We start from the raw sequence: 123914 nt of genomic DNA, 5'->3' as shown, positions 1-123914 counted from the left end.
CACATAAACTACTTAGATGCACAAAAAGATACACCCAGAATTCAAGAAAAACAGAAACCCAGCCTGGTGTGAATCCACTCTTTAGAGGGCAGCTGAGATTTTACTGAGTGACTTGGAGGAATACTCTGCCTTCCCTGGACTTTTTCTGAAAGTGGAGGTAAGGAAAGGAATACGATAACGAACGAGCCATAGGGCTCTCCCCTAACATTGGCGCTGAGACCAGCCCGTGGGACTCATATTAACACACATCACACAAAGTTAGAATCTAGAGAGTCTTATGAAACACTTCTCTCCTTACAGCAAAGGTGGCTGTGTGTGTAAAAGAAATGGTAATAGCCAAATCATGTTATCAGGCTGACTCTAAAGAGATCTGGGGGAATTCAGTTGCTGCTTTCTACCAGGGCAAACAACAGAAGCTGAATTCATTTGAGGCTGAGATCATTCAAAGGCAGTGTAGAAACATTTAAAATGAAGACACACATCTGTGCATAAAAATGATATATTAAGAATTTACTGCATAGCACAGGGGATTCTGTTCAATACTTTATAATGACCACTAAGGAAATAGAGTCTAAAAAAGAGTGGAGATATATATATATACACACACATATATGTATATATATATATATATACACACATATATGTATATATGTGTGTGTGTATATATATATATATACATATATATATATATATATATATGTGGGATTCCCCGGTGGCTCAGTCAGTAAAGAATCTGCCTGCAATGCAGGACACCTGCGTTCAATCCCTGGGTCGAGAAGGTCCTATGGAGAAGGAAATGGAAACCCACTCCAGTGTTCTTGCCTGGAAAATCCCATGGACAGAGGAGCCTGGCAGGCTATAGTCAGACATGACTTAGCTACTAAACCACCACCACCACCATATGTACATCTATAACTGACTCACTTTGTTGTATAGCAAAAACTAACACATTGTAAATCAACCATACTGCAATAAAAAATGAATTTAAAAAGTGCCAGTGCTAATTAAAAAGATGAGAGAAGTCATCAGCTTTGTGCAGACATCCTCATCTGGCCGTGTCTTCACCTGACACTGTTTTTCTCAATCGAGTTCAAAGCACTGTCTTATTTCTCACTCCTGGAAAGAAACACAGGCTGACTGAAGGGGTCATTGGGTGAATGAGGGGTTCCAGCCTGAGCCACCCCTGAAGGGCCCCTGACAGTTCATCATGAAAGCTCACAATGGACAATTCTATTGACATAGAGTGACAGGAAGCTCTAGGAAGGAGGTGGGCTTGTTTCATGCAGGGCAGACATCCCTGTGTAGCCCTTTCATGCTCATGATTTTAACTAATTTTCCGTCATGTCTATGAGAGATGCCAGGGCCTCAGACATGGCCCCCACCATCACCAAGCAGCGGAGAGGGTCTCCCCTGACAGGAGCATCTCTCTGCACACTCGTCACCTGGTTCCATGAGGTGTGACACACACCAGAGCCCATTCCTGGAGTTTCCACATGGAGCCTTGAAACTGGGTGCAACTTGAGATCCCTAAACCAGTGTAACCAGGAATGCTTCCCCACAGAACAGGTGAAGGAGACCTTCAAGAAGGTGGAATAGAAAACATAACAGGAGAGCCTGGCAGTGCTGCAGAAGAGCTCAGGCTGGTCCAACCCCGGGCACCACCCCAGCCCAGCTGCTGCAGTGGGATCGTGCTCCGCTCTGACCATGGAGTTGACTGGCTGCCCCCCATCCACTGTTCCCCTTTGTTAAACAACTTGTTTGTTGCTGTTACCATTACAGGTGACCAGTGGAGTTGTGTTTTCCAGCAGGAGTTACATTGCACAGCCAGGTCTCAAGATTTAGGTCTGCACGATGCTCCCCTGGACGCCCGGAACAGCAGACCACGTTTGTTTCAGGGGGAGGGCTCTTTCTGCAGCCTTTCCCCCCCAGCGCTTCCCTCAGGGTCCAGCCCTGCTTTCTGAACTGCACTGGCTTACTCCCCTCAAAGCCCACCTTCCTTCATGGTGACCTGGGCACCATGTGACCCCTTGTTCCTCCATCTAAACTGCTAGAGTATTTAATGTTGACCAGCCTTAAGAAAGCTCTCCGGTTAGACAACATCATGAAACTGCTATGAAAATTAAGTGGTTCTATGCCCTTCTGTCTGATCCTTGCCATCTGTTTTTCCAAATTCTTCCCACCTCCTTTAACTGACACATCCAGTTTCAAAAAGTTCTTTTAGTTCAAAAGTCATGGGATAGAGCATTTGGAAACCATCACAGTGACCATTGACTCAGGCAAGAATCATGAAAGGACGCTGTCTGGGGAGAAGTCTGATGAAGAATAGGAACCTTACAGTGGACACAGAGAGCAAAGATGGCTAAACACAGACAAAGAATCTTGCAGAAGACACCTGGTAAGCCTTTGTGCTCTCTTTGGAACTTATCTCTACGTCTGAAATCAGGAAAAGCCAAATACCTGAGTTCCTAGACACCAGAGGAGCACTCAGAAAATGGGTTTGGCACCTCTAAACATGAGATCAGGGCAGATCCTAGGGTTCTGGGACCAACTTAATTTGAGGATCTGGGCATCCTTGCTGACGACCAGAAGGTAGGAAGGAAGGGGAGGTGGCAATGTGACCCCCTCCTCAGAGAAATGAAGTCAGAAGCAATTAGCTTTTGGGTTTTCCCTGGTAGATTCCAAGAACCCCCAACCTGACTATAGGAGATAATTTCTTGCTTCAAAAAATTATTTTATTAAAGTATGAAAATGAAAGTGTTAGTTGCTCGATCATGTCTGACTCTTTGTGACCCCTGGACTGTAACCTGCCAAGCTCCTAGTGGATTAACAATATTGTGCTAGTTTCTGGTGTATAGCAAAGTGATTCGGTTATAGATATATACAATACTTTGCATCTGCTAATGCTAAATTCCCAATCCATCCCTGCCGCATGCCCTCCTTGGCAACCGCAAGTCTGTTCTCTGTATCTGTGAGCCCATTTCTGTTTCGTAGAGCAGTTCATTTGTGTCATATTTTAGATCCCACACATAAGGGACACCACATGATATTTGTCTTCGTCTGTCCAACTTACTTCACTTAATATGGTCATCTCTAGGTCTATCCATGTTGCTGCAGATGGCATTATTTCGTTCTTTTTTATGGCTGAATAGCATTCCGAGGAGGATAATTTCTTAGACATAGTTACTATTACTGGTTTCATTACCATGTAGAACAATCTTGCCTATCACTGAGCAACAAATTAACTTTGTTGTAAATTTGATAAGGTTCCAATCCTAGTTTTGTACTGTTTGGCTCAGTTTTATTAGTTTCTTATTCAGGTAGCTTAGATCTTCCTTTATAAATGTAAAGGAACTTAGGAGGACTAAGCCTTGATTTCTCTCTTTGCTTCCAGGCCTGCTGCGCTGTGTCTGAGGTGTCTCAGGCTGAGAAGCCTGAACTTCATAGGCAGTCTTGTTATATAAGGGTCTGAGCTGACCTTTGATATCAGTCAGAGTTCAATTCCAGCGCATGCAACCTAAGCAAGGTGAATTTGGAAACGCCCTGCTGGGACACTGAGGTAAATGAATGTACTTTTAATTTGTACTATTTAATTAATATACTATTTAATTAATTCTGTTTTCTTTTTTTGGCCTCACTGCACAGCATACAGGATCCCATTCCCTCACCAAAGACTGAACCCATGCCCCCTGAAATAGAAGCGTGGACTGCCAGGGAATTCCCTGGATGAATGCACTTTAGCTGAAGTTCAAGTAAAACACTTAAGGCACATTTACATCACTTTTATGATTTCCTCACTTCAAACAACTTGTTTGATTCATCAGTGCTAAATGCATCAGATGAAAAGCCTCCCAGTGTGTTTTGCTAGAAACACTGGTGAGAAGCAGAAACCCATCTGTTTTGCACGTTTGCCCCACATTCTCCCAGAACAATTGGCTGGGGGTCTTTCCGAGTAGCTCCCCAACATGGCTACTCACTGGAACAATCTGATGATTGGGTCCCCCCCAGACTTCCCTTTAAAGACCTGGGAAGGGAATTCCGTGGCAGTCCAGTGGTTGCTGCTGCTGCTGCTGCTAGGTCACTTCAGTCGTGTTCAAGTCTGTGTGGCCCCATAGACAGCAGCCCACCAGGCTCCCCCGTCCCTGGGATTCTCCAGGCAAGAACACTGGAGTGGGTTGCCATTTCCTTCTCCAGTGCATGAAAGTGAAAAGTGAAAGTGAAGTCGCTCAGTTGTGTCCAACTCTTCACGACCCCATGGACTGCAGCCTACCAGGCTCCTCCGTCCATGGGATTTTCCAGGAAAGAGTACTGGAGTAGGGTGCCATCACCTTCTCTGAGTCCAGTGGTTAGGGCTTAGCAATTCCACTGCAGGGGGCTCGGGTTTGACTTCTGGTCAGGGAATTAAAATCCTGCATGCTGTGCATGGCAGCCAAAAAGAAACAAATAAAATAATAAAAATTTAAAAAACAGATGAAGACCTGGGAAGGCCTGGACTGGTGATTTTCAGGTGCCACTCAGTTGAGCACAACTGACCTGCATTATTGCTCAGGTCCATGGCTATGACTGTGAGAGTCAGATGGAGAGTCTTAGCCTCCACTCTGCCCCTCCAGGCAAAGCCAACCTGGGGGCCCTCCGCAGATAGTCCTAGAGTTGCCCTGAGGAGCCTGAACCCCTGAGGGCAGCTCCAGAGAGGAACAGGGGCACCGGGGAAAGTCCACGCTGTGACAGTGGTGAGTATCACACACTGTACGTTCTCTGGATGAATAGAGATGAATTTAGCCAGGACACTTGGGTGTGGGGAGCGAGAAGTGGGTGAGCTTGAGGAGGGTCATTTTAGGGGCAGGGGACTAACAAAAAGTGATTATTAAGAGATTATATTATATCGTGTGTGTGAAACTTTTGAAAACTGTAAAGCACTGTAGAATTTAAAGAATCATTCAATAAAAATAAAATTCAGTCAGTTCAGTTCAGTTCAGTCGCTCAGTCATGTCCGACTCTGTGACCCCATGAACCGCAGCATGCCAGGCCTCCCTGTTCATCACCAACTGCAGGAGCTTACCCAAGCTCATGTCCATTGAGCCGGTGATGCCATCCAACCAACTCATCCTCTGTCGTCCCCTTCTCCTCCCGCCTTCAATGTTTCCCAGCACCAGGGTCTTTTCAAATCAGTCATTTCTTCACATCAGGTGGCCAAAATATTGGAGTTTCAGCATCAGTCCTTCCAATGAACACCCAAGGACTGATTTCCTTTAGGATGGACTGGTTGGATCTCCTTGTGGTCCAAGGGAATCTCAAGAGACTTCTCCAACACCACAGTTCAAAAGCATCAATTCTTCAGCACTCAGCTTTTAATTGAAAATAAATAAATAACGCTTCTGGGGATCTCTTACTTTTACCACCAAAAAAAAAAAAAAAAAGGCAGAAGAAGAAGAAATGGTAGAGCCTGATGTAAGCCTAGCTCTGCCTGATGGTTTCATTTTTTAAGTCCCCAGAACAAGGATCAAACCCTGTGCCCCCTGCATTTGGAGCACAGTCTTAACCACTGGACCTTCCCTAATGATGTTTTGTTTCTTACTTCAAGAGCCCTTTTATCAAAAAACAAAAACAAAAACAAAAACTGGCAAGACCTTCTAGATGGATTAACCAATACCAAACATTCTGTGTGCTGTTCTTATCTGCCAGATGCCTTTAGCCAGGATCTCAAGGACTCACTGGTAATAGCAGATATTTTAAATTAAAGCCAAGATATTTGAAAGGTCATTCTGAAGAAAAGTCCAGGAAACGGGCTCTCACATAGTGAATTACTCAGTAGGATCCAAGATAGTCAACACTTCCAGCAGGTCACCCAATCTCTCCTCTTCAGCAAGAAGCTGACTACATACCAGTGATCATCATCGGTAGAAACGACACTACTTAGTGTTGTTGGATAAGGCGGTAGTTTGCAGACCTTTGTCCTCTGGTACCAGTAATAAGTGACTACTCGATGGTTACGTTACAAGATGTTAGACTTGCCCCTAGGACTGTGGTTGCAGACTCAGGTGGGGCCAGCCTCCTAAGAACATTGTTAACAAAAGGTTATCGTCTGACAAGCTTAGGCTTGTCAAAACAATGTCTGGCTCCCAATAGGCCCTGTGCAGGTGTCTGCTATTGACACAAACTCCAAAATCTACTACAGGGTACTAATTATTTCCGTGTAAATTCTGAGCTGCAGTGCAATGCTGGGATTCCAGGGAGCAGGAATCTTGCTTAAAACACGTGGGTATCCACAGCGTCGGACACTGATTCTCTATCCTGGGTTTGTAAGTGGTATTTATTCAGCTGAACCATGAGCTTGAAGATGAAGTCTTGTTTCAACAAATACTGGTCAGGTATGTGCAGCACGCAAGGATGCAGAGATGGTAGGAGGGAAAGATTACAGCGACCATGACCTTGTGCAAGGCGCAGTGCCCTTTATAAACTCCCAGCAGCCCTGTCTCCATTTTTCCAGGAGGAAATTGAAGTCTTAAGGAACCGGGTAACTGCCAGACCATCTAACGCCACGGCCACCTCCACCCTCATCAGTACGCCCGCGAGTACACCATGAAGGAGAGACTCTACAGGTTAAGAACTAACGGAGACCTGGAGCATCCTCTTTCCAGAGGACTCCAAATGCTGGGGGACCTGAGCGCCCCCTCTGCTGCCAGAAGCACCCCTCTTCCTAACACTGGGGAGTAGGCTGGAAGGGAAGGAACGGAGACGCGAGGGGCTCCTTTGCTGTGAGGACGCCAGGTGCCGGGCGAGCTCCTGGAAGACCCTTCAGTCCGTCTCCAGACTCCCCGGCTCTGCGCACCGGGACGCAGGTCTCCGTACCTTCAAAGCGCTGCGCGACAGCCACGCCAGCGCCCCAAACCTTGGGCAGGGGCCAAACGGTCACTTCCCCGCCCTCCAGGCGCGGTATGCAAATCCGAGCACCAGGAAGTAGCTGGGACCTCCCGGCCCAGCTCGGCGACGGCCAGTTCCTCCTCCGCTGCTCCGGGCCGCCGCCGCCGCTCGCTCCGGGCCGTGGCGCCTCCGGGCCGGTCGCCCTGCAGCCTCCAGCCCGCGGCAGGCGGGGCGGCCGCGCCACCCGGGCCCCCGCCCGCACCCCGCACTCCGCGCGCCCCCGCCCCGTCCTACCCCGCCGGGCCGCCCCGTCGCGGCCCCAGCTCGGATCCCCGGCCACCGTGGAGCGCCGCCGCCGCCCCGCGACTCACACACGGAGCTGGTGAGTCTCGGGCGGGACCCGGGCAGGGTGGAGTGGGGAGCGCGCGGCGGGGCGGTGAGTACGCTCGGATGCCTTCCGCCTGCGGAGACGGCCCCGGGAGCGCGATCGCGGGGGCGGGCGGCTCCGCAGGTGTCTCAGTGCCCCGGCCGCAGGGGCGGGGCGGGCGCACCGCGGGGCCCTCCGGCGCTGCCCCTAGGGCCGGATGCTGTCCCCGCGCGGGCGGGGAAGCCTGTCTCCACGCGGAGCGCGCGCGCGGCGGGGATCCCCGGGGGACCCCAGGCCTGCACAGTCCGGTATCCCCTCCGGGCCCGGGGCCCGTCCGCGAACCGCGGGCATCTGCACTCCTCGGGGCCCGGGCGGAGCTTGAGGTCCGGGCTCTGCGGGGGAGGCGGTGCGCACCCTCCCGCCGAGCCCGGCGCCTCCCAGCCTGCGGAGCCGCAGCCCCGAGCCCCCTGCGGCCGAGAGGAAGCGAGAGTTATTTTAAGAATTCAGGGGTTGCCTTTCCTTCGCCTTGGGGGAAGGGTGTGAGCGTCAGTTCCCACTTTCCTGCGTTATCTCGGCCACTGCGGTGTCTTCGAGATGCTGAGCATTTGTTATGTTCCATCTAATAGCAAGCGTGATCGTGGGGTGAGTGTATGTATGCGTGTGTCTGTCTGTTTGAATTACCCCAAATCCACCCAACTTATTGTGATCTCAGAAACTCGTTGAACCCAGGCTTCTCAGTTTCCTAGCTAAGTGTGAACTGGGGCCCGTTACTGAAATTCTAGGTTAGGGTTTCCTTGTCTACCTTCTGAGCTATTTATTGCATGTAAAGCCCCAAGCACATACTAGGCATTCCATAAACTGTGCTGTTATTATTGCAAATAATTTATCCATAACAACGAGGCTCCCTGATTCTTTGCAATTTGAAGATTTTAAACCTAAGACGGCTTATCCAATTTAGCCACTTGACCTTACTGATACACTGCATAATAAATACACCAGTGATTTACTGTCCCAAAGCAGGGCCCGGAGTCTGACTCAGGCTAAGAACAAGCCAATGAGGAGGTTTGACTTACTTTTGATTTCTTGGCTACCTCCAGCTGGCTGTAGGGTTCAGAAGGGCCGGCATGGGGGTAAGGGGTGGGTCTCTCTCTCCAGCACCTTCTAAAGCAGGCTGGAGGGGAATAGGCACTTACTGAGTCCTCCCAATCTGTCCTGATAAGGTAAGCTTTGATAGAAAAGGGTAGGATTCAGGTGGCTCCTAGTTCTCTCTTGAAGTCAGTCTTTTGAGGCTTGAAGTCATTTAATTTGATCACAAGAGACTCTTGGTAACTGGTCCTCTTTGGATGCAGAATGGGGTAGCCTTCTTCCTGAGAGAATAGAGAGCAGCCGATGAGAAGGGAGAGAAACCAGGAGCCAGGAAGCCTGAGTTTGGGTGTCTTCCATCACTTTTCAGAACTGTGATTTGGGATAAATTACTTGGACCATTTATCCCATCAACATCTCCTTCACAATGGTAATTAGAATTATATTATGATTTGCCCATAAGTGTATAGTCCGTTTTCACCACTACACGAAATGTCTGTGCAAACAGCTTTGTCTGGTTTGTCCAGAACGCCAGCCCTGGTGCCTGTCACATGGTCAAGATTGCTTGGAAGAAGGAAGGAGGGTCTCCTCCAAACCTCACTCCGTGCAAGTCTGAGGAACAGGGCTGGCCCCTAAGGTATCTGTAGCCCACTGGCCCTCTAGTCCTGGCTTCTAAAATGGGAATTGGAGGAAGTTGACTGTCAGGTTATCCCAGCGCTAGAGTTCTCCACTCAGGGCTAGTTTCCACGCTTCGAACACTGAGAGAGAAGTCTTGATTTGAAGTGGTAAGATGCAGCCTGCAAAGCTGACATCTGGGCAAGCCGTTATGCAATCAAAAAGACACACAACATCCTAGAATCATCAATGTTGGAAAGGTTTGTAGAGTACTTGCTGCTCATGGCATTCTCTTAGCAGAAAATGGTCCAGCGAGGTAGTGATTCAATGATTCCCAAAGCCTTTTAGTTCCATTATTTTTGTATTAAAAAAAAAATCACCAAAACTTTTGAGATGCAAACTGGTTCAAATGAAAATATGGGTTTGTAAATTACAACGTGAAATCATATTATCCATAAACGAACCCATATTCATTTAAAATCTGCACAAATGAGAGCACATGCCCCTCAGCATGGAACATTGCTGTGGCCCACTCACACCACTGATCTGTGACCTCCACGTCCTCAGGCATGGGGAGAGTTGAAAAGAAAAGGTCATTGCATCACTAGTTGGGATGCTATCAGTGACATGTTGATGTCAGAGACAGTCTCAGACCTTTCCTTGGCTCTTTCTGCCAATGGTGGTACTGATGATTTTTTTGTCAATCCAGGGCTCTGAAGCCTTCTGAACGCTGATAACCTCCAAACCTCTCAGAACCCTGCGCAGTAGGCAGGGACCTAAAAAAGAGGCGGAGGGGGGGGGGTTGGCATGACCAGTGTCACAGGCCTGATTAAGTGACATCATTGGGCCTAGTAGGTATGTTTTCCCACTCCAACTCTGAGAGCTTTTCCCACTTTTCTGCCTTTGGATCTGTAGTAGGTACTCCATTACTTAAAAGTAAAGAAACGAACTCATCATTTAAGAAACATTTTAAGGACAGAATCACAAGGTCATCTTCTTCTGTCATATGGAGATGGTCTGCACTAGGGGACTGTCAGAGTAAATGAGCAGGTGGACCAGTGAGCAGGGTGCGGAGGCTGTTCTGTCGAGCTGAATTTCTGCCTTTCAACTTTGCTACCTGCTCAGGGAAGGGGGAGCCCTGATAACTCCCCAGATGACATCTGTCCTGGTCACTGTCAGAGCAGCACTAGTGACTGCCTTCAGGACTGTTCCATGCTTATGGGTCAGTGTGTTGTTGTTTAGTCGCTAAGTCGTGCCCAGCACTTTTGCGACCCCGTGGACTGTAGCCCACCAGGCTCTTCTGTTCTTGGGATTTCCCAGGCAAGAATCCTGGAGCGGGTTGCCATTTCCTTTTCCAGAGGATCTTCCTGACCCAAGGATCCAACTGGAGTCTCCTGCAGATTGGAAGGCATAATCTTTACCGCTGAGCCACCTGGGAAGCCTCTGAGACGGTACAGAAATACTCAATAATACTTTCTAAAAAAGTTCCCTCTAGCTTCTTTATAAACCCTACAAGCCTCCTTGTATGGTTGTTATAACAGTGAGAGGTGTCATTCGAGGGGAATATACAAGGTGAGGAGACAGGGCCCATGGGATGCATGTGGAAACACACAGCCTCCTTCCTGGGCTCCTGTTGTGGACCAGGTTCATCCTAAGTCCACACTCCTATAATGAATAAACATTCCCTCCCAGCTTTTAAGATTGATGAGAAGAAGGACAAGGAAGAGGAAGTTGATCAGAAGTACTGAAAGATTTCTTACAGCTGCCTGGTTTCCTGATACTTAAATTGTGAAACCTTGAGTTCAGTCTCTCATCATTTCTGACATTTATTTTGAGTAAGTTCCCATTTGGGGGAGAAGCCCGTGTATAGAAAATAGTATGGAAATCTCCCCATAGTGGTGGTTTAGTTCCTAAGTCCTGTCTGACTCTTGTGACCCCACAGACTGTAGGCTCCTCTGTCAGTGGGATTTTTGAGGTGCGAATACCGGAGTGGGTATCTATGCCATTCCCTTCTCCAAGGGATCTTCTCCACCCAGGAATCAAACCCAGGCCTCATGCATTGCAGACAGATTATTTACTGACACCTGCGAGGGAAGTCTGCCCATGGAGGGATTCAAATTTTTGAAACACACCAGTTTAAAGACTCGGACCTTCTTTCAGATTCTCTTGACTACATTAGCTGGAAGTGCTGTCTTGTCATTTGGAACAACAAGTTTCAGGAGTTACTTGAGATGATGTGTGGAAAAGGCTCATCCATGCTGGCAGGTTGCAGGGGCTGTTATCACCCTGGTTCTTCATTCTTGGGCTTTCTCTTCAGTCTTGTCCTGACCTTCACTTTGCCTTGTTGTTGTTCTTTTCAGTAGCTCAGTTGTGTCAGACTTTTCCCGACCCCATAGACTATAGCACGCCAGCAGGCTTCCTTGTCCTTCACCATCTTCCGGAACTTGCTCAAACTCATGTCCATTGAGTTGGTGATGCCATCCAACCTCTCATTCTCTGTTGCCCCTTTTCTCCTCCTGCTTTCAATTTTTCCCAGCCTCAGGGTCTTTTCCAGTGAGTCGGATCTTTGCATCAGGTGGCCGAAGTATTGGAACTTCAGCATCAGTCCTTCCAGTGAGTATTCAGGGCTGATTTCCTTTAGGATTGACTGGTTTGAGCTCCTTATAGTCCAAAGTACTCTCAAGAGTCTTCAACACCACAGTTCAAAAACATCAATTCTTGGATACTCAGCCATCTCTAGCTCTCCCGTCCGTATACGACTACTGGAAAAACCAAAGCTTTGACTATACAGACCTTTGGCAAAATAATGTCTCTGCTTTCTAGTACGCTGTCTAGGTTGGTCATAGATTTTCTTACAAGGAGCAAGCGTATTAATTTCATGGCTGCAGTCACTGTCTGCATCTTAGTACTGACTAAGCATCAACACTCCTGATTTGCTGCCAAGCTGTTTAATGACAGTTGTATTTATAATCAGAATACAATTTTCCTTTTATAGAACTCTTCCAAAGTGTTGGTTACTTATCTCTGCTTTATTCACCATCAACGTATGTCCAGTCTCTCTTCTCTAACTCCCCTCTTCAACTCCTTTCTCACTGTCATACAGAGCCTGCAAGCCATGCATTGATAGGAATTGACCATTATTGGTTAACCTCAGTGTGACTGTGTTCTTTCTTCATTGTGCTTAGACGTGTAAGTGATGCTCCATAAAATGATGGATGAATGGGCATATGTTAACAGAGACCATTGGATGGATGTTTCTTGGTGTGGGCTCTGCTCTTGATGAGCTATAGGACTTGGGGAAGAAGTCTTCATCGAGAGGTTCAGAGGGTCTTTAAGTGTCTCATTTCCTTTTTTACCATTCACACTTGAGATACAGTCAGATATTGTTGGGACTGCCCACACTCCCCCGTTTCTTTTTTTTAATTTAATTTAATTTTTTTGACACCAAAAACATTTTGTATTGGGGTATAGCCAATTAACAATGTGGTGATAGTTTCAGGTGAACAGCAAAGGGACTCAGCCCTACATATACATGTATCCATTCTCCCCCAAAACCCCTCCCCTCCAGACTGGCACATAACATTGAGCAGAGTGCCTTGTGCCATATAATAGGTTTTTGTTGGTTATCCTTTTTAAATATAGCAGTGTGTACATGACCTTCCCAAAGTCCTTAACTATCCCTTCTTCCCGGCAGCCATGAGTTCGTTTTCTAAGTCTGTGAGTCTCTTTCTGTTTTGTAAGTTCATTTGTACCATTTCTTTTTTAGATTCTACATATAAAGGATGTCATATGGTATTTCTCCTTCTCTGCCTGGCTTACTTCACTCAGTGTGACTTTCTAGGTCCAACCACGTTGCTGCAAATAGCCTTCTTTCATTCTTTTTAATGGCTGCACACTCCTCCCTTCCGGTAAGCATCTAACATCACTCTCTGTATTGATCCCGAGTCATGCTGGTTGGAAACTCATTGTCAGCTCTCCCCAGTTCTCTCTCCACTGGTCCAGTGTTTGGTGGGAGCTATGGTGGCTTTTCGGCACTGGTGTGGGTCCCCAGTGAGACGGTAAGGCAGGTCTGGGTTCATCCTGCCTTCAGCCAGAGTAGAGATGTCTCCCAGGTGCCGGGCCTTCTGGGTGCCTCCAGTCTTCCTGGAAATGTTAACCCACACAGGGGCGAGGGCAGCTGAGAAGCTTGTCTCAGAGAGACCGTCTGGAGAGGGAGGCCCACTTCTGCTTTCCACAGGGAAGCTGGGTCACAGAGCACAGAACTGCAGCAGGAGGCCGCAAGAAAGTGATACTTCCTTCTGCTTCGAAGGCCCAGGCCCGTCATTTGCCTGCAGCCCCACCTTCCTCACCACCTAGCCCTGGTTTTTCCTCTGGGTTGGGGTTCTTTCTACCATCTTCTCTGCAGTTGGTCCTTGAGAAGGCGGAAGGGAAGGGAGGGGAGGGAGGAGCAAATGAAGCCAGTCCTCAGTGCAGAGCCTCCTGGGGTGGGGAGACCCCCATGACCATGCTGGATTGTTCAGCCACAGAAAGATGTTCGTTTTGAAATTCTGCATCATGGAAATCATTACAAAACTCTTGAGTAGAGGTTTTGAAATCTTTTAATGTTCAGGCAGTATAATTATTTCTTAATCTTAACTACAGTGGATCAGTGCTGTTTTAAAAATTCTTTAAGCTCTGCGTGTTAGTCGCTCAGTCATGGCCAGCTCTTTGTGACACCCATGGGTGTAGCCTGCCAGGCTCCTCTGTCCAGGGGATTTTCCAGGCAAAAATACTGGAGAGGGTTGCCATTTCCTTCTCTAGGGGATCTTCCTGACCCAAGGATCAAACCTGGGTCTCCTGCATTTGCAGACAGATTTTTTACTATCTGAGCAACCAGCCTCTCCTTAAATACTTGGGGTAGATCAGTGACCTTTCAAACTTCTTTGACCTTGATCCATATCAAGAAACATCATGTTTTATCTTGTGCCAGAATGCACATCCATCTGTATGCAAAGAAAGAAAGAGGAAGAGAGAAAGAAAATTTGGTGAAAAGCCCCTCCCCACAGCTTGTAGTGGGTGGGGAGTGTGACCCCAGGCAGTCCTCTGAGGCCAGCTTGGTGAGATGTAAAATACACAGAAGTGAGGAATCCCTGGTGACTTGGTGGTTAGGACTTTCTGCTTTCACTGCTGTGGCCTGGGTTCAGTCCTTGGTCTGGGAACTATGATCCAGCAAGCAGCTTGGCCCCAAAATAACTACATAAGTAAAGTAAAATGCACAGAGGTGAGCCCAGCTATTCTATAAGCTCCTGTCCAATAAGATTTATTACACAAACACAAATTAAGATACATCTGCCTTTCCATGTGGTGCTAGTGGTAAAAAACCCTCCTGCCAATGCAGGAGACATAAGAGATGAGGGTTTGATCCCGGGGTTCGGAAGATCCCCTGGAGGAGGGCATGGTGACCCACTCCAGTATTTTTGCCTGGAGAATCCCATGGACAGAGGAGCCTGGCGGGCTATAGTCCATGGAGTCGCAAAGAATTGAATAGTACTGAAGCAACTTAGCAGGCATACAATGAATGTTATACCTTGTAAATATCTTTAAAATAGAATTAAATTATACTTACTAGTGTGAAAGATGTTCTTTAAAAAGCTGAACACAAGCTGAACAGTAATATATATTACCATTTCTGAAATATAATAGTTATGTTGACACAGTGATAAACTATGAATATCAATGATTTTTTTATACTAAAGTTTTCAATACTGATTTTTTCTGGGTAATAGGTGAATGCTGATTTTACTTTTTTACATCTTTCTTTTGTTACAAAGATTATGACTTATGTGGTTTTAGGACAGTGGTGTGATGGGCGATGACACGTAATAAGATGGTGAGACAGCAGGAAACTTTAAGGGAATGGGCAGACCGACCCTAGAGGAACTCATGCACTGCAGACAGTGTAAGCAGACAGAATATTTTCCTAAAGAGGTGTCTACTGATATTTACTCATATTTAGTACTGAGTTTCTTGAGAACCTACCGTCCGTTAGCCCCAGTTTCGGGGAGGAAGCCCTGAAGGGGAGAAGGGGTCTGGGATGGGGAGAACAGACCAGTTTGCACAGCATCCCTGGTGGCCAGGCAGCGATGAGGCAGTCCGTGCAGGCGCGAAGGAGCCGTGCCCCCAGGACCCTCAGTGTTGGATTTCACTGTGTAGGCCAAGGTGAATCTTGTGGAAAGTCTCTGTGGGAAACTGTTTTTTCCCCATCACAATCACTTTCTTGGCTAGACTCTTCTGTAACAAAGTATTGATGTGTTACCAAAAAATGTAGAGACACAGAGATACTCAGTAATGGCTAAGTGTCCTCTGAATAGGTGAGTGTCATCCTCTGAATAGGTGGATGATTAACAAGGGGAGGAACAGGGACTTCCGCGGAGACTAACTGGGGGCTAGAAAGTAGTATCTATTGCCTTTGTACATGACCTAAGACTCGTTTGTAGTCATCAGCGAGCAGATACTTGGTCACTCCCCTGGGAGGTGATGACCTTCTCCAGACATTTATCTGACTCTTCCTGATGAGGCAACACTGCTGAGGGGAAAAAGGAGTTGAGTTCTAAGTTTCTGTAGGGTTATCAGTATTTTCCATTTGACTTAAATGCAGATTTAAGTTGGGATTTCCCTGCAGTCCAGTGGTCAGGATCTGGGCTCTCAGTGCAGGAGGCATGGGCTCAATTCCTTGGTGAGGAACTAAGATTCCCAAAATGTGCCAATAAATAAGTAAATAAACAAATGGAGACTGCTGTACAGCAGCGGCTTGGTGTTGGCCTTGTTCTTACCATATACAAATTAGTGTGTTTAAAAACATCACCGTAACCAGGAATGGCAACAGTTGGACAAAACGGGATAATTGGGCAATTCTGCAAGGAATGCCTTTGCATAATCAGACATGGCCTGTTGAATACATGCTGTGTTCAGTGCCTGCTACATGCTAAGTTGCATCAGCCCCTGAGGGATTATCAGTTTTAACCTTGAGAAGAGATAGTGTAATGTGGTGGAAAGAAGATAGTCTTCCAGGTGACACAAATCACAAGACAGGTGAACTTCTGATCTGCCTGGGACACCAGGAATCACCAGGGGCTACGGGGTGAGCTTGGTGTTCTTGGCATTCAAAGATGCCCTCAGGAGTGGGACATGGGGCCATAGCCTAGCTCTGAGCGAGATTGTTTTTGCCCTAGACAGGTGAACACAGCACTCTGCAAACAGGACAGGACTCTTGGTGACAGTGAGGGGATGATGCTTGGTCATGTACGGTTGGGGGAGAAGGAATTTACCACTTGAAGACCTTAGAGAAAGGCATCCTTAAATAATGAGAGACTTTATCATCCGAGGAGTGATGGACCAATACAATAGTGGATGTGTTCCCTGCTTCAGAGAAGTTGCTAATACACAGTTTTTGGTCATCAGGATAATTAAACACGCACCCCAAGAGTTGGCTTTTGTCTCTCTGGACCATGTTGACTTTTCCAACTGTTTCAACTTTAATGCATGGCAAGTGTACATAAAAAACAAAATTCAACAGTTCAGTTACATAACTGTCTACATACCTTTTATTTTATGGTTTTCAATTATTTAAAAAGTTTTAAATAAGTGAAGATAACCACTAAATGAGAAATTAATGGTCATTTTCCATAAATTCCTTTATCTGTGGATAACCTTTCAAATTTTTAATAGAAAAAATTTCTGAGCAGTTTGGTAAATGACTTGAATGTTACCTTATTGCTATAGTTCTATCTTCAGCTAAGGCTGTGCTGCACAGCCCCATTTAACAAATGACTCATCCCCTCTGGTGTCAGCCACTGGACTCTGGACATCACCTGTATACCTTGGTGTCCAACATGAAAATCAGACTCTCAGAAGAGAAAGATATCTTGGCTGTGTTTCTCGAACACAGGCCTTATCAAGCAGTCACTTTCTCTTGAGCACTGGGTCTCAAAAGTTAGCGTCTGTCCCAGTGATTCTAACAGTGGTAAAGGAGGTCACATTGTGAGAAGCACTGTGACAGGTATATTCCTGTTGGCCAAAGTGGCCCATTTCATTTTTGTCCAGCTGTGGATATTCAACAGCTTTTTTGTCTTGTACTGTTCTGCTTGTTGGTTCTAGTTCTACACTGTTTCTGCACAGTTGAAGCCAGCTGCTGTTGGACTGACTATCCAACCATTGTGGCTGTAAGTATGGAATGTGTAGGGACATAATTGTTGTACTGTCCACCCAGCACTATTACTTCACCTCTCTTCTAACAGAGCCCAAATTATGTCAAGATCCAGCTTTTCCATGGAAGTTTCTGCAGTTTTCCATATCCCCGTCTATATAAACTGGCTCTGATTGGTCAAATGCTACTATTCTTACCAGTGATTGGTTCATGAGTGGTGTACTTTTGGTTGAATGGTAATCGGTGAAAAAAGTGATGCTCCATAGATGGTCCTAAGCTACAAATAGAAAAGGTGTAGGAGAGAGAGGAGAGAAGGAAAGTCAGAACTGGACAAAAGATAAAGAAATACAACATAGTATGTGAAAGTCAGGAACCTGGAAACTGGAAGGGAGATAGTGTAAGTTATTCTGATCAATAATTTGTGATCTGTACTGTGTGTGGTTGTCTGCTCTGTGTTTGTCCTAGTCGCACAGACCAGTGTGGAATTAATGCTGATAACTGGGCTTCTGTAATCACAGTGGATTTTTTAAAAATGTATATTTATTGGGAGAAAAGTTATGACAAACCTAGATAGTGATTAAGAAGCAGAGGCATCACTTGGCTGACAAAGGTCCATATAGTCAAAGCCATGGTTTATCCAGTAGTCACATATGAATGTGAGTTGGACCATAAAGAAGATTGATCACCCAAGAATTGACACTTTTGAATTGTAGTGCTAGAGAAGACTCTTGAGAGTCCCTTGGACAACAAGGAGATCAAACCAGTCAATCCTAAAGGAAATCAACCCAGAAATTCATTGGAAGGACTGATGCTGAAGCTCTAATACTTTGGCCACCTGATTCGAAGGACCAACTCATTGGAAAAGACCCTGATGCTGAGAAAGACTGAGGGAAGGAGGAGAAGGGGGTGATAGAGATGAGATGGTTGGATGGCATCACCGACTCAATGGACATGAGTTCGAGCAAACTCCAGGAGATAGTGAAGGACAGAGAAGCCTGGCGTGCTGCAGCTCATGGGGTCGCAAAGAGTCGGCCACGACTGCACGACTGAACAGCAGCACATTTATTGAGTATTGTGTGTCAGGCATTGTGGTGGGTTCTTGGGGGAAACATAAACCTTAATAAGTGTGAACTTCCTGTCCTAAAGAGTTTATTGTGTTCTAGTCTGTCTGGGCTGTTCACACACCAGAGGCTGACAAATTAATTTGCTGTGGTCATGGGTGGGACAGTCACCTTGCTCAGGAAATCCCTAGGCATCTGAATCAGTGCACAGAAACCAAGAGTTCTGGTAAAGAAGGAAGGCAGTGTGTGAAGTGGTTAGAGCACAGTATATGAAATTAATCACATTTGGGCTCAAATTCCAGGTCTGTCTCTTCCTAGGCATAAGGTGCTGGTTTTGCTGACCTCAGATTTAAACCTCAGAGGCTGGTTGCGGGGATTCCAGGATGTAATAGGTTCAGAACTAAACTATGTTTGAAGCACATAGCCAATGGTAGTCATTGTTATGAACAAAAGAAAGTTGCTTAGGATTGTTACTACCAAAAAAATCAAACTGATAGGAAGAAAACCCAGAAAATAATAAATGTTGGTGAGGATATAGAGAAATTGGAATCTTTCTGCACTGGTGTTGGGACTGTAGTGCAGACCCTTTGGAAAACAGTATGGCAGTGACTCCCAAAATTAAACACAGAATTACCTTTCAATTCAGCAGTTCCACTTGTCTGTATAGACCCCCCAAAATTGAAAGTGGGTCTCCAAGAGATATTTGTATGCCCACATTCTAGCAGCATTATTCACAATAGCCAGGGGGTGGAAGCAACTCAAGTCTCCATCAACAAGTGAATGGATAAACAAAATATGGTGTATACATACAAGGGAATATCATACAACCTTGAAAAGGAAGGAGACTCTGATGCAGGCTACAACACGGATGTATCTTGAGAACAGTATGTTAAGAGAAATAAAAGGACAAATATTGTATGATTCCATCTATGAGGTCCTTTTGCTGTTGTTCATTTGCTAAAGTCCTATCTAACTTTTTACGACCCCATGAGTTGCAGCTTGCTGGGCTTCTGTGTCCTTCACTATCTCCTGGAGTTTGCATAGACTCATGTCTGTTGAGTTGGTGATCCCATCCAACCATCTCATCCTTTGCCACCCCCTTCTCCTCCTGCCCTCAATCTTTCCCAACATCGGTGTCTTTTCCAATGACTCGGCTCTTTGTATCAGGTGCCCAAAGAATTAGAGCTTCAGCATCAGTCCTTTCAATGAATATTCAGGGATGATGCTGTGAAAGTGCTACATTCAATATGCCAGCAAATTTGGAAAACTCAGCAGTGGCCACAGGACTGGAAAAGGTCCATTTTCATTCCAATCCCAAAGAAAGGCAATGCCAAAGAATGTGCAAACTACCGCACAATTGCACTCATCTCACACGCTAGTAAAGTAATGCCTAAAATTCTCCAAGCCAGGCTTCAGCAATATGAACCATGAACTTCCAGATGTTCAAGCTGGTTTTAGAAAAAGCAGAACCAGAGATCAAATTGCCAGCATCTGCTGGATCATTGAAAAAGCAAGAGAGTTCCAGAAAAACATCTATTTCTGCTTTATTGACTATGCGAAAGACTCTGACTGTGTGGATCACAATAAACTGTGGAAAATTCTTCAAGAGATGGGCTTACCAGACCACCTGACCTGCCTCTTGAGAAATCTGTATGCAGGCCAGGAAGCAACAGTTAGAACTGGACATGGACCAACAGACTGGTTCCAAATAGGAAAAGGAGTACGTCAAGGCAGTATATTGTCACTCTACTTATTTAACTTATATGCAGAGTACATCATGAGAAATGCTGGGCTGGAGGAAGCACAAGCTGGGATCAAGATTCCCAGGAGAGATATCAGTCACCTCAGATATGCAGATGATACCACCCTTATGGCAGAAAGTGAAGAAGAACTAAAGAGCCTTTTGATGAAAGTGAAAGAGGAGAGTGAAAAAGTTGGCTTGAAGCTCAACATTCAGAAAACGAAGATCATGGCATCTGGTCCCATCACCTCATGGGAAATAGATGGGGAAACAGTGGAAACAGTGTCAGACTTTATTTTGGGGGGCTCCAAAATCACTGCAGATGGTGATTGCAGCCATGAAATTAAAAGACGCTTACTCCTTGGAAGGAAAGTTATGACCAACCTAGACAGCATATTCAAAAGCAGAGACATTGTCAACAAAGGTCTGTCTAGTCAAGGCTATGGTTTTTCCAGTGGTCATGTATGGATGTGAGAGTTGGACTGTAAAGAAAGCTGAGTGCTGAAGAATTGATGCTTTTGAACTGTGGTGTTGGAGAAGACTCTTGAGAGTCCCTTGGACTGCAAGGAGATCCAACCAGTCCATCCTAAAGGAGATCAGTTCTGGGTGTTCATTGGAAGGACTGATGTTGAAGCTGAAACTCCGGTACTTTGTGCACCTGATGCGAAGAGCAGACTCATTTGAAAAGGCCCTGATGCTGGGAAAGATTGAGGGCAGGAGGAGAAAGGGACGACAGAGGATGAGATGGTTGGATGACATCACCGATTCAATGGACATGGGTTTGGGTGAACTCTGGGGGTTGGTGATGGACAGGGAGGCCTGGCGTGCTGCGGTTCATGGGGTCGCAAAGAGTCGGACACGACTGAGTGACTGAACTGAACTGATTTCCTTTAGGATTGACTGGTTTGGTCAGAAATCTAATTCATAGAGACAGGAAATAGAATGGTGTTTGCCAGGGGCGGGGGATGGAGAAAAGAAGTTGTTTGATGGACCTGGAATCTCAGCATTGTAAGATGAAAAGAGTTCTGGAGATGCATGATGACGGTCACACGAGACTACGTAGGCACTTATTTGTACAGTTAAGGATGCTAAGATGTTAATTTTGTTATGTGTGTTTTAATACAATTTAGAAATCATTGTTAAAAAGTTGTCGAACTTCTCTGGGGATCCAATGGTTAAGACTCTGCCTTCCAATGCAGAGTGTGGGTTTGACCTTGGTTAGGGAGCTGAGGTCCCACATGACTCATGGCCCTAAAACCAAAACATTAAAAAAAAAAAAGAAGAAGCAATAAAAAGACTAAACAAAGAGTCAGTATTCAATAAAAAGACTTTTAAAAATAAAAAAAAAATTTTTTTTAAGTTAACTTGGTAATCAGCAAAGTAAAAGTTGCTCAGTTGTGCCCAACTTTTTACAACCACATAGACTGTAGCCCACCAGGCTCCTATGTCCATGGAATTCTCCAGGCAAGAATACTGGAGTGAGTAGCTGTTTCCTTTTCCAGGGGATCTTTCCAACACAGGGGCTGAACCCATGTCTCCTGTGTTGGAGGCAGATTCTTTACTGTCTGAACCACCAGGGAAGCCCCTGGTAAGCAGAACTGTGTACAAATATTAATAGATGAGGGTGGTCTGGAAACAAGTTAGAAGCTTGTAAGCATGGGCTTCTCTGGTGACTCAGCTGGTAAAGAATCTGCCTGCAACACAGGAGACCTGGGTTCGATCCCTGGAAAAGGGGATGGCTACCCATTCCAATATTCTAGCCTGGAGAATTCCATGGACAGAGGAGCCTAGCAGGCTACAGTCCATTGTTTCCCAAGAGTTGGACATAACTCAGCGACTAACACACACAAGGACAAGCTAAGTGACTTTCTTTCAGGGCCTTTTAGAAAAGGTGAAATGGATGGCTCTAAAAGGCAATTTCTAATTTGATAGTTATTTCTAGCCACAGACCCTCAATTCCAAATTACTTAATAGGAAAGAATATTTTCAGTGGGTTTCTTAATACATGTGAAGAGGTTTTTTTTAAAAAAACTTTCCCAGCGTAGAGTTTTTTTTTTTTTTTTTTCTTTTAAGGTAAGTTTAATGTATATGGAGCAAAATACCAAAACACAGACAAGCCTAGGGCTTCCCTGGTGGCTCAGATAGTAAAGAATCTGCCTGCGATGCAGGAGACCCAGGTTTGATCCCTGGGTCTAGAAGTTGCCCTGGAGAAGGAAATGGCAAACCTAGCTCAAAGCAGATCCTCCTGTAACCCCCACACCAGATCAAGAAGCGGAACGATGCACACAGCCGGCATCTCCAGATGCCTCCCCCCGATACATACTGCTTTCTCTCCTCAAAGGCATCTGCCTTCCTGCTTCAAGTTTTGGTTTAGTTTCCCATGTTGGCTTTTTCACAATAAAGTGTAAGACACTGAAGAGCAGCACAAAGCCATTTGGCTTGGCAGATGAACAAGTTTTCAAGCTGTGGGTTTGGCTGGCACAGGCATGACTGCAGTTCAGCAGGATAGAGGGCAGGTCCTGGTCAGGTTTTATACCCTGGATATTCAGCTGCCAAAATTCTCACATTGTGGGTTTGATCAGAGTCTTATTTAAATACCTGTTTATCCAACCATTAGTTAGTAAAATTAGATAGCACTTACCATATATAGCTTGTTTTTCTACCCATCTCTGCATCGCTCAGTAAATGTATAAATGCAAATGTGGAAATGTGGGTGTGATAAGGGTGGTTTCCAGTGACCCACAAGTAATCAAACATCCTGCTGTGCACACAGACATTTGAAAGTGCCAACTGGCTTTGTGAATTCAGTTATGAGAGTCCTCATAAAAGGGGACTCATTTTTCTGATGTGAAGGAACACAGCACCCTGTGACTGACTGACTGTTCCACCTCTTGTAGTTTTGACATTTATTTTGGTTGGAGGTGAGAGAGCACTGTCGTTTGACCTGCAGGATGCATTAACGCATGAAGTAATGTTCATCTGTTCATGATTCGGAAACATTTCTCAGATGCTCCCTGGTCATGAATGTGCAGGCCTGCAACTTGCCCTCCCATCCATCACCTTTCAATAGCAGAATCGTTCCATAAATGCTAAGGAAGTTAAAATGTTTTTTAAAGTGGGCTGAAGAATGTAACTCTCTATTTCACATGAAATATGAAGAATACAGTCAGGTAGCAGAGTACAGAGGTACCCATCTTCCTGTGAAGAAGTCACGGTTGTGGTTCAGAGGTCAAGGCTGGGAATGACCCCACACCGGGGCAGTTGCTGAGCCCAGGGTTAGACTGCCTACAGCTCCAGCCCCAGGTTCATCTTCCTCCAGCTGCAGTTGCTGATGTTTGGCATCTGTGTTTTCACCTCTGGATGATCCACAAGAATTGGAACCGGGAGGGAAGGTGGGGATGGAGGGAGAGGAGGATTAGCAAGGGGACTGGCCAGAGCAGGGCAGTTTTCCAGGGAAGAAGTGCATTCCTCAGTTGAGAATAAAAAAAAGAAAAGATGGAAAAGCAGTTTAGCTAGCTTCCTTACCTATGGTGTGTGTTGGCAACAACCTAGCAGCTTCTGAGAACCGCGTTGCTCCAGGATGACCTTGAGGTGTCTGCGGAGCAGAAGGATACTCGTAGTACTTATTTTCTTTTAGATCTCCTACCCCAGAAGAGTAAAAGTCCTCTCCAGAAGAATCCTCCAAGATGGTACAGGGCGGTGTTATCCAACCTGGATGAAAGTTACTAAGGAGTAGACCTTGGGAAGCTGAGCTACAGATTCTAGGGGTGAGCTCTGGACATTTGCACTGCTGCTGAACAGATGTGAGAGCTGAACCATAAACAAGGCTGAGTGCCGAAGACTCGAGGCTTTCAAATCGTGTTGCTGGAGAAGACTCTTGGACAGCAAGAGATCAAACCCGTCAATCCTAAAGGAGATCAACCCTGAACATTCACTGGAAGGACTGAAGCTGAAGTTCCGCTACTTTGGCCACCTGATGTGAAGAGCTGATTATTTGGAAAAGACCCTGATGCTATGAAAGATTGAAGAGAAGAAGGGAGGAGAAGGGAGGAGATTGAAGAGGAGAAGGGAGCGACAGAGGACGAGATGGTTGGATGGCATCACTGACTCAATGGACATGAGTGTGAGCAAACTCCAGGAGGTGGTGAAGGACAGGGATGCCTGGCATGCTGCAGTCCGTTCAATCACAAAGAATCAGACATGCCTTAGCAACTGAACAAATACAAAATTCTGCTGCCCGCTCCCCCAACCCTGCTGCCTCAGGGGAGATGGCCCTGCTCTTAACTCCCGAGTTTCCTTTGGGCAGCAGCGTCCATGAGCCCAGGCTCCTCACCTGGAGAGCAATTAAAGCCATTGCCTCTCTCAGGCTGTCACTGACATCAAGGAAGATGGGGTCATTGGAGTCAGTGCTTCCTCTTCTTTGTGAGAGGAGGAATGTCCTGTGGGTGGGACAGACACAGGACAGGTCACATGACCTGGCTGCACCTTTGCAAGTGTGAGTCCTCCCTGTCAAAGGTGTCATCTCGACCAAGTCGTCTGACTTCTCCATGTCTCCCTGTGGCCATCTGTTAGGTGACAGTTTATAACAGAAGGTCTTTTGAAGTTCAGCTGTGTTTATTTGCATGGATGTACTTGAAACATAATAGAGACCTAACAAATATTTCATATTTGCTTTTCTTTTCGTTCAAGTGATCATTTTTTTTAGCCATAATAGGTTTTGGGGAGCTGATTCTGTGCAACAATATGGAAGTGACTGCAGAGATTTTGAGAGGGTTGTGGTCGTCTGAACTTAGGTGCGCACTAGGACTTGAGCCTGAAGTGCATTTGGAAATGTTTGTTCAAGCTCAGAAACACCATGTGTGGCTGAAAGGGAGAAAATGTTTGGATGAGCGATGGACAGAGGAGGGACCACACCTGATGACTTACGTTTTCCATGCTGCCTGGGCTCTATAGGGACCTAAAGGGCCTCTCTAGCTCACAGGTCCCAAAATTCAGACTGTCTTACTAAAGACGAGGTCAAGGTGAGCTTGGGAATCCACTCTGAACTTTCTTTCGGTGGAGGAGACTGATGTCCAAGGCCCAAGGAGAAAAGGAGCTGGGAGTGATTAGTTCGGGCACAGTAGTTAAATTGGCAAAATGAAAGCCAGTTTCCTTATTAACTGGAAGAATCTTCTTTTTTCTTTCTTTCTTTTTGGCCACAGGCTTTTGGGTTTCTCTGGTGGCTCAGATGGTAAAGAATCTGCCTGCAATGCAGGTGACCTGGGTTCAGTCCCTGGGTGGGAGAGATCTCCTGGAGAAGGGAATGGCAACCCACGTCAGTATTCTTCCCTGGAGAATCCCATGGACAGAGTAGCCTGTTGGGTAACAGTCCATGGGGTCGCAAAGAGGTGGACATGACTGAGCAACTAACACGCACTTTTGCAGGATCTTGGTTTCCTGACCAGGGCTAGAACCTGGGCTGGGGCAGTGAAAGTGCCAAGTCCTAACCACTGGACCGCCAGGGATTTCCCAGAAGAATCTTACAATGATGCTAGCACTGTTATTACTTGCCTGACTTTTGTATCAGGCCATAATTACCTTTTACAGAAAATATAATAAAAAGAGCAGTCATGTATTGAGTGTGTGTCCTCTGTTAGATAACCATTCCTTACAAGGCTTATTATTGATATTCTTGGTATTGTTAAGGAAACCAAGGCTTAGAGATAATAAATACCTTCTCCTTGACATGTACGCGTGCTCAGTCACTCAGTCATGTCCAGCTCTTTGTGGCCCCATGGATTATAGCCCACCAGGCTCCTCTGTCCCTGGGATTCTCCAGGCAAGAGTACTGGAGTGGGTTGCCATGCCCTCCTGCAGGGGCTCTGCCCGACCCAGGGATCCAGCTCGGTCTTCTGTGTTTCCTGCATTGGTAGGTGTGTTCCTTACCCACTAAGCTACCTGGGAAGTCCACTTTCTTCTTTGGTTACTAAGTAAATGGAATATGAGACAGCTCGGCTCCCAGGCTGATGTGTTTTATTTAACTTTGAAAGGTTTTTTTTTTTTTTTTAAATCATGGTTATAATATGTGTAAGGTAATATCCTGGATAGTTTATCAAGCTGACTTTATACATTAACTTGAATGCAAACGCAGGAATGCAACTCCTCCTGAGAGATCAATAATAAACACAGCTCAAGGACATTTACTGGGCACAGACTGTACATCATCCATTATTCTAAACATTGCTAAGTTTTTATTCACTTAATCCTCACAACAACCTTATGAAATCGGTATAGTTATCATCCCCTTTTTTGGTGGATAATTGAAGGTTAATTAACTTGCTCAATGTCACATCTCTGTGGGGTAGAGCTCGAATTTGAATCCTGGAAATCTGACTTTTAAGGCCAACTCTATAGCTGTGCGATTCCAACGTGCAACCTCTCTGACTTGAGGGAGAAAAAAACCCAGACACTCACAACCAGCCAAAGCAAGAGAGAGCCCTCAGTTCTGACAGTTTGGTGTCATTCTTACTATGATCACAACTTGCAAAGACAAATAAAATTGAAATATTGAAATTGAGCTGAAAATATGAACATTAAATCGAGAGCTTAAGTGTGATTAGGATAAAGCCAGTTGATTTTATATGCATTAACTTCAGCTGGTGACTCCGTTTCTCTCTAGTGTCCTGGTCACCATTTGTTGGGAAAGAAATGACTTTCCTCTGCTGGCCAAGCAAAGCAAATCAGTTGTTTTGTAGCGAAGACTGAGTCATGATTGGATTAGCCTTTTCTTCATAGTTCCCTCATATTTTTCTTTTGCTAAGTACTCATCTAGCTTGTGTTTTTCTTCCTAATGAAGCAATATCTTACGTTACACACCTCTTTAAAATGCAGCTACAAAGCCTTGGACTTTGAAAAGTTATTAAGATTGTAGTTAATAGATTACTAATGGCAAAGGGCTAGATAAAAGGCAAAGAATACGGATCTGGTGAGTCATACGTCCATCCTTGGCTCACTACCTTCCTCTGTTTCTTGTGGCATTTGTAGGGATGAATTCAAGATCATCTATGGTTAAGCCTCGGCTAAACCGATTTATTCCCTGGGAAGTGTGTCAACCCTCTGGACAGTGTCTGCATTCAGCACTTGGTTACCCCTTGCTTGCTGTCTCTCTAAGGTTCTTCGATGGGCTGTTTCCATTTCTGAATGATTGTTCTCCAAAAATAAATGAAAAGGAAAGTGGATGAGACTTAAACTTTCTTTAGAAGGGAAAATGTATTAGGATCCCTAGATTTCCTTCCATTCCTGGGGTGCCAGGTGACTCTTGAAGTAAAATCCTAATTTTCTCTTGTCTTGATGAAGTGTTTTGACCTTGACGGTAACATAAACATTGCTATTTAATCTCCACATCAGTCCTTGTGTTCATTCTTGGGCCCCTACAAGATCCTCTTTTGGTCTACCTTGTGGCCTGGCTGGAACCACTTCTGGGGATTTTCCAGGACAAATAGTCTCCAAATATGGTACCTGAAGGCTGGGCGTTAGCAGAGGTTGTGTGTCATCTGTGCTTTCTGTGGGCAGGAGGGTAGAGCTGGAGGAGTCTTGTGTCCATATTTTTGATGCCTATCCAGAAGTAGCATGAGTCATACACTGAAATAAACAAAATTGACTGACAGTTTGGACCCGCTGCTGGTCGTGTAAGAACCTCTGGGCTGTAGAACCTCTGCTCCGTCCAGGACCAGCCACTTGCTTGAGATCTTTTGGAGGCTGGGCAGCATGCAGAGGAAAGAACTCCTTGCTGAGTAGTTTGTGCTAGTTCTTTGTCTAATTGCACTTCCTGGTTCAACCAAATGTAAACAGATGAGAAGAACCTAAGCCAGACAGGGCATTAGGACTGTGACTTGGGTAATAAACTACCCCAGGGTCATAATGGACTCATTCCTGGATAGACATGGGATTGAGTCTAGGGTGAGAAAAGCTGAATGAGTGAGTGATGATGTGTTGTCATTGAAAAAATGTCTCACTGTGTTTATGCAGATGGTAGACCAGATGTTAGATGGAGCCCTTGTTTGACTGTTTCTTTCAAGTTTTCAGGAGAACAATTGTGAGCTTGTGGGGAACAGTGAAAATTATTTGTTTTTGGCTCTGCTGGGTTTTACTTGCTGCACGGGCTTTTCTCTCTAGTTTCAACAACTCTCTAGTTGCAGTGCGAGAGCGTCTCATTTTGGTGGCTTCTCTTGTTGCGGCTCTCAGGCTCCAGAGCGCAGGCTCAGTTGCAGTACACGAGCCTAGCTGCACTGCAGTATGTGGGATCTTCCCGGGCCAGGGATCAAACCCTTGTCCCCTGCACTGTTAGGTGGATTCTTTACCACTGAACCACTAGGAAAGCTTCCCAGTGAAATTGACTGAGGTTCCCGTATGCCAGACCTGTGAGATAAAATTAAAAAATATGCAATAAACCCCAATAAGAGAAGAATAATGAATTGAATTACAGTTGACCCTTGAACAACATGGGTTTGAATTGCATGTGTCCACTTATACCTGGATTTCTTTCATTAGTAAATACTACAGTACTACGATCTGCCTTGGTTGAATCTGTGGATGTGGTAAACCAGAGCTGACTGTAGAGGTGTCCGTGGATTTTCCTTTCCAAGGGGACAGCACCCTTAGCCCCACCCTGTTCAAGGGTCAACTATGCTTCTGATGTTTTTGACTGCCAATGTTTCGTGAAATGAACTGGTTGGTAATTTTCTGCTGTTCTAAGTTTTACCTTTAAGGTCAGGAGAAAAGTTATTTCCTAGGAAGCTGCTCTTTACTGTAAGTTCTTTCTATTTCTGTGTTGATAGTATAATCTGAATTCACTGGGTTTATTGAGACTTCATCATTTATAAGTCATGATTAGTTTATTGTTCATTTATATAGAACTTAAGCTATTTTGTTGTTTATGTAGATCTTGAGGTTTGAAACTTGAAATAGCTCTGCTTTTCATAAACATTCATTCTCTGAGCATTGATTATAACCTATAAGGTAGAAGGACTCTTGAACTAAAGGAAAATGATAGTGATAGTTTTATAGTAGATAAATCTGAGATAAGTATAAGTGAATTAATATTTTTCATAAAATATGCCCCAAAGTTAATACTTTGCAAATACTACCATTTTCTTGTGGTTAGAGTATAACCAAATCCAGGACTAAATAACTTTCCATTTGGGGCCAGGTAGAACAAAATAAAGTTCATAGAATAAAATAAAAAATTAACAGGTTTCTAGAATAAAAATTAAGTTCACAGAAGACACATTGTGATAGGAAAGTCAATTTTGCTGCACCAGCAAATTTTTAATAGTAGGCTCCATTTATTAATCAGTGCTTTTTTTTGCCCCCATGCTGAGCTTTTTTTTTTTTTCTTATTTGAGTTCAGGTATGGGGTTAGGTTGGTGGTAGATAAATTCCAATGTCCACTCTTGCACAAGAGCATGAAATTGTAATGCAATATGAGATGGTTTTTGTAGCAGCTAGCCAGCAGGACATCTGAAATGAAACCATCTGTGGCCTGTCTTGGCTTCCCTGATAGCTCAGTTGGTGAAGAATCTACCTGCAGTGCAGGAGACCTGGGTTTGATTCCTGGGTCAGGAAGATTCACTGGAGAAAGGAAAGGCTACCCACTCCAGTATTCTAGCCTGGAGAATTCCATGGACTGTATAGTTCAAGGGGTTGCAAAGAGTTGGACACGACTGAACAAGTTTTGCTTTGTGCTTCCCTGATAGCTCAGTTGGTAAAGAATATGCCTGCAGTGCAGGAGACCCTGATTCAATTCCTGGGTTGGGAAGATCTGCTGAAGAAGGGATAGGCTACCCACCCCAGTATTCTCAGGCTTCCCCTGTGGTTCAACTGGTAAAGAATGCCCCTGCAATGCGGGAGATCTGCGTTCTATCGCTGGGTTGGGAAGATCCCCTGGAGAAGGGAACAGCTACCCAGTCCCGTATTCTGCCCTGGAGAATTCCATGGACTGTATAGGCCATGGGGTCTCAAAGAGTTGGACACAACTGAGCGACTTTCACTTCCACATAGCCCATCTGGGCTTCCCCAGTGGCTCAGCAATAAAGAATCCGCCTGTAATGCAGGAGATGCGGGTTCGATCCCTGGGTTGAGAAGATCCCTGGAGGAGGGCATGGCAACCCACTCTAGTGTATTTGCATGGAGAATCCTATGGACAGAGAAGCCTGTCGTTGCTAGGGTTGCAAAAAGTCAGACATGACTGAGCAACTGAATACAACGCAACCACACATGTGGCCTGTCTATTACTATGATTTCTGTTCTGAAGTGGAGTTCAGTATCTGATAAAAGGATCCCAACACCATTGGACTGTAAAGTCTTTTTCAGAGCAGGTGAAAGTCAAAAATATAGGGTTTTTCTAGTGGTTCTCAGCCCTGGCTGCTCACTGGAGTCAATGGGGGAGCAATTTAATTCTCCCTGGGCCCAAGCTACACCCCAGCTAATAAAAGGGGGATAGTGGAGGACCCAGGCATGGGTGCTTTTTATTCTTTTTTAAAGATTTTTTGGATGTGGACCATTTTTAAAATAGTTCATTGAATTTGTTACAATATTGCTTCTGTTTATGTTTTGGTGTTTTGGCTGAGAGGCATATGGGCTCTTAGCTCTCTGACCAAGGACTGAACCCGTGCAGACTGCACTGGAAGGTGAAGTCTTAACTATTGGGCCGCCAGAAAAGTCCCCATTGGTGCTTTTTAGCACTCTCCTCGAGACCCTGCTTGTGTACCAAGGTTGAACCACTTCACCAGATCCAGCCATTGAGGATGTTGGGGCTATAATGGATTGAAGTTCAGATCAGTGAATTCAGATGTCTTATTAACATCTGGTCAGTTCCCACCTGAATGTCAAATGTCTTGAGAGCTGAGATGTGTGGAATAGCTCCCTGTCCCTAGAGAAGGGGCCAACACACTGGGCACCAGTTAGGAGGATGGTGTGTCTCCTGGGTTTAGAAAGCCTGTGCCTCCAGTCTCCCCCCACATACTCCAGAAGCTTGAGGGTGGGGTGGGATACTCTACCTGCTGGGAGAGCCTCAGCCTCCAACACAGCAAGTCCTGGTTGTGTTGTGAGGTGTGTGAGTACACAGAGCTCCTCCCGCTTCCGAGCATCTCCCTTGCACGAGGGGACCACTCCCCTCTCCCCAGGACTCCAAGGTTTGAGGGTCGCTCGTGACCTCTATAGAGCAAGATTCTGTCAAAGCGACCCATGAGTGAGAAAGGAAGTCCATGTAGGAGCCAGGAAGTAGCATAGTGCCGTTGTAGCTCGTTCACAAGTTTTTCTTTCTTTTTTTTTTTAACATCCAGATTGACCTAAGTCTCAGAGACGGGGTGCTTGTTCAGGCAGAGGACCAGGGTGGTGAGATTTACCCTGTGAGCTCTGGGCAAATTACCGCATCTCCGAGCTGCTCTTTCACCATCTGTTAGAATTTCTTATCAGGATTGGTTGTGAAAGAGTATGTGAAAATGGTTTGTTAAGAAAAGGAAAGAAAAGAAAGGAACCCCATTCAAACTCTAGCTTGGGGTGCTGGCCCTCTCTTCTTGAGGGAAGGAACAAACTTCTGGGAAACTAGTAGCCCTGGCTGAAAGCTGTTACCCTTTTCTGGCATCATTCACGTTGGTTCCATGAGCGATTAGGGTCCATTAAAAAAAAAAAAATCACTGACAATCACAGTATGCTGGCGAAGGCAAGGGTGTGGGGAGACTGGAGTGGAAATGGTCCAGCCACTGCAGGAAGCCATTCAGTGGTTTATTATAAAATTCCACATACAAATGCCTCACAGGCAAGCCTTTCTACTTCTGGGTATTTATGCAAGAGGGATGAAGACGCACGTTCACAAAAAGATGTGTACGGTGATGTATATAGCAATTCTTTTCATAATATGTACATAAAACAAAAAACCCTGTACATAAAACAAATATTCATTATCAGAAAGTGATTCAATAAAGCTGGATGATGTATTCATAAAATAAGACTACTCAAACCAAACAAAAAAAGACACTGCTCCAACAATGACTGGTTGAATCTCCAAAACATCATATTAAGTGAAGGACTGAAAAGTCAGACAGAAAGAAATACATACTGTCTGATCTTGTTTCTCAGAAGGTCACAAACAGTGGTCATGGGGAAGAGGTGACTTAGAAGTGGACCAAAGGGTGCTGAGGTTGTGTCCACACAGAACATGGCTGTTCTACATCTTGCTTTGGAAGCTGGGATTGTGGGTGGAGACATTATCAAAAAATTGATCTCACAGAGCATTTAAGATCTGTGCATTTTACTCTATAGCTTTTGGCGGGGGCGGGGGGGGGGTGAATAATTAAAATTTATTTTTCTTCTTTTTTTTTTATTGTATACCTAACACAACATTTACTGTCTTAACCATTTTAATTTTTTTTTAGTTAAAAAATTTCTGGCCACAACAGCTTGGCTTGCAGGGTCTTAGTTCCCTGACCAGGGATGGAACCTGCTCCCTTGGCAGTAAAAGCACAGAGTCCTAACTGCTGAACCACCAGAGAAGTCCCTCTTAACCACGGTTAAGTATCCTGTGACATTAAAAACATTCACACTGTCCTGCAACCCTCACCACCGTTCGTCTCCAGGAGACTCTATATTTTGCCTCAGTAAGAAAAGCACACTAAAAACGCTGTCATGTGGTGAGGTCAGTTCAGCTGTAACTGAGGTGTTGGCCTCAAATGTCTGGACACACAGGACCATCTGCTTCCTGCTGCAGCTCCCAAGAGCGGTGGACACTGCTCTGCTGGACACCTGTGCCCTCCACATCAGCACAGACTTGCTTGCTTCTCCACTGACCGAGAGCTCCTGAGGGTCGAGATAGTCCTGCTCATCACCCTCCGCCGTCATCCGCGTGAGAAAGGCTCCCGTGAACGTGTGCTGAACGCCTAGTGATCCTCGTGTCAGCACGCACCCTGGTACCTTTCCAAGGCTTTCTCAAAGAAAACAGTGCTACATCTGTTAAGTGGCTCAAGAAACCACGTGCGATTTAGAGTCTTGAACTGGGGAGCCTTTTGCACGGTTTCCTGGAACCACTGCTTCTGGTTAGCGTGTGCGTTCATGTCTCTTGTTCCTTCTTGCTGAAGTCAACTCTCAGGCTCTCCCACCCGACATGGGCCTTCAGCACTTCCCTTCCTCCTTGTCCTGTGGTTTCCTGGCCCGCCTTCAGGTTGCCTATCTACCCAGCCCAAAGGGCCTGGACAACTGCAAATAAGCCATTCCTCCAGCAGCTCAGAAAAGTGCAAACTAAGACCTCATGTTTTTCTTCTTCAGAAACTCCAACAATTGCCAGGAATCAGAAGGATTGTAAAATAAGGGGAGGGGTCTTTGCATGCTGCAGTGGGAGGACCTGGCTGCCGCCTTGCTTCTCAGCTGAGTCACAGATGGTCCCCTGCAGGCCCTTCTTCCTCTCCGGAATCCCAAAGCCAGAAATAGAGTGTGTGATAAGGGCTTCCATTCCCGGACAGCTGAACAGTTTGTACCATTTCAAAACTGCATAATCCTGTTCAGATGCAGTTTTCAATATGTGTTCAGCATTTCCGTCCATGGTCTCAATTGCATGCATTTTCTTCACCAGAAAATGCAACCAGCTTACCTTGAAAAGAGTGTTTTGCTTAAGGCTGAAGAGTTCCTGCATTCAACCTACCTTGTAATTTTCATCGTGTCTTTTCCTAGCATTCATATCAACTCCTTGGACTTTTAGCTTCCTACTACATTTTAAAAATTATCACTTTAAAATACAATGAAATGCTCGAATAACACACTGTCCCATCTATCACCTGTTGGGGCTGGGACGGAGCTCCTGGTGACTCTGAACTTGGAGGGCAGGCGGTAGCACCATGCAACAGGCAGGAACGTGCATTCACTGTTTGAGAGGGAAAAGTCTGAGTTTGGGGCAGAAAAGGTTGTTTGGGGATGTCAACATATTATTATGAAAGTTGGACCTGCTGCTGTGAAGACTGCTTACAATGTAAGGAAATCTCGTTTTACAGACAGGAAACTCATTCATTCATTCATCAGCAATATGTCTTAGTGCCTAGTTTAGTTGCCGAGTTGTGTCTGACTCTTTGTGACCCCATGGACTGTAGCCCGCCATTCTCCTTTGCCCATGGTATTTCCCAGGCAAGAATACTGGAGTGGGTTGCCATTTCCTACTGCAGGGGATCTTCCGAACCCAGGGATTGAACCAAATTCTCTCGTCTTTTGCATTGGCGGGCAGGTTCTTTACCACAAGTACTATCTGGGAAGCCCTAGAGAGAGTTGCCAGATTTAACAAATACGAATAGAGAATGCCCAGGTTACACTTGAATTTCAGGCATGTAATGAATTTTTAGTATATCTCATGCAATGTTCGGGACACACTTATACTAAACAATGATTGTTTCGTGAAATGCCAGTGTTGATGGGTATCCTGCGTTTTCTCTGGCAGTGGGAGGCTGTGGGGCTGGAGCCAGGAGGTCAGACTGAGAATGGGCAGTGGATGTCCATGGGGAGGCCTTACTGATGAGCTGGATCTGGGGAGTGAGACAGAGGAGCTACAAGATGACTTCTGGGCCTCCAACCTCAGCACCTGGGAGGCCCTAACCTGGGCTGGAGAAGATGGGGCTGGAAGTGTGTTGTGATGCTGACGAGCCTTGTTTAAGGGGGTGTAAACAGGAAGACATGGACATTTCATGAACTGTCCCCCGCTTCTCTGTATAGGCCCACCCCTCCAACTGTCTCCCCTTCCTCCTCCCCCGACCCATCTTGTGTTCTCTGCTCCAAAGGAATAGAGAAAAGCAGTCCAGGACACAGGTGACTGGGACAAGCTATTTTCTAAATAAACATTTAGATCCCCTAGAGAAGGGAATGGCAACCCACTCCAGTATTCTTGCCTGGAGAATCCAAAGGACGGAGGAGCCTGGTGGGCTATAGTCCTTGGGGTCATAAAGAGTCAGACATGCCTGAGCAACTAATACTTGCACACTTTCAAGCTGCTACTAAGGGAAATGGTGGGAAAACAGAAATGTGCGTCCTGGGAACTGGGCTACAGAATATTTCTATTAATAGCTCCTTGTGTAACATTTCTGTGCGCCTCTTTTGCAATGTGTCTTTAAGGATCCATCGATAGGCATAATGAAACAGGACAAACAGGACAGCGTTTGCAATGAAGTGGTTATGTGGACAATCGAGGACAGGCAAAATAAACTGGGTGCAGAAGTGTCCTAGTCACAGCTTTTATAAAATCCAACATTACAATTATGCCAAACATTACAACTGTAATATCTAACATTACAATTGGGCTTCCCAGGTGGCTCAGTGGTAAAGAATCCACCTGTCAATGCAGGAGACGTGGGTTTGATTCCTGGGTTGGGAGGGTCCCTTGGAGGAAGAAATGTCAATCTACTCCAGCATTCTTGCCGGGACAGTGGAGCCTGGTGGGCTACAGTCCATGGGGTCACAAGAGTCAGACTCGACTTGGCAACCAAACAAACATTACAACTAACTGCATGGCTACACTGAAGTATTTTCTGAAATTTTAGCCCAAATAAGAATTTTAGCCTTCTCATTTCTATTTTTATGAAGAAAAAACAAGTGTGTATAAGCACAGTTGTGACATTGCGTTTCCTGATTGAAAAGATACATCTTTTTTTTTTTAATTGGACTACAAATATTAAGATTTATTTTAAAATGGTCCTTGTAAAAAGTTCATTCTCCTTGACTTTATTTTTCTGTAGGGTGAAGCCACTTGATTAAATAAATATTTTGATTACAGAGGGTTTGGATGTAAAATGGCCCCAGAGAATGTTTTGGAAAAGTGAAAACTGGACATATGCCACGACTCTGTCTTTTTCTCCACCCCTTCTACTTAAATCTTTTAGTAAAACAATTTTACCAGAAATTCCGTATGGCCAGTCAATAAGGCTTATTGCTGTTCTATTTCCAAAGTTGCTCGGCTTCCACTGGGGGACAGAATGTCCCCTAAGTCAAACCTGGAGAATCACATGTAATGTTTGTTATGAATGCTCACTTGCTTCACATAGATTTGAATTCAGTGGTCTGCCTAGGGCAGGGTCCAAGAATTTGTATTTTTAACAAATACGCCAGCCATTTTCGTGGGCTGGCAAATCTGGAAAACACTGGCTTGAGTGAAATAATTAGTCATTGAGGACTTCCTGGTGGCTCAGTGGTTAAGAATCCACCTGTCAATGCAGGAGACAAGAGTTCCATCCTTGGTCCGGGAAGATCCCACATGCTTCTGGCTAACCTAACCCAAGCACAACTAACTACTGAGCCCACACCTAGAGCCTGTGCTCCTCAACAAGGAAAGCCACCACGATGAGAAGCCCAGGCACCGTTACAAAGAGTTGCCCCTGCTGGCCGCAACTAGAGAAAGCCCTCACGCAGCAGCAGAGACCCAGCACAGTTAATAAATAAATAAATAATTTTAAAAATAAAATACAATCGTTGAATTCCAACTGTCTTGAAGATGTGAGTGAAAGAGCCTTTTGAGAGATTGGAGGAGAAATAATGGCACATAAGTGGTCTCATTAGTTACACAGTTCATCAGAGTTTGTTGAATGTCTTCCAATGGGCTTGAAAGCATCCTGGGCACTGACGGTGCTGTGTGGACAAGACATGAGCCAGGAGGGACGGTCAGTTCTGCCCGGTAGCTCCGGACAGCTTTGCACGCAGGACGAGGCATTTGAAATGGTTCATTTGAAACCAGAAGGAGGAGGTTGCTTATGGGCTGGTGGGGTGGATGGGGGGAGGGTTGTTATTCCAGGAAGGAGCAGGTGTGATGGTTAGAGGAGAATGGGGCCCTCAGGTGTGGGGTTCCCATGGAGCTGGTCCTTAGGGTGGGTGGGGTGAGGTGAGCAGCTTGTGGAACCAGGAATGTAGGCTGCTGTGAAGGAAGAGTCTTGCCAAGCTTTGTCGTGTGAGGAACGAGGAAACGGCAGAGAGCTGCAGTTGTCTTTGGAAAGAGAACTGGAAGAGCACCGTGCATCATGGCGGATGGGCTGCGGGTTGGGGTGGAGGGGAAACGAGAGGGCTGAAAGCCAGGGTGGAGAGTTTCAAACTCAGCTCTGGTGGGAGTGTGAGGCACAGAGAGCACAGTGAGCCCCTGGGAGGCCAGCCCTCTGCTCCCTAGAAGCGTCTGAAATATTAACATGAAACCTGCTGGGATGACCCCATACCTCAGGGAGCGAATATTCCCTTCAAGTCAGAGTAGAGAAGAAAAAGCCAGAATGTTCCAGTCTCCACGTGTGAGAGGCTTTGGTCCCTTGGGTCTCAGGGCGGTAGGGGCCCTGCAGGTGGGTTGGCACAACCAGCAGCCTTGATTTGGGCGCTGCTTGGACCAGCTGAGGCGTCCAGGCACCAGCCCAAGCCCTGGGGTGTCTTCCAGATTCTGCAGGGAGCCCACACATCTGCGTCTCCGTGTGAGCTGTGTTCCTCGTCCCTCCGCTGCACCCGCCCCACTCTCCCTTCCAGACGTGAGAAAACACCATCTCAGAACAAAAGCCAGTAGATTCACCTACTTGGTGAAGGGAGAAAGACCAAGGAAAATGCTAGGGTTTTTTTTTTCACTCCCCGACCTTGTTCATTGTGTTTGTAACGTGGGAACCCAGTTTGAAAGAAAGGTGGAGGAGGTGAGCAATGACAGTGGGTTGGTGTCGGGGGGTCCTGGGCTGCCAGCCTAGGGAGGGGCTTCAACCCTCTGCTGCCCGAGGTTTCCCCTGCTTGGAATTAGGAGAAGTGAATGACATCCACGTAGATGGGGAGTTCAGATGGGTGTGTGTGTGCGCTCAGTCAGTAAGTTGTGCCCTACTCTTTGCACCTCCATGGACTATAGCCCCCCTGCCAGGCTCCTCTGTCCATGGGATTTCCCAGGCAAGAATACTGGAGTGGGTTTCCATTCCCTTCTCCAGAGGATTTTCCCCACCCAGGGATTGAGCCTGTGTCTCCTGCACTGGCAGGTGGATTCTTTACCACTCTGCCACCTGGGAAGCCAGATGGGTTTGTTAATTAAATGTAAAAGATCCATTTTGTAATAACACACATTAACGCGGGGTTGATGACTGAGGCTGTGCTTCATCTTGACGCCTCATCTGTTATCTGCTCTTCCTTTTGAAAGTTGTCTTCTCATTTCAGTTTCCATTGCACTGCATTGCAGTGGTCCAAGATCTCTAAATTCTCTGAATTTTAGAACTGGTTGCTGCCTGCTTTCCACTGCAGCCCTTACTGTCCTTTGCCCCATCTTCCACGATTTTGTTTTGCAGTTCTGGACATAGGCTAGGTAGAAACGCCAACCCCCTACCCTCTACCCCCAGAGAAACAGCCCCTCTCGGGGTGGAACCAGCAGTCTGGGTCTGAGAGAACCTCCAGCGATCCTTAACACCTGTGGTAAGGTCCAGAACCACTGATTGACTAGCGCAGCCTCCCTGTTTTACTGACAAGACAGTGATGCCCCAGTTCCAGCTGGGAAGTGGTGTTTGTAACCCATTTCCCAGGAGATGCTGAAGTTGCTGGTCTAGATGACTTAAGTCTCCCCAGCTCAGAAATGTTGACTCTGTTGTCTGTAAAGTGTCGGGGGTTAGGGGGTGGGGGGATTTGTTACGTTTCTTAAGTAGATGTTTCTATCTGCCAGTTTCTGCCCTCAGAGGTGTATTCTGTAATCACTCCTTCCTTCTCCTGCCCTCTGCCAAGCTCACCCCTTGTGGTCCTGTTTCCCTTTTCCAACAGCTCACCCCACCTGCTAAGAAACCCTCTACCTGTCAGCATCCAAGGGCCAGTCTTACCCATGCACAGAGGGCAGCCGTTCTGGGCGGGTGATTGGGCACAGTGGTCCTCAGTTGCACTGCATGCTCCCAGGTGTGGACTCTCGGGGTTTTGGGGGCAAGTGGTGCTGACCTGAGAGCAAGCAAGTCAACTAGGGCTCCAAGGCTTACTATCTCTGTCACCTTGGAGGAGTTACTTTACCTGCCAAAGCCTCAAATTTCTCATCTGTTAAAGTATCGAATGAAACAATCCATGTAAAGAACTTGACACAGTACCAAGTACACAGTAAGAGTTCCATAGATATTAGCTTTGAAACCAGTAAATTGGAACTGATGAGGTTGTGTTTCCCATGGTATGCTGTTTTCTCATTTAAAAATAGTGCTTTTCACTCTACTCAGGGTTGTGTGGCAGCCTGGATGAGACAGGGGTTCAGTGAGTTCAGATGGTTCAGGGAAGAATGTGAAAGTCACTCAGTCATGTCCGACTCTTTGCAACCCATGGACTATACAGTCCATGGAATTCTCAGGCCAGAATACTGGAGTTGGTAGCCTTTCCCTTCTCTAGGGGATCTTCCCAACTCAGGAATCGAATCCAGGTCTCCCACACTGTGGGCCACCAGGGAAGTGCAGGGAAGAATGGACACAGGTATATATATGACTATGTCCCTTCACTGTTCACCTGAAACTATCACAACACTATTAATCAGCTATTTGTTCTTTAGTCGCTAAGTTGTGTCCGACTCTTTGTGACCCCATGGACTGTAGCACACCAGGCTTCCCTCTCCTTCACTACCTCCCAGAGTTTGCTCAAACTCACGTCCATTGAATCAGTAGTGCCATCCAACCATCTCGTCCTCTGTAGTCCCCTTCTCCTCCTGCCTTCAATCTTTCCTAGCATTTGGGTCTTTTCCGGTGAGTCAGCTCTTCACATCAGATGGCCAAAGTATTGGAGCTTTAGCTTCAGCATCAGTCCTGCCAATGAATATTCAGGGCTATACTCCAATATAAAACAAAAAGTTAAAAAATAAAAACAGTACTTTTCAGGCTAAATTTTGTGCTTCTCCTGGACTTTGTCAGATTACTAGGGGTGATTTTGAAAGGTTTATGCCTTATTTCCAGACCTGACGCCACTCTGGGAGGGTGTGTGTGCAAGGTACAGATCCCAGAGCAGTGGAGATGGTTCCATTGGAACAGGGGTTCTAGGTGGGTGTCCTACCTTTGATGCTGACTTCTGACTCCTTCAGATGTGAAGGAAGGTGTAAACCCCTCATCATGTCCTGCATGTCACGATGCCCCACCCCTGAGGGACAAGCACACACTGACCTAGAGATGTGGGGATGGCAACACTGTGTGTGTGTGTATGTGTGTGCGCGTGCCATGCTTAGTCACTCAGTTATGTCTGACTCTTTGTGACTCCATGGACTGTAGCCCCCCAGGATCCTCTGTCCATGGGGATTCTCCCCAACCCAGGGATCCAACTTAGGTTTCGTGCATTGCAGACAGATTCTTTACTGTCTGAGCCCCCAAGGGAAGTCCGTGTGTGTGTGTGTGTGTGTGTGTATACAGACAGAAAAACAAAAGACCAGGTTTCTGTTCATTTGGAATGATGACAGGCTTCCCAGATGACTTTCCCAGTGGTAAAGAACCCACCTGTCAATGCAGGAAAACAGGTTTGATCCCTGGGTGGGAAAGATCCCCTGGAGGAGGAAATGACATCCCACTCCAGTATTCTCGATGGGATAATTCCATAGAGAGAGGAGCCTGGCAGGCTACAGTCTGTGGGGTCGCAAAGGGGCAGCCATGCTGAAGTGACTGAGCATGCTGCAATCAGCAAGAGTCATTCTTTTGCAGTTGCTCTTCAAACATTTTTACCACTGGATACGCTAATGGTATTGTGTCAAACTTGTTGAGAAAGTGGAGGAGGGGGAGCTGGTGACATGAACTGAAGAAAGAAGGGAAGAAAAGAGTGCTCCTTGAGGGGAGGCCCATGTCTGAAAGGTGTCTGCAGCTCCTGTGTCTCTTACGGTAGATTCAGCAAGTGACAGTGACCCCAGGTGCATGGCATTTGAGCTGGAAATGGGGACATTTTGTTTGACCCACGAGTACTGTGAATGAGGAGACAGTGGCTGTCTAGACCAGGTAAAAGAAGGAATAGTGCGTCCGGGATCCTCAGTGGTGGTCGCTGTACTCGGTTCCCCCCAGATTCCCTGATTGGAATTTGTCAGCTATGGCTCCACAAATAAGATGAGTCTAAACTAGATAACCTGTGGCATTAGTAGTTCTTTGGGTTCCCATGGAAACCTGCTCTGGCCACAGCGTAAGCAGAAAGGAGGAAATATTGGAAGGAAGCTGAGGTCTTACACAAAACTGCCCTGAGCCAAAGAAAGGGCTGAGTAAGCAAGTCTGCGGTGCTAGGGACAAGGACATCTCGAGACCTCCCGCTTCGGATGCTGGGCAGCCCAGCCCTCTGCCCACTCCGTCTCTGATCCACATATGGGGCTCAGTGGCTCTGTTCCCTTCCGTGGGGTCCTCGCCATGAACATGTTCTCACCCAGACTTTGCTCATCAACCGTCCCCTCCCTCACCTCCTGTTACCCTGCTTTTTCTGCATCACACTCACCAGCACCTAAAACTCTTAGAGTTGGAGACTCCCCTGGCGGTCCAGTAGTTAAGATTCCGCCATCCAATGCAAGGAGTTGAGGTTCCATCCCGGGTGGGATAAGTAAGATACCACATGCCTTGGGGCCAAAAAAAAAAAAACATGAAACAGAAGCAATATTGTAACAAATTCAATAAAGACTTCAAAAATGGTATGCATCTAGAAAATCTTCTTTAAAAAGGAATGATTAAAAAAGTTTTAGAGTTACTTGTTCACCTGTGGAGATTTAAAAATACTGATGCCCAGGCCTGACTCTCAGAGAGCCTGGTCTGGCATGGAACCGGAGCTTGTGTTTTCCCTAAAGCCCCATGGTATTCAATGCCTAGCTCGGGTTAAGAATCAAGGCCTAAGTGGGCCTTACGATAATCACAGAAAATAAATAACAAGAACCTGCTGTACAGCGCAGGGAACTCCACTGTGCGCTCTGTGCTGACAGAGGGAGGATGTGTGCATACGTATGGCTGAGTCACTGCTGTACAACAGAAACTAATGCAACGTTGTCAAGTAACTAAACTCCAATAATAATAATAATAAAGCAATTGTGGCCTGAATAAACACAGTGATAGAGCAAACACAGGATGTACTCCTGTCACCAGCACAGCTGAAAATATGTTTAAAAGAATTGAGCAACACTTACGGGTGATGAGGGGAAGCAGTAGCTAGGGAATTTGGGATGGACATGTACAGACTAGTGTATTTAAAATGGATAACCAACAAGGACCTACCGTACAGCGCAAGGAGCTCTGCTCAGTGTTATGTGACAGCGTGGATGGGAGGGGAGTTTGGGGGAGAGTGGATACATTATATGTATGGCTGAGTCCCTTTGCTGCCCACTTGAGTCTGTGACAGTATTGTTAATCAGCTATACTCCAATACGAAATAAAACGTTTCTTTTAAACAAAAGAATTGAGTGACTCATGTAGAAAGGATTCTTTGGGAAGAGTCAGGCAGTTGTGAGTAAGCACACTTAAGTGATGTGGACAAGAGCCCTCCCAAAGCAGGTGCCCTGGGGGTAGTGGGCAGTGGCCCCATTTCCCAGTAAGTCCACGGAGGATGGGGGAAGTAAATGACTTCCCAAGATCGACCAGCAGCTCAACAGTCATACATTCAGCCACACCTCTCTGATCCTGAGTGACACCCTCTTCTCTGTGGTTTCCTCTTGGGGCCACGTGGGGGCTGTGGCTGAGGCCCCCTACTCCCTTGCCTAGAGGTTAAAACCAGGGGAGCTGATGGCACAAGGAAGGATTGCTGAAGGTTTGGCTGTGTTACTAAGGGAGGGCACATTTTTAGCAAAAAACATAGGCGAGAAGGAGAACCTCAATTACAGCAAGAAAAGCAGAAGTCGCTGGGCGTTCAGGGCTAATGAACGGAAATGTGAGGGATCTAAGTGTGAGAGTCTGAACCTAAAAGCAGTTTGGTTAAAAGCAGAGAAAGAAACAGAGACAGGGAGAAAAGAAAGTTAGGTTTTGTCTCTTTAGGGAATTGAGATGTAATTCAGTGGTTGCACTTTTAGCATTTTGGTGAGAGGGGAAAACAAAAATATGAATGCTCTGTAAATGTTGTACTTTTCATCCAAATAGTGGCATGAAAGAGTCTTCCCTGGGAAGAACAGAAAGCCCCCCTGTGTCGGGATGGTTTGGAAACGGATTGCTTATTACCAGGAGGGATGGACCATGGGACTGCGGGTTCTTACAGAAAAAAAATCTGTAATCCTTTTGGGTTTAACCATTAGGCAAATTGAGCTTCCTGGTTTCAGAAAGAGAAAACAGACCCAAAAGAGAAAAACCCAGGCCCGTGGGAACAAGAAACTTCCTCCTCCTGGGGCTGCTTGAAAGGCCTGCCGTGCCTGTCTGCGTCTCCAGCTCAGTGTGAGGCTGGCTGGAGGGCTTCCCGGAGGTGGATGGGTGATAGGCAGAGAACGGCTGCTTGTAGGAGGAACTCTGGACATGGTAGCTGAGGCTGCAGGCTTGGGCGTTGGGGTCTGAAGCACCAACCTTTTCATTCGATGTAAACCTGGGGAGTGAAGGACCGGGGGACTGAACTGTGTCCCCGCTGTTTGCCCCTTAGTCCTCGGGGTCCTTCAGCCAACCACACCCGGAAGCCAAAAATAGAATTCTTCAGGCTTTTACCCTTTTGGTGACAAATCAGAGGAGAGACCCAAAGCCAGTTGAAAAAGAAAGACCTGTAAGTACAGAGCTCGTTTGTCTGCCAGATGGGTGAGTGGGGGCTGTAAGACAGTGAGAGGCTTGAGCAGTTCAGTGAGGGGAGCCCTGTGTGAGTGGGGAGGGTTCTGTAATCTGGCCCGCTTCCATCTCAGGGAAGAGAACAAAAGTCTGGGATGGGGCTGAGTGTGGGGTGCCTTAGAGGCCTGTCTGCGGTGCTGTGCAAACTGCAACACTTTAGTTGGTGAAACCTACACTTGTAAAGACTCCCTAGTGATTTTTATTTAGCAGTTTTGTTTGTGCCAAAGGTCCCATGAGCCTTTCTTCTCTATAATCTGGCTCTCCCTGTTTGGGGGGATGGGGAGAGAAAATGGGAAATAATGCATTGTTCACTGTTTTGAGGCAGAGGGATTAACATATGCTCTTGTGTTTAATCCTCACAATAACCCTTGAAGGAGTAGTGTTATCTGCGTGGTACAGATGAGTAGGATGAAGTTCAATTAAGTAACTGTCTGGCGTTTGTTTGGCTCTCAAGAAATACAGGAGTCAGGTTGGACCCAAATTTCCTCATCCTAAAGCTCTTGGCACCTTCATCTGGGAGAAATGACTGAGTTGAGATTTCAGCCCAGATTGTTTGAATGGTCACAGACTGAGTGAATAGGTGACTGCCATGGTCCGGATTTGTCTGAAACGAAAATGATTTGGGGAACTAACATTTGTTGATCTATTATAAACCAGATAGATTGTGGCTAATAAAAATAATGGGATCTACCTACAGAATTGCTTCTGACTGCAAACTACTGTATCAGTTCAGTTCAGTCGCTCAGTTGTGTCCAACTCTTTGCGACCCTATGGACTGCAGCACGCCAGGCCTCCCTGTCTATCACAAACTCCCGGAGTTGACTCAAACGTCTATTGAGTTGGTGATGCCATCCAACCATCTCATCCTCTGTCGTCCCCTCCTCCTCCCACCTTCAATCTTTCCCAGCATAGTCCGTGGGATTTCTAAGTTCAACTTCAATTCAACCGAGGTGTTTTGCTGTGTCATGGTGATGAGGTCAGGGGACTGTGTGTGTCTCAATGGTGGAAGCAGGGTGGTGTACAAGGAGGCTGATCAGATAGTACGTCAAGGCTGATCAGATAGTACGTCAAGGAATTTACAGTCTCCACGGAGGAGAGAGACGCACACATTAACAGCAGCTGATGCAGGAGTTACAGACCCACATAAAACAGGACAGTTGGTGGTGTCCTGGGGCTTGTGGCTACATCCCAAATTGATGATGGAGAGAAGTGGTCAGGGAGAGAAGGATGTAGGCAAGACTCGGTCTGAATTAGGCTTTGGAGAATCAGTGGGATGGCCTACATGGGGAGGCAGAATGGCGCTACCCATGTCAATAAATGCAAGTTTCCGTCCTTGTCACACTGAGCGGCAAGACAGACTGGAGCCAGGCTGTGAGGAGCTGTGTGGGGCAGAAAACTTGCAGTTTTCTCCTGTTGACAGTACCAGAGATGTTGCAAGCAGAATTTGAGATGATGGTATAGTAATAATAATGGTGTCTTAACACTTTCTGAGCGTTTATTCTACTGTGTCCTCCGTTCCATGATGAATATGAATGAGCATTTCCAAGTGCCAAGCTCTGTTCTCCAGACTCCAATCCAACGGGGTACAGACCTGACAAAAATCCCTGCTCTCACAGGGCTTGCCATTCATCAAGGAGGGACAAGGCAAATGCTGAAATAGATCCTGTAAGCTAAACTCGTATGGTCATGCCATGGAGAAATGTGAATACAGAGTGCTGGGCAGGGAGTGGGTGAATGAGAGCACATCTCAGTTTTGAAGCTTGCCTCTGAGTAAAGGTAGAATTCATTCATTTAATCAGATGAAGAGCAGAGGGTGGGTCTGATGGATCCTGAATGTAAATGAAAAGATGAGATGATAATTCACAAATTTGAGCCCAGAGTCGGGAAAAGCCTGATGCCACAGAGACTGGCCAGGAGGCAACCACACTACTCAGAACAGTCACATCTAAAGTGGACCTTTTAGTCATTAATATCATGTAAGGTTTAGTAGGGGACATCCCCAGTGACTCAGTGGATAAAGAATCCGCCTGCAGTAAGACCCAGAGGAGAGGCGGTTCAATTTCTGGGTTGGGAAAATTCCCTGGAGAAGGAAATGGCAACCCACTCCAGTATTCTTGCCTGGAGAATCCCATGGACAGAGGCAATGTGGCAGGCACCAAGAGTGGGGTCATAAAGAGTGGGCCACAACTGAGCAACTGAGCAACTGAGCATGCACACAGGGTTTAGTAGAGAAAGACTAATGTAGGGGAAAACCATCAGAATGATGCTATTGGCCTTGTCCGTGCCTTTCCCTAAGCCTAGAAACCCAGCGAGGTTACACAGAAAGTGACAAGGGCCCAATGGAGAATAAAATGGGACTGCAAAGATGACAGAGGTTTTGATCCTGGGTGACGAGGATGGTGGGGAAAACGAGAAATTTGCCCTACGAATAATGGAAATTCAACAGAATAGCCATCATGCTGTTTAACTGATTTAGAATTTTCTGAAAGTGACCAGGGGGCACCCAGCCCAACATCAGTACTCCCTGAGAATCAGTGGTTTCTGCTTAGAGCTCAGTGGGCAGCCTGGAAGGTGATGGGGTGGGTTTCCAGCGGCAGCACCCCAGCCCCCCTCTCCCCACGTGCACCTGCCGGGGCCCCACCCTCCACCCTCTTTCAGCCTGGCTGCTTCAGCTGACAGCACCCACCTGCTGCATCTTCCCCCTCCTGCTGCTGCTCACTGTGTAAAGTTACAGGTTCATAGGTCCCCAACCCCCTTGGTTCACAACCCCCTGAGGGTCTCAGTAAGTCTTTCACAGCAATCCTAGAGCAGGAGCACCAGAGTCCCATTCCCTAGGGAGTCAAACCACTTCATATGCATTCGTTATCACAATTCAGTACCATTTTAAAAAATAAGAATGGTGCCAGCGGTAAAGAACCTGCCTGCCAATGCAGGAGACATAAGAGATGCAGGTTTGATCCCTGGGTCAGAAAGATCCCCTGGAAGAAGGCACGGCAACCCACTCCAGTATTCTTGCCTAGAGAATCCCATGGGCAGAGAAACCTGGCAGGCTACAGTCCATGGGGTCACAAAGAGTCAGTACTGAGTGACTAGGATTTAGCCAATTAACAATGTCATGATGGTTTCAGGTGAGCAGCAAAGGGACTCAGCCATACATATACGTGTATCCAGTCTCCCCAACTCCCCTCCCCATCCAGGCTGCCGCATGACATCGAGCAGAGTTCCTGTACTGTACTGGTCCTGGTTGGTTATCAATTTTAAATAAAAAGATCATACTTCTATGAAAGTAAAGCAGTGTCACTTGTCACAGAGTAATTCTTTGGCGCTTAGGCTACTTGATGGTCCAACTCATCATTCAAGGAGATACTTGTGCATAATTTAAAAACCAAAACAACTGAAACACTTTGAAACTTCAGATGCTCACCTGTCCATCCTAGCATATACCATCCAATTGCTTTACACCAGGCTGGAGTATCTTGAATGTTACCATATAGTTTAGGTATCTGCTACCAACCTAGACAGCATATTAAAAAGCAGAGACATTACTTTGTCAACAAAGGTTCATCTAGTCAAGGCTATGGTTTTTCCAGTGGTCATGTATGGATGTGAGAGTTGGACTCTAAAGAAAGCTGAGCACTGAAGAGCTGATGCTTTTGAACTGTGGTGCTGGAGAAGACTTGAGAGTCCATAAGACTGCAAGGAGATCCAACCAGTCCATCCTAAGGGAGATCAGTCCTGGGTGCTCATTGGAAGGACTGATGTTGAAGCTGAAACTCCAATACTTTGGTCACCTGATGCAAAGAGCTGACTCATTTGAAAAGACCCTGATGCTGGGAAAGATTGAGGTCAGGGGGAGAAGGGGACGACAGAGGATGAGATGGTTGGATGGCATCACCGGCTCAATGGACATGGGTTTGGGTGAACTCTGGGAGTTGGTGATGGACAGGGAGGCCTGGCATGCTGCGGTTCATGGGGTTGCAAAGAGTCGGACACTGAGCAACTGAACTGAACTGAACTGAACCGTCCTATTTTTACTTAATCAACTTACTGAACTATTGGTTGACAGCAGTGGTTCTTCAGTATTGCTAATTTCTGATAAAATCCTGTTCATTATGCAAATATGTATGTGTTACTCAGGGCTGCCTCATCTGATGGTCTCTGTCTTTCTGTTTTTATGTCTAATTTAGTTGTATCTTTCAATGATTGTAGATGGCTACAGGCGTATCATTAGGAATATGACTTTAATAAACATTAGTAAACTTCTACCTTTTATCAGTTATTTTTCCAAGCTAACGTTGTAGAAGTTTGGGGATTCAGTTAAGAGGATTTAGCAAAATTCTGTTGTATTTTACATAACGATGATTAAGGCAGAGCAGCCTGCCCTTGATCATTGCGATCTTCGCAAAGACTGTTGGGTGCTAGGAAGGGACACGCTAGTAGCTGTGGACAACTTTTCTCAGCAGAAATATTTTAAGGTAATACAGTCGTTTCAAAATTGAGGATACATTTTTCTGAAATATCAACTCAGAAGTATGTGGCTCCATGCCCATTCTGTCACAAATTTTAATCTACTAAATTTTTAAAAAATTAATGCTTTAATTTTCAGGGTAGCGTCAGGTTTCCAGAAACATTGAGTGGAAAGTACAGAGGGTTTTCCATGTAGTACTCACTACCTTCTCGGTTTCCCCTAATTATTAACATCTTGCATAGTGTGGTGCATTTATCACAATGGATGAGCCAGTATTAATATTAATACATTGTGATGACTGCAGATCCACTGTTTTCACTGGGCTCACTCTTGGGGCTGTACCTTTTGTGGGTCTGACAAATGTATAATGACATGTGTCTACTATTACGGCGTCGTACAGAATAGCTCAGTACCCACAAAATCCCCTGTGTTCCACCCATTCATTCCTTCCTCTCTCTGAACCACTGGCAACCAGTGACCTTTTAACTGTTTCCTCGTCCACAGTTTTGCCTCTTCCAGAATGTCATCGGAATTATACATTATGTAGTTTTTTCATGCTGGCTATTTTTCACTTAGCAATATGCATCTAAGTATCCTCCATGCCTTTTTATGACTTGATAGCTCATTTCCTTTTGTTGATAATTAATATTTTGTTGTCTGGTTGGACCACAGTGTGTTCCTCCAGTCACCCACTGAAGGATATATTAGTAGTGTCCGAGTTTTGGCAGTTATAAGTAAAGCTGTTATAAACATCCATATGCGTGTTTGTGGTGTGAACTTAAGTTTTCAGTTCATTTGGGTAAATAGTAGAATTACTGAATCAGGTACTAAGAGTATATTTAGTTTTGTAAGAAATGGCCCAGCTGTTTTCTGAAGCAGCTACACCATTTTTTATTCTCCATGATTGAATGAAAGTTCCTCTCCTTCTGCCTTTTGTCCAGACGTGGGTGGTGTCAGTGTTTTGGATGCTTGCCACTCTCGTAGGTGTGTGGTGGCATCTCACTGTTTTAATCCGCATCTCCCTCATGACATGTGATGTGGACCGTCTTTCACAGGCTTAGTGGCCATCTTTCTGCCTTCTTTGGTGAGGTGTTTGTTCGAATCTCATACTCATTTTTTGATTGGGATGTTTGTTTTCATATTATTGATTTTTAAGAATTCTTGTGTATTATTTTAGACACCAATTCTTAATTTGTGTTTTGAAACGATCTCCCAGCTCGTGCTTGTCTTTTAATTTTCTTTTGCAGAGCAGAAGCTTTTAGCTTTAATACAGTCCAACTTTATCATTTTCTTCTATGGTTCATGCTTTTGGTTTTTTATTTAAAAAGTCATTGCCAAACTCAAGGTCACCTGGATTTTCTTCTATGCCATCTTCCAGGGGGTTTATAGTTTTACATTTTATACTTAGTTCTGTTATGCATTTTGAGTTAATTTTTGTATAAGATATGGATCTAGAATAATTTTTCCTTTTGCATTTGGGTGTCCAGTTTTTCCAGCACTACTTATTGAAAAGACTGTCATTTCTCCATGGAGTTGCCTTTGCTCCTTTGTAAAAGACAAATTGACTATTTCTGGACTGTCTATTCTGTTTACTATACTTTTATTTTTTCAATTTTTTATGCTATTCAAAATGGTATTTCCACTATAATCTATACAGTTTATCCATATAGTACTACAGTTTTTAGGCTGCTTGTTGAAGTGTTTACTATACTTTTACAGAATAGGTGTTTGGGTTTTTTGCTGTTGTTATTACGTTCAGTGGAAATAGAATCTATTAGTAGCTACTCTTGGCTTGACTTCTTTGAGCCTTAGTTTCTTCATAAGAGGAAGTGCGTAGAATAGATTGTTCTTGACAGAGAATGAGATGGTGGGATGGCATCACCAACTTGATGGAGATGAGTTTGAGCAAACTCTGGGAGATGATGAAGGACAGGGAAGGCTGGCCTGCTGCAGTCCATGGGGTCGCAAAGAGTTGGACGTGACTGAACAACAACTGTTCTAGTTTTATCTCATGAGACTAGTTTGTATTGTATTTAAGTATGGAGCCAGGGTGGTGATTTTCTTGTAGAAAGTTTCTGGGTTTAGTCCAACAAACACCAGGTCTGTGTGTGTGTTTGTGAGTCTGTATCTGTGTGTGTAAGTAGAGTGGCAGACATCTATTGGACACAGTTTTTGGCTATGAATGTCCTTTACCTTTTATAAAGGAATAGTAGGCCTGCCTTTCTCTGATGAATGACAAAGCATATTTTTCTGTCCCAGTCTTTAACAGAACATATCAATACATAAGCTCATTACCAGTAATTGAAACACCAGATTTCCTGCCATGGGGGGACATTTGGAAATGTCTGGAGACATTTTTGTTGTTCTATCTGGCCATGTGGAGCGGGCGGGGGTGTTACTGGTATCTCGTGGGTAGAAGCCAAAGATGCTGCTAATGACCTTACAATGCTCTGGACAGCCCCTACAACGTATAATTTGTCGGTTCAGAATGTCAGTAGTACTGAGGCTGAGAAAGCCTGTTGCAGAGATGCAGACTTATTTTTATCTGTGGGCATGTTTTCCTCTTGCTTTAGCCTCAAGAAAACCTAAACTTCTGGAGATTTTTTGGTCTGCTCTAACAATTGTGCAGACCACTTAAGATATGACCTTTAGCTTTGAGCTATCTTGGGCTTAGTTTCACTTTTTCTCAATTTCATAATAATTTCTATTTTGTTGCATCTATTTATGCAATCCCGACTTAAACTGTTTTTTGTATTAGAGTACAGCCAATTAACAAACAATGTTGTGGTAGTTTCAGGTGAACAGGGAAGGGACTCAGCCATACACATACATATGTCCATTCTCCCCCGAACTCCCCTCCACCCAGGCTGCCACATAACATTGAGTAGACTTTCCTGTGCTGTACAGTAAAACCTGACTAACTCTTCAAGTAGAATTTAAACATATCATTTTGTATATTTCTAAAGAGAAGTGGCTGGACCACTGATTCTAAAATTCCGAGGCTGGAAATAAGGTTGATGTTCCATCTGCTTCTTGGCGGGTTGTGCAAACAGAATTCAGACTCTGCTTTGAATTTCCTCTTCTGGTCCTTGAAATTACACGTTTTCCCTGTGATACCTAACTTTCCATTAGCTCATCTTGTTTTCATAGTGTTCCCTTTTACTGTGAAGAGAAATGAAACCAAAAACCCCCACTTGTTTCAGCAATCCCCTGTGTCTTCCTCTGGGTGAACTTGCTCAACTAAGAGTTATGCAAATAGGATCAACTTTGTGTACGCAATCCCGGGGACTGTCACTGGCACGTTTGGTGGGCTTGTTGTCACGAGAGAGCCAGGACCCTGGCCTCCTCTCGTAAAGCTCAGCCCCAGCCTTCTTCCAGCTGCACCTACTCCTTCCCCGTCTCTTTCCTCATTCCTGGCATGGATCTTGGCATGATCTTCCAACTGCCTTGGAATCAAAGAGAAGAAGGCTTGTAGGTATCCACGGAACCTACCTCTTGTGTCCACATGAGGAACTGAGTGCTTGTCGCCTCCTGAGATAGCCAGCAGGCGCCTTCTGTCCGTCCAGGGCATGGTGGTATGTGCCTCCTGGACATGGAGCCATTTTCCTGATGTCTATAACCGTCTACATGATTGACATTTCATTTCCAAGTGATCTTAGCAAATGTAGATGGACGATGGCTCCAGCTGGAGTCTCCCCAAGTTCTTTTCTCCTACAGATTCTCTGGGTTTAAAGGACCTTAGGTTATGGGTTCAGATTCTCTTGTTTTAAAATTTCCATCCGTTTTTGTACAAGTTTATGTATATGTGTGCATATTATATGTTATATATATATACTTATATATAATAGACACATTGCATATGTATGTATAATTTACACAAAATAAAAACATCTTTTAAAATTTTAGATTAAGGGTAATTAAACACATGACCTAAGGTTCTTCAAACTCTGATATGTGTGTGTATGCATATATATATATGAATAGGAAATTATATATATGCCCTGTATATATACACACACACACACACACACACACACGTAGGGCTTCCCAGGTGGTGCTAGTGGTAAAGAACCCGCCTGCCAGTGTAGGAGACATAAGAGACACAGGTTCCATCCCTGGGTCTTGAAAATCCCCTGGAGGAGGGCATGGCAATCCACTCCAGTATTATTGCCTAGAGAATCCCCATGGACAGAGGAACCTGGTGGGCTATAGTCCATGGGGTCACAAAGAGTCAGACACGATTGAAGCAACTTAGCACATATGTACACATACATGTAAATATATATACATATATGATAAGAAAAAGGCAAACCCCAAAATACCTGCAAAACTCATCACCTGTAGATGAGCATTGTGATATTTTAGGATATTTCTTCCTAGACACTTTTCCTACCTGTTTATATCATTTCTCCTCACAAAAAAAATAGCATCTGGCTATATGTGTTGCTTTTTAACTTAAATATATTATGAATATCTTTTATGTCAACAGATATAATGTACAATGTTTTAATGACTACTAGTATTCTTTTTTGTTGAGGTATCATGTTCTAGACCAGTTTTACAAAACTCAGTTGCCTGAAGGCCAGTTTGATGAAGTTATCAAATGTTCCAATTTACCAGAAGACATGCTTCTTTGAACTATTTGAATATTCTTTCTATTTTTAAAGAAACTTTAAGCATTTTAATGTTCTCCTGCTAGTTCTTCAAATGGCATATCAACTCTGAGAGTTGTGAAATTGAAAACTTAGAATTTTAAGTTTAAATTTAAATTTAGAAGGATCAGAAAGTAATTGGAAGTGATCAAACATTCTCAACACAGGGACTACCCTGGTGGTCCAGTGGCTAAGACTCCTCATTCCCAATGCAGGGGGCCCAGGTTCGATCCCTGGCTGGGAACTAGATGCCACATGTCACAACTGAAGATCCCGCATCCCAGAACTAAGACCTGGTGCAGCCAAATAAATGAATGAATATTTTTAAAAAAACATTCCCAACACATATGGCATGATAAATCTCTGGATTCTAAGGATAAGTAAGGCTGTGTTGATCTGTCTGCTGTTTGTAAAATCAGTTGACATGAAAGGATAGAAGAATCTTGAGATATGGAAAGGAAGTGAGGATGTATAGAGGAATTTGTAGAAAGAAGCAGAAGACTTGAGCCTCAGACAGCAAAAAACATGCCACTATGACCCACTTCAGTATTCTTGCCTGGAGAATCCCATGGACAGAGAAGCCTGGTAGGGTACAGTCCATTGGACTGAGCGACTTCACTTTCACTTTCACTTTCAAGGGCTTCCCTTGTAGCTCAGTCGGTAAAGAATCTGCCTGCAGTGCAGGAGACCCGGCTTCGATCCCTGGGTTGGGAAGAGCCCCTGGAGAAGGAAATGGCAACCCACTCCAGTATCCTTGCCTGGGAAATCTCATGGACAGAGGAGCCTGGTGGGCTGCAGTCCATGGGGTCACAAAGAGTTGGGCACTGAGTGACTAACACTTACACTTATAAAAGTTAAGAAAGGAAGTAGGAAACTACAGAAAAATCACATCCCCTATTGTGTGTTAGTTGCTCAGTCATGTCTGAAAGAATTTTTAAAAGTTAGCTTGTCCTAAAAGTTAAGAAATGAAGTAGGAAACTATAGGAAAATTCGTATCTCCCATTGTGTGTTAGTTGCTCAGTCGTGTCCGACTCTTTGCGACCCCATGGGCTGTAGCCCGCCAGACTCCTCTGTCCACGGGATTCTCCAGGCAAGAATACTGGAGTGGGTTGCCATTCCCTTCTCCAGTATATCTCCTATTACACTGAAGCTAATTACTGTTTCCAAAATTACATCCATAAATATTTCAATTTTAATCTCTAAAAGATAAAGAATCACATTTTCAACATAAGTTTAATACCATTATTAAACATAAAAGTTATAATTCCTTATCATCAAATATTCAATAAATGATCAAATTTTTCCAGTTATCTCATAATTATTCTTAATAATTTGTCTACCAATTACTATTAATCAAGGCTAATATGGTAGCCCACTCCAGTATTCTTGGCTGGAAAATCACATGAACAGAGGAGCCTGATAGGCTACAGTCCATGGGGTTGCAAAGTCGGAGATGATTGAATGGCTGAGCACACAAGCACAAGACTAATATAGTTCCAAGAAGACTCAACAAGTCTTAGTTTCTAAAAATAGAACATTCCTTTAAAAAGCATCATAGAAATCTTCAAAAGCTTTTAAAACAATTACATTGGATAATAATTATTATACCCTTAAGCTATTGAATACTAACACAAACCAGGAGTAAACTTTAGCTGTTAAAACATCACATCAAATATGAAATTATATACACTACACAAAGAGTTAAAAGATACAAAACTTCGTAAATTTGTCATCTTGTAAGGTGAAAATCTTCAGAGAATTGGTTTTGTGTGAAATGAATTTCAAGAGCTAGTCTCCATTTATTTAACCATTGACCTATTATCTGGCAAACAAATCTGTTTTTCTTTTTTTTTAATTGAAGTATAGTTAATTTACTATGTTGTGTTAGTTTCAGGTGTACAGTAAAGCGATTCAGTTATATATAGTTTTACATACACGTACACACACACACATATATATATGGGCTTCCCTGGTGGCTTAGTGGCAAAGAATCCACCTGCCAATGCAGAAGACACAGGTTCTATCCCTGGGTCAGGAAGATCCGCTGGAGATGGAAACTGCAACCCACTCCAGTATTCTTGCCTGGGAAATCCCATGGACTGAGGAGCCTGGTGGGCTGCAGTCCATGAGGTCACAAAGAGTCAGACACAACTTAGCAACTAAATGACAATGACATATAGTCTACATTTACATTCTCTTTCATTATAAGTTATTTCAAAATACTGAGTATAGTTCCCTATGCTATACAGTAGATCCAGTTGATTATCTATTTTATATACAGTAGTGTGTATATGTTACTCCCAAACTCCTAATTTGTCCATCACCTTTCTTCTTTGTTAACCATAAAGTGTGTTTTCTATGTCTCTTTTCCTGTTTTGTAAATAAGTTCATTTGTGTCCTTTTTTTAGATTACACATATAAGTGATGTGTGGTATTTGTCTGTTTCTGCCTAGCTTCCTTCACTGAGTGTGATCATCTCAAAGTACATTTGTGTTGCTGTAAATGACATTGTCTCATACTTTCTATGGTTGAGTAAGATTCTATTCTATATGTATAATATTCCACTTGCACATATATGGTGTGTGTATACATATATGCACATGTGTACCGCATATTCTTTATCCATTCGTCGGTTGATGGACATTAGGTTTCTTACACATCAAACAAGCCTATTTCTGATTGAATGGTATTATAATACAAACAGTCTCACAATAAAAATCCCTTTCTTAGAGCTTTGTGTAACTACCCAGTTATTTTCTTAGAAATCTCTTATTGGGAGAGGTGTGGGCGTTCTGTTGAGAAGTGGATATGTTTTAAAGACCCTTGTTACCTGCTATCAAGGTGAAGAGTATCACATACTCTCTCCCACCACACCCACCAATTTCATTTCATGGTGAGGAGATTAGAATTCTGAGACCGGCTTAGTCTTGTCCATATACAGGACTGTCCAGGCCAGACCTGCAGCTAGACACCCAGATTCCTAACTTCCCCACACCTTTGTCACTTCTCCACTCTTCCAGGCAAGAGCTAGATTTCTCTTCCACTTTCTCTGTGCTGGACACCAAACCTCCAGGTGTTTGAATTTCATCTACCTCTGAAACTGTCTTGCATTTCTTTTCTGGACTCACTCTAATTAATGTAGTGATAAAAATTGTACCAGATTATTAAAGTTCCAAAAACACAGTCAATTTGCTGTCTTTCGTATTTGACTGTTATTTCGAAAGATCTCTGTGTCAGGTTAGGTTCACAGTTTTATGCCACACATTGATGTTATAGTTCATTGCCCGATCCCCGGGTCTTCCTGAAGCCACACCTGGGTCTTAGAGCACAAAATAAAGAAATGGTTTCAAACTGGATAAAGACATCAGCAAACGTGAGTAAATTAAAATAGGTCAGATTTTTATTTCAAAGGCTTGAAGAAGAGTTAATGAAGAGGGAATCAGCCATAATGTACTGGAGTCTCTCATTTCAGTATGGCGGGGGTGGGGAAGTGCTTTTCTAAATTAATTTTTTATTGATACACTGTTAGTATACTCATGAGCTGTAAAACCATCACCACTCTCTAATTCCGGAAACTGATGCATCTTCTGTGAAACAGGCTTGCAGATTTTACACACTGCAGTTCAACTATGCAAAAAAAAAAAAAAAGAAAGGAAAAAGGAGGGAAAAGAAATCTTCACATTGTCTAACTCCTCTGTCCAGCACTCTGAGTAGCAGCAGGTGGGAAAACAACCTTAAGCTGACCAACAGGGGTCAAATTATTTCCATTTTAAACAGTCTGTTTTCCATTGTGACTGCACCTTCAAGATAAGAGTTATCCTTGTTTCTTCTGCTCTCTTCCAAGATGTAGATAGATGCAGGTTTCTCTTGTGTTATTTGGGGAGAAAGAAGCCATCCCCCACCTCAAGCAAATGGTTGATATTAGAACACGTGGAAATGCCTATTGTTGTTTAGTCACTAAGTCATGTCCGACTCGTGGACTGCAGCACACCAGGCTCCTCTGTCCTTCTCTTTCTCCCAAAATTTGCACACTCATGTCCATTGAGTCGGTGATGCCATCCAACCATCTCAACCTCTGTTATCCCCTTCTCCTCCTGTCTTAAATCTTTCCCAGCATCAGGGTCTTTTCCTATGAGACGTTTCTTCACATCAGGTGGCCAAAGTATTGGAACTTCAGCGTCAGTCTTTCCAATGAGTATTCAAGGTTGATTTCCTTTTGTTTTGACTGGTTTGATCTCCTTGCTGTCCAAGGGACTCTCAAGAGCCTTCTCCAGCACCACAGTTCAAAAGCATCAATTCTTGCGCACTCAGCCTTCTTTATGGTCCAGTTTTCACATCTGTACATGACTACTGGAAAAACCATAGCTGTGACTAAATGGACCTTTGTTCAAAAAGTAATGTCGGTCTAAAGTGATTTAGACCTTAGCGGGGGCTTTATAGTAGAGAAAGACAGCTACTTAAGTTAGAATTGATGGTGCTGGTCATGCAGTTGAATTCTGATGCTCCCTCCTCTTCTGTCCCCCTCCTTCCCCAGGACACCCAGGAGGCTTTTCTGACCCCTTTCTCTCTTATAAGCAGTTTGGAGAAAAGATCCCAACGCCTCCCTAGGCTTTGCATCGCTAAAAAAGCCTCCAAAGTCTCATTCTTGAAAGTAAAGGAAAAAGGAAAACAGTCAAAGGGCATCTGAAAGGTTTCTATTTGGGCAGGCAAGGTACATCTCTCAGGCTACATAACCAGTACCAGGTGGCCCAGATAAGAATTGTCCTGGGGATGAGTCCCTGTGAATGATCCTGGTACCAAGCTCAACCTGCTTTGCAAGCTCAAGACCACTTTTGTCTGGGATCGTAGGCACCCATCCCTATGTTCCTGGGGCTTCCTTTCTCTTCTGAGCCTCCCTCACTCAGCTCTTCTGGAGGTGAGCTCCTTGTACGGTCAGGCAAGAGGCCTTAGGTGGTTGAAAGTGCAGCTCCAAGGCCATTGGGCTCAGGGACCTTTGATCACCAGGCATGGGTCCATCTCTGGTAGTGTCTTCCTGGTCTGCACTGTGCCAGTCACAGAGCAAGCAAGTCCCCATCCTCCTCTCGTTTCCCATGCTGTCTGTCTCCTGCCCTAGAGATGCTTCTGGTCACTCCAGAATGACCACTTACATTTCGCAATGTCAGGCCAAAGTGGGCCAGGAGGGAGACTTCAGAACCTCTGGATACGTTATTCACTAGCTCCTGGGAAAGCGCAGTGCAAATGTACACATTCAGTCTGGGAAGATGCAGTGAAGTGAAAAAAAAAAAAAAGTTTTTGTTGAGTTTCCGTGTGGCTGCTGGGATAAAGGCATCAGTCTTTAAAGAAAGCAAATACATCGGTCATCATAAAAAGAAAATGCTGTCATAATAAAAACAAAACAAAGCAAAAAAAAAAACCAATTTCTTTGGTAGCACTTTATAAAGGCGAGAAATTTATGTTCTCAGGGGTTAAATTCTAGTAGCTTTGTTTTTTGACTTTAAGATCTAGGATTCTGAACATAAATGTGTGAAATAGCTGTTAAAATGTGGGTTCAGATTTTATAGGGGAAGTAGCAATCCAATTTCCTGTTTTTATTTCTTTTAGCTCTCAGAATAGGAGAAATTGGTGATTTTAAAATCTTTCTATAGCTGAGAGGTGAATTTATATGAACTTCAGGCTGAAATGGACATGATGGAATATCTTTTAAATTTGTGAAACGTATGGTGAAAAACAAAATATTACCTGAATGGTATATTATATAAATCCAAGCTCAGGAACCTCTTTCATTGCAGAATTCCTTCCCCTCAAAGGTCCATCTAGTCAAAGCTATGGTTTTTCCAGTAGTCTTATATGGATATGAGAGTTGGACTATAAAGAAAGCTGAGCACTGAAGAATTGATGCTTTTGAACTATGGTATTGGAGAAGACTCTTGAGAGTCCCTTGGACTGCAAGGAGATCCAACCAGTCCATTCTGAAGGAGATCAACCCTGAGATTTCTTTGGAAGGACTGATGCTGAAGCTGAAACTCCAATACTGTGGCTACCTCATGCAAAGAGTTGACTCGGTGGAAAAGACCCTGATGTTGGGAGGGATTGGGGGCAGGAGGAGAAGGGGACAACAGAGGATGAGATGGTTGGATGGCATCACCGACTCGATGGACATGAGTTTGAGTAAGCTCTGGGAGTTGGTGATGGACAGGGAAGCCTGGCGTGCTGCAGTCCATGGGGTCGCAGACAGTCAGACATGACTGAGCGACTGAGCTGAACTGAATACGCACATTTATGTTCACATCATCATGTTATTAAAGTGGACAGCAGGGCTTCCCTGGTGGCTCAGTGGTAAAGGATTCACCTGCCAACGCAGGAGACATGGATTTGATCGCTGATCAAGGCAGATCCCACATGCTGCGTAGCTACTCAGCCCGTGCACCACAACTATTGAGCCTGTGCTCTAGGGCCCGGGAGCCACAACTACCGAGCCCTCAAGCTGCAACTACTGAAGTCTGAGCGCCCACAACAAGAGAAGCCACCACAGTGAGAAGCCACCACAGTGAGAAGCCCGAGCATGGCAACTGGAGACTGGCCCCAGCTCCCAGCAACTAGAGAAAAGCCCATGCAGCCACAAAGACTCAGCACAGCCAAAACTAAATAAATATAATTTTTTTAAAAAAAGTAGACAACAGAGTGACCTGACGTCTAGGTTACCTTGCCTAACAGAGGGGAGGAGGGAGAGGGGAGAAAAGCTCCATTTAGAAGGTGTAAGTGAAACTCCAGCACTTTGGCCACCTCATGCGAAGAGTTGATCACTGGAAAAGACTCTGATGCTGGGAGGGATTGGGGGCAGGAGGAGAAGGGGACGACAGAGGATGAGATGGCTGGATGGCATCACTGACTCGATGGATGTGAGTCTGAGTGAACTCCGGGAGTTGGTGATGGACAGGGAGGCCTGGCGTGCTGCGATTCATGGGGTCGAAAAGAGTCGGACACGACTGAGTGACTGAACTGAACTGAACTGAAGTGGGGCATGTGCCAGCCAGAAGCTGATTTGGGAAGTGTGCTGCTGCGGGTCCCTCTTTGGGGTGAAATGGGGTTTCCTTATGCTTCTCATCACGAATTCTCTCTCTCCCAGTAATGGAGGGAAACCTAGCCTTTGGGCTACATTTATTTATGTATTATTTAGCAGAGATGTATATAGCTCTTACTATGCGCTGCTTAAGTACACTTCTAAGCACTTTACAAATATTACTGATTTAAGGCACGTCACCCTCATAACAAACTGATGAGCTAGATGAAGTGATCTCTATTTTTTTCAGAAGGAAACTGAAGCCCAGAGGTTAGGTTGCTTGCCAAGATCACACAGTTAATAATTGAGGGGTTCAGGATTGAGTTTAGCAATCTGACTTCACAGTTCTTTTCTCCAGAATATTTTGCAAATTGTGTTGTCTTCCTTAGGAAATTTTAAAACTATATACATTTTGGCTGTACCGTGGGGCTTGTGGGATCTCAGTTCCTGGGCCAGGGATGGAACCCGAGTAACCACAGTGACAGCGCCAAGTCCTAACCACTAGGCCACCAGGAAACTCCCTTCCTTAGACATTTTTAAGAGAAAATTTCCTTATGGACTGTTGCATCTTACAAGTGGACTTCAGAACCTAAGCAACATGATGGTGGGATCCTTTCAGACTATTTTCTGTGCACATTAATTATATATGGATGTGTGCACGTGCACACGCGTGTGTGTGTGTGCTGATTGATTACATAAATTGATGGATATATGAATTTTTTTCAATTCATAATGATTGGTGGTCAAGAGCATCCAAGTTATGCAAATCTCTCTTTTTAACCCGCCTCACTCTTATAATATGCTCAGTTCAGTTCAGTTTAATTGCTCAGTTGTGTCTGACTCTTTGCGACCCCATGTACCACAGTACACCAGGCTTCCCTGTCCATCACCAACTCCCAGAGTTTACCCAAACTCATGTCCATTGAGTTGGTGATCCCATCCAACCATCTCATCCTCTGTCATCCCCCTCTCCTTCTGCTTTCATAGGGTTCTCAAGGCAAGAATACTGAAGTGGTTTGCCATTCCCTTCTCCAGTGGACCACATTTTGTCAGAACTCTCCACCATAACCCATCCATCTTGGGTGGCCCTACACGGCATGGCTTAGTTTCACTGAGTTAGACAAGGCTGTGATCCATGTGATGTAATATGTTAGTTCGGCTTAATTTAATGAACTCTCCCCTATCAGGCTTCCCTGGTGGATCAGATGGTAAAGAATCTGCCTGCAATGTAGGAAACCTGGGTTCAATTCCTGGATTGGGAAGATCCCCTAGAGCAGGGAATGGCAACCCACTCCAGTATTCTTGCCTGGAGAACGAAATAGACAGAGGAGCCTGGCAGGCTACAGCGCATGGGGTCACAAAGAGTCAGACATAACTAAACAACTAACACACAACAACACAACCCCTATTGATGGACATCTAAATTGTGTGTCTGTCATATAAATAACACCAGTATGAACATCCTTTTGCTCTGTGTAAGCATATCTAAAGAACAAATTCTCTACAAGTTTTCACCATAAAAAACAAACAAACAATAACAAAAACGCCTAAAAATGTGAAGTGATGAATGTGTTAACTGTTTTGAGGTAACCGTTTCACAGTATGAAAGCATATCAAAGCATCACATTGTACACCTTAAACTTATACAGTGGTGTATGTCAATTATATCTCAATAAAGCTGGAGAGAAAGACTTTCCTGGTGATCCACTGGTAAAGAACCTACCCTCCAATGCAGAGAATGGGGGTTTGAGCCCTGGTCGGGAAGCTAGGATCCCACTTGCCACAGGGCCATTAAGCCCAAGCACTGCAGCTAGAGAGGCCCACATGCTGCAGTGAAGACCCAGCAAAGCCAGTAAATCAATAAGATTGTAAAAAAAAAAAAAAAAAGCTGGAGAGAGAGGAAAAAGAACAGCCTTTCAGAAGTGCAATTCCAGGTGGACAGCTGCTTCCTTGCTGAGCATGTCGATAACTGTGGGACATTATTTGATCTGACCATGAGCAGCCTGATGATAAACGAGGAGTCATAATTAGCCTTTTATCCCAGAGTTTCTTCCGGTTTTTCTTTTTTAAACAAAGATTTTGGTATTCGAAGGCCCTTCAGTGAGGATGAGGCACCACTAATGGATATTTGCCCCAGTGAACGTCTGTACAGAAAAGTCGCCCAATCCTGATTTCTGGATATGTTGGTGGAGGTCCCTTTGTGACAGAGGGTCACCTGCTGTCTGCGTCTGGTTAGACCATCTACTTGAACTTCTATGATGAACAACATCCTAGGGGTGTATTTGCATGTGAGGCCCTCAGGTATTATCATGATTAATTCATATCTGCTGGGAAAGATTGAGAGCAGGAGGAAAAGGGGTCAACAGAGGATGAGACGGTTGGATGGCATCACTGACTCAATGGATATGAGTTTGAGCCAACTCCGGGAGATGGTGAAGGACAGCGCAGCCTGATGTTCTGCAGTCCATGGGGTCACAAAGAATCAGACATGACTGAACAACTGAACGAGAGTCCACATGTAAAATGTGCCTTCATTTACTGTTAAGAAAGAAATATCAAGGACATTGCCAACAGCACTTTAAGTGAAGCCCATCCTATGAAACTTTAGAAATTTATGCCGGGGCGTGCCCGTCCACTGTGGACCCAGGTCGGCTTCCTTTCTCCCAGGAGAGCGCCCTGTGATGCCGGCTCTGGCTCTTCCTGCCGGAAAGCTCCTACTGCAAATCTGGATCCACATTTGCCTTGTCTTCTTTTCCTCGCCTAGAGTTTTCTGTTTCCAATTTGTTAAACTCACTTTTTGGTAAAAGCATTTCAAATCCTTTTTGAGAAAGAAGCAGGCTATAAAGAACAGTGTCTTTAGCATCATTAATAATGAGATAAAACACGTTTCAAAATAGCCATTGTTTGGCAAAAGGGTAAGGAAAAAAAAGCACGTACTTCAGGTGAAAGCTATGTGAGTCCACCGTTCCCTTGTGTGATGGTTTGAGGCCAGTCATGTAATCTCTCCATGCCTCCATTTACTCCTCTGTAAAATGGGATTAATAATACCTGGGTCATGGGGTTTCTTCAAGGATTAGATGAGATGCTCAGAAAATTACAGATATTTAATTGAAAAATAAATACTGAGGTGTAAATGCTTATAAAGCGTAGCTCCTGTCACTTGCAAACGTGTAACTGGGCTCTTAGTTTTTGTTGGGAGTGCACTGGGTTTTGTGTTTTTCTGGTACCGTGGCTCAGTGAAAAGAATTGAAGACCTGGCAGTGTTTATCCTCTGATGCAACAGGATGCTCTCTGAGCTCTTTTGCTGGAATGTTTGAACTGCAGGGACCCAAACTCAAAGCTCAGTGGTAGTGGGTTAGGGTTTTCGTCTCCAGTGTGCACATGGGTGTCTCAGTTATCTGTGTGATGAAAAATGAAAGTTACTCGGTGGTATCTGACTCTTTGTGACCCCATGAACTGTAGCTCGCCAAGCTCCTCTTTCCTTGGAATTTTCCGGGCAAGAATACTGGAGTGGGTTGCCATTCCCTTCTTTAGGGGGGCTTCCCAACCCAGGGATTGAACCCAGGTCTCCTGCACTGCAGGCGGATTCTTTGTCATCTGAACCACCAGGGAAGCCCATGTGATGGGGAGAGGGAAATCATGAAATATGCATAAATAAATAATACTGCAGATTAGACGACCCCTCACACATCCTCCCACTTTTTATTTTCATTCTCTGTTTTCCTTCCCATGGCCACGGCCTTCAGACGATTGCCATCACCCCTTCAGAGGACCAAACCACCAATTCCCCAGTCTGTGCCATATCACTAACACCTACAAAGTGACTTTCTAATCATATCTGCCTTCACACACAAATGTGTGTGCACACGCACACACTACAGGGGTAGCTAATATTTTCCTGGGAATTTTTTGGCATAAAGTCATTTATACTGTCCTTCTATGTTCTCCCTTTTCTGACTTTTTATTTTGAAAATGTCAAATCTACAGAAAAAAAAATCCTCACCTAGAGTCACTAATTTTTTTTTAAGCTATTTTGCCACATTTGTCCCCTCCTCTTGCTCCCTTGTCCCCCTTTTTTCTTTTTCGTTTTGGTGAAAATGTTGACAGCTGGCAGATACCCCGAGCCCACATCCCTACCCGCCTCATGAGCATCCTCTCAGATGTGGACCTTCCCCTGCATGACCACAGTACCATATCACATCGATGAAATGTGTAATCCCCTGGGATCAAGTTCACGTGTTTTCAGATATCTCCAATGATCCCCACCGCGTGTCCTCCCCCACTCACCTGTTCATTCAAAGCTCATTCACCTTTTGACACATCATGGACCTGTCTGATTATTCTGACCCTTTATCCTCTGTTTCCTATGAACTAATAGTTAGTTCTACAGGTCTCTATGCCTCTATCTCCAATACAACAACAACGGCTGGGGCAGGGATGTCCCCTTTCCCTTTCCTTGTCTGTCTTGAGCGGGAGGGGCTGGGATGAGCACGCTGGAAGCCCAGAGTGCAGCAGCCTGAGCACTTGGTACATCCCTTCTTTCCATGAACCCTCGTGGAGCACCTGCTCGGAGTGGTATTACAGAGAAGAAACAGGCTGGGAGCCCAGCCTGTCTGCTTCGGAAGATCTGAGGAGGCAACATTTGGGTCCAGATCTGGAAAAAAGACAGAACTGGAGTGTGTTAGAGTCTGGGAGGGTCTAGGGAGACAAGTGGGCCCCCGGGAAACATCCTGGGGAGAGGTGCACAGACGAGGGATGTGTGTGTCCTGGGGACCCGCTGGGCTGCTCCTTTCACAGTTCAGGGAGCCACTGGTGTCCACTAGGGTTGGCCTTTTCCAATACCAAATTCCCTCCTTCATGCAGCCCCATTTTGATGCGAATAAGTTAAAAACACATTTTTTTTTGAAGGGTAGGAGTAGGGGTGGAGGTGGGATGGGTCAAAAAAGAGCTCCCCTGTTTATTTACAGATCAACTAGAAAACCCATCCCATTTCAGAAACTTTAGCACATGAAAGAAAAAAAAATACTGTGCTGTTTTGAGTCAAAGAAATACTTGCTTCCCCTTTATTTTGGGAACTACAGCTCGCTAGTTTCAGCAAGAGGCGTGACCGTCTTCAGAGGCTTCCTATGTCAGCCAATGAGAAGATAAACAAGGCGGTGGTCGCTGATGCCTGTGGGACCAAAGGCAGGCCGAGCCGGGGCAATGGGGATGAGCTTCTGAGGCTTTTTTGACCCATTCCTCCTCTAGGAGGAGTTCCTAACTCCCATCACCCGCCTTCCCCACGTGAAACCGTCCTTGTTCTGTGATGTTCTGGGCAGGGGTCCCCTTTGGCAGTGCCTGAGAATGACAGTCACATTGGAGTGCCCACCCCACTGTGCCCCTGGAGAACTTCCTGGACTGTGTCCAGGGAATCTGCTCTGTGAACCTAGGCGATTCTCGTGTGCCTTTAGGTTTGGGAACACCACCCTCCCGAACCTTGTAGTGGAGTGCATACAGATTTTGTTTTGTCTTTAATGTATAAATTTGACCATGAGGCTGTGCTGTGAGGAATAGTCATATCCAATTTCAGTTTTAAAGTTGCCTTTAGATCTAAGTTCCCAGTTTGCTTTGGGTGGCACTCTACACATCCTAGTATAACTGAATAGACAGATAAGAGTTTAGCCTTTAGAAGGGTGGTTCCGTCTGTCTCACTGGTTATGCTCAAGCCCCCTTCTGCCGAGGTGTCTCTCCTGAAGCCTTAAGCTGGCTGGCGGCACCCTCTGTGCCTCTGGCTCTGACATCTCTCCTGTTTTCCACACTCACGCGTCTCACTGGGACGTCTACAGATGTGATCGTGTGGGTGTTCCTACAAGCATCTATTCTCCATACCTGTGTCTCCTCTTTGATTCCAGTCTCCGTGAAGGCCACCACCATTGTCCCAGGCCCCAAACCACATAAGGTTGGAGCCACCCTTTATGCTTCCTGGCTCTTCATCATGTTTGCCTTTGAAGCCCCAGGTCCCCTCACTTCACCTTGCCCAGTGACATTTGTCTTCAGCCATGCCTCCCCCTCCAGCCCAACTCTTGGACTTCCCTACTTGTTCCCTGAAGGGTTTGACTTGAACTAGTTCCCCGAAGGGACCGTGTTCCCGGGGCCAGTACTTTGCATGTGAAGTTGTCTCTTCCTGGAATCCCTTTACTGACTCTGCCACGTAGCTGACATCACTCCCATTCTGACTCGAAGCGTTTCCATCAGGACACTTCCCCTGCCCACATCCTTTTCCTCTTGCCTGAGGTCAGTGTCCTTTCCTATGTCCTGTGCATCCTCTGTCGTTGACCTGCCACGTCACATTGTTGTTTTAATTCACGCATCTTCACCACAAGAACAGGAGTGTCTGTAGGGCAGGAATTCATGCTGACGTAAAATCGATGCTCAATGAATGGTTGTTGAATGAATGAGTGAACAGATTATGAACAAGCACCTAGCTTGTGAACGGTCTTCACCCCTTTGGCTTGGTTAAATCGTCAGCGATGAAGACTAGAAGTGTGCTTGCTGTTGTTGAGTCGCTGTTACCTTCTCTCTATTAATGGAGAAGCTTCGGTGGCTGGAAGCCAGTTCTGGAATGGTAAAACGATGCCGTTGCTTTTGTATTCCAACAGGAACTATGGGATGTATAAAGTCAAAAAGGAAAGACAATCTGAATGACGATGGAGTAGATTTGAAGACGCAACCAGTACGTAATACTGACCGAACTATTTATGTGAGAGATCCAACGTCCAATAAACACCAAAGGCCAGTAAGTAGATAGTCTCAGGGGAGCGTTCCCACGGCAGGATCAAAACATGGCTGCGTAATTTAAACTCCAAATCTGTACCATGTGCACGCCAAAAAACAAAAAAAAAACCATGTTAATTACTTGGGCCTCGAATAATTTTTGATATACTTTGTAACTTAATCCTTTAAAGAGTTTATAAATATATTCGAGACAACCAGGCCACTTAATGTACAATAAAGGGGCCTTTGGTCACCTTCTTATGTGTGGCAATTATCACCTTTCCTGTCACTGGTACAAATACCCTCTCTTTATATGTAAAGACATGTATATGAGCTTGTGTGACTTAGGATGGGCAATAAGATTAGTGGTCTGGAAGCAGAAGGAAATGCTGAATTCTAGTCGGAAGCCAAAATAGGTGCTAATATGCCCTTTGGTAGATGGTGTTGTTGTTTAGTCGCCCAGTCACGTCCAGCTCTTCGAGACCCCATGGACCATAGCCCACCAGGCTCCTCTGTCCATGAGATTTCCCAGGCAAAAATACCGGAATGGGTTGCCATTTCCTTCTTCAGAGGATCTTCCTGACCCAGGGATCAAACCTGTGTCTCCCACGTTGGCAGGCATATTTTTTACCGCTAAGCCACCAGGGTAGCCATCATACTTTATCCCATCATGTTGCTCTTCAATTAATTCAAACTAGTATGAACACTGAAGTTGTCATGACTTATTATAGAGAATTAAAAGATTAAAGCCTTCTAACCTAGGACAAATATCTGTACCAGCATTTTTACATGATGGATGTGCTCTCTGATGTGTTTGAGAAATGCTTGGCAAAGAACTAATACCACATTTCATGGAAGAAAGGAACAGAGCTTTGGATAATTACAACCTTAAATGCACTTTACTTCAGATCTTAGGTCCTTTCTGTTTGCTCACTGTATATATGTACATCCCCCATTGCCTGGTTTTTATGGAAACCAGTGTTTCAGCGTTTAAGCTGAAAGCAGCTTATTCCACATGAGTCCAAATGCCTTCATTAAGAGTTTTCATTGTTTCTCTAATCTGACATGTTTTTAAATGCCTTGGCATTCTAGAAGTATACCATTGTTGTCACTCCCTGTACCAGCCCCCTCCCCCACGTTCGCCCTTATCCTGCAGGTATGGTGTGTGTCAAGGTCACATGTCATTATTGAGATTAGTAAGTCGGTGTTGGCATTCTTGCAAAAAAGTAGAGATGAAAAGTGAGTACATTATGCTGTTAATTCCCTACATATTTCTAGACAGATAAATTAACGTTAATTTTAGGAACTTCCCTGGCAGTCCAGTTTTTAAGACTCTGTGCTTCCAATGCAGGGGGCAAGGGTTTGATCCCTGGCTGGGGAACTAAGATCCCATAGGCTGTGGTGCACAACCAAAAAAGAAATTTAAGAAAAACATTGTGGACTTCCCTGGTGGTCACTGGTTAAGAGTCCTCCTGCCAATGCAGGGAACATGGATTTGATACCCTGTCCAGAAGGACCCCCATGCCACAGGGCAGTTAAGCCTGTGGGCCTAGAACCTGTGCTCAAGAGAAGCCGCTGCACTGAGAAGCCTGTACACTGCAGCTAGAGAGTAACCCCGTAACTAGAGAAGGCCCATGCACAGCAATGAAGACCCAGCACAGCCAAAAATAAAGAAAAAGATTTTTTAAATGTTGTAGTTTTATAACAGAAACTCAAAATGTACAAGATTATTAATAAGTTTTATAATTTAGTTATGAATACCTATAAACATAATATTCAAAAAGACATCACATAAATAGGTATAGATGTGGAGCTATGCTATGGAAATATGACTAACAGAAAATGAAATGATACAAGGACTTGGAGTCACAGATAATTTTCTCGTTATAGACTTCAAAGGTGTCATAAAAAGGACCTGACTTTTTCTAGTGTCATGGGCTGTAGATTTTACATGGTTTACAATCCCCCATTTTTTGTTAATGTAATGAAAGAAGACGTCCTTCATTCAGAAAAGCAAAGGAGACCAGTACAAACTTACACACCATTTTTCCTCTTGCCAAGAGTAAAGGTTAAAAGATAAGTTCGAAAGCAGAAGTAGGAAGCATGTTTGAAATCTCTCAGTTCCCTCATGCACCCCCGGAGCGCAGCACACTCCACCTTCTCTGGTCACAGGTGCCCTGGTTTGTAACTGGGCATTTGGGCCTTATTCCATGGATAACATTCAGTTCCAGCCAGATGTGCCCGAAACACACCCCTGGATTGATTACAGGCTGTATTGTGTGACAGCAAGGCCGAACTGACACAAATTCAATAACACTCTAAGGAAAAGACATTTTAGAGAAGGAGAGTGGTGACAGATGAGGTCTATACATATGTTTTGGCCTTCTGAAGAATGTGTTCAATCATTTGTCAATTAAGGACTCTTTGACATTTGAAAATCAGCTTGCTGCTCTCAGAATGATTTAATCAGTCTCTCATCTTCTAATTGTTTCCTCTAACTCCTTTAAAATTGATCATACATTCTAATTATGCAAATCTGAATGAGTTTAAAAATCAGTATAGAACTCCTTGAAATAAGTATTGAAAGGTCATCCGGAGCCAAGAGTTTCTGAACCAGAAAAACGTAATCCCCTGCTCCCCGCCCCTGGAGATTTGATGGGCTGACTTCCATCAGAAATTTAAATTTCAGTACAAGCTGTTTTGGTTCATATTCCATTCAATCACGTTAATCAAAGAGAAACACAATAAAACCCGGGAAGTCTCACACATCCTCCCCATGTCAACGAAGGAAAAAGGAATTTGATTTCCAAGGTGATTGGGGTGGCCTTTTGTACCACCAGGCACTTCCTGATCATTCAGCTCCAAGCTAAAATAACAGGGATGCCATCTGTCCCCATAGCAGAATCGGGGTCAGCCACAGGAAGCCTGGATCTGTTAGGACTTGTTCTCAGCTGCCAGTGACCAAGCCCTTACAGCAGCTTTTAAAACAAGTCTGGGAAAAGTGAAGATCAGCAGTCCTGGCCTGGGTGGCAGTTCCACAAGGTCACCAAGGACCCAGGTGGCCCCTAGGACCGCTCTCCATCTTCTGCTCTGCTGTCTCTGGTCACTGGTATCCATGGCTGCTGAAAGCCCAGCTCATCACTTGCTTCTGGGCAGAAAGAAGCAGCCCAGGGAATAAGAAAGCTGATCCCAAAGCCCCATCACCTGCCTGCAGGTCAACTCCTTGCCATCTGCATAGAAGGCTGGAGAATTGGGAAGCATCACCATGGAGCTGAGCAAACCGCCACTCCTAAGGATACTTGGGCTCTGGTACTGAATCAAGGGGAGGGAGCCGATTGGCTCAGCAGCGGCTCAGAATGTCCTGTCACCCCCAGGCCAGTGGCTGCTGAAGAAGGAAAAGCCCTTCAGTGTTTGGGGCGGGGGGCAAGGATCAGAATACAGCTCCGCAGGACTGTTCCTCTGCACTCCTCTTCTTTCTGGCTTAATAAATTAACAAATCTAAACCCTATTTGCTTCTGTTCAAAAATGACATAACATACAGTGTGAATGTAAGCATAAAATGCTAAACACAGAAAATATTTTTCTGATGAATATTCTCTCTTAGGTTCCAGACTCTCAGCTTTTACCAGGACAGAGGTTTCAGACTAAAGGTATGTTTTCATAACGCCATGGTAGTTTCTTTTCTTTACTGTTCAAGTCTCTGTAAAGTAGTTGTCCTGGGTGTTTTTGTTGATTTTGTGGGGGCAGGCGGCAGGGTGAGGTAGAAAATGATACTTTTATTGCTTTGCCAGGCAAAGGGAGACACACTAGGCTTCTGCCTTGAAAAACTATGTGTCTCCGATTTTTTTTTAATTGTGGAAAAATAGACATAACATAGAATTTATCATTTTAGCCATGAAAGTGTTCAGGTCAGTAACATTAACTACTTTCTCATTTTTGTGCAGCCATCACCTCCATCCATCCATCTCTCCATCTGGGATGATGAACTTTCCATCATCTCAAACAAACTCTGTGCCCATCAAACGCAAACTCCCATCCCCCATCCTCCCGGCCCCTGGTACCCCCTATTCTACTTTCTGTCTCTATGAGTTTGACGGCTCTGGGGATCTCGCCTAAGTGGAATCAAATGGTATTTGTCCTTTGCGGCTGACTTCTGTCACTTAGCATAATGTCTTTAAGGTTCATCCATGTGGTAGCAGGTGTCCGAATTTTGCTTCCTTTATTCTGTGGTATGTATACACAGTGTCTTCGGATGGTTTTCCCCTTCTAACGTCTGTAAACAATGCTGCTGTGAGCACAGGGGCATCACATTTTCAACCTAGAGCTGGAAGTCATTGAGGTCATAGGTCTCTATGATTTGAGATGACAGACACTGTACCAGTGTGTACAGCGTGTGGCCAGCCATGGACCATGTGGACCCCGAGCCATCTGGGAGGAAAACAGGTCCTCTTTCCAGCTGCCTGTTTCCTCAGTATATCCCTGCACTCTGTGCCCCATGACAAGCTGTTACAACATTTCTGCTGTGGATTCTTTTTTTAAAAAAAACTTTATATTTTGTATTGGGGTATAGCCGATGAACCATGTTGCGAACAGGGAAGGTGAACAGTGAAGGAACTCAGCCATAGGTATACATGTATCCATCCTCCCCCAAACTCTCCTCCCCTCCAGGCTGCCACATGACATTGAGCAGAGTTCCCTGTGCCATGCAATCAGTCCTTGTTGGTTATCCATTTTAAACATTCTGCTGTGGATTCTTAAACGTCTTTGCTCGCCTTGTTCATTTTCAGATCCAGAGGAGCAAGGGGACATCGTGATCGCATTGTATCCGTACGATGGCATCCACCCAGACGACTTGTCCTTCAAGAAAGGGGAGAAGATGAAAGTCCTGGAGCAGTAAGTGCAACCGGATGTCCCTCTTCTATGGCACCAAGTCCCGAAGCCTATCCCCCTCCTCGGGCTTGGCCGCCAGTGGCACAGCATGGCAGACACCCCTCTGGGGGTGGGCATGGAACTCCAGCCTTGTTGCTGCCAAAAGGAGCAGGGCCTGAGGAATTTTCCTCCTCGGCTTTACTGTGAGCAGTTCCCAAGAGTTTTTCCTTTGAAACCAAACACCATTGTCTTTCCTTATCCATCTGTGCTGCCTTAAGAGGCTTAGATCTATGTAGAATTTGCATTTCTTTTTTTTAATGTTTTTAAAATTTATTCTTGACTGTGCTGGGTCTCTGTTGCTGCTCTCTGGCTTTCTCTAGTTGCCGTGAGCAGGGGCGACTCTCTAGTTGCAGTATACAGGCTTCTCACTGCAGCGGCTTCTCACTGCAGCGACTTCTCTTGTTGCAGAGCATGGGCTCTAGAGTGTAACAGGCTTCAGTAGTTGCAGGATACGGGCTCTCTAGTTGTGGCGGGTGGGCTTCATTGCCTCCAGCCACGTGGATCTAAGTTCTTAGACCAGGGATCCGCACCGTGTCCCCTGCATTGGTGGGTGGATTCCTAACCGTTGAACCACCAGGGAAGTCCCTGCATGTTCTTTTAATGCCATTTTTACTTTGTTATTTTCCTCAAATTCACACTGAGTGTATGGGTCCAACTGGGTGTGAGTCATCAGGGTGGGGCACCGAGGCAGCGGTCATCTCCGGGAAAGCCCCTGCTCAGCACTTAGTGCTTCTGTGAAGATGCTTGGACATCGTTTTCTTGACCCCTCCAGGTTGACTCACAGGGCTCAGGACTGAGCTGAGAATAAGGAACTTCAGTAATTCTACTACTCCTCATATAGCATCACCTTGGCCTGCCAACAGGAGACCCTTCATTGGCTGGAGGAGAGAGGCCCTTATTAAGTATAAGGTGTTGAGTAGCTGAGAGGGGTTGTCCATTACTGGCTGAATGTGAACTTGAGCCTCATTCTGTCCTTGCCACTTGATCGCTGTGTGACCATGACAAGTCACTTCAACTCTGTATCTTAGTGTCTCGCTTAGAAACCAGAAATGGCTTATGTGTGTGTGTGCCTTTTATAAATATGGCACAGGCGTGTAGTGTACCACAGCCGAGTGCCAGTTGTAATTGTCCTTCATGTCTTGCCAGATGAGGGTCCCATCTGGGTGTGGGAACCTGACGGGGACACAGCTGAGGCTCATCCATTGGCGACCCATCCGTTCCTCCTTCCCCAACTCCTTCCCTGGCTCCATGCCTCTCGCAGGAGATGCGAGGTGGTAATGAGGCTCATCTGCTTGGGACTGATTTATGGTTTTCTTTTTTGTCCCATGGCATCAGCCTATGGACACTAGCTATTTCAACAAAGGCGTTTATAACTTAAGAACTATGCCCTTTTATTCCCTTGACTCCCATTTCTGTAAGTGTGAAAAGTGAAAGTGTTAGTCGTTCAGTTGTATCCAATTCTTTGTGACCCCATGGACTCCTCTCTCCTTGGAATTCTCCAGGCAAGAATACTGGAGTGGTTTGCCATGCCCTCCTCCAGGGGACCTTCCCAGCCTACATATCAAACCCAGGTCTGCTGCATTACAGGCAGATTCTTTACCCTCTGAGCCACCAGGGAAGCCCATTTTGTAGATATCCCCGGGGGAGTTAAGAACTCTGTTTCTGCAAGATGGAAACCATTTTCACCAACTCTTATGCAGCAGCTCTGAGCACAGAGACCCACACTTCAGTCCTGAGGCTGTTTTCCTTTGCGTCCTTCACTAAACATATTTGTATTTCATCAGGACACATCAACTTTCCCCCTGCATTCTGGGGTCCCAGGGTCTTCCCCACTGTCCCACACCCCTCAAGGCAAACACCTTAAGACAGTTGCTCTTGTAGTTCTTGAGTCATTGAATACAAACCCTTTTTTTCTTTTTTTTAATACGTATGTATTTGGCCACGTCGAGTCTGAGCTGTGGCGTGTGGCCCGTTTCTTGGAGGCACAAGCACTTGCTTGGCTGCCCCATGGCGTGCAGGATCTTAGTTGTCTGGCGGGGGATTGAATTCACATCACTTGCATTACAAGGTAGTTCTTAGTCACTTTACCATCAGGGAAGTCCAACAAACCCTTTCTGATGCAGGTTTCTATTCCAGGCATGGAGAGTGGTGGAAAGCCAAGTCCATTTCGACAAAGAAAGAAGGTTTCATTCCCAGCAACTATGTGGCCAAAGTCAACACCTTGGAAACGGAAGAGTGAGTCCTCTCCTGGAGTGGTCTGGAGTGGTTCTGTGTGACATGCTGGATCTCTTGCGTTTTCTTCATCTTTTTTCTCCCTGGGATTACAACAGCCATGGGATGTTAATATGTCTTCACAGGTGGTTTTTCAAGGATATAACCAGGAAAGATGCAGAAAGGCAGCTTCTGGCCCCAGGGAACAGCGCTGGAGCTTTCCTTATCAGAGAAAGCGAGACATTAAAAGGTAGGAAGTGACATAAGGCCTCTTATCAAATGCTGTTTAGGAAATCGTTCTTAGAAATGATTCTAGAATTCTGTTGAAAAAGAATTGTGGGCAGACCTTGTTTTATTGAAGTATAGTTGATTTACAGTGTTGTGTTAATTTCTGCTGTATAGCCAAGTGATTCTGTTATACATATATGCCGTCTTTTTCATACTCTTTTCTGTTCTGGTATATCACAGTTTACTGAATATACTTCCTTGTTCTATACAGTAGGACTGTGTTGTTTATCTATCCTATGTGTCATAGTTTGCATCTGTTAATCCCAAACTCCCAAAACTTCCCTCCCCATAATGCCAATCTTGTTTACAAAATATAAGTATAATCTTTGCTTGTACTTCTTTCTCTGCAGGAAGTTATTCTCTGTCTGTCAGAGACTGTGACCCTGTGCACGGTGATGTGATTAAGCACTACAAAATCAGAAGTCTGGACAATGGGGGTTATTACATCTCCCCACGAATCACTTTTCCTTGTATCAGTGACATGATTAAGCATTATCAAAGTAAGTGAAAACACAAGGTCAGACAAGAAAAGAAAGATACATCTGTTATGATACATATATTATGTCAAACTTATATAAAAAATGTTTGTATCCTGAAACTTTACAGAATTTATTGACGAACTCTAGTAGTTTTCCTGGTAGCCTCTTTAGAAAGAAGAATCATATTTCTTTTGGATAAAGTTGCAGGATCATATTCTGTAACTGGTCCTAAAGTAACCTATAACTATACATTCAACAGTGGTACTAGTGGTAAAGAATCCACCTGCCAATGCAGGAGACACAAGAGACACCCATTCAGTCCCTGGGTTGGGAAGATCCCCTGGAGGAGGAAATGGCAACCCACTCCAGTATTCTTGCCTTGAAAAGCTCATGGCCTGAGGAGCCTGGTGGGCTATACAGTCCATGGGGCCACAAAGAGTCGGACACGACTGAGCAGCTGAGCACACACAAGCATTCAAAGTCAGATTTGATCTTTGTGTATAATTATCCTAGTCCTTCCCACCTAGCCTGTGCTGTTTAACAGTTAATGTTCAAAAATTACAAAGATAGAAATGACTATTATTTTCATATAGTGCATGATTTTACAACACATCTTTTAATATCCAGACCAGGAATGCAGATCTGTAGATCTGTGTTCTAGTGTAGACATATGTATGTGTGTGTGTAAAAGTAATACATACCCTTGGTAAAAGAAAACAGAAATTACAACAATAACACCAAAACAATTAGAAGTGGCCAGTCAGTGGTCCTTCGTCCCCAGTTTGCCCTACAGCCTTGCTAGGCTGATCCCCTGAATAGCTTTTAAGTATATTCCCTTTGTGTTTGAGATCAGTTGTAGTGGGAAGCTGTTACTGCTTATTTCTTCAAGCTGCTCTAAGGTAATACACATAAACTTTGCTATCCCCAAGTATGGAGAGAGCAAGTACTCTAGAGTAGTAAGTCCTTCCCTCTCTGTACCCCCATCAAGTTATTCATCTGGCACATGTGTTGATTACTTGTGGAGCCCTGGCTCTGTTCTGAGGCTGGGCAGGGAGGTGGGGGGGGTGTCCCCTGGTGACCTGACCAAGTTCCCACCATTGTGCCCTGAAGAGTTTACACGGACTCAGTAATTAAAACTATAGTCTATTAAGTGTGACAACCTGCCAGCCTATGTTTGTCTATTTATTTTATTGTTTTTATTTTCATAGATTAGTATTACTGACGAATCAAATCAAGTGCATCTTACATTGTCTTTCATTTAAGAATTTCAAGTCATGGTTTCACAGAAGATACACCCATAAACATTTTAAGTTTGTAGACCTTGGCGAGTTGGAAATGATAAAACTTATAGTCCAGATTTCTCTGTAGATACTGGTAAAATACAAAGGATGACTTTTCCACATTTACTTTCTCTCTGAAATTAGAGCAGTCAGATGGCTTGTGCCGGAGATTGGAGAAGGCTTGCATTAGCCCCAAACCACAGAAGCCATGGGACAAGGATGCCTGGGAGATCCCCCGAGAGTCCATCAAGCTGGTGAAGAGGCTGGGCGCCGGGCAGTTCGGGGAAGTCTGGATGGGTGAGTGTGTGGCTTTGGAGCCTGAGTCCCTTCTGGAGAAGTAAGGGCTCCAGCTGATTTCTATCAGTTTTCTCAGAAGCATTGATGCTTTCATTTCCCTCTGTCCACCCGGTGTCAAGGACAAGCCCACACAGTCCTCATGATTAGACTCTTCATCTTCCCTGAGACTTAGGCTTTCTCTTGTTGGATGAATGTTTACAAGGAAGGGGCAGTGGGCGCTTATCCTGGCTTATCTGTCTACTCTTTCTGACTCTCTCATCAGCAGATTCTTTGGACATACGGTTAAGTGCAGGCATCTTGGGGAAAGGTACAGTTGGGTGCCTGTGCTCAGTCGCTCAGTCGAGGCTGACTCTTTGCGACCCCATGGACCGTAGGCCACCAGGCTCCTCTGTCCATGGGATTCTCCAGGCAAGAACACTGGAGTGGGTTGCCATGCCCCCCTCCAGAGGATCTTCCCAACCCAGGGCTCGAACTTGCATCTCTTGCATCTCCTCTAATGGCAGACAGGCTCTTTACCACCTGCACCACCTGGGAAGTCCATAATTAATTCTCACTGTGCTGTAATTCTCTGGGAACATGATAATGGAATCAGGCTAAATCATGAGTACACAGCCTCACCTTGCTCACTGGGGTCTGTGTGAGTACGTGGCACTCTGTTTCCAGTCGGGTCCACAGACCGGGGGCATGATCTTGCTCTAGGTGTGCCTCTGTCCCCACTCTGCTGCCTAAATCATCACCTCCTCCTCCTTGCTCTGTCCACCTTTCCTTTCTTATTGAAGTAAAATTCATGTAACATAAGGTCAGTCATTTTACAGTGAACAATTCACATTCATGTTGTACAGTCACCACTTCTGTTTAGTTCTGGAATATTTCCATCAGTCCAGAAGGAAGCCCTGTACCCATAATGCAGACACTTACCCCCACCCCCACTTCCCCAGCCCCTGGACACCATTCTACTTCCTGTCTCTAATGACTGTAATACTCTAGGGCTGTCACATCAGTGGGATCCTACACACATTTGTCCTTTTGTGTCTGGCTTATCTCCCTCAGCATGATGTCCTCAAGGTTCACCCGCATTTGTCAGAATTTCTTTCTTCTATGAGCGAACACTATTCCATGTATGGGTATGCCACAGCTTATCTACTTATCTGTTGGTGGACCTTTGGCTTGTTTCCATCTTTGGGCTGTTATGAATAATGCTTCTTCAAACATTCATGCGCAGATTATTGTGTGGATAGGTGTTTTCATTTCCTTAGGGATATACATTCTCCTAGCAGTGAAATTGCTGAGTCACATCATTCTGTGCTTAACTTTTTAAGGAACTGTCTTAACTGGGATCTACTCATTTTTTTAAAAATTGTCACCTCTTTCTCCCCTGAGATATTTGCATTTATTTCTTAATATAGTTTTTCCAAGTCCACAGAGTAGGAGCAGGTGTAATATACATTGTATCTTCTTCACCTAGATTCACCAGTTAATATTTTGCTATATTTCCTGTATCATTTCTATACATATGCACACAGACATGTTTTATTTTTGCGGAGCCACTTGAGAGTAAGGTGCAGATGCGACGCCCTTCACCCCTGAACGCTCACGCAGGCGTCTCCTCAGAGGACTGTGGTACCAAGCCGCACGGTGGTCACATTCAGGAAGTTCTGCACTGATCTGCAGAGTCTAGTGTAGAGTCGACATCCTAATTCCCCTCATTGTCCCAGTGATGTCCCCGGGGCTGTTGGAATCTAGAGTTTGCTTTTAACTGATCCGTCTGTAGTCTCCTTAAATCTGGAAGAGTCCCTTGGCCTGTCTCCATCTTTCATGGCAGGTTTGTCCTTTTGTAGAACGTCTCTCATTTGAATTTCCCAATGTTTACCATGACTTCATCCAGATTATGCCCTGGGTCACGAATAGCATCTAAGTACTAAGCGATGCTGTGTCTTCCTGCATCCCTCAGAGGCACAGAATGATGGTTGGTTCCATTATTGCCTACAGGCCAAGGAGGGAGGACAGAGTCCCTAGTTCCCAGACTGAGCCGGAGGTTGGAATAACCATGTTTGGGGTTGGGTGGGGGCGCCGGGGAAGGTGGAGGCAGGTCAGAGGACAGATGCTGCCGCTTTTAGAGAGGTGATGGCTTCTAAAAGGGATGAGAATCAGATGAGCACGTGATGCTGAAACCATCTGAGGATAGCACTTTTGGATATTTAAACAATTTTAAAGAATCTCCCCTAAGGTAATGAATACATCAGTTACAATAGGGAATTAAAATGTTACATTTAAAATAGAGAAATCTGGTAGACCTCCTTAAAATCAAACAGAACAACAGCATCTTACTCTCAAGTGGCTCAGCAACAATAAAATAGGGATGGTGTAAAAACAAGATGAGGTGATGCAAGTAATCATTTAATATAGTTGACAGCATTTAAGAACTATTGTTATTATTTTAAATAATTATATTATGAAGATAGTCTGATAAATTAGAGCAAAGACTATGACATAGAGGGGAGAAATTGCCCAGAATGTCCCCCCTCAACATGAGCTGTTTCTTGGGTAGTTTCAATTAAACTTTTTATTTTGAGATAAGTATCGATTCACACGCAGTTGTCTGCAATAATACAGAAATGAAAATATCTGTTCACACAAACATTTTTATACAACTGTTCATAAGTAAGAGCATTATTCATAGTAACCAAAGAGTGTAAACAACCGAAATGTCCATCAGTTGATGAACGGATAAACAAAATGTGGTGTTTCCTTGTGATGGAATATTATTTGGCAATAAAAAGAAAGCCCTGACACATGCTACATGGATGACTCTTGAAAACACAATAATGAAGAAATGAAACCAGACACAGAGGACCATGTGTTAGATGACTCCCATTTATGTGAAATGTGTGTAAAAGGCAGTTCTGTGGAGACAAAGGAAATGAGTGGTTGGTTCAGGTGTGGGGGATGGCAGTGTAATTGTTAATAGGGACCATTTTTTGGGGGTGGGGACATGAAAATGTCCTTATAATTGATTGTGGTGATGGTACCACAAATCTGAATATACCAAAACCAATGAATGGTATGTTTTAAATGGGAAGGTAATGTGGCATATAAATTATATTTCAATAAAGCTATTATAGATGTAAAAGAAATAATACAGAGAGGTCCCATGTAGCCTTTACTCAGTTTCTCCCAAAAGTAACATATTGCAAGACTATGGTATAATATCACCGCTGGAATGTTGATGCTGAAAGTTGTTTGTTTTTAAATGGTGCTTTCCCCCTAGTTTTGTATTAAAGAAAGAAAAGAAAGAGAGGGAGGGAGAGAAGGAAGGAAAAGAAAGAAGAGGAGAAAAATAGTTTTGCTCTGGGGTCTTGTGCAAGTGTGGTTCTGTGAACCTGGCTGCCAGCCAGGGAGCTCTTCCTTCACTGCTGAAATTACGTCAGTTTGTTGAATGCATTTAGCAGGGGAATGCTGGAAATAAAACCAAAGGAACAGAGGGGAGTGATGTGCTACGAATCAGGTCAAAGGATGTGCCCCTCCCTTGTGTGTCTGCATGTCTCATTCTGATCAAGGCTCTGTGTAAAAGCAAGGTCTGTCTGTGCAGCTTAGAGCTGCTGGCAATTAGGTTTAACTCCTTTAGGGATAAATAAGCTGGCTGCCTTTGCTGATGGATAGAAAAAGGACAGCAGATTAAAAATTGCATCCCTGTTAATCAAGTAAGTGAACATTATCGTGAAGCATGAGAAATGACTCAGAGGCTCCCAGGCACACTTTATGGTCTGGATTTTTTCGTCCGAAGCACCGTGGACAAATACTAGGAAATGCCCTGATCTGGGGGGAGCAGGGGTGGGGAGAAAAGAGAGAGGGGTTTGTCCCTCCAGCTGTTTCCTCTGGTCCGTGTGATCCTGGGCCATCTGGTTCGGGGACCCGTTTTCCTCTTCGGGCTGCTGGACACTGAGGGAACTGACCCATGAGTGACACAAAGTGACATTTCCTGTTCCCGCTCAGTCTCTGAAGAGACTTTGGGAAAGAAAGGAAACTGATTTTGCGTTGAAGTCTGCTTGATCCATCTTCATGGGACTCAATTGCACTGAATGACTCACCAGCCAGCTTCTAAAAGCGACTGCATTCATCTTTTTGTATTAACGAAGCCACCTTCGTCCTGTGGTGTAGCAAGGCAGCCACACCTGCATTGGAGCGCTCTCTGCTTTACCTATGGCAAAGCAGCACCCACAAAAAATTATTTACTTCCTTCAAAAGATTAAAAAAATTTTTTTGCAGCTTCCTTTTATTTATTTATTATCACAAATTTATTTTTTATTCAAGTACAGTTGATCTACAGTGTTGTGGTAGTTTAGCAAAGCGATTCAGTTATATATAAGAATCTTTTTTCAGATTCTTTTCCCGTACAGGTCTTTACAAAATATTGAGTAGAGTTCCTTGTAGGTCCTTGCTATTCATCTGTTTTATACATAGTAGCATGTGTGTATTTCCATCTATCATGCCACTCTCTGTGACCCCTGTGAACCTGCCAGTACCGGGCAGTGTATTGGTCAAGTACGATTTGATGCTTAGCGCTGAGTAAAACTCATGCCTTTGATGTAGATGGAAAGCTGCCCTGTCGTGCAAACGTCACAGCCCTAAGCAGCCATGAGTGGAAGCTGCTGTCCTACTCAGCTGGGTTTGACACAGCTGTTTTAATTGCTGCTCTTTTCAAACTCCTTATCAGCATTTTTAATATCTTTAGCAGCTGCAGTATTTCCTGGTGATTTTTTTCCCCTACGCTTGGAGAGCATTTTTTTTTTCCTCATCCTTGACCCATAACTTCATGTTCTGTGAAAAGTCTCGGTGAGTCCCATGGCTTTTGTGATGACAAAAGGAGACCAGCTAGCCCTGCTTCTTTCTCTCCTTTCCCTGTAACATGCCGTATAAGAAGCAGTCGGAAAAGTGCCTACCACACGAGCGTTCGCTTTCACAGCTACTGACAGCATGAAAACCTGTGTGGTGACCACTGAATCACACCCGAAGCCCCCGTTCTCCCCTTCCGGACCACAACCCCACCTGTCCCCCGAAGGCAGCTGCCGTTCTGGCTTTTGTGATCATTTCCTGACTTTTCTTTGTAGTTCTGCTGCTTTTGTGTATGGGGCTGTGTGCACCCAGAGTAGTTTACTTTTGCCCGGTTTTAGACTTGATATAAAAGAAACCCTATCATTTTATCAATGGCATTGGAGTTACTCCCATGTTCTGGCTATTAGGAACAAGGCTACTGTGAACGTTTTTGCACTGGTTGGTGCCAGGGTACATGAGTTTCTCTAGATGAGCAGGGTGGATTTACTGGATCACAGGTATGTGAATCTTCAGTTCCAGTGCTCGGCCCCTCAGTCATGTCTGACTCTTTGAGACCCCACAGACCATAGCCCGCCAGGCTCCTCTGTCCATGGGATTTCCCAGGCAAAATTACTGGAGTAGGTTGCCATTTCCTCTTCAGTGGATCTTCCTGACCCAGGGATTGAATCCTTGACCACTTGAGCCACGTGGGAAGCCCTCAGTTCCAATAGATGCTGTTCTGGGTTACACCCTCCCCACCAGTGTACACAGGTTCACGGTCAGGCGGGCGGTCACTCAGTCTAACTGCTCTAGAAAGGAGCCCGCTCTGTCAGCATCCTTCCAGGGCCATTGAGGATACTGTTGAAGACAGAAGCTTTACAACTCAGTTTCAGCGATGCTCAGACGAGAACCCAGAAGGGACCTGCAGGAATTGCCCCAGCTGTCCTGCTAAGGGGCTAGCACTGCCAGCGCTCAAGATTGTCAGACTTTGTCATTTTTGTCTTGCTGGGTGGTGGTTTCTTTCTCCTGGAGATTTTTTTTTTTTTTTGGCTTCTCTAGGTCTTCGTTGCTGCACATGGGCTTTCTCTCGTTGCAGTGAGGGGGCTACTCTTGTTGAAGCACGAGGGCTCTAGAGCACAGGCTCAGTAGTTTGGCACACAGCTTAGTTGCTGCACGACACGTGGAATCTTCCAAGACCGGAGATTGAACCCATGTCCCCTGCATTGGCAGGTGGATTCTTAACCACACCAGGGAAGTCCTCTGGAGTCCGCCGTTGTTGGTTTTCACTGAGCGTGAGCTGTGCGTGTACTGATAATCGTGCGACCTGAAAAGGGCCTGGACGTTTTCACATCACTGTTCCTGAGATGTTTGTCTCTCTTGGGCCTGGAGCTGTCAGGCTGTCGCACACCAGGTAGAGGTGACCTTGAGGGTGATTCGCGGTGACCATCTGCCTCTCCATCCTCACCTTTTCCTGTCCTTCCAAGAGAACTAGGGAAACAGAAAGAAAAGCTGCATGTGGTTGCCTCTATTCCTGCTTTCCAAACCACCAAGAAAAGGCTTTTCCAGGAGAAAATCAAGCTCCAAAGTAAGCACATCATTGGGAACTTCCCTGGCAGTTCAACGGTCAAGACTTCACCTTCCAGTGGAGGGGGGATGGGTTCGATCCCTGGTTGGAGAGCTAAGATGCCACCTGCCTCACGGCCGAAAAACCAAAACAGAAGACAGATACAGTATTGTAACAAATTCAATAAAGACTTTGAAAATGGTCCACATCAAAAGTAATCTTAAAGCAAGAAAAAGTAACCACATCATGGAGGCAGGTCCCAGAAAATCAGTGCCTTGGGGGAACTATATTAAGGAGGCAATGTTTCCCGAAGTGTGTTCTGGGAGATAAAAGGTACATGAAGATGTGTTCTGAGGTTGAGATAGCGTGGGAAATGCTGTGGTTAACCGAGCCAGACGGGCATCTGTCTGCATTCCTGCTGTGTCTCCTGGGTGAGATGGCATGGGGCAGGCAGGGGTTCCCAGGTGGCTCAACCCAGAGCCTTTCCTTTGCATAGAATCACTGTGTCCAGTTCTCTTTGAAAACTTTGAGAAATAGTTATTTGACTCCTGTGTATTCTTTGTACTTTAGAGTTAGTAAAGGTGTTTCAAGGGCTGCTGCTGCTGCTGCTAAGTCACTTCAGTCGTGTCCGACTCCGTGCAACCCCATAGACGGCAGCCCACCAGGCTCCCCCGTCCCTGGGATTCTCTAGGCAAGAATACTGGAGTGGGTTGCCATTTCCTTCTCCAATGCATGAAAGTGAAAAGTGAAAGTGAAGTCGCTCAGTCGTGTCCGACTCTTAGCGACCCCATGGACTGCAGCCTACCAGGCTCCTCCATCCATGGGATTTTCCAGGCAAGAGTACTGGAGTGGGGTGCAAAGCTTTTCTTTCTGATTATAAAAATAATGCATATTCATTGTAGTAAAGTTGGTAAAGAGTTAAGGGTATGGTGAGCAAAATTTAAATCACTCATAATTAAGCCAGTACTCAGTGTATTCTGGTGTATTTTCTTCCAGACAGTTGTCATCGTGTGTGTGTGTGTGTGTGTGTGTGTGTGTGTGTAAGAGTATCTAATAGGTTTATGGTGTGTGGGCTTTTTTGTCTTGGGATAAAAACATTTTATCAATAAGAAAAAATCTAATGAAATAGAGAAGATCAAATTAATTAGAGAAAATGGTACAGTGCATATGGAGCTTTGTTTTACCATTGTTTTATAAAAACCTTTTGATTTTAGAATAATTTTAAGTTTTTTGGTAAAGATAATACAAAGAATTCTCATATACCCTTTACTCAGTTGCCCCTAATGTTAGATGCTGTTCTGTGCTTAGTCGCTCAGTCATTTTGTGACCAATTTCATGGCTGACTCTTTGCGACCCCATGGACTGTATGTAGCACACTAGGCTCCTCTGTCCATGGGATTCTCCAGGCAAGAATATTGGAGTGGGTTGCCCTTTCCTTCTCCAGGGGATCTTCCCAACCCAGGGATTGAACCCACATCTCCGGTATTGCAGGCTGATTCTTTGCCGTCTGAGCCACCAGGGAAGCCCAAGAATACTCAAGTGGATAGCCTATCCCTTCTCCAGGGGAACTTCCTGACCCAGGAGTCAAACCAGTGTCTCCTGCATTGTAGGCGGACTCTTTACCAGCTGAGCTGCTACCAGGGAAGCCCCCTAATGTTACATATATAGGTTTTGTTTTTCTTTTTATTATTATTTTTAAGCACTTATTTATTTGTCCGCACCAGGTCTTCGTTGCAGCATGCGTGATCTTTTTATTTGCAGCATGTGAGATCTTCAGTTCAGTTCAGTCAGTCAGTCTTGTCCGACTCTGCGACCCCATGAATCGCAGCACGCCAGTCCTCCCTGTCCATCACCAACCCCCGCAGTCCACCCAAACCCATGTCCATTGAGTCGATGATGCCATCCAACCATCTCATCCTCTGTTGTCCCCTTCTCCTCCTGCCCTCAATCTCTCCCAGCATCAGGGTCTTTTCCAATGAGTCAACTCTTCGCATGAGGTGGCCAAAGTACCAGAGTCTCAGCTTCAACATCAGTCCTTCCAATGAACACCCAGGACTGATCTCCTTTAGGATGGACTGGTTGGATCTCCTTGCAGTCCAAGGGACTCTCAAGAGTCTTCTCCAACACCACAGTTCAGAAGCATCGATTCTTCTGTGCTCAGCTTTCTTTATACTCCAACTCTCACATCCATACACGAACACTGGAAAAACCACAGCCTTGACTAGATGGGCCTTTGTTGACAAAGTAATGTCTCTGCTTTTTAATATGCTGTCTAGGTTGGTCATAACTTTCCTTCTAAGGAATAGCGTCTTTTAATTTCATTGCTGCAATCACCATCTGCAGTAATTTTGGAGCCCAGAAAAATAAAGTCAGCCACTGTTTCCACTGTTTCCCCATCTATCTGCCATGAAGTGATGGGACCAGATGCCATGATCTTAGTTTTCTGAATGTTGAGCTTTAAGCCAACTTTTTCACTCTCCTCTTTCGCTTTCATCAAGAGGCTCTTTAGTTCCTCTTCACTTTCTGCCATAAGGGTGGTGTCATCTGCATATCTGAGGTTGTTGATATTTCTCCTGGCAATCTTGATTCCAGCTTGTGTTTCTTCCAGTCCAGCGTTTCTCATGATGTACTCTGCGTATAAGTTAAATAAGCAGGGTGACAATACACAGCCTTGGCGTACTCCTTTTCCTATTTGGAACCAGTCTGTTGTTCCGTGTCCAGTTCTAAGTGTTGCTTCCTGACCTGCATACAGGTTTATCAAGAGGCAGGTCAGGTGGTCTGGCATGCCCATCTCTTGAAGAATTTTCCACAGTTTATTGTGATCCACACAGTCAAAGGCTCAAACTCTTAGTTGTGTCATGTGGGATCTAGTTCTCTGACCAGGGATCAAACCTGGGTCCCCTGCATTGGGAGCTCAGCATCTTAGCCACTGGACCACCAGGAAAGTCCCTAAAGGTTTTAGATAATGTTAACACGATAGGGTTTATAGAAATTTTTTCTGTCTGTAGCTAAATATTCTTCTAAGTCTGCGTGAAGTTTTTGATGAATCACGACCTCCCTTCTGTTCCCTCTCTAGGTTACTATAACAACAGCACCAAAGTGGCCGTAAAAACACTGAAGCCAGGCACAATGTCTGTGCAAGCGTTCCTGGAGGAGGCCAACCTCATGAAGACACTGCAGCACGACAAGCTGGTGCGGCTGTATGCCGTGGTCACCAGAGAGGAGCCCATCTACATCATCACTGAGTACATGGCCAAGGGTGAGTGCCCGCCCCCACTAGGGCTTGTGGCCGCCCAGCCCTCGGAAAGGACACCCAGGCATGTGATGGCCCAGCCCTCGGAAGGAGAACACTTAAACATTCAGAGACTCCTCAGATAATTCAGATTATCAGCAGCAGGCTCTCTCCAAGGGCTTCCCAGCTGGCACGAGTGGTAAAGAACCCGCCTGCCAATACAGGAGACATAAGAGATGTCAGTTTGATCCCTGGGCGGGAAGATCCCCTGGAGGAGGAAATGGCAGCCCACTCCAGTATTCTTGCCCGGAGAATCCCATGGACAGAGGAGCCTGGTGGGCTAGAATCCGTGGGGTCACAAAGAGTCAGGCACAACTGAAGCAGCTTAGCACGCAGGCTTATTACAAAAACATCAGAAAACACAGGACAGTGAAGCCCTTTCATAAGCCACCTCCCTGGAAGTCATCTGCTGTGAAATGAATACGTTGTCTTCCCAGTTTCTGGGCACTTATCTCAATGTACCTGCTGGCCTCAAGAATGAGACCCTAAGCCTAGACGGCCCCCTGGACATACTTGTCAAATAAGTAAATACAGATTTCAAATAAGAGTATTATTGTTTTGGGTTCCAATTGTGAGTTCTCAAAATTGAAAACCAGTTCCTTGTCCTCTTTAGCATTATCGAAATGTTCGGAATGACACTTTAAAACATAAATATTTGAAAAACTTGGCAAGGTCAAGTTCCTGCATCATCACAGAATCCCTGAAGAAGCAGCCATCTTTTCTCCCACTGCTGTCCCCTTCAGATCAAGGGTCTTAAGTCATCATCCTTCTTCCTCCAGCTCAGGAGAAATGCTAATTAAGCTGCCCCTGATTTCTAAAGAATCTTCAGAAGGAACGAAGATGATACCTAAGCCATCATCCAGAATTAACAGTGACCTCCTGAGAATGGAGATTATAGTGTGATGCCATAACTGAATAGGTTAGAAAGATGAATATTGCATTTTCTTATTTAATATATGTTAATATTTCAGAATATTAATATCCCCCGGAGTCCTTCTAAAAAAGAATATTTTTTTAAGCTCTATCAGGGCTTCCCTGGTGGTTCAGTGGTAAAGAATTCTCCTGCCAGTGCAGGAGACACGGGTGCGATCCCTGATCCTGAAAGGGCCCACATTCCACGGAGCAACTCCGCCCATGTGCCACAGACACTGAGCCTGTGCTCTGGAGCCCAGGAGCCACAGCTGCTGAAGCCCACGCGCCCAGAGCCCACGCTTCACGAGAAGCCACTGCAGTGAGAAGCCCGTACCGCAGCTAGAGAGCAGCCCGCACAGCACAGCCGAGAGAACGAAGATAAAAAGATAAACACAGTTTGGAAAAGCCCTATTACCTATCAGGTTGCTGCCGTTCAGGAGCCAGGCTCAGGATCAGACGCTTAGGCAAGAGTTCACAGATACTTGTGGGATTGATTATTAGTTTCTTAACCATAAATGTAAATGGTAGCAGTGCCCACCTGGTATTGAGCAGTTACTATATGCGAGATGGCGCTTGGTGTCTTCCCTGAGAAACGCGCTCATCTTCCTTGCAGTCTAGGCTGAGCACTGCCGGTCTGTGTTACGGATCCATTGAGCGCTTACTACCTGCCATCACCCTGGCACATGCTTTAAACCCCTCCTCCCGTGGACTGTGGTAGAGTTCCTGGGAACTGCCCACTTGACAGGGACTCAGACGAGGTACAGAACTTGCCCAAAGTCACCCTCAAGTTGGTGCTACAAGTTCTAGAAGAAGGAGCAGGGCGTGTTTTCGAGATGAAGTCCGGGGATGCTGGAGACGATGCCGGTAGGCACACTTGCTCCCTTTTAAGTGAGATCTTACTTTCCTCCAAAGCACAGTTGGTTCATCACATCCTCACTGGGCACCTGGGTGGTGCCTGAGAGCCGTGCTGGGCACGAATGAGTGCCTGCTGTGGGCATGGAGCACGCAGCTGGGAGGACAGGCTGGTTTTTGTCCCAGAGAGGCCCTGTAGGACGCGGGCCACGGTGGCAGATGCAAATGCTCCTTTCTTACCTGGAGCTCGTGTAAATCTCACAGCAAGTCTGAGGGGACAGGTAGGAGGGGACTGGGTTTGACCAACACCAGCAAAAGGCACTGTGACCACACAGAATGGTAAAGCAGTCATTTCACCTGATCCCTTCTCCCTGTGCTGCCAGTAGGAATGATCATTTGAATTTTGTTTGGATTTCTTTGTGTGTGTGCATGTTTGAACTGCACTGATTTGCTCTTCTTCATCAACAGGCAGTTTGCTGGATTTCCTGAAGAGCGATGAGGGGGGCAAGGTGCTGCTTCCGAAGTTGATTGACTTCTCTGCTCAGGTGACGTATGAAAAAGCAGCTGCAAAGTACTGTAAATGTCCCCCTGCTTCATACTCGGGATGGAACTGCACTTTCATGGGGAAGGCATTAGGGTTGTGTTTCCTAGTAGACCTTCGAAGGACAGGTCCTTGGAGGTGGCGATGGGTGTTTCTCTTGGAATGTGTGTGCACGTGTTGAGTGGTGACATGGATCCTCTTGTGTCTGACCCAGTCCACCTCTTTATACTTGTGTTCATTTCTGCATGAAAGATAGAAACAGCACCACTGAGCTATCACTTGCGTGCATTCTGGAGACGAACTCCATGCAATATAAGCATGGCACCTTCTCAGTGATGTATATGTAGTGTTTAAGTTACTAAGTTCTGATGCCTCAGTGTTCTGGGAAACAGAAGAACTGTTTTCCTTCCCTCTCTAACCCACTTTCACTCCTTCTTGTTGGATGTGTCTTTAGGATTCTGAGAAATGTTCATCTGTAACACTTCTAGTACTAGCCTCGGGCTGCCTAGGTGGCAAGGAGAGGTGTTGAGGGTAGAGTCAAATGAGCTGGCGTGAACTGGGTGCTTCAGAGCCAGAGGGGGCACACTGAAGAGACCCTGGGGGCGACTGTCCCCCTTCCTGCAGTAAAGGCGAGTGAGGAAGTCGCCCTGCTTAGTCCTCACCTTGTCTGCACAGCTGGGGCTCTTTACAGGTTCCTTATTGCAGTAGGCAATTCAAATGGCATCTGCAACTCCAATATCTAGTGTGGAAAGAAGCAAAATTGTGGGGTCTGAGGAGGCAACCTGACTTTTGAACCCTCTTCTCAAACTCTCTAAGCTGCCCCTGTGTGGCTCTGTGGGACCCCAGGCTCTGGGCCAACAGTTTTTGTTCGTTTGTTTGTTTTTAAGATTTTTTGATGTGGATCATTTTTTGTCTTGATTGACTTCGTTACAACATTGCTTGTTTTATGTTTTGGTCTTTTGGCCGAGAGGCATGTGGGGTCTTAGCTCCCCTACCAGGGATTGAACCTGCACCCCCTGCATTGAAAGGCACAGTCTTAACCACTGGATCTCCTGGGGAGTCCCCAGACCCACGCTTTGAAAACCACTGCTGGGCAGTGAGAGGAGAGATGACTTGGGCTCAGCTCTGCACCCCGCATGGACAGGAGTCAGGAGACTGAGAAGGCAGAGGCTCAGGAGCCTGTGTCACTCTCGGCACCGTTATACGAGGCTGGGGAGCCCTGCCAAGGCTGGTGACGTGGGAGTCCCCGTTGGATGGGGACATTGAGGGGTGTCGTAAGAGCTTGTGCACCTGCTTCTCAGAAGGGGAAGGGGGCTGTGGAGGAGAAGGGCACATGGCCTGGAGGCCTGGATGGTCATCCCTGTCCAGGTTCTCAGGGTCATTCTTGCCTGCCATTCTGTAGGGTGGAAATTAGCACGTCGGGTTGTGTGCTATGTCTGGGTAGGACTTATCTTGTCACACTTATCTTTGTATCTGGTTTTGTATAGCTTATCTTATAAAACCTTATCTTGACATAGTTCTTAAGGTTCAAGTCAAGGCCTCCTTCTCTAATCTTTAACTTTCAGATTGTGGGTTCCAGGAGGGGCCAGGGAGCAATCGAGGTGCCCACCCGTGGTCACCGTCCAAGCCAGCGTCCTGCATCCAGCTCACAGGATGATGCTCTTCTTCATCCGTCTCAGGCTGGCTCTCCCAGCAGTGACTGCTGAGAACCACGTCTAGCTTAAGAGCAGGAGAATTGAGTGTCTGTGGAGGGTCGGCAGCACCAGGGAGCCCCTAGCAGGCGAGGTCAGCACAAAGCTCAAGGTGCTTGTAAGGACCCTCCACAGACACTCAATTCTCCTTGAGACCATCTTTGTTCACAGGTAAACCTCGCCTCAACTCTCCCCCAGCCCTCCCCTCTAGGGAGAGCTACTGAGATCTCCTGTTGTCTGTTATTAATTGTCATCCATTTCGTCTGCTCATGGCTTTTCTTATTGTAACACTGGAGGGACCTGCACCTTGGCAGTGAGGGTGGGGCATGTATGCCTCAGTTTCGGTTTGAAATCCTACACCGCATGCATCCGATCGCTGTCGACCATGCTGACCACCCCATCCCTCTGTGATAGTCAGTTCCCTTTATTTATGACTGGCGTTCCCCACACTCCTCCGTCTTCACGGGCTTTTCTGAAACCATCTCTGTACAAATAAAGTCATCTCTGAATTGTTTCTACTTTTCCCCTCCATCGTGTGCCAGTAATGAACATTGTCACTTTCCCATAGTGAATAACTTGAGAAGAGTAAATATTCATAAAGCTGCCCCAAGGTGACACGTGGAGAAGGAAATGGCAACCCATTCCAGTATTCTTGCCTGGGAAATCCCATGGACAGAGGAGCCTGACAGGGTGGCAAAAAGTCGGGCATGACTCAGTGACTAAACACCAATAATCAGTAGGGTGACTCGGGACAGCCAGTGTCCTAGTAATCCAGTCTTCTCAACCCTTACCTCCACTAGACTGTTGAAAGTGGCAAATGGGCAAAGCGGAAGAATTGTGAATCTGAGTGGTATTTGAACTCAACAATCAGTAACCTATAAAATACTTTTACACTTTCTTTCTTCTGTTTGCACTGTCAGTAGCATCAGAGATCTGGGAAACTGAGTGTTCACAAGAGGCTATGGTTAAATTCAGTAGTTTTTGCAATGGGAGACTGAGAGCAGAAATCAACCAGTTGACTGATTCCCAGCCCCAAAAGAATAAGGAAACGGGGGTGGGGGTGGGGCATGTGAGGGGCAGTGCTGGGACTTTTCCCAGACTCTCCTCTCAGCAATTCTTCCCTCTCCCCACCAGCTACTTCCCCATGCTCCTGTCCCCTCCGCAAGCTCCCTCAGGGCACATCAAGATAGGAAGTGAGTTGTGAGAGCTGATTTCATCACTTCCTGTCTCAGGATGAGTTCTGAAAGGTTCCTCGGAACCCCGGTGTCATCGACCAACCCACCTCTCCAGCTACCCGTCTTCCTCTCCACTTAGTGGAGATTAAGAAATCCCAACTTAGTCAGCCATATCCAGTGCTTTTCTTGTATTAAAACCATCTTGTGCTGAAGTAGAAAAATGACCCCTTTGCAAAGGAAGTTTGATACTTTCAAAGCAGAGAGATTTTGTCCAACTGCTTTCCAGCCCTTGCCTCATTTAAGAGAAAAAAATGAACTTGGAAAGAGGAGTGGGTGAAATCTGTGGGAATTTCCTTCAGCAGAGATGGAAATGGGCTTGTAGACTCCTCAAACAGAGAAGGAAAGGAAGTGGGGACTCCACAGTTGCAATACAGAGGTCAGATAAATCATCTTGTAATTCAGGGGAATCAAGGCATTTCTTGAGCTTTGGGGGGTATAAAAAGTACCAAAAGTCAAAGAACACACAGTTATGTGTGAGTAAAGCTGCAATACTGTCCATGGCATTTTCCAGGCAGGAGTATTGGAGTGGGTTGCCATTTCCTCCTCCAGTGGACCATGTTTTGTCAGAACTCTTCACTATGAACCATCCGTCTTGGGTGGCCCTGAACAGCATAGCTCATAGCTTCATTGAGTTACACAAGCCCCTTCACCATAACAAAGTTGTGGCATGCTGCAGTCCACGGGGTCACAAAAAGTCAGACAGTGCTTAGCGACTGAACAACAACAAAACTGCAGTAAGAATGGGAAAATCAAAGTTGCTGTTATAATCATGGCAGCAAGTAACATTCCTTTAACTCTTTCTGGATGATAAACTGTTCTACCTCCATCATTAACTTAAGCCCAACAACCTTGAAAGCATTTATATTGTTGTTTAGTGGCTCAGACGGTAGAGCGTCTGTCTGCAATGCAGGAGACCCGGGTTCAATCCCTGGGTTGGGAAGATCCCCCAGAGAAGGAAATGGCAGCCCACTCCAGTATTCTTGCCTGGAAAATCCCATGGACTGCGGAGCCTGGTAGGTTACCGTCCATGGGGTCACAAAGAGTTGGACCCGACTGAGCGACTTCACTTTCACTTTGATACATGTTACACATGGAGGGTGGACTCCAAGGTCACAGCTAGTGGTAGAATTGCTGGGCCCCATTGTGGCTCCTCTGACTCTCGATAACTGGTCCTTTCCTCTGCACCCCACCATAGTTTCATGATCAGAGTTGCCCAGTGGTCACTTGCACCTGACATTTTGCTGATGTGTATTTTCCCCTTTTATAGATTCTGATTTTCAGAATTAATAATATCTTTAGTGTTTTTTTTCTTTCCCCCAAAGAATCTCTATTGCCAAGATGCAGGTCTTTGTGCCACATAGTGATTATGCTCAAGATACATTTTGCCTTCTCGTGTTAAAGGGTAGGACACATTTAAGTTGGAAATTGAGGAACAGGGCAGGTCAGATACCTCAGTCTACTATCATGTAATTCTCAGCCTGTTTAATACAAAAGTCTTTGACATTAGAGTGTCTGAGTCTGTCCTCACTGAAGTATCTACTGATCAATAAAATGGGGTATAGACAGGGCATCCCTTGTAATAACTCTGAGTTGGAACCACCAGTCTGCAGAGATAGTCAGTTCCACAAAATCATCTGGACGGATGCCACCAGCAACAAGGAAGTCCCCCGGTAACAGCTGGATGGTTTCCAGTGATGATTCCAGTGGAAGCTAAGCTGGGGCCTCGTCCCCTTCCCTGTTTCGGGGTCTCCTCCTCTGTCCCTGATTCCTGGAATCCCTTCCTTTGCCTCTGGAGCCGCCTCCCTGGACCTGACTGCTCCTCCTCCCTGTGCCCACCCCGCTCCCCTCCTGGCCTCTCTCAGTCATGCTCTCCAAACAACTGATACCTGGTATTTCTTGAATGGAATCGTTTGGTCATTGTTTTTAAAAGCAGGTTCATATTGACTTTTTCTATGCAGGAAAAAATAATGGAAGAAAATGACTTCAAGTGACCTTTACATGAATAACCTTTACCCAAAACCTTTAGATGCTTTTGTAGCCTTTCACAGATGAGTCCTTCCTTCCCCACCCCTGGAATACCTGCTTTAAGACACTTGTGTTACCTCACTCCCTGGCTTCATATAATCCAATAGAAGGCTTAAAACTGAGTCGCCAAAAGTCACTCCATCCCCAATTTAAGAGGAATTTGTTGTCCTTGGCATTCATTCTGAGGTCAAGGTGGAGCTGGAGGCACTTTCTCCAGCTTCACTTTCAGCCTGGGGTCCTGCTCAAGGGCCAGAAGGACAACTCTGTGACCACAGGGCCACCAGAGCAGAGAGGTGATGCCCAAGGCCACATGGTGCCCTGCCACGGGTGCCACCCTGCAGCCTTGCCCCCTCCATGCACCAAGACCCATTCCCCAGCCTCCGGCCCCCACAGAGCCCTGCCCGAGGATGTAGCCCCAGATGGTGGGCCCATGGGTCCTGCCCGGCCCCCTACCCTGGTGGCAGTGGGCTTATCCTTGAGCAAGAATACTGGAGTGGGTTGCTATTTCCTTCTGGGGATCTTCCCGACCCAAGGATCAAACCCAGGTCTCCTGCACTGCAGGCAGATTCTTTACCATCTGAGCCACCAGGGAAGCCAAAAAATTCCTGATGGCCTGAGGGCACACGGCCCCAGCCTTCTTCAGGTTTGGAGCCCACTAGCCTCCTGTCTCAGTGTCTCTCCCAAGCCCACTCTTGGAGACCACCCACTCTCTCTTTTCTGTTTCTTTCAGTGCACCTACTGCAGTGTGAATATTTAAGCAGTTTTGGATTATGTCTGTGTCCCAGACACTTAGCACAGTGCCTTGCATGCAATAGGTACTCAGTAAATATTTGTCGAATGACTGCACTGACCCACTCAGGGGCTGCCCATGTTCAGTTTAAAACAACAGAGCCTGCTTTGCATGGCTCTGAATGAGTAATTAGAAGAGCCTGTGTTTCTGGTGTTTTCTGGGCCACTCTTCATGTGGATTTACCCATGAAACATGTTCCTGGTACATTTCTTTCTCCCCTCCCTCCGACCGTGCTGACTTCCCTGTACCAAGCTTACGTTATTGGTCAGAATCACAGTGAGAGAAAATGAAAAGGAAGTAGAACAGAAGTAGCCGGGCCTTTCTGAAAAGACAAAGAGCTGCCTTGTCTCTACTCTGTGGAGTAAAGAACGCCAGGGGGATGAGAAACTCTAAGTGAAATGTTGCACATAGCAGCCAGTGGCAGATGCTTTTAATCGGGAAAACACTTTTAAATGGACGAGTTTTTCCTCTCTAGTGCCATTCAGATTCCTTTGAGGCTGGAATTCAAGGGGTGAAGGGGCTGGCAGGCTTTTCTTAGCAACCGGGGTTTCCAGCCCTTGTTACCTGTTACACACACACACACACACAGACATACACACACACAGTCGTGTCTATGACATCACTATCTGAGCTGCTCTGAGCTGGAGAACCACCTGCACATTGGTTGGTAACCATCATATTATACTCAGGTTGACAGCCCTGTGTTTTAGCTGATCTTCATCGTTTCCACACCTTCCATCTGCCCCTCTCTGGACCCCCCGCTTTGAGATCTGCCAGCCCACCGTCCATCCCGGGATCCCTGGGCACTGCCTCTCGGCGCAACACTCACCCAGGCACCCCCTCCATCCCCCGGAGCCCCAGCCACTGTTGGTGGCCACCCAGGCATGTAGACCCTCACGCTCAGTCCTTCTGTTTCTTGACGTCCTCTCCTCCAGGACCCTGTTCTCACCTGCCAGAGCCCCACCATGGTTACGACCAGAGGCTCTGCCTGCAGGCCCCCATTCCTGCCCTTCGTCCCGCACCCCCCATCTGCCTGGCTCCTGCTCCAGGCCTCCATGTTTCCTCCTCTGCACGCCCCCCATGTTTCTTTTCTCTCCTGACCTGGCTTCTGTGCACCACCTGCCCCCGCCTTTATCACCGACGCTTGCATCAAGCCCAGCCCTTCGCCTGTTCCATGTGCGCACACCAGCCGTGACCACTGCTGACGGCAGGCGCTGGCTCTTCTGCTTCTAGACGAGAGTCGAGCTGCCTAGGGACCCCACTCACACACACGTGTCCCCAGACCTAAACCCCTCCCCTCCCGTTCTCTTGGGTCACTTGCTGTCACTCCCTGAGGAGAAGCCAGCACACTCACTCCTTCCTGACTGAGGCCGCCTGCACTGGGCACCAAGTCCTGACCCCTCTTCCTTTCAAGATGTACGTGCGTGTTTAGTCACTTCAGTCATGTCTGACTCTGTGACCCCATGGACTGTAGTCTGCCAGGTTCCTCTGTCCCTGGAATTCTCCAGGCAAGAATACTGGAGTGGGTAGCCATTTCCTTCTCCAAAGGGTTTTTCCAACGCAGGAATCGAACCCACATCTCTGGCATTGCAGGCTGATTCTTTACCACCAAGCCACCTGGGAAGCCCTCCTTTCAAGGTATTGCCCTAGAAATTCTGCCCTGCCGTTTTCCCTTTATTTCTGTGCCATTCCCATAGGAACTATGATACAGCGCCCCTTCTCCTCCACACCCCTCTCCAGCTGTCTCTACCTCCGATTCACTCCACCCCGTCATGACAAAGGTCCTTGAGGGACCATATTCTCTCTTCACAATTCTTCCCCTCCGGCTCTCTCTTGAGCCCACCAGCTCTTGAGCAAGCAGCTCTGGACAAGTCTTCCTCGGTGACCCCACAACGCAAGTCCAAGGGCACTCCTCAGACTCAGAGCGGCGTGCTTGATCTCTCTCTCTCTTCCCAGACATTCCTCTTCGCTTGACTTCTGGGACACTGCTCTCTGGGTTTCCTCCCACTTCAATGGCCGTTTCCTCCTCGGCTCCCAGCATTTAAACACTGGAAGGTCCCTGAAGTCAGTTCTTGGACCTCCTCTTTCTCCAGATTCACCTCCTGAGTGATCTCATTGAGAGCACTGTGTACTTCCCTAGGACTGACATAACCAGTTACCACCAACTGGATAGCTAAACCATCAGGAATTTTTATCCTCTCACAATTCCGGAAGCCAGACGTCCTACCTCAGTGTATCAGCAGGGCTGCGCTCACTCCAGAGGTTCTAGTGGAGGATTCTCCTGCCTCTTCTGCCTCCTGGTGGTTCCTAGAATTCCCTGGCTTGAGGCAGCATCACTTTTTTTTCACAGGCCTTCTCCTCTCTGTGTGTCTCTCCATGTATCTTCTCTTAAAACAACACTGCTCATCGGTTTAGTTGTTGTTCAGTTGCTAAGGCATGTCCGGCTGTTTGCAACCCCATAGACTGCAGCATTCCAGGCCTCCCTATCCTTCACTGTCTCCTGGAGTTTGCTCAGATTCATGTCCATTGAGTCAGTGATGCCATCCAACCATCTCACCATCTAACTCCCCCTTCTCCTGGCCTCAGTTTTGATTTAGGGCCCACCCTAAATGCAGGATGCTTCCCTGATGGCTCAGACGGTAAAGAATCTGCCTACCAATATAGGACACCTGGGTTTGATCCCTGGATTGGGAAGATCCCCTGGAGGAGGCTATGGCTACACACTCCATTATTCTTGCCTAGAGAATTCTGTGGACAGAGAGGACCCTGTCAGGCAACAGTCCAGGGGGTTGCAAGAGAGTCAGACATGACTGAAGCAACTCAGCAGGCACGCACTGTTTCTTTATTGCCAGTTGTGTTTATTTAGTATAGATGAAATCATGCATCTTTTCCTATTTTATTCTTTGTTTGCAGTTTATTTTTCTGGGAATTCTTTCTTTAAGCTTTTAACCATTTTTCTTGTTGTTGTTATTAGTTCATCATTATCCATCCTTTCTAACTATTCTTTTCAGTGCATATCAGCTTTGTACCATATGTGCTGTGTTATATGTATTGAACTGAATATTTCAGTTTTTCATTTAATTAAAAACTCTCCAGGGACTTCCCTCGTGGTTCGGTGGCTAGGCCCCATGCTCCCAATGCAGGGGGTCCGGGTTTGATCTTTGATCAGGAAACTAGATCCCACATGATGCAGCGAAGACCCAACACAGCCAGATAAATAAATGTAAACTAAGCCTTTTTTAGTTTTAATTCTCCATCAACATGTATGTACCTATTAAAGTATAATATTCTATTCCTGTAACTGTATCGTGATTTCCTTACCATTCTTTGGTTTATGTTTGGGGAATCTCCACTTTTCCATTAATACAAGTAACAAAACCTTTCTTTACTTACTGCACCTGTTTCATTATGCCCCAGTTGCCACATAATAAGATCAGAGTAGGAATGTTTTCGAGTCGTTGACAGTTTTAGTTTTCATTGAGCAGGTTTGCACGTTTGCATCCCGCGACTTGTCCTCTGCTGGAGGTGTGTGGGGCAAACCCTGTCAGGCCACATTCCTCCTAAGAGGCAACACTGATCCAGCCATCACACCTCTTCTCTCCTGCAAAAGCTTGGGCAGAAGAATCAGTGGCTTTTCTCTCATTCCTCCATCCTTGGGATAAGTTGAGAATGTTTTGCTTCCTTCTTCTCCTTCCAAGGTGATAAGCATGGTTCATTAGCTGCAGGTCAGAGTATGTCGTCTTGATAACAGTAGCAGCAGTGAAACTGATGCAGAAGAGAGGACAGTAAGCGAAGGAGATTTCTGATCTTAGTGTCGGTTATTCACTGCCCTCTCCTGGGGGTACAGAGTGGGGAGTCCCTGACCTGACTGGGAGGAGGTGATCCTCAACAGGTCATCCCTTTTCAGCCTCAGGCAGCTGATACCAGGGAGCCCATCAGTGGACATGGAGTCCAGCTCCAGATTCTCCCAAGGGCTGTGGCAGCCACTCAGCAGGGAAGGCAGTGTGCGCGAGGCTGCACTTGGGCACCTGTGGGTGCCCATTTTCCCAAAGTAAAAAAAAAATTGATTTAAAAAAAAGGAAATCACTATTATTTGCTATGATCCCATTTCATCTTTTTTTTTTTAACCATTTAAACTTTTAATTTTATACTGGAGTATAGCCAACTAACAATATTGTGATAGTTTCAGGTGGACAGCAGAGGGACTCAGCCATACATATATGTGTATCCATTCTCCCCCAAACTCCCCTCCCATCCAGGCTGCCACGTAGCACTGAGCAGAGATCCATGTGCTATAGAGTAGGATGTATTAATGTTAGGAATCATTCATCTCCATCTTGCACTGAGTGGTCTTGCATTCTCCTTTTCAGTCTCATCTGGACGCTCTCAGGTGATGCTATTCTTATTGCATTTCATAGAGTGGAAAAGTTGAGATTTTGAGAAGAAACTTGCCCCTGTTTTGTATAAAACCCAAGATGACTCCTTGTGAGTCTCTGACCCATAGTCACAGCCGGCTGACTATCTTCTGAGGCGTCACTGGTCTACTTCCTGCTGATCCTGCTTGTGTATTCACATCACGGCCGGGTCTATTTGAGGTTAGATTGAGGAGTGGCCTGGGGAGGAAGTGGTATGGGAGGAGCCCTGACCACTGCCCAGTTTGACTTGGTGTCCGCAGGTGTGCATGGGCGTCCCTGGCGAGGGTGCCACCACAAGCCGCAGAATGCACTGCACAGCCTCTCTGCTGCATGCAGCAGGCTCTCCACCTTCTGTTCCTGCTTTCCTGCAGCTGGAAGCTCCCCATTTTATGGTTCAACTGTGATAAAATACACATAACGTAAAGTCTACCATTTCATCCATTATTAAACGCACAGTTCAGTGGCATCCGGTTGGCAGTGGCATTCCCACTGCTATGTGGACATCACTGCCATCTATCTCCAGAACCCTTTTCATCTTGCAGAACTGACACTGTGCACCCATGAAACGTTAATTCCGCTCCTCCCTCCCACCGGCCCTCGGCAGCCATTATTCGCCTTTCTGTGCATTTGATCCTCTAAGTACCGTGCGTGAGTGGAATCGTTCACTATTTGCCCTGCTTAATGATTTATGGCTTATTTACTTCTCTTAGCTTACTGTCCTCAGGGTTTATCCATGTGGTAGTCTGTGTTAGAATTCTATTCCTTCTTATGGCTGAATCATACTCCATTGTTTGTATAGACTGCAAATTTTTTTTTTTTTTAATTTCGTCCACTGACGGACACTTGAGTTGTTTCTACCTTTTGGCTATTGTGAATAATGCTCCTATGATTGGGGGTGCATCTGTCCAAGATTGTGCAAATATTAACTATTTACTTTTGGTTCTTTGTGCTTTATACCCAGTAGTAGAATTGATGGATTGTGCAGTAATCCTATGTTGAATTTTTTGAGGAACATTCATTCTGGTTTCCACAGTGGCTGTGCGATTCTACATTCCCATCAGCAATAGCTAATTTCTCCACTTCCTCAACACTGTTTATTTTCTTTTTGTTGTTGTTGTTTGACTGTGTTTATAACAACCATCCTAATGGATGTGAGCTGGTCCAATAAGTATTTGCAGGAGAAGGTCTATGAGAATTAGTTGACAAATGGTTCTTTCTTTTCTGCTAATGAAGGTAAATCTCTTTGATGGAAACTTACTGCTTTAAGTATGATTATTTTGTGATGTTGTCTGTGTGGAAATTGTGTCTTCCTGAGGCTTTGTGGGTCCTTGCATGCTTTTGGATTGATTTTTTTTTTTAATTTGGTTTACCTGGGTCTTCACTGAGGCATGAAGAATTCTCTAGTTACAATGCACGGGCTGTCTAGTTGCCCCATAGCATGTGTGATATTAGTTCCCCAACCAGGGATCAAACCCTATCTCCTGCATTGGGAAACGCATTCTTAACCACTGGATCACCAGGGAAGTCCCTGAACCAATTAAATTTTGATCTGTCAGAGAACCTCACCAGCCCTGAGTTTGTATGTGTCAAACTCTGCCCTCATCTTTCAGCTATGAAGATATTACAGACTGCACACTTTAATGTGGCCACTTGTTAAATGATCTAGTTATTATTTCTCCTTTCTCCCCTTTCCCCTGATGTCAACTTGCAAGCATTCTACTGTTTGTAGCCCTTTTAAAAGGAAAAAGCTAGTACAGATACATAATTAAGGGCAGAGGGGGTAGGACCAGCCAGCTTTGGATTCAAATCCAAGTCTGTGTAGGAAAAAATCTTAACTTCTCCAAGACTCCGCTTTCTCATCTTTACTAGGAATCTTGGCGGCTTTACAGCCTTATTTTAGGGATTATAAATGCCTGGCAAGGTGCCTGGGCGGAGTAAGCAGCCAATACTGGTAGCTGTCATCATCACCGTCACTATTATCATCATCGCCGTCACTGTCCCCACCATCCTCCTCATTGCCTCCATCATCATCACCATCAGCATCAAAGCCATAGTTTCCAGTGTTTCTTAGAAGTTTTGCTGGAAAAAGAGGAAAAAAGAATATTTTAATAACCCAATAAAGCTAAAACATAATTTCTAAGAAATGTGATGCTCCAGCATAGCAAGGAATGAGCTCTCTAAGCCATCGCTTCCTTCATCCAAATTATGGACTAAAGAGTGCAGGGATCCAGTATGGAGGCTCAGTGAATATTGATAGAAAAGTACGTCTGTGGGAAGTATCACCTGCCACAAAGCAAATGCTGGGCCGTTTGGAGGACCAAGGAAATGCGTTCTTACTTAAACTTTCTTTTTGAAGACGGTTTTCTCTGCATTTTATTTTTCTTTTGTCATGAAATGGTCTTTTCAGATCCATTTAGGATTAACCCCAGGGTGATGGAGAGAACCCTTCAGAGAGGCTTGAGAGGCTTTTACCCTTTGGCTCCGTTCCAGCTTATTAATATTAACACTATTATTATTTTGTAATCTCCCTAGGGTTTTTGCAAGTGATTAATTATTTGAATTCCATTTTTCCCAAGTGTAGGAAGAAAATATGTATCTAGAGAGTAAGGCCTCATGGGACAGGTGCCACGACATGCCACAAGAAAACCAAAGTTCAGTCTCTCCTGCTTTCTGGCAGACTTCTTGCTCTTTCTCTCTCACTGCTCATCTAAGTGACAAATGTTTTCCAACTGGCCGATTCGAAGACAGGCTGGGTTTTCAGTTCCAGTTTTCTTTCGGGCTGGAATTTCCTGGGGCAGATTTTAGCTTTGCTCGAGAAATCACATCAAGTCCGTCATTTAGGTTCCTTTATTCCATCCGCTCTGTTTCGTGTGGGCTCTGCTCATTAAAATTTTACAAATCACTCATTGAGAAGATAACCTGTTACTCGCCCGTTTCTCAGAACAGCAGCTTCCCAGTATTTGGGGTCAGAGCGTCCTCTCTGGTCCTGTCTGGGAAGCTGATTGGCAGTCGCCCAACGGTCACACTTTTCCTTCTCACAGCATGTTGAAAAGCCTCCCTGGAGAACAGCCAGAGGCTGGGGTCTGCTTATTTAGCACCAAGGTGAGATTGGGGCTTTCCTAATGGCTCAGTGGTACAGAGCCATTGCAGGTCTCTGCCTGCAATGCAGGAGACCCAGGTTCGAGCCCCAGATTGGGAAGATCCCCTCAAGAGGGAAATGGCTACCTGCTGCAGTAGTCTTGCCTGGAGAATCCCATGGACAGAGGAACCTGATGGGCTACAGTCCATGGGTTCTCAAAGAGCTGGACATGACTGAAGTGACTGAGCATGGGTGCATGCAAGATGAGATTGACCTCTAACTCAGGAAGCACCATTTTTAATGTCTTCTCAGTGCCTAGAACTTTTGCTGGGTACCAGATGCCTGGGAAATGTTGCCAGAAGCTGCTGGGTTACTGCTCAGGTGGGGGTCCCAGCAGTTCACTTCTAAGTGGTTCCTCCCTGTCTTCTTGGGATACTGTACACGCACGTGCACACACACACACACACACACACACACACACACACACACACACTTGCACACAGAAACATTAAAGAGAGAAAATGTCACCATATATTTCCACTGACGGTAGAAAAAGAGGAACTAGACATGTACGCCTGCCACGCTGTTTGACCTCAGGAAATGGCCAGCCCATGTGACTGTCAATCAAGGTAGCTTTAAACCAAGAGTCCAGACACATCACCAACCTTGTCTCCTTGTATGAATATTCTCATTTTAGGTCATAGGGGAGGTTTTTACTTCAAATTTCCACTTGCTTCACACACAGACACTCTAGTACCGAGTTGGAAATTAGTGCATGGAGAAAGAGACATTTTTAGTTCTTCTTTAGTGTTGGCAGGTGGTTCAGAAAGGCAAGATTTTCTCATGTTTGCGCATCACTGAGCCTGATGCTGGCATGATGCCGGCGTGGCTCAAGAGGTAGAGAATCCCCTCCGACTATTTAAAGCTGAGAGGTTAAATCAATTTTCTAAGCCCTGTCAATAACGGCCTGACCCCAGAACCTTGATGTGCAAGAAGGGTTCCAGTTTCCCTGCCTCTGAGCTGTGAGCCTGGTGTTCTCCCTAAGTTACAAAAGAAACAGAAGCTCAGGACACACGTTCTGCACTGCCCACCACCTGGGCCATCAGCCCCCGTTTGGCACCCTAGCCTCCCCGCCTGGGCTCTTTCCTGCCAGCTATGCTCATCTTGCTCCTTATTTCTCCTCAGTTGAGTTGTGGTGGGACCTCCTTTCCCTAGCCTTAGGAGGACAATCGTCCGTCCATTCATGAGGCTGAGACTGGGGTTTCATGCCAGTCTGTGTAGAACTTCAGATCCTAAGACAGCTGAAGTTGAAAAGCACTGGATCTAATGCAGTGCTTCTGCAAGTTCAGTGTACAGACAAAGAGCTTATTAAAACCCAGGTTCTTACTGAATAAATCAGGATCGGAGTCAAGCTCCCAGAAAGTGACAAGGGCCAAGGCAGTTCTTCGCCTGGACTGCACATCACAGCCAGCCAGGGAGGCCTCACTCTTAGGGGTGCAGGTTTAGGGTGTTTAGGGTGAGACCTGGGTTACCGTAAGATGCCCAGGGACACAGCCAGCCAGAGTTAAGAAATATGGTCATAAGGGTTAAAACTGAATTTAACCATTAAATGAGCAGAAGGGAAATTAAAGTCACTTCCAAACCATTGCGCTAACCTGTGGCATGGCTCTAGGAAAATAATTTCCTTTCAGCCTTGTCAAATTTTCTGAAAGGAAAGATAGTTATTGCTTTTTTCACAATATATAGGGCTACTTGAATGAAAGAATATTTTCCTGCTTAATTTTAGCCTTGTTATTTTCATTCTGACAGAGTGTTAACCTCATCCAAGCCAAGAATATATCATCATCCATCTTATTTGCCACTTTTGAGTCATAGGGAAAAATGGGCTTTATACCTTCTTTGCTTAATTTAGCTTCTAGACCAAGAATTCAAAATGGGGCAAGATTGCCCCCACGGGAGTCAGAATTCATTCATGGGGGATGAGGAAAGTTTAGATGTTTCTGTGGCCCTCCACAGCTCAGACCTACTGACGAAATCCTATTTCTTAGTATTTATTTTTGTTGTTGTTGTTGTTGTTCAGTCACTAAATCATGTTCAACTCCTTGCAACCCCATGGACTGCAGCATGCCAGGCTCCTCTGTCCTCCACTATCTCCCAGAGTTTGCTCAGACTTATGTCCATTGAGTCAGTGATGCCATCCAACCATCTTATCCTCTGTCATTCCATTCTCCTCTTGCCCTCCAATTTTTCTCCTTAGAGGGTGATAATGAAAAAAGGTTGAGAAGCACTGCTCCAGACAAAGACAGCCCATGCATGTCCAAGCTTGTATGTCCTTCCTGAGCGTTACATGGGGAGGGTTTGTGATAGCGTTTCGGAGCTGTGAAATTTGGGCTTATCAACAATGAATTCTAAGAAGAAACATCAAAAGCATTATTTCCTCTTCTCAGCGAAATAGTTTCCTCTTGATGAAAAATTTGAGTTCCAGAAGCATCTAATTGTGAGCTTTCTTGCTGATGGGACATTCTGGGATGTGACCTGGAGGTCGGCCCTCCTGGGTGTCAGTCCTGGCTCTCTCCCTCCCTCTGTGACTTTCAGGAGGTTCCTGTGCCTCTTTAAGTCTCATTCACATGTGTATAATGGAAATAAAACTCCTGATAGATTTGTTTTTCAGATGAAATGTGAAGTAGCTTTAATGAAGGTAAACCAGAGTCTGTGCATAAAAAGCACTCCTTTAGTGCTGGGAGAAGTGATGGTTATTACCATCTCTCTATATATCTATCTACCTGTCAATCAGCCACCTTATTATTATTATCATCATCTATGTAAAATACCTCTGGGTGCAGAGGAATCTTCCTGAATCAGATTCTGTCCTCATCAGACCTGAGCAACTCCACCTAACTCCTTCGCAATTCACCCTTCCCAAGCTGGTGGGATTAACAGATACACGCTGTGTGCATACGTGCGTGCATATTAAGTCACTTCAGTCATGTCTGGCTCTTCACGACCCTAGGGACTATAGCCCACCATGTTCATGGGATTCTCCAGGCAAGAATACTGGAGTGGGTTGCCATGCCCTCCTCCAGGGGATCTTCCCAACCCAGGGATCAAACCTGCGTCTCCCCATTTCCTGCATTGCAGGCAGATTTTGTACCCACTGAGCCACCTGGGAAGCCCCGGATCCATGCTACTATATATAAAATAGATAAACACCAAGGACTTGCTGTAGAGTGCAGGAAACTATATTCAATATCTTGTAATAACCTATAATGGTAAGAATCTGAAAAAGAATACACATGTATTGGGTTGGCCAAAAAGTTCATTCAATTTTTCCATAAGCTCTTATGAAAACTGGAAAGAACTTTTTGGCCAATCTAATATACAGGTATAACTGAGTCACTTTGAGGTACATTGTGACTGGAACATTGTAAATAAACTATAATTTAATTAAAAAGAAAGTGGGAGGGGAGCACTGCCCCTCCCTCCTCGGGTCCCCGCAAATGGCTGAGCCTGGGGGTGATGTATTTATGCAACAGCTCTTTCTTCCGTGCTGACAGCTGCTAGACTAAGTGGCCCAGAGGAGGCAGAACATATTCACGCAAGGAAAGTTAATCCTGGATTCCATTAGCCAGAGTGGTCTCTGATTTCTTCCTGGTGTTGCGAAATAGAGAAATAGAGCTGGTTTTACTTTAGTCAAAGTAAATACAACAACCAAAAAAAAAAAAAAAAAAGATTAAGGTTTAAAAAAAAGAAAGAAACCCAGAAAGACCAATGCATACAGACCAGGGAAATGGTACATTTTATATAAAAAGAGAATTGTAGTCTTTTGTGACCTCAGAACAAGTCCTATCCAAAAGCTTTTGTTATGCTCTCATATCCATTGTTTATTCCACTTCGAATCTTCGTCTCAGTGAGCGCCATTATTATTATTTGCAATATGAGCTTCTTAACAAACCCTGAGATGAAAAAGAAAGCCAGAATAAGCTAGACTTGCTGCAAGTCTGTTGTTATTTCAGAGAATCATGTTTTTTAAAAATGCATTCAGGTTTGTGTAAATGCAGAACTCAGTGAGTGTGTAAGAAGAGCCTTACCAACAAGTTCCCAGGATGCTTTTCATGAGCTGAGCATTCAGATCCGTCACCGAGAATGAGAGAGATGTGAGTCCTTGGTGCCCCCGGTTAGATATTCAGCCTGTGTCCCTGGACTCCTCGGAGTGGTGGGTCACGTCCTGGAGACGTGTCTGGCGAGGGTCCCTGATGCAGTGTCCAGCTTGCGTTGGAATCACAGCAAACCTCGGCTCTTCCTGGTTCCCAGTCCAGTCTTTGGAGTCTATAGTCCCAGTCTGTAGTCATTGGAGTCGGGAGAAGCATCGCATGAAATAAGGAGCTAAGCCTTTGCTGAGCTGCAGCACCTGGCTGAACTGGCCTTTGATGAGTGATAAGGAGGATGCTGTTGAGGATGGAGTTAGGAAGGAGTCAAGTCCGCCACCCTGAGCTGCCTGGAATTCAAGGTAGAATCTGGAGAATACACTCATTCCTGTGTGAAGTAATCCTAATTAGTTTTCCCTCTAACTGCTCACCAGACACAGCTCCTTGGTCCATCCCTTCCTCCCGCCCTCCCTTCCTTCACTCATCCCTCTCTCTTTCTTTCCATCTCTCCCTTCCTCCCTTCCTTTCTTACTTTCTGATTCTTATCTTAATAATTTGCTAGTGTTTTCCTAAATAACCCTGTTTTAATTCCTTAACCCGATTTTCCAGTAAGTGCTGCATAGCAGTTTCACCTCCCCTGTTTTATCTTTGGCTCATTGCTTCTCTCCTGCCATCCATCAGCTTTGTGTCTGGGTGACTCTTTTGCTCATCCTGGAGGGATTGTGCAGAGAGAGCTTGAAGCCTGAGTCCTGTGGGCAGTCAACTACCTGGACAGCAGGGATGTGGTGACAGGGACACCAGTAAATCCAGCTCTGTTTCTCTATTTTGCAACAGCAGGAAGAAATCAGACTACTCTGGCTAATGGAATCTAGAATCGACTTTTCTTGCATGAGTGTGTGGTGACAGGTCCAGCCTGCTCTTGGGTCTGTTAGTGCATCACTCCCCCAGCTCTGTTTTCGCTTCTGAACAGCTGGGACAATGACGTCCTTGTATCTACAGAGTCTTCAAAAGGGCCTCCACACATTCAGAAAGGTTGAGACAACTTAAATAATCATGTTGAGACTGATTGTCATCATTGGAGATTTGGAGGAGCAGTTATTTTAGAGAGGACTCAAGGGGGCGATTGTAATTTACCCTCTGTTTGAAAAACTTGAACCTTCAGAATATCATACAGGAACTCAGAAGCTTTCTGATTTTCCTGTCTGGGCCTAAGAAGAACGTCTAAAGGAAAGCCTTGTTTTGTTTCCAGATCGCCGAGGGAATGGCGTACATCGAGAGGAAAAACTACATCCACCGGGACCTACGAGCCGCTAATGTGTTAGTCTCCGAGTCTCTCATGTGCAAAATCGCAGACTTTGGTCTTGCTCGAGTGATTGAAGATAACGAGTACACAGCCAGAGAAGGTACGTTCCCAGAGCCATCTTTAGGTGTTTGGTTATTGTTTACTTTTGTTTTGTTTTTGCCTATTTTTAACAAAGCAATTACAATAGGCATCAAAAAAAAAAAAAGGATTCATTTGGTACAATATTCAAAATGTACCATAGTTGCAGTTTGTGGTATATCTTAATTGTTTTCTTTTTAAAAAATTACTCTTTCGATTGTCTCTGTACGATACTTTTGTAAAATTTAAAAATGCTGTCATTTGTATTTCAATTAAGCAAGGCAAAACAAGAAGAGGCTTGGCAGAATCATAATTCTTTGTTCATATTACATGTCAGAGCTTTTCACCCAATGAGGTACACTTTGCTTCACTGTAGAAAAAATATTTGTAACGATAATTCTATACTATACAATTCAAGGCTGTATTCTGGCCTTTTAACTGTTGGGTTGCCCAAAAATTTCGTTCAGGTTTCTCCATTGCATCTTGTGGAAAAACCCGAATGAACCTTCTAGCCAACCCAATACAAATTAAAACATGAGAATTATCACACACACACAGAAGTAAATGTAACACTGCAAAAACACGCTCCTTTGTATCCCCACGTTCCATATTATACGTGGAAACCCCGAGTCCCTGGCCTGCCGCTCCGAGGCCGGCCCGCCTGGCGCTGCACTGGCCTCTCCTGCTGGAGACTGTTCTCTGTTGTTTGTGATCTGAGGACTCCGACAGTCTCATTCCTGAAAGTTCAGTGGGTAGTGTTTGGGGGTTTTTTGCAGTGCTTTCTCTACTGAAAGAGTCAAGCACTTCCTCGACATTCCTAAGACTTGTTAAGGATTAATTTAATGACATGTGTGTTATTTCTGGAAGGTGCCCACAGAATTCATAGCTGTGACAAACAGACTGAAAATATTGTTTTGATTTGCGAAACATCTCTTGCATTTGTCACGCTTAAGGTGGTTCTCCTGCCTCAAGTTTCGGTAACTCTGTCGTGGACTATAATGTATCTTTGGCCTTAATCACCTTCAGCAGAATGGCAGGTCAGGGAAAACAGTTTGAGAAGAAGTAGGTAAAAGGAAAAGACCTTAATGCTGAGAAAGATTGAGGGCAGGAGGAGAAGGGAGTGACAAAGGAGGAGATGGTGAGGTAGCATCACCTATTCAATGGACAGGAGTTTGAGCAAACTCTGGGAGGCAGTGAAGGACAGGGAAACCTGGTGTGCTGCGGTCTGTGGGGTCGCAGATAGCCAGGCACAACTGGGCAGCTGCACAACAGCACCAGCAGTCGACAGCAGCAGGTAGTGAGCTGTGCAGTGAGGCAGCTGCTGTTAAGTGCCTTTCATACGTTACCTCATCTATCTCACAGTAACCCTATATGATAAGTAGTGTATTGTTTCCTCCTTGTATATGAGGAGAAAGGAGAGGCTCAGAAGCTTCTGAAGCCATATAGTAAGTGGGAGAGCCAGGATTCAGACCCAGGAGATCAGTTTATTTTATTGGTTTTGTAGAATTTGACAGGCCTCTGTGTGTTTGTGTGCTCAGCAGCTTCAGTCATGTCTGATTCTTTGTGATCCCATGGACTGTAGCCTGCTAGGCTCCTCTTATCCATGGGGTTTCCCAGGCAAGAATATTGGAGTGGGTTGCCGTTTCCTTCTCCAGGGGATCTTTTCGACCCAGGGATTGAACCTGGGTCTCCTGCATTGACATTCGGGTTCTTTATCACTGAGCCACCTGGGATATGCATGTGTTACCCATTCAAAACAAATCATCAAAACTTTCCCCCTCAAAGAAGGAAAGTGTGAGAGTCACACGCCTGTGACTTTTTCGTTTCAGCTCAGAGACCCAAGTAAAGCCCCTGTGTCTTCTCCCCTAGGTGCTAAGTTCCCCATTAAGTGGACAGCTCCAGAGGCAATCAACTTCGGATGTTTCACCATCAAGTCTGATGTGTGGTCCTTTGGGATTCTCCTGTACGAAATTGTCACCTATGGGAAAATTCCCTACCCAGGTACTGCTTACTTACCTATTTCCATTTGCGGGATATATATGAGAAAAAAGCCGGGTGGTATGAGACATAAAAAAGATGAACAAATATCCAGAGGAAAGACAAGGGTGTGAGAACTTTGTCTTTAGTGGAAGGTATTGTAAAATATGCTTAGACACTTCTCCGCCTTCGTGTCTGAGTGCATATCTTTCGCTCCACTAATGAATTCCACCACTAACAGCCTTGAATGTGCCTGGCGCGGTCACAGATATTGCTGAAGCAACATGGTTGGAGGACTAGACACGGGGCTCCTCCCAAGCCTCGCACCGGATGGTGGAGGAAACGGACATAGAAATGATGCTGTGTGATTCTTGCTTGGTCAGTTCTGAAACAGAGATTTGTATAATGTACTTTGGAGTCTCTGCCACTTCAAGAGACAACCACCTCTGTCTGCAAACAAATGATTCTTCACATCCTCAACTTACTGGCTGTGGGGACGTCATTCAGTATTTCCAGATGCCTAACATCTTCCCAGCCAGATTCTGCCAGCCCTCCCTTTTCCAGAACATGGAAGCAGAGGGACTTTTCCCCAAAGCCTTCTCTTTCTTGTTAATGTTGGGCTTTTCACAAAATCAATGGATATGGCCAGTTTAAAAGTAAACCTTTAATGTTTAAATCATTCCCTCATTCAAAAATCTGAGGGTGCTAAGCATTCCCAAGGTGCTGGATGGAGCAGTCCCAGCTCCTCCCTTGAGAGCTAATAGTTGAGTATTGATTACAATCATTTATAATAATCACTGATAATAAGGACCGTATGTAGGATGGGAAGTATGCTGCTGGGGGAGGGTGTGATGGTTTAGGGATTGGGGTGGGGGGGGTGGGTTGCAGGTTCTAAAAGCGATCCAGTAGCAGCAGGGACTCAGTGCCTTGACAGAGAGCCCCAGGGGCTGTCCAGGGCTGGGTGTCCCATGGGGGAAACAGCCAGAGCACCGGTCCCGAGCAGGGGCAGGAGGTGTGGGGATGACGTGGAGCGGATGTGAGCCTCAGAGGCTGTCCAGGGGCTTCACCTCTGACTTTGCAAGAGACGGGAGACTTTGGGGCAGAGCAGTGATGTGGCCTCTAGGCTCCTAGTCATCTTTGCTGCTGTTGGGCCTGGAGGGCTGGCGGGAAGGGGAAGCCTTTGGGTGGGGCCTCCACAGTGGGCTGACGGTCCCGTGAAACCCTCCGGTGCCAGATTTCATATTCTGATGGCTGCTCTGCTCTAGACACCGAAGTTAATGAATAAAATCACCGCAAAATGGGGACAGTATTTCTGAATCAGCCCAGATATCTATCTATAACCTACAACCTATAAAGAAAGATTATATACTTTGCCTATATATGACACCTGATCAATAAACATACAACCTCACAAGTGTTGTGTGGTAGGTATTGCATGCTCCACAGTGATGTGTGGACGAGGCTCTGGGGCTCAGAGAAGGAGATTCTGGCCCAGAGCCGCATCACTGGCTCCTACGGAATCCTGGCCACCTTGCCCTCACCTGCTGGACTTACCACCATCATTCATTTCCAGAACGTCTTCATCTTCCCAAATTGATACTGTACCCATTAGACCCTAACTCCCCGACCCACCTACCCACCTCCAGCCCCTGTTGTTGTTGTTTATTCATTCAGTTGTGTCCAACTCTTTGCGACCCCATGGACGGTAGCCCGCCAGGCTCCTCTGTCCATGGGTACTCCAGGCAAAAATACCGGAGTGGGTTGCCATCCCCTTCACCAGGGGATCTTCCAAACCAAGGCATCAAACCCAGGTCTCCTATATTGCAGGCGGATTCTTTACCACTGAGCCACCAGGGAAGCCTCCTAAAATGGCTGAATTAGCATGTTTTATTATCCCATTTAATGATGGAGAAAAATACTATTAAAATGACCTTTTTTTTTCCCCTTAAAGCTCTTCTCAGTGTCAAAAACAGACAGTTCAGTGTCTGAGCTAACCTGAGACAAGTGATTAGAGTAAAAGCCATCCTCCACAGTCAGCAATCCTGCAGAGCCCAGCAGGAATAGTGGGTGCCCTGGGCTTCCCAGGTGGAGCTAGTTGTAAATAACTCATCTGCCAGTGCAGGAGATGTTTAAGAGACACAGGATGGATCCCTAAGTCAGGAAGATCCCGTGGAGAAGAAAATGGCAACCCACTCCAGTATTCTGGAGAATCCCATGGACAGAGGAGCCTGGTGGGCTACAGTCCATGGAGTCTCAAAGAGTCGGACACAACTGAAGTGACATAGCACGCAGGCACGCTGGTTCCCTCCCCGGAGCCTGCCGAGCTCTGCCTCTTCTTGTCCTGAGGACAATTTGAGGAGTGGAAATGAAACAGTTGGTCTAGCTCACTTAAGGATCCTTACTTCTTTAAGTAAACTTGCAATGAAAAGCTGATTTTGAAAAAGTATTGGGAGATAATGAGTGAGAAAATGATGGGTTTTTTTTTTTTATTATTAATTACTAGTAGCAGCTGGGGGGAAAAATAGTGCAAAAGACAGTGAGATGAAATGTTAGAATTGGGCTTGTTTATTCACAAGATCTGTCAGGTCCAACATCCTTTTGTCGTTAAAGAGAACTCACTCTGTCTTCTGCTTATCACGTTCACTGGTTTTTACTTTGGCAGCTGAATGCTGCCTAGAGCCTCTTTGTACTGCCCTCCTTTATAGGATTACGTCACTTACAGAAATGTCCTTAGCCCCTCTACCAGTTTTGAGAGCTGCTATAACAAAATACCACAAACTGAATCGCTTATACAACAGAAATGTGTTTTCTCGCAGTTCTTCAGGCTAGGGGTCCAAGATCAAGGTGTTGACGGGATTGCTTTCTCCAAGGCTCATCCTCGGCCCTTGAGACAACATCTCCATCTGTCTTCTCTCTGGCATCCCCGTGTTCTAATCACCTCTTCTTATAAAGACACCAGTCAGATGGGGCTTAGGCCCACCCTAAAGACTTGGTCACCTCTTTACAGGCCTTATGTCTAAACGCAGTTCCATTCTGAGGTCCTGGGGGCTAGGTCTTCAGTATAGGAATTTCCAGGAGAGCGGGGACTGTGGGAACACAGTTCAGCCCACAGCATCCTCCGACACTCGCTCCAACCAGGGATGAAGGAGGTGGGTACCACTGCGTCACGTGACCCTCGGTCAGGCTTCTAAACAGTACCTGTGGGTTTTTCGCCTCCAGGGAGAACTAACGCGGACGTGATGACCGCCCTGTCTCAGGGCTACAGGATGCCCCGCATGGAGAACTGCCCGGATGAGCTCTATGACATCATGAAGATGTGCTGGAAGGAAAAGGCAGAGGAGAGGCCAACGTTCGACTACCTACAGAGCGTGCTGGACGACTTCTACACGGCCACTGAGGGCCAGTACCAGCAGCAGCCTTAGTGCCGAGGACTCAAGCCGTGCACGGGACCACCGCCTCCCTCCAAAGGGAAAAACAACAATCCCTGGTCACTAGTTATTTCCTGGGCTGGCTTCCCCGGCTGTCCTTGCTTCCTTCACAGAGGGCTAAAACTCAGGAGGGACTTCTTCCACGGGAAAGGCGTCTCCTCTCAAGGGCGATATGTCCACCAGCCTGCACCCAGCAGGCACACTGGCTCTGCGAGTCCAACACCCGGACATGGGTTTCTGAGAAGAAAACACCTATCCCACCAAAGTGCACCCACATGGGCCTCTTGTTTACAAGGGGGCCTGTGACTCAGAGGTTTGGAGGCCGTCTCAGCAGATCACAGACAGGAGCACATCTGAAATAACCAGCTGTCTTCATTGCACTTCCTTGTATGTTCTCTGTGCTTGAGCTAATTTGTTAAAAAAAAAAAAAAATGTACTAATCCAACCTGTTAGATTTTGCAGGTGAAGTCAGATGCTTCCATGTCCTTCCCAGATTTCTGTGACCTCCCACCCCCTGAAATCTGGACGGGTCAGCACTTCCTTCCGTGGAGATCACTCAGAACCCCAGCTGGGCAGAGGAATCTCTTTCCTTGAAAGGGTCATCAGCAAGCAGGCAGGGCCACTGTGTTAAGCCACGCGGATTCCCCAGCCACCCAGGTTTGCCCAGCTCCCCTGGAAGGGAGCTTCAGGAACTGCTCTCCCAATAGAAGGAATGTTTTTTAACAGTCCAGCTTTTCAATTCCACAATTTCCTCTATCCAGACTTCTTTGGACCTTGTAGTTTGGACAAACAAGATGATTCTAATCTCTGCGGAACTTCTAGGGCCTTACAAAACATCAGAGCTTTCTTTACTGCTTCAAATGATTCTGAACATTATTTTATTGATCAAGTATTCATTTTAGTTGTACTCTAGGAAGTAAAAATGCTGTGTTCAGGGGCTATTTTTGTGATTCAGCAATCTTTTCTAAATTTTGTGTGGTCTGTGTGAGTCTATTTATATGAGGCTATGCTGGAAACTAAATGAGTGAGGAGGCTTTTCTGAATCACTGGAGCAATTAGATAGAGGTTTTGTTTGTTAAATTTTTCTACTGTAGCTTGAATGGAAAAGGCTATGTCATATCACATTTCACCTATGCTGTTTGTGTATATACCTAATATTTCTATTTTTGATCTTATTTTAATACACCTGGGTCGGTAACATCTCAAGTTTTTCACTGATGTTTAACATTTCCAACTGTCAATATAAAAATGGGTACCAGTTGGTGGGGGAGTGGGGGTTGGGAGGTGATTCCATTGATTACATCGTTTGAAAAATGTGTACAAGTTCTGCCTCCATCCTTTGAGTGTTTTCAGATTGGAGAACTGAGGAGTTGGTGGCCTGGACACCCATCATCCCTGTCGGGGGGCCCAACAGGATTTGTTTTCAAATAGGCTTAGTAAAGTATATGTGTGTGTGCTCAGTAGCTCAGTCCTATCTGACTCTGTGCGACCCCATGGACTGCAGCCCACCAGGCTCCTCTGTCCATGGGATTCTCCAGGCAGGAATACTGGACTGGGTTGCCGTCTCCTCCTGCAGGGGATCTTCCCCACCCAGAGATCAAGCCCACGTCTCCTGTGTCTCCTGCACTGGCAGGCGGATTCTTCACCACTGAGCCAGCAGGGAAACCGGGCTTATCTACCAAGCGCCATTACAGTTTCACTTTGTATGTGTTGCCTAGGTGTTGGGTGCCTGGAGAAAAGGACGAAATATTCTGCTTTCCCCTAACTTTTAACTTCCTTTCCCATATAATGTTTTTTAAAGGTCCATTGTAAAGTATTCTGAAATTCTCAACTCACAAGAGCCACCTTCACAAAGGTGAACTGTTGTCACCATCTAATGTCTGCAGAGCTGGTGACGTGACTCACCACGCTGCATTTTTTTACATACACACACCTGGTCACACTCCATTTCAGAAGCTCACACGTGACCCAGCATCAAGAAAGAGCATCAGGAATCCCCAAAGCAAAACAACATCTCTAGGAAGTGACTAAACTCACCTTTACCTCGTTTTTCTCCACTCTGCTTCCTCTGGCAGTTTTACATTCAGCTGTCCCCCCACCCTTCACCCCACCTCCAGGTCAAGTCTGAATTCCTTTGCCTTCAGCGTCTCTGCTGTCACCTGGGCTTCCTCGCTTGTTCTCGACCTGCGTCCAACTAGGTGGTGCTCGGCAGACAACACGCACTCTTAGGGTTCCTGACTGGCAGAACCAGGGCCTGGACAGGTACTTGTTTAATCTCGGGGTCCACAGAGACGTGCAGGCTGGTTACATCTTCATGTCCCACGTCATTATTGAGAATTTGAAAAACAGAATGGCCACCCCACTTCCACCCCCAAGAGCCCGACTCTGTTGTTCTCCACTGGGTGGGGGAGATACAGGGGTGTCAGTGAACTTAAAAGCTTCCCAGGAATCTAAGGGGAGCACAGCGCATGCCCAGGTTCAAGAGCCAGCCCCAGCTTGGACCTGTACTGCAAAGTGATCTGCTCAAAAGAAGACCTTCTCTTTCCCTAGATGGCTTGCCTTCCCAAAGGTGGCTGCAGGAGTAGAGGAGGAAGACGGAGGAGGAAATGTGGCTTTTTCCTTTCTTACAAACAGGAAGCTCGCTGAACCTAAAGCAGAGCTCGTAGCCCGGACATGTGTCCCTGGGAGGAGGGGACACTCGGTGCTTCCATAGGCCCTCCAGAAGGCTTCTCGGGGTGCTGTCAGAATCCCGCCAGTGAAGCATATCTGGGTCTGCCTTTAGGGGACACACCACACCCAGGAGCGCAGAAGAGGTTTGATTAGAGGAGGGGCCATATTTGCTTACACAATGTGACAGATCGAGGGCACTGAAGTTAAATGTGAGCTCGTTTCTCATCTTGCCTGTGCTGAAGGCTTTCCTTTTGCTCAAACGAACTATAGCCGAGGAAGCTGCAGCTCAAAGGACGCGAAGCACCAGCATCTAATAAATTCAACTGAATTAAAACAATTGCTCATCCTGTGGGTCAGCCCCCCACCCTTCTGATTTTAAAGCCACTCTCCATGCCCACGCTTAATTCCCATCAGAGGTTCTCTCACACCACCCACCTTTTCCCCGATTCTGTACCTGCATTTCTACTTCTGCTAGTTGAATGAGACATCAGTTCTCTATCTCTGTGCTTTGACTACATGAGGTTTTCTGATGAACTGGGGGTGCCTTGCCTTTCTTCCTGATGGCAGTAATGACTATAGGTACACAAAGATACCCATGCACCCACCATTCTCTCCAGTCAGTGCTTTGGCACTTTAAAAAAAAGATCGCCGTGAGCTCACACAGTCACTCTGGAATACCTGGACATTAGGATCGCTTATTCAGGGCTGAGAAATCAGTTGCATTCAGGGCCACAAAAGGAACAGAGTGGTTTCTCTTCGTATTTTCTTGCAAAATAAAACAAGTGAAACTTCTTTACAGTGGCGTCTTTGTGACTCGGCTAGATGTTCTAAGCAGGTAAAGGAACTAAGATGCCCCACTTGAAGTCCAGACAGATGTGAGAAAAAATTTCTTCTAAAAATTTTAATTTGGGGAGAAAAGTCATGCAAGTATTTAGCTCACCATTCACTCTTTTTAAAAATACAACTTATGGAAACTATGCTTTTGAATGAATTGCTTTGATAACGTTTGTACTCCATTTCATGACATTGAGGTTGTATTAAACTGATGAAAATTTATCCCAGAAAGTCCTAATCTGAGAGATGTGCAAGAGGGAAGCCTTCCAGTTTAATTTCCTGTATTCTTATGAATCTAAATACTTGGAGTAGGAGCAAGTGCCAAAAATGTCACAGGGTCCTCAAGATGGTCACCAAGTGAACGCGAATGTTTCCCTTAAATCTGGAAATGATAGGGGCAGGCTTGGGCCTCCATCTCTAGGCCACTGATTAGATTTTTCAGATATAATCTGGATTGGTCATTGTGCCCTGTTAATATAGAACTTCTAGAATCAACGGTGGCTTTATTTACAGCACTGAAAGTCAATACCATGTCACAAAACAAAAAAATCCGTGCATTTTTAAATTACACTTTATGCTGGGGCTCAGACAAGTTCTTAAGCCCTCATCTGCTAACCTCAGGGTCAGATGTGTTTCTGATTTAAGGTTTGCTTTTTTGTCTTTACTTGAAAGGTTTATACAATAAATTGGAGGAGGAAATGGCAACCCACTCCAGTTTTCTTGCCTGGAAAATCCCATGGATGGAGGAGCCTGGTTGGCTACTGTCCATGGGGTCGCAAAGAATCGGACACGACTGAGCGACTTCCCTTAATACAATAAATATACTTAATATTTGGTGGATTTCTCTCAGTGAACACTGGAGAAGAAACCACTAAACAAATAAAACATTTCTGTAGGAAAAAAGCCTGAGTTCATAGGAAGTGGAGTGAATATAGCCTATACTTCAGATCAGGTTTTACCACCAAATGAGTTCTTTAAATATGCGTGGTTTAGGGTATTTTGGATGTCCGGGACTAAGGTGATAGCCTTAGTGTTAGAGAAGTGTCCAGTTCAAATTGACCAACATGGGGGTTGTGGTTACTCAAAACTTATTTAATGCAGCTATGTTGCAAGATGCAAAATATTTATGCATCTCTTTGAAACAACACGTGTGTGTATTAATTGCTCAGTCATGTCCAACCCTTTGTGGCCCCATGAACTGTGGCCCACCAGGCTCCTCTGTCCATGGAATTCTCAGGCAAGAATACTGGAGTGGGTTGCTGTTTCCTCCCCAAGGGGTCTTCCCAACCCAGGGATCAAACCCCGGTCTCCTGTTTTGGCAGGTGGATTCTTTACTGTCTGAGCCACCAGGGAAGCTCTGAAGCAACATAGTCATTAAAACACTCTCTGATCAAATGTACTTCAGGGAGGCCTGGGACTTCGAAGTTCAAATGGGAAGAAATGTCTAGTGGTTTTAGTGACCACAAAGATGCCAGTGAACTGTGGTTGCTGAAATAGATAAGGGGCGCAGTAGCGGGCAAAGACCACAAACAAAAGGAGATGCTCTTTCACAAAAGACCACAAGGGGGCGTTCCGTTCAATTCTGATCACTGATGGTGGACTCCGAAATCTAACTGCCCTGGAAGTCACTCTGATGTGAGCAAGGGGATACAGGTGACAGATGTTAAAACACTTGCCCTGTCAAAGGATTTGAATCCTTCTTTGTAAGGCACTTTTTCCCCAAAGTGGATCATCACTCCTAATTTCTTGTCAAGGTATTTAGTTGGAAAGAACCTTATTCCGTAGTTACTAGTGGTCATTCATTACGGTGCTTCACTGAATTCAGTTTCAGGTGGCCGGGTTTAAGGGGACAAGGGCAGTGATGATCAAGCAAGTGTAGGAAAACGATTATAAGGGGGGGAAAGGTGAAGAGGATCTTTCTGTGGAGAGGTGGTGGGGCTGGTGACAAAGACAGACCTGGACAAACAGCAAAACGGCTTTGTGAACAAGTGACCTTCAGGATTGGCTTAGAGGAGGGACAGGGTGCTGGCAGCGGAAGAGAAGGCTGCAGGGGGTTTCAGAGAGAGGCTGAAGCGAGGGGGGAGGAGGGCAGCAAAGTGGGGGGTGGACATCAAAGGACGGAGCCCCCAGACTGTAGAGTTAGGGCATGACTCTCAGTCTCAGAGGCCTCGGAATCGCTTCTTCATCACAGGTTCCTGGCCCACCCCTGAGTTTCTGGTTCTGGGACAGAGCATCATCTTCCCTTCTTGGGATCCCTCTCTGGGACCACATTTGGCTCCAAGAGAGGAGAAGGAGGTGACAGAGGACAAGATGGTTGGATGGCATCATCGACTCAATGGACATGAGCAAACTCCAGGAGGTAATGAAGGACAGGGAAGCCTGGCGTGCTGCAGTCCATGGGGTCACAAAGAGCTGGACACGACTGAGTGACTGAACAACAACCACAAGATCTCAAGCTCGGGAATCCTATCACAATACAATACCAGCTATTCGTCCATTTATTCAGTCAACAGGTAGGTGTGGATCACTTGCATGTGCCAGGGAGCGTGCCAGGTGCTGGCTGGTTGGAATGCACTTCATTCTAAGGACACCTCGACACGAATGCCCCCCGCCACACACACACATCCGCAGTTATTTGTCACTTAGCTCTCTGAACAACAGCTCCCCAACTGTCAACAGCTTTAAAAATATCCCAATCATATTCCAGAGAGCTGCTCAGTCTGTAATAGGAAATAAAGAAAAGGAGAGTGTGAAAAACTTAAAAATCAGATGAAAACCCTCAACTTCAGAGAATCAAATAAAAAATAAATGTTTTTCTTCTTATCAATCAATAGTATAACAAGGAAGTCCTCTGAGAAGAGAATTCACACATACACAAATTTCTAGAACAAGAGCTGTGGATGAGAAAATAGGAACCCCCAGCTCCCCAAGGACAAAGCTGAGACAAGATGAAGTGAAAACCCTGTGAGCTCCTCACGGGAGAATTGGGGGTGAGTGGGGCAGTGAGGATTCCCCGCCAGACACACAGACGATGTGCGTGAGGTTTAACCTCTGAATGTGAAACCCGAGAAAGAAATTCCGTGTTATTATGCCACATGATACAAAATGAGGGCTGAACTCGCTCCTTGGAGAGAAAGATAATTTTAAAACAAAAAATGACAGAAATTGAACTTCATTCCTTTAATGCACAACCTCTGGTTAAATGTCTAAGAGTCTAGCCTCTGGTGTTTTCTGTTTTCAGTCACCTGTGTTAACTGTTTAATGAATATTTCGGATAGCATGGTGGTGTGATTAAGCAGAGATCTTAGGGAAAAATACAAGTGCTCACTGTTCTGCCCACTTAGGAGAGCTCCTGAGGGGATAAGGTGACTAGTACCACCCAGCATGTGGAGTCATCTCTTCCTGTATTTTCTTGAACTATGTGGAATTGAGTCAGTTGCATAATTTCTCAGTAAAGGAGTAAGAATTAGTGCTGAGAAGGTCAGCACCCAGGCTCTGAATTAGACATCATTTCTATGAAAAGCCTGTTTCTTACTAAGCAGCTCATTTTGCTTAGCTTCTTGGCTGTTGATCCCTGGCTTATTTGCGTAGTCTGGACAACATCTTCCCCTTCCTTTTCCTAGGCTGCCCTCATACAGCTTGCCCAGTTTTGTAAAATCCAAACATGAATCAAGGGCTTCAAAAATATGCCTGCTCTCCTTGGACCTAGCTCAACTCCTAGCAATCTTAAATACGTGAAATGAGGAGAAAGTGCTTAAAGAACTTGTAGGCTCAAATGTACGCATTTCATCACTATAATTCTACAACGTTGAAACAGATAATTTTGAGAGATAGTTTATTCAGTCCCTATGTGTTAAAGGTCTGTTCTGCATCCAGAATTGCACACTGAAGAGACTTATGAGCCAATTCAACTCTAAAGGAAAGGTTAATTCGATGGAGGACATTTCAAGTAAAATATATGTAATAACATGGGAAAAGCATCCAAGATGTATTGTTAAATAGCAATGATCAGGATATGAAATTATTTGCAAAGAATGAGTAAACCTGTTTTTTAAAGAGGAAATGTAAGAAAAAAGTATGCAAAATAATAATGAAAAAAGAAACACTTTCAGAGAATACATGAATAGTAACAAAGATTGACAAAGTAACGAATGCTTTTTTTTTAAACAAAGTGGACTGTTTCTTTTTCTTTCTATTTTCATCTATCTTTCAGTTTTCATTATTAACATATTATTCTAGTAATGGAAAAGTCATGCTCACAGAATAATGGTGTGAAATCCCATTTGTAGACTGAACTGCTTAAAAAGAAAAAAAATACATTGATGGAGGTATGTCAAAGGTACACAGAAGCCAACTGAAAGATCCCCCAAGGGCCAAAGCTGGAAAAATATGAGTAACAAAATAAATAAAGTAGTATTGAGTTATAACCCAGAGGGTAAAATAAATATTCATGAGTCTACACTGTTATAAATAAATAAACCAGTGAATAAATGGAGGAGAAGAGAAATTTTTCCATTGCAGAAGAATTCCAGATGATTAATATAATAGATACTTCACTTTCCAAGAGGTGAATCATCACACCCACCTCCTCAAGTTCTCACTGTGCAAAGTTACTTCCTTCCAAGGAGAAAAGTGTAGGAAAGGAGGGGAAAGGCATGTTGACGGTGGGGAAACAGGAAGCCTGACAAGCGTCCCTCAGCTGGGAGAGGAAGGTCAACGGACACAGTGATTGATCACATCGATAGTGTGACTTGTGGACACTTTTGAATTGGGAAAGTAGCACGGAAGAATATACATCACCATATGTCCAATAGATAGCAGGTGGGAATTTGCTGAATGACACGGGGAGCAGCGCTCTGTGACAACCTAGAGGGGTGGGATGGGTTGGGAGGTGGGAAAGAGGTTCAAGAGGGAGGGGACATACGTATACCTGTGGCTGACTTATGTTGATGTATGGCAAAAATCAATACAATATTGTAAAGCAATTATCCTCCAGTTAAAAAATAAATTAATGTTTTAAATAGTGTGCACCCTGGAAAAGGAAATGGCAACCCACTCCAGTATTCTTGCCTGGGAAATCCTGGGCCTGGTGGGCTACAGTCCATGGGGCCTCAGAGTCGGACACGCCTGAGCACACTGTGCACCCTGACATTAGGCGAGGAGGCGGCCTGGCACCTGCGTGGCCTTCCTCCCCTAAATCCATAACCAAAGGAGCACCAGACACTCTCCCAGTCAGTAACCTGGCAACCATCACGAGGAGCTCGAGGGGACAGGGTGGCAACATGTCCAGCAGTCATCTGGAGGGGATCCTGGCATGGGAAAAGGACATGAGGTAACAACTAAGGAAACTGGATGAGGTCTGGACCTCAGCTAATAGTAAGTTAACATCACTTCATCGGCTGTGACAAGTGTGCCTCACTAAAGTAAGGGAGCAATAATGGGGACCTGGAGGCAAAGTGCATGAGAGCCCCCTGTACTAGCTCTGAGATGCTTATGTAAACCTGAAACTGTTCTAAAGTTCATTAGCATCAACAGCAATGGAAAAGTAAACCAGTTCCAGGAGTCTTGGTTCCCAGAAGCTATAAAGAGCTACCAACCCGGCATTTACTCAGTTACATTATTCAAACAGTCCACTTTGTCTCAAGTGTAGATGCTTATTCACAAAGTTAACACTTCATTAAGAACAAAGTGAAGGGAATATTTTTATCCGATTTCTGGAAAACACAAAAGAAACATATCCCTGACAAATGGACTGAAAAAGAATTCTGATCAATCCCTGAGGAAGACAGTGCCATCTAGTGTTCTGTCACATAAGTGAACCAGAGGTGGTCTGGTTACTTCATCAGCTATACCTTACCTTACATCCGAATACAAAACTGAAAGAAAAATGAAATGGAAGCACTTTCCCCCACCTTCCCCAGAAGTGCTTTTAATACCAAAAGACTTGAGCCATCAATTGCGATAACTTGGTTTCACTTACAAGCTCGGCCTAGAATCTTTGTTTATAAAATATTTTAAATATTTAAAATATTCAGTCCAATAACAATGTGTATGAAAGGATCTTATCAGAAATACAAAGTGATGAAAAAGTCAGTAAGAGCCACTTTAAAAAGTTACGAAATAACTTAAGCCTTCTAAGATAGCAGAATTGAGATCTCTCAATTCCAAGTGTCTGTTCTAGAAACCATAAAGCTATATATTAACATTGTGTTATTTAACTTTACCCTAACACTTACATAAAATTCCCTTGTTTAATAAGTCCATGCGTATATTAATATCAGATTGTTATTCATAAAGTTATACTTTTATTAAGAATAAAGACTGAAAGAGGAAAAATGAGGTCAATTATGGTCTAAAACATCTCAAGGGAAAAAATTGAAATGATTAATTAACATATATTGGTTATAAACCTGAATGTTTTTTTCAAAATATGTCATTAAAAAAAGAAACACAGCTGAAATAACTGGCACATTTCAATTGCAAATAATCAAAGTAGCAGATTGCCTAGAATATAAACGGCAAAAATTTATTCCCCTCCCCCATATTTTCCTATATACTTGGCATATAGAATAGATGGAAAAAATCACTTCAGTTGTTAATTTGATTGACACTCTTTGTAGTCTTCTAACCAGCAAGGCATGTTAAGATAGACCCCTGCAGAGATTATGTCTGTAAGATGTGAGTCCGTTGGTTAGGAAGTCATCTTCCATAACGGAAAAGAATCTGAGAAAGAATATATGTATATACATATATATGTACAGATATAAAGGCTTCCCTGATGGCTCAGAAGCTAAGGAAACTGCCTGCAATGCAGGAGACCGGGGTTTGATCCCAGGGTCTGGAAGATCCGAGGGCACGGCAACCCACTCCAGTATTCTCGCCTGGAGAATCCCATGGACAGAGGAGCCTGGTGGGCTACAGTCCATGGGGTTGCAAAGAGTCGGACACAACTGAGTAATTGAGCATATACAAGGATCTCTTAGCATCAGTCTTGGGACTTTGAAAGGATGGGAAAGCCCCAGGGAGGCCGAGGAAAGGCAGCTTTTCTAGGACGAAGCACCAAGAGGCACAGCTGCCACCATCATCTCCAACAGATACAGAAGGACTAGCTGGAGCTCAAAGAGGAGCAGGCTGGTGTCTCCGGGGTGCTCGGAAGGAGTAGTCTTTGGCTGTGATAAGATGGTCTCTTGAAGGATGCTGGGTCCTCAGGGAGGAAGAGAGATTGCAGTGGTCTGTGTTCTCCAGAGAGAGTGAGGTTTCAACAGAAACACCCCCCACCTCACAACTCCCAATAGCAAATGGGGCCGTGACGTCAACTTTAAAAAATGCACAACGTGAGAACTGTGAGTTAAGTTTTATTGGGGGCGAAATGAGGACTGCAGCCCGGGAGACAGCACCTCAGATAGCTGTGAGAGACCACTCCAAAGAGACAGTGGGGGAAGGTCAGTATGTGTGTGATTTTGGTGACGGGAGAGTACATGCAATCAAGCACAAATTTTCCCAGAAACTTTCTGCTAGTCACAAGGAGCAGTGGTCTCCATGAAGGGTTTTAGTGCTTTTCTAGACCCGAGGAGATATAAGAATTGGGCTCATAAAATAGGCTCCTGAAAATACCAAACTACCTGAAGACCTGTTCTGCCAGTTTTTCCCTTCTCCCCTCTCCCCTAGCACAGCGTTCCTCATTTCTGCTCCACCCTGAGCTCCTTTCAGGAGGTGTTGAAAGTCAGCAGCTGCAGTAGTTCATGATTTCAGCCTTGTAGAGGCAAGTGCCTATGGCGAGTGCCCATTTGTAGTTGACAGTGAGCTTAGTCAAATTTTCTCTGAGAAACATCCATTTACAGCCATTATAAGTTGATTAAAAAAACAAATGAAAATCAGAGATGATACAAGCCTTTCCCTGTTGACTCAACGAAGTAGGATTTCAGTTTTCATGTAACGCTGCACCATTTTGCTATATAGCAATTTCAGGAGCTGTTCACTGATTTGCAGAACTGGATACGTCACTGTAATTATAGAGAGCAAGCAGAGCTGCCCATTCAGTGCCATCTGTAGGTGAGTTGAGGTCACCGAGATTTGTAATTGAATCGAGTCTGGAGTACACGTCACTGCAGGTGTGAACACAACTCCCCATCACCTGGCCAGGCAGATTCATGACCAAGGGGTTGTCTGATTAAATTTTCAAGTTAAAAAAAAAAAAATCCCTAGGGAATGTCTTCAAAGTTGCAGTGAAATTGTGCAATGCTTTAAATTTGCTGTA

The 123914-nt window shown here is 45.3% G+C and overlaps 1 protein-coding gene across 4 annotated transcripts; it reads left to right on the top strand.

Moving 5' to 3' along the window:
- On the top strand, window positions 7144-113469 carry LYN (LYN proto-oncogene, Src family tyrosine kinase). 4 transcript variants are annotated; one of them, XM_018058501.1, is made up of 13 exons: window positions 7144-7240; window positions 66416-66489; window positions 70135-70180; window positions 71318-71423; window positions 73596-73694; window positions 73817-73920; window positions 74309-74458; window positions 75862-76014; window positions 85467-85649; window positions 87915-87991; window positions 106617-106770; window positions 108618-108749; window positions 111945-113469. In XM_018058501.1, the coding sequence occupies exons 2-13, from the start codon at window positions 66421-66423 to the stop codon at window positions 112145-112147; spliced, it is 1476 nt and encodes a 491-aa protein (XP_017913990.1). In that variant the 5' UTR covers window positions 7144-7240; window positions 66416-66420; the 3' UTR covers window positions 112148-113469. The 4 variants fall into 4 exon arrangements, with proteins under 4 accessions (XP_017913990.1, XP_017913988.1, XP_017913989.1 ...); XM_018058499.1 differs by having other exon boundaries at window positions 66416-66552; XM_018058500.1 differs by lacking the exon at window positions 7144-7240 and adding an exon at window positions 43132-43538 and having other exon boundaries at window positions 66416-66552.

Source organism: Capra hircus, chromosome 14 (genome assembly GCF_001704415.2).
Source record: "Capra hircus breed San Clemente chromosome 14, ASM170441v1, whole genome shotgun sequence".
Lineage (NCBI taxonomy): Eukaryota > Metazoa > Chordata > Mammalia > Artiodactyla > Bovidae > Capra > Capra hircus.
Note: the sequence above shows the minus strand (reverse complement) of the source record. Positions and strands in the feature narration are given on the sequence as shown.

Excerpts from the sequence above, each read along its gene's own strand:
- LYN (XM_018058499.1), top strand. The coding sequence starts at position 66,421 with ATGGGATGTATAAAGTCAAAAAGGAAAGACAATCTGAATGACGATGGA. Across the intron at positions 70,181-71,317 it reads ACAGAGGTTTCAGACTAAAG|ATCCAGAGGAGCAAGGGGAC; the intron begins GTATGTTTTCAT and ends GTTCATTTTCAG. Across the intron at positions 108,750-111,944 it reads TGGGAAAATTCCCTACCCAG|GGAGAACTAACGCGGACGTG; the intron begins GTACTGCTTACT and ends TTTCGCCTCCAG.